The 138558-nt window shown below is 34.4% G+C and overlaps 19 protein-coding genes and 4 pseudogenes across 35 annotated transcripts; 13 read left to right on the top strand and 10 right to left on the bottom strand.

Moving 5' to 3' along the window:
* Positions 1-1527: 1527 nt before the first annotated feature.
* LOC142533648 (uncharacterized) lies at positions 1528-6379 on the top strand. Of its 2 annotated transcripts, none has more exons than XM_075640482.1 (13): positions 1528-1746; positions 2451-2535; positions 2630-2700; positions 3372-3486; positions 3619-3698; positions 4126-4210; positions 4349-4429; positions 4873-4967; positions 5138-5188; positions 5298-5378; positions 5767-5839; positions 5931-6008; positions 6132-6379. In XM_075640482.1, exons 1-13 carry the CDS (start codon positions 1631-1633, stop codon positions 6153-6155), a joined length of 1035 nt encoding a protein of 344 aa, XP_075496597.1. In that variant the 5' UTR covers positions 1528-1630; the 3' UTR covers positions 6156-6379. The 2 variants fall into 2 exon arrangements, with proteins under 2 accessions (XP_075496597.1, XP_075496598.1); XM_075640483.1 differs by having other exon boundaries at positions 3392-3486.
* A 1172-nt stretch (positions 6380-7551) lies between these two features.
* Positions 7552-10107, top strand: LOC142533638 (small ribosomal subunit protein uS7-like). The gene is made up of 4 exons (XM_075640470.1): positions 7552-7757; positions 8871-9142; positions 9468-9671; positions 9824-10107. The coding sequence occupies exons 1-4, from the start codon at positions 7665-7667 to the stop codon at positions 9876-9878; spliced, it is 624 nt and encodes a 207-aa protein (XP_075496585.1). The 5' UTR covers positions 7552-7664; the 3' UTR covers positions 9879-10107.
* Positions 10108-11409: 1302 nt separating this feature from the next.
* LOC142533635 (11-beta-hydroxysteroid dehydrogenase B-like) lies at positions 11410-14746 on the bottom strand. 2 transcript variants are annotated; one of them, XM_075640465.1, is made up of 7 exons: positions 14577-14746; positions 13440-13804; positions 12890-13082; positions 12676-12761; positions 12443-12574; positions 12056-12220; positions 11410-11953 (listed from the first exon to the last, which is right to left on the bottom strand). In XM_075640465.1, exons 2-7 carry the CDS (start codon positions 13623-13625, stop codon positions 11648-11650), a joined length of 1068 nt encoding a protein of 355 aa, XP_075496580.1. In that variant the 5' UTR covers positions 13626-13804; positions 14577-14746; the 3' UTR covers positions 11410-11647. The 2 variants fall into 2 exon arrangements, with proteins under 2 accessions (XP_075496580.1, XP_075496581.1); XM_075640466.1 differs by having other exon boundaries at positions 11411-11953; positions 13440-13582; positions 14577-14745.
* On the top strand, positions 13683-16389 carry LOC142532487 (putative serine/threonine-protein kinase At1g09600; annotated as a pseudogene).
* Positions 16390-16473: 84 nt separating this feature from the next.
* LOC142533637 (uncharacterized) lies at positions 16474-19127 on the bottom strand. Of its 3 annotated transcripts, XM_075640468.1 has the most exons (4): positions 18739-19127; positions 17770-17924; positions 16885-17579; positions 16474-16615 (listed from the first exon to the last, which is right to left on the bottom strand). In XM_075640468.1, exons 1-3 carry the CDS (start codon positions 18944-18946, stop codon positions 16902-16904), a joined length of 1041 nt encoding a protein of 346 aa, XP_075496583.1. In that variant the 5' UTR covers positions 18947-19127; the 3' UTR covers positions 16474-16615; positions 16885-16901. The 3 variants fall into 3 exon arrangements, with proteins under 3 accessions (XP_075496583.1, XP_075496584.1, XP_075496582.1); XM_075640469.1 differs by lacking the exon at positions 16474-16615 and having other exon boundaries at positions 16668-17576; XM_075640467.1 differs by lacking the exon at positions 16474-16615 and having other exon boundaries at positions 16668-17579.
* A 3419-nt stretch (positions 19128-22546) lies between these two features.
* On the top strand, positions 22547-35209 carry LOC142533813 (dynamin-2A-like). Of its 2 annotated transcripts, none has more exons than XM_075640709.1 (22): positions 22547-23024; positions 24548-24598; positions 24699-24819; positions 24944-25033; positions 25365-25426; positions 26280-26394; positions 26495-26837; positions 27338-27485; positions 28015-28116; positions 28208-28327; positions 28680-28763; positions 28865-28992; positions 29215-29299; positions 29581-29725; positions 30373-30449; positions 30782-30838; positions 32683-32830; positions 32919-33067; positions 33565-33678; positions 33755-33822; positions 34071-34234; positions 34688-35209. In XM_075640709.1, the coding sequence occupies exons 1-22, from the start codon at positions 22875-22877 to the stop codon at positions 34924-34926; spliced, it is 2760 nt and encodes a 919-aa protein (XP_075496824.1). In that variant the 5' UTR covers positions 22547-22874; the 3' UTR covers positions 34927-35209. The 2 variants fall into 2 exon arrangements, with proteins under 2 accessions (XP_075496824.1, XP_075496823.1); XM_075640708.1 differs by having other exon boundaries at positions 22549-23024; positions 34071-34243.
* Positions 35210-36031: 822 nt separating this feature from the next.
* On the top strand, positions 36032-37414 carry LOC142532724 (glucuronoxylan 4-O-methyltransferase 1-like). Its single transcript, XM_075639136.1, is given in 2 exon segments — positions 36032-36943; positions 36945-37414. Coding segments are annotated over 2 exon segments (888 nt in total). The 5' UTR covers positions 36032-36367; the 3' UTR covers positions 37257-37414.
* Positions 37415-37960: 546 nt separating this feature from the next.
* LOC142532723 (putative 12-oxophytodienoate reductase 11) lies at positions 37961-40680 on the bottom strand. 2 transcript variants are annotated; one of them, XM_075639133.1, is made up of 5 exons: positions 40365-40680; positions 39861-40004; positions 39522-39652; positions 39045-39221; positions 37961-38979 (listed from the first exon to the last, which is right to left on the bottom strand). In XM_075639133.1, the coding sequence occupies exons 1-5, from the start codon at positions 40451-40453 to the stop codon at positions 38372-38374; spliced, it is 1149 nt and encodes a 382-aa protein (XP_075495248.1). In that variant the 5' UTR covers positions 40454-40680; the 3' UTR covers positions 37961-38371. The 2 variants fall into 2 exon arrangements, with proteins under 2 accessions (XP_075495248.1, XP_075495250.1); XM_075639135.1 differs by having other exon boundaries at positions 39861-40001; positions 40365-40677.
* Positions 40681-52388: 11708 nt separating this feature from the next.
* On the top strand, positions 52389-57513 carry LOC142533099 (agamous-like MADS-box protein AGL11). Of its 3 annotated transcripts, none has more exons than XM_075639730.1 (8): positions 52389-52498; positions 53395-53585; positions 55758-55839; positions 56236-56297; positions 56515-56614; positions 56697-56738; positions 56920-56961; positions 57112-57513. In XM_075639730.1, exons 2-8 carry the CDS (start codon positions 53404-53406, stop codon positions 57268-57270), a joined length of 669 nt encoding a protein of 222 aa, XP_075495845.1. In that variant the 5' UTR covers positions 52389-52498; positions 53395-53403; the 3' UTR covers positions 57271-57513. The 3 variants fall into 3 exon arrangements, with proteins under 3 accessions (XP_075495845.1, XP_075495847.1, XP_075495846.1); XM_075639731.1 differs by having other exon boundaries at positions 52394-52440; XM_075639732.1 differs by lacking the exon at positions 56697-56738.
* Positions 57514-58651: 1138 nt separating this feature from the next.
* On the top strand, positions 58652-60266 carry LOC142533400 (uncharacterized). Its single transcript, XM_075640151.1, has 6 exons — positions 58652-58988; positions 59141-59239; positions 59325-59366; positions 59447-59576; positions 59782-59883; positions 59965-60266. Exons 1-6 carry the CDS (start codon positions 58746-58748, stop codon positions 60066-60068), a joined length of 720 nt encoding a protein of 239 aa, XP_075496266.1. The 5' UTR covers positions 58652-58745; the 3' UTR covers positions 60069-60266.
* Positions 60267-60552: 286 nt separating this feature from the next.
* LOC142533399 (putative methylesterase 12, chloroplastic) lies at positions 60553-63943 on the bottom strand. The gene is made up of 5 exons (XM_075640150.1): positions 63297-63943; positions 62492-62731; positions 62245-62388; positions 61779-61913; positions 60553-60949 (listed from the first exon to the last, which is right to left on the bottom strand). Exons 1-5 carry the CDS (start codon positions 63567-63569, stop codon positions 60677-60679), a joined length of 1065 nt encoding a protein of 354 aa, XP_075496265.1. The 5' UTR covers positions 63570-63943; the 3' UTR covers positions 60553-60676.
* Positions 63944-64642: 699 nt separating this feature from the next.
* Positions 64643-68950, bottom strand: LOC142532189 (nuclear cap-binding protein subunit 2-like; annotated as a pseudogene).
* A 128-nt stretch (positions 68951-69078) lies between these two features.
* On the top strand, positions 69079-70907 carry LOC142532188 (uncharacterized). Of its 2 annotated transcripts, none has more exons than XM_075638467.1 (3): positions 69079-69313; positions 69735-70041; positions 70226-70907. In XM_075638467.1, the coding sequence occupies exons 2-3, from the start codon at positions 69773-69775 to the stop codon at positions 70749-70751; spliced, it is 795 nt and encodes a 264-aa protein (XP_075494582.1). In that variant the 5' UTR covers positions 69079-69313; positions 69735-69772; the 3' UTR covers positions 70752-70907. The 2 variants fall into 2 exon arrangements, with proteins under 2 accessions (XP_075494582.1, XP_075494581.1); XM_075638466.1 differs by having other exon boundaries at positions 69743-70041.
* A 319-nt stretch (positions 70908-71226) lies between these two features.
* LOC142533378 (large ribosomal subunit protein eL6-like) lies at positions 71227-72763 on the bottom strand. The gene is made up of 4 exons (XM_075640121.1): positions 72458-72763; positions 72264-72370; positions 71664-71845; positions 71227-71579 (listed from the first exon to the last, which is right to left on the bottom strand). Exons 1-4 carry the CDS (start codon positions 72712-72714, stop codon positions 71424-71426), a joined length of 702 nt encoding a protein of 233 aa, XP_075496236.1. The 5' UTR covers positions 72715-72763; the 3' UTR covers positions 71227-71423.
* Positions 72764-75495: 2732 nt separating this feature from the next.
* Positions 75496-78459, top strand: LOC142532887 (patellin-3-like; annotated as a pseudogene).
* Positions 78460-84892: 6433 nt separating this feature from the next.
* Positions 84893-87765, bottom strand: LOC142532618 (patellin-3-like; annotated as a pseudogene).
* Positions 87766-96612: 8847 nt separating this feature from the next.
* Positions 96613-99324, bottom strand: LOC142533409 (protein NRT1/ PTR FAMILY 5.10-like). Its single transcript, XM_075640162.1, is given in 6 exon segments — positions 96613-96751; positions 96753-97390; positions 97393-97490; positions 97649-98191; positions 98793-99012; positions 99095-99324. Coding segments are annotated over 6 exon segments (1719 nt in total). The 5' UTR covers positions 99237-99324; the 3' UTR covers positions 96613-96673.
* A 2200-nt stretch (positions 99325-101524) lies between these two features.
* On the top strand, positions 101525-104839 carry LOC142533293 (transcription factor bHLH81-like). Of its 2 annotated transcripts, none has more exons than XM_075640016.1 (6): positions 101525-102156; positions 102686-102817; positions 102959-103024; positions 103814-103882; positions 104475-104525; positions 104619-104839. In XM_075640016.1, the coding sequence occupies exons 1-5, from the start codon at positions 101758-101760 to the stop codon at positions 104520-104522; spliced, it is 714 nt and encodes a 237-aa protein (XP_075496131.1). In that variant the 5' UTR covers positions 101525-101757; the 3' UTR covers positions 104523-104525; positions 104619-104839. The 2 variants fall into 2 exon arrangements, with proteins under 2 accessions (XP_075496131.1, XP_075496129.1); XM_075640014.1 differs by having other exon boundaries at positions 101539-102156; positions 102683-102817.
* A 976-nt stretch (positions 104840-105815) lies between these two features.
* LOC142533353 (putative pentatricopeptide repeat-containing protein At3g08820) lies at positions 105816-109029 on the top strand. Of its 2 annotated transcripts, none has more exons than XM_075640093.1 (2): positions 105816-108478; positions 108569-109029. In XM_075640093.1, the coding sequence occupies exon 1, from the start codon at positions 106190-106192 to the stop codon at positions 108218-108220; it is 2031 nt and encodes a 676-aa protein (XP_075496208.1). In that variant the 5' UTR covers positions 105816-106189; the 3' UTR covers positions 108221-108478; positions 108569-109029. The 2 variants fall into 2 exon arrangements, with proteins under 2 accessions (XP_075496208.1, XP_075496207.1); XM_075640092.1 differs by having other exon boundaries at positions 108592-109027.
* Positions 109030-110571: 1542 nt separating this feature from the next.
* Positions 110572-113427, top strand: LOC142533029 (uncharacterized). Of its 5 annotated transcripts, XM_075639622.1 has the most exons (3): positions 110810-111148; positions 111665-112911; positions 112945-113427. In XM_075639622.1, exons 2-3 carry the CDS (start codon positions 111768-111770, stop codon positions 113259-113261), a joined length of 1461 nt encoding a protein of 486 aa, XP_075495737.1. In that variant the 5' UTR covers positions 110810-111148; positions 111665-111767; the 3' UTR covers positions 113262-113427. The 5 variants fall into 5 exon arrangements, with proteins under 5 accessions (XP_075495736.1, XP_075495737.1, XP_075495734.1 ...); XM_075639621.1 differs by lacking the exon at positions 110810-111148 and adding an exon at positions 110572-110801 and having other exon boundaries at positions 111665-113427; XM_075639619.1 differs by having other exon boundaries at positions 110810-111422; positions 111665-113427.
* Positions 113428-113989: 562 nt separating this feature from the next.
* Positions 113990-119085, bottom strand: LOC142532973 (uncharacterized). The gene is made up of 11 exons (XM_075639544.1): positions 118821-119085; positions 118697-118735; positions 117802-117893; positions 117223-117472; positions 116956-117075; positions 116800-116875; positions 116184-116392; positions 115878-115986; positions 115335-115427; positions 114801-114961; positions 113990-114629 (listed from the first exon to the last, which is right to left on the bottom strand). The coding sequence occupies exons 1-11, from the start codon at positions 118995-118997 to the stop codon at positions 114114-114116; spliced, it is 1842 nt and encodes a 613-aa protein (XP_075495659.1). The 5' UTR covers positions 118998-119085; the 3' UTR covers positions 113990-114113.
* An 864-nt stretch (positions 119086-119949) lies between these two features.
* On the bottom strand, positions 119950-128917 carry LOC142532173 (phosphatidylinositol-3-phosphatase SAC1-like). Of its 2 annotated transcripts, none has more exons than XM_075638436.1 (16): positions 128565-128917; positions 127596-127800; positions 127299-127464; positions 126539-126761; positions 125671-125747; positions 125047-125234; positions 124828-124925; positions 124107-124240; positions 123894-124028; positions 122727-123111; positions 122500-122621; positions 122184-122291; positions 121312-121509; positions 120802-120990; positions 120596-120707; positions 119950-120432 (listed from the first exon to the last, which is right to left on the bottom strand). In XM_075638436.1, exons 1-16 carry the CDS (start codon positions 128718-128720, stop codon positions 120184-120186), a joined length of 2745 nt encoding a protein of 914 aa, XP_075494551.1. In that variant the 5' UTR covers positions 128721-128917; the 3' UTR covers positions 119950-120183. The 2 variants fall into 2 exon arrangements, with proteins under 2 accessions (XP_075494551.1, XP_075494550.1); XM_075638435.1 differs by having other exon boundaries at positions 121312-121515.
* Positions 128918-131657: 2740 nt separating this feature from the next.
* On the top strand, positions 131658-133331 carry LOC142533624 (myb-related protein 330-like). The gene is made up of 3 exons (XM_075640450.1): positions 131658-132023; positions 132131-132260; positions 132620-133331. Exons 1-3 carry the CDS (start codon positions 131891-131893, stop codon positions 133203-133205), a joined length of 849 nt encoding a protein of 282 aa, XP_075496565.1. The 5' UTR covers positions 131658-131890; the 3' UTR covers positions 133206-133331.
* Positions 133332-138558: the final 5227 nt, after the last annotated feature.

Genomic DNA, 138558 nt, shown 5'->3' on the forward strand with positions numbered 1-138558 from the left:
TGTTTTTGTAAGCGGATCCGTCAAGTCATCATTTGATTTAACATAATAAATATATATAACTCTATTTGAGATCAATTATACCACTGTATTATATCTTTGACGAATATATCAAGACTTACCATTGTACATGTTTTGTGAATTTGCAATTGCCGACTGATTGTTGCAATGTATCATTATTGTATACATTAGTTTCGTCCAACATGGAATATCCTCTAGAAATTTGTGAAGCCACTCTGCTTCTTCCGCAACTTTATTAAGTGATATAAATTCAGATTTCATTATCGATCTAGCCATGCAAGTTTGTTTGGATGACCTCCAAAAGACTGTGCTACCACCAATGCTAAATACATAGACACTAGTGGATTTCAAATATTTGGTGTCAGAAATTCAATTAGCATCATTATATCCATTTAATACCGCATGATATTTTGTATAATACAAACTATATTCTAAGGTGTGCCTTAAATATCTAAGAATCCTTGTCAAAGCCTTCCAATGAACATAATTAGGATTACTCTTGAAGCGACTTAACTTATTTATCGCACAAAAGATGTTCGGTTGAGTACAGTTAGTAATGTATATAAGACTTCCAATAATTTAAGAGTAATATTTTTTAGTGATTGCAAAAACTTTCTTATCTAGTCTTAGCCTTAATCTAGTTTTTCAATTTATTTTTTAGTGATTGAAAACACTCTCTTATCTAGTCTTAGCCTCAAGCTAGCTTTTCAATTTATTTTTTTCTATTTAATGAGTCACTTTCATTTTATTTGTCTGAGTTGATGCACTTCTTTTAAATACAAAAAATTTTACAAGATTATCTCATTAGTCATTTTTTTAGACAGAACTGACCCATAAAAATTATTACTTTTTATGTTCAAACTATTAATTTTCATTATAGCTATGAGCCAAGCTTATTCGTCTTACAAAAAACATGCTCTTTTTTAAAATAATCGTAAATATTTTTCATTTCAGAGTACTATCATTACATTCATTTATATATGAATATGGATGACAAATGGTTTGGGTAGAATCGTGCTCGATCCATTTGAGGACGGATTGAGCTAGTAAAATAGATGTATATTTAAGGTTATACACATGAGGACATTTCTTCTTTCAAGAGTAATAAAGAATAAAATATAAAAGAGATGTAACTGAATTGATTTATACATTTGTAATTTATCATGTAACATGTAAATTCGAAAGTAACCTAAAATGTAAACCTCTAATTTTCCTATATATTAATGGTGCCGATTTTATGAAATCCAACTTGGACGACTTGCCTCTTTATTTCATGTTGGTCAATTGAAGCTCTTCCCTTCCCATCAGTTATCCCATCAGCTCTCTAGCTTGTTTCTCCACTTTTTGAGTTTTCTTTCTATGATTTATATGTTGAGAAATTATTCGAAAAAAATGGACTTTTTACATCATTTGGGCCAAAATGTCAAAGCACAAACTGAATTTGGGCTGGTCTTTTGTTGTCAATAAAATGGGTCTGAACACTTGAGTATATCGAGATGGGCCTGATGGACTAAGAGTCCGAATCAACATCAATGAAGTATGCATATATCCACTTTCCCCACAGCTGATTGAATCGAATATATAATTCTCAATCGCAGAATTTTCGTGAAATATGGAGAATTCATCGAACCTAGCTTCGCTTCCGGAAGAGGAACCCGAAAATGCCTCTCAGAATGCTGGGAAAATGCCATCCGCCTTTTCTTCTAAACCTGATCGTCCACCAATTCAGTATTTACTCAATACACTTAATCAACTTACGCCAGTTTCTTGTATTTTTTTTTCCTGTAATTATTCAGTTATTAGTGCTAAATCTAGCTTTAACCTTTTTGTTTGAAGAGTATAATTATTAATATTAATTGCATTACGAGTACGACAATAATTCAGCCTTGCTGGTGTCAGCGCTATGATCAAATAATTAAGCTCCTGGAAATGCGTAGATTGGAAAGCAATGGAAAGCGTGAAATTTGTGGTTAAAAAAATACCGATCATGAAGACTTGAATGATTGTATGGGATTGATTTGTGCTGCAAATGCTAATGTTCTTTTCCTGTGCAATATCCTTCTTCGTGATCATTTTTTGTTGTACCCTTTTAAAAGAATTATGAAGTAGCATTCTTTTAGAAAAGGCTTGTCGTTTCTTTTTCTATTTCATGTTGCTAGTTCAATCTTGATGAAGGTAAAATCTTTAAGCTTTCCCTATTCATCTATACTTGAGTTCAGTTTTCAACTTTAAATTTGTATTGTGATTCGACTAGTGACAGTTATTGATGTAATAAGATATCAATATCTATTCACAGACGGTGTGTTTTTCTTTTTTGTTTTGTTCAGTTTCTTGGTTTTTTATTAGCATAATTGCATGCTAAAATATCTTAAAACATACAAATTTTTTGTTCTGTTATGAATTATTTTTCTTCTTCATATTTACTTTTGTAGGATTTCTTCACAAAAATATATGCCTCTAGATTGGGCGAGTTACTTTGACCAAGAAGAAGATGTCCATATCGAGGATTCAGATGATGTAAATTACATAATATTTCATATTGCTTCATTATTTCTCAGATTTTTATTTTCTTAAGGAAACAATTTCTCTTGTGTTAAATACTTCATTTCAGGTTTTTCACATTTATAAGGCTGGAACTGAGGGTCCAGTTGTTTTCTGTCTACATGGTGGGGGTTATTCTGGGTATGTTGATCCTTTTATCCAGACCTGTGTGGTTCACCATCGTATATGCTTCACAATGTATCTTTATTGTGGGTAGATCAATTGGCTACATTTGATTGACAAGTCTAATTAGATATGGAGGCTATGAGCAATTATCTATTGCTGATTCCCTGATTGAATGAAGGAAGTAGCAATCACAGTTACTTCATTGTCAATTATGAATCAATCAATTTCATTTGACCATTTGTTTTCCTCTTCCTTTCTCATAGTTGTTTCGTATATATATAGTATAAAATATCAAATGTTGTAGAAATGAAATATTTGTCTCCTGTTGTCTCGTAATGTTACGTGAATTTTTTTATTCTGAAATCCCAAATAATGCAGACTGACAGCCAAGCTTTGTCCTTTCATTTTCATTGATCAGAACATTGCAGTTTATCTTCTTTTTCTGGACTTCTCTTAACATCTTTGATTCACCTATTTATTTCTAAGAATATATTAGTAGTCTACACGAACAAATAGAGAATGAGGATTTGTACTCTCATCTTGTATTAATTCGGAAAACCTACTAATCTTCTGTTGCTTGATAGATCTTCACATCGTTTGGCACATTTAAATTTCCTAAAGAAAACATGATGTGTTTTACCTTCTTGCCAATCTGAGTTGCATATCGATTGACATCACATTTCTAGGCTATCGTTTGCTCTGTCAGCAAGTAAAATAAAAGAGAAAGCTCGGGTAATTTCCCTGGATTTGAGAGGACATGGGAAGTCATCCACAGGGAATGATCTTGATCTATCTATTGAGGTATGTTCATGTGAGAAATTAATAAAATGAAAGATGCATGGCAAATCTTGTTTTCATTGTATTAATGGGTTGACGATCCAAGCAATATTATGCCTTTGGGTTTGTGTCCTTACGCTTTTGCAAAAATTTCAGACAATGTGCAATGATGTACTGGCAGTTCTGAAGACCATGTATGGAGATTCTCCTCCTGCAATTGTGATTGTAGGTCACAGGTTGCGCTCCTTTAATGTAACACAGAAAATTTGCTTTATCTTATTTAATCACAGACCTAGTCTTATGTTTCTTGACAATGAAGCATGGCTTTCATTTGATAAGCGCCTAAAAATTTTCTATTTCTGCTACGAAACTTTGCAACCAATATTTGATGTGAGACCTGTGTAGTAACTTCTTTTTCACCAAGTTGTCGTGTAAGATTAGAGTTGTCGAAGTTGATTTCTGACTTCTAACAACAAATAAATCCAGCTCTTTCCTGGTTTAAATGATATTCTTTTGAACAAAATGTTGATTTATAGGTTATTTATGCCATTGATGGTGTCTGCAACCTGAAACATTTTCTATATTGTTTGGGCGACAAGTACTTATTTTATTCATAAATTGCTGGTTAAATTTTGATATTAGATGTTAATCATTGTGATGCAGCATGGGAGGTTCGGTTGCTGTTCATGTTGCCGCAAAGAAGGCACTTCCCAGCTTGGCTGGGTTAGTTGTTATCGATGTTGTTGAGGTCTGCGTAAAAAAATGAAACAATTTTTGAGCTGCTTTATTCTTTATATTATAATTGCTTTTAATGGAAACTGAATTACAATTAAATATTAATCACCGAATTTCGATAAAACTTATATATAGTTATAGAGAATTTCAGGGAACAGCATTGGCATCACTGATACATATGCAGAAGATTCTCTCAAATAGAATGCAACATTTCTCTACCATTGAGAAAGCGGTGAGCACTCGCTTTTAGTACCGTTCTTGTATGTGCTATTATTTTGGAATTACAGTGTAACGCTCTTCTCAATCATCTTAGTCGGCTAAGTAATAGAGTACAAATTGAAAGAAAGACAAGGTAATTTTATTCCCAATGAGTTCCAACACTATTTTCCACCATTCTGGTTGTCTCATAAATTTTTTTAGTTGACCCTGATTACATTCTGCGAGGCTTATAGTGCATAATTGGACAATAAATTTGTAGTTTAAGAATTTGGTTATACGATTTCTATCCCCAGGCTAAGCATCTTTTGGAGCAGATGGTACATTGAATTTAAAAATTGCTTGAGGCAGTACTTTAGTTCGCTTGTTTCCATCTAATTCAAATAAGGGCCGTCTTACTTGTGATTTTTCTGTCCTGTTAAGTTGTCGGTGATTATTGTGTTACACGTGTGTGCGTAGATTGAATGGAGTGTCAAAGGAGGCACTGTGAGAAACATCGAGTCTGCTCGTGTCTCTATTCCCAGCACACTGACATATGATGATTCAAGAAAGTGGTAAATATGCTTCTGATGTTTTCTGATTTTCTTCTTTTGGTTTTACGCTTGGTTTGTAAACTTAATAAATTATAACAAGAAATATTACCGATTAATAATATTGCTGATTGGTGAGCAATTTCTTATTTTTTGGTAATTTCACTTGATTGGCGATTCATGCTGGCCTGTAGTTATACCCATCGTGCTAGATTGGAAGAAACAGAGCAATATTGGAGAGGCTGGTAAAAACCATTCTTTCTATGAACTTTATATGATTAATAAATCAGCGAATTGTTTATTTAATGCCGACGTTTGACTTTCTTGCTATTTTGCTGTGCCATCATGTTTCAGGTATGAAGGCCTTTCAGAAAGGTTCTTGTCATCTCCTGTACCAAAACTCTTGCTTTTGGCAGGCACTGATAGACTGGACAGGTTTCTCTCACTCGAAGTCTCTCAGTAATTTTATTCAATGCTAGAATGCTTCATGTATGGAATGATATGATCGTTTCCCAGTTTTCAGTAGGAAATAACAGTAAATAAAAAAACTGTATCTCAATTTGACTTGGAAAATCAAACCATGCTTATGTATCAATCGTAAACGGAATACACTGTTTATTGATATGTCTATCATGGTTTCAAAATCCAAAAGCCTTCCACACAGTTTCAAAATTTAAAAGCCCCATTCTTGATGATCTTTTGATTGCAATGTCGTTGGAGAAAAGTTGCTCCATTAATAACCATGATAGGGGTAATCAACGCTTGATGTTAGAAAGGTGTGTCCAGCGAGGCTGTTGCATACTAATTGAGAAAATTGTTGCAGAACTCTCACTATCGGTCAGATGCAAGGGAAGTTCCAAATGGTTGTCGTCAGGCATACGGGCCATGCCATACAGGTTAGATTTAGTTCCCTTCGAGACATCACCTGTTTTATTTTCTTGGTCACGTTGCTGACTGTATTTTTATTGACTTGTTTTTGAATCACAGGAGGATGTTCCTGATGAATTCGCTACTCTGGTACTCAATTTTATATCTCGAAATCGAATAGGTCCTCGTGGCGTCGAGGTTAGAGTTTGTATGAAACGGCCATGTGTATATAGATGACACTAGCACCACTCTTTCTTTGTCCCAAAACGCTGGCGTCGTGTTCATACAAATTGTGACATGGTGTTGAAATGTTTGTTACAGATTCCAGGACTTCCCCGTCATTAGCAGCTGAAACCAATCAGTGCCGGCAATGGAAATACGAGTTGCATTGGTGGTGTTGCGTTTCATTAAGGTTTTAGTGTTCTAGACTTGTATAAAACTTTTATCTTTATGAATTATTTTGAATTAGAAACTGAAATATGAGATATTGATCAGCAATGGATTGGTAATTACCGGGTGCATTTAGGTTGTGTATCCTGATGTTAATTAAAACTTAGAACTGTTCATCATATTGTAGTGTTGGATAAGGGTAAAAATACAGTTACCTCCCTGTTTTATTGGTAAATAGCTGAAAACCCTCCATCGCAAATAAATAGGCAACCCTGTTTACTTGATCTATGCGCATCTAAGATACATGCTTAATTTCCTCAAAAAAATAAAAGGAAGAAGAAGAAGATACATGTTTAATAATACTAATGAGTTTGTTTAGTTAAAAATGAAATTGAATTTTAATGTGGTTATGATAAATGTTTAAGTGATCATAAATAAACGAGTAAATAGTTTTAAAAAATGAAAATCAGAGACATGTAGAACAAATACATAAATTAAAGGATAAATGGTTTAAAAACGTTTTTTTTTAAATTTGTAAATATCTAATATTTGTTTGATAATGATTTTTTTTTGTTGAGACATTTGACAATGATTTGTATGCATGAACTTCTCAATTTTTAAAATTTATCTTTAACTCGGAGCTTCGTATTTATATGATACACTTATATTATGCATGTTTTATTAATGCAAATATCGTGAATGAAAAACCAGAAAAAATTATGAATCAAAACATGGTTAAATAATTAAATTGTATATACGACTATACTATTTTAAATCCTCGTCTATAATACAGGGCCGATTGATTCGCCCCAATTGGAATAGATAATAAAAGAAGAAAGTTGTAAATAATTGGCCCACATTATAGCCTAAAATCCAAATCAAGGGGTTTTGAGAAAGTTGACTATTTCCTTGTGTGTGTGTGTGTGTTTTTTAATTATGACACATGCGGGGAAGAGGGATCGAACTCGGAGAAAAGAGCCAGCTAATCTGGCGAATGAGACCACTGAGCTACAAGCCCGGTCTCCTTTTCTATGTGATAATCATAGGAAAAATGAGATTTGGTGGAATTTAGAATTATAAATATCATTTTAAATGTTTATAATAATAGAATTTCAATTTCAAAAATTAATAACTCTCATTTCAAAATAAAAATTATTTTATTCTTTGATTTTTATATGAACCAAATGCGATGGGTGTGACAAAATCCGTTAGTATATATAAAATATATAGATTTATAAGATTAATAATAGAATATGGTTTTTAAAAAATACTAATAGTTAATTAAATTAATCATAAGCGGGGGCATTCAAGTAAATTAGCAAGGGTATTTTTGACCATACGGCACAAAACCTCACTTCATTTGCAGTCCTAGGGTTTCCGTGCTTCCCTATTTAATATTCTCCGCTTCCTCTCCATCGCAGATTCGCAAAGCACAGACAAAACACTGCAAATCGAAGAGGCAACATGGCGGCTGCGATAGAGCCAACGAATCAGCTTGATGATAAGGTTCATAGCTCTGTAATGCTCTTCAACCGCTGGTCCTACGAAGAAGTTCAGGTTAGATTCCACTTCGAAGATTTTTTTAGAATTGTTTACCATGTCTTGTGATAAATTTTCGATGCGAATTTGCGTGATTTGATCGCTAATATCAATTTTTGAGTTATTTATGCTGTTTAATCCTACAAATTTTTGAAATGTTTTAGCATGTCTGATATTATTTATCTGCTTTCATGACTAGATATGAATGTGTTTGAATTATATGTGGCATGTTAGTTTCTTCAAGTTTGTTAATTTTCTCACCGTGCAGTCTACCTCTTTGGTCCCAGGTTAATTCAAATAGCAGGGGATGTCTTTGCATCTCTTTTATATGTATAAATTGAAAAAACTCTATGAGTATGCTCCTTGTAAAGAAAATTGGAACGATGATACGCGCCATTAGAATGTTTACCTTCATATGAAGCTTTAATTAACTGTTGAAAAAGGATCCTTGAAATTCGTTAGGTTTCATAATTGAATCAATCAAGGTCTTTTGATTAGTGATGTCTTTCCCTTCTTTTCTATGCGTAAACTCTTTCTCAAGGTTATGTATCATTTACATTTGCGGAAAGAAACAAAATTTGTTGATTAATAATATAAAATGAAAAATTTGAAGGTGAATGTATTCTTCTTACCTGGCTTTGGAAAATAAAAATTGGTACCATTTCAAATTTTCTCCATTCTAGGCATTATGAATGGATACTCCACATTCCTTTGGTTTTTGTCCAGAGGTGACCACCATAGCTCCTGTATTCTCGAGAATCCATATGTCCATTATTAGTTATACTTATAAGTGTATGAACTGATATCTCTGGAGCACAGCTTTGGTCTCTGAAGGAAGTGAATTGGATAAAAAGAGAAGCCAGTTGGACACAGAATAGATGTGCCTTGGACAAAAAGAATCTGAGTGACTCAGACAATAGATAAGCTGATACTGTATTGCATGATTGCAACATTGTTATATTAACCTCTTATGCCTTGACAAAATCAAATCTTAAGGAATGGTTTAAAATATGGCTATTTGTAAAAAAATTTATGGCCGGGTAATGACATTTCTTCTGATCACTGGGTTTTAGTAAATTCAGTTGCAAGAACTTCCGGTCTTTGATTTCTTGAATTTCTTCTCCTATATAGATCAATGATATATCTGTTGAGGACTACATTACTGCAACTGCTTCAAAGCACCCTGTGTACATGCCTCACACTGCTGGGAGGTACCAAGCAAAGAGGTTCAGAAAGGCCCAGTGCCCAATTGTTGAAAGGTTGACGAACTCACTCATGATGCACGGGCGCAACAATGGGAAGAAGCTGATGGCTGTGCGCATCATCAAGCATACCATGGAGATCATTCACTTGCTGACAGATCAGAACCCAATCCAAGTTATAGTGGATGCTGTGATCAACAGGTATGAAGTTTTTTGGCTGACAAAAACATAGTTTTGAAGTTTTAATGTACAGCTTTAGGGACATATCTTAAATTGTCTCCACCTTAGAATGACATGTAGTATACATGACATCACAGTTCTTGGTTAGCAATCTTCTGTTCATAGCATCTATTTTATTCTGAGTTTTATGTGATAAACATTAGGAGGCTTGATAAATCAATCATGTTAGCATACTGTCTTACACATAGAAAGGGTTTCAGGCTGAGTTGCACAATTTCTGCAGCCCTTTCTATTTCAAAATATTTTATTCTTGACATTTTATATTGACTTTTATGTTTTGGATCAGTGGACCTAGAGAAGATGCGACTAGGATTGGTTCTGCTGGTGTTGTCAGACGTCAAGCTGTTGATATTTCACCTCTGCGACGTGTTAATCAAGCAATATATCTTCTTACAACTGGTGCCAGGGAGAGTGCTTTCAGGAACATTAAGACCATTGCTGAATGCCTTGCTGATGAACTTATTAATGCTGCAAAAGGATCCTCCAACAGGTAAGTGCTACCCCGTTTTGATACCACTAGCATTTCATTATTCAAATGATTATAAATTACTTGATTTGTATCATCTCAAATTTCTTTATTATATGTCTCTTCTACACATGCTACTTCCTCTTACTGTTCTTTCCTTTTCATGTATTGTGCAGCTACGCTATCAAGAAGAAAGATGAGATTGAAAGGGTTGCCAAGGCCAATCGCTGAGAGCAATGCTTATGTTGATCTAAGGAGTTATACTTTAAGACAGTTTTGTTATCGATCGTGCTTTGGAAAAATCCTTGTACTTCGATGTGAATGTGATTTCATCTATATCACGTGACATCGACTTGTTTCTATTTTCTGCTATGTTCTTCAGGGCGAGTTGCATTGCCAAGACAAGTTTTTCTATTAAACTACTTGAGTTATTTATGCTGTAGTGGATTTCTTTACTTCATCTTTGTCCCCATTGTTTTTTATTCCATAGTTTCAACTGAGCTTTACAGTTTCCTCCGTTTTCAGCAAACCATTGTTTCTAAAATATCCTTGTAATCCAACCAAGACGACCATATAAACAGATGTTTCTTTTTGTTTCTCAAACATTGGTCACAATGTGTTGGTAGATTAGTCATTAAAAGAAAGTGTTGCCTATGAACCTTGAATAATCAATGAACAACCAACAATCTGTACGTTTGTTCTTTTTTTCAGTATATTGATTATTTTACTTCAAATTTAGGTCGAAGAATTGTAGTCCATCTGACACAACTTTGAGATCTAGGTCTGCAATTTCCTCTTCAAAGAAAAAACTTCAAATTTAGGATCCCTCAAAGAAAATTATAAGGAAAAAAAAAAACACCTTCAAATTTAGGTACGCATTCTTCAAAATTTGGAGTCGACAGCCGTTCGCATACGCGGCATACATGCCGTCAAATTCAGTCTCTTTCCGTACATGCCACTCATTATCTGGCGGGGAGAGAGAGATTAAAAGAGTTGAAAACTTGAAAGGTTAAAGCTTCCCTCCTTGGGTATCTCCGCTTCTCTTACTGCTCTCGTCACCAATTTCCCCCCTGAATCTGAATCCGCAACCTATTTTTCCCCATATTCTGTTCTCATCTTTTTGGTGGTCCGTGTTTTCTTCATCATTGAATTAAATGTCAGCTCCCGCCCTATCGAATATTTCTTTTCTCCACAGTCGAATTCGTGATGCATTCATCTTGGATAATCGGCAACGTTTCGCATTACCGGTGGATCCGAGACTGGTGAAAATCACGACGTCCAGGCCTTTTAGCCAGGTTATTTTACTTTATTCTGTTCAAGAACGTCACCATATGTGCATGATGTCTCTCTTTTTGATCAGTGATCATCGTTATAATTATATTATTATAAAAATTATGCCATATATTGTTTTTACAATAAAAAATAAATTGTGCATGTCTCTTAATATCTAAATCTTAAATAATCTTAATATATGTATCAAATTATACCAAATTTTTTGTATTAAATCCATAAATTTATCTGATATGTAATTTTTTTTAAAAAAAATACTACTTAAATCTTTATGAGTACGGGATCAGAGGCGGGACCTTTGGGTTTCTTCAGAGAACAGTTGATAGAATTATGGGATTGGATTTGAAGTTTTTTTAAAAAATTAAAAAACTATATGCATGAAATTTCAATTTTTTCCCACTCGTGCTCCAGCTAGAGAGGGGGCCAAGCTAAGTAAAAGTAACCAAATTTGATACTAAATGCATGAACCTCAATTTTTTTTCTATCAGATTCTCTAAGTGGTAGATTTCAAAGAGGTGACTTGACAAATCAGCACCCACACACTGGATGTTTGTTTATTCAACTCGATGGCAAACAATGTCCAGGCATTATTCCATTTCTCACTCGAGAGTTCTGCTACGAATAAAACACGATTAACATAGAACAGAAAAAACCATTTGTAAAGATTGTATTATATTCCTTCACTCCATTTTCTGCTGCGTCTGAAAGGCTTAGGATAAAGTCACTGGAGGGCTTCCAGTGACTCTTCTTGAAGGGGATCCCTGTGGGCTTCCAGTAAACATTCTTGAAGGGGATCCCACTGGCAACGGCCTTCCAGTTCCAATGAAGGACGTTTTTCGTTCACCCGCAGTCGTTAGAAGGAAGCTGAAAGTCCAGTAGAGCACTTTTGGCGCAAAGACTCTGTACAAAAAGAATATGTCATACCAGCTCGGATACTTCACATATGGATCCCCTCTGCACGCCCCAGAAACAATAAGCTTCGCAAACTCCTCCACGGGTCCACCAGATACATGTACCTTTTAAACAAAAAATTAGACTAGCTATTCAAGATTAATGCTAATTTTCAGGTTGAGTATATATATGCATGAACATATGTATGACTCAACAATGAAACTTACTTCTCTTTCTTCCTTCCACTGCATCTCTGCTCCTTCCTCCACCATGAATTTGCCTCTGGTCATTTCAGTTCCGATCCAACCATGTGTCGCAACTGTAATACCGACTTCTTCCCTCACTTCAAACCTCAGTGTCTCGTAAAAGTTTATGAGCGCCGATTTAGCAGCCTACCAATGCAAACATACAAAAAATCGGCAAGTGTTGCCAGCCTAAGAAAGCATAAAATCAAGTTGAAAAGAGTCCGGTTATGGCTCTATATATGTTATTTGGATTTCCCATAAAAATGTGGGCTCCGCACGAGAAAAATGCACATATATGTTGTTCATACCATTACCGCATCGGATGTATTTCACATGTTATATAGATTTCATAGTAAATTATCAACTCACAGAATACAAGCTCATCCTCGGCAAAGGCAACCAATTCTCAACCGAGGCATTCACCACAATGCGACCATTGCTTTCCCGTAAGTACGGAAGTGCTACATGAGTTGGATAAACATTACCCCAAAAGTTAATGTCCTGAAAATGGACCGAATTTTGATATCAAATATCGTTATGATCTATGATCTATCCAACTAGACATAGACGGAACAAAAGCTCAAACTAGTCCTTGCACGTACCATTAAAATGGGGAACACGCCCGAGTCCGTAGCTTCCTCAAAGTAGAAAGTGTGTCCTAAACTTGCTGTATTCACCAGATGATCAACTGCAAGATGACAGAAACGGTATACCAAATTAAAATGCAAGAAAAATAATACTGCATCTAGTAGTTTAGTGGAGGTAACGAAAACGATATCAATCTCAAAAATGGAGTGACAATTTGTCTATTCTTACTACGGCCATAATAGTTAATGGTTTCATCGATAAATCTCCGACACTCATCTTCTTTCACGACATCAGCAGCCGTTACCAACACATTCTGTGCCCCCAGCCTTGTCGCATTCTCACTTATTCCCCACAACCGGTTCTCTCTTCGTGCGACCAATACCAGGTTTGCACCCCTCTTTGCATATTGATAAGCGATTTGCTGTAATGGTAAAGACCATCAAACTTCATTCTCTTGCTGTGTGCTATTTCAAAGAACGTGTAGAGATTGATGTATAATAAAACTTAAATGAACATGATTAGGATGGGCTACTAGAAAGAAGGATCCAGGACAAAGAGAAGTGGGGAGTGCAGGGTTTAATATATTTTGGGAAGCAACTAGTCGGCCTATGTTTCCCTTTCCGGGACTAAATCGATATTGCAAGAAACACTGTATCATAATCATTTCTTGAATCCACACAAACACACACACACACACACACACGAACGTGTATGTATGCGTATCAAACCCTGCCCGAGCTCATTAAGGATTCGAATTCTGACATCTAAAGAATTTTACCTCTCCGATCCCTGAAGAAGCTCCAGTGATAACCACCACCTTGTTCTCCATGTTTTCAGTATTGAAGTATGTGTTGTAAATCCATTCACAGGTGTTGATGAAGGAGAGAGTTGGCCATGCAAAGGCAAGCATCAACAGGCTTGCTGGTGGCACAAAAAAATTCAGCACAGTGTTGATCAGATCCATGTCGATCCAATCTCTCAATAAATTCTCCAAGAAAAAGATTGGTTTGTTGAAAAAGAGATGAGGGCAATGCAAGAGTTTTTGTGTCACAGCATGGCTGCATGCAGAAGGGGGTTTGTGTACACGTGTTGCTCTGACAATCAAACGTTGTGAATACTCAGTGGACGAGCCTTTTGGAACTTCTGCATGAATTATCTTTATTCACTTTCTTCATTTAAAATTAATAAAATCATATATAATCTGAAATCATCCCCAGATCCCGATTTCCGATCACACAAAGAACAATTGTTATCTGATGATGAAATATGTAGATGAAATTCTATTATAGGATGAAATATGTAGACGATTGTACGGGGATTTTTTTCCATGTTATTAAATGATCTATTTCGTGAATTTCGATTTTAGTTCACTAATTTTGTTTTCAATTTTAATTATTTTGGCAATATAATATTGATGTAACATTAAACTTCTGGAAAATTGAAGGATACGATATTAATATTGAAATTTATAATATAAAAATTAAAATTGCAAAAAAATTAACACACATTAATAAAAAAAATTATAGCTGTTCCATTATATAATAATAATAACAATAATAATAACGATAATAATAATAATTTAAAGAAAACATTATCAATATCCGCAAATATACTTGGCTGAGATACCCGTTTTATTTGTTTATTTATTTCTTTCTTTTTGATTGGGCGGGATGTGGGCGATGAAGCTTTGATTCAGTTATTTTTGTAGATTGGACAAGGAACATACAGTAGCGTGGACAGGGCTCGCGACCTAACAACTGATAAAATTGTAGCAATGAAAAAGGTCAGATTTGTTAATATGGACCCAGAGAGTGTTCGTTTCATGGCAAGGGAGATCAGTATTTTACGTAGATTAGACCATCCAAATGTCACGAAGCTTGAAACATTAGTGAAAAGGATTTCAGGAAGCTTGTACCTCGTATTCGAATACATGGAGCATGATCTTGCTGGACTTTTAGGTTCTCCCGGGTCAAATTTACAGAGCCGCAGATTAAATGTTATATGCAGCAGATGTTTAGGGGACTAGAACACTGCCACAGTCGTGGTATTCTTCATCGAGATATTAAGGGTTCAATCCTTCTGGTTGACAATAATGGAACCCTCAAAATCGGAGACTTTGGTTTGGCTACATTTCTCGATCCTGGACAGAAGCAACCGTTAACTAGCCGTGCGGTAACTCTCTGGTACAGAGCTCCTGAACTTTTGCTAGGTGCAACAGACTATGGAGCCGGGATTGATATGTGGAGCGCTGGTTGTATTCTTGCTGAGTTGTTCGCAGGGAAGCCTATCATGCCTGGAAGAACAGAGGTATATACACACAGATTCTTTTTTTTTTTTTTTTTAATGTGTATATTTCGAATTTTAATGAACTAGTCACCTAAATGTCACTAAGTCAAAATATGAAATCCATATTTAAGGTGGAGCAAATGCACAAGATATTCAAGCTATGTGGTTCGCCAACAGAGGAATATTGGAAGAAAACAAAATTACCGCATGCTAGTAGCTTTAAGTCACAGAAACTATACAGGAGCCATCTAGCTGACACTTTCAGGGACTTTCCTTCATCTGCTTTGGCCCTCGTAGAAGTACTCCTTTCTATAGATCCACGTAACAGGGGTATTGCTTCTTCCGCCCTCAAAAATGAGGTACACCATGTTGAGGTACACCAATGTTCGTAGTATCAGTATATATCACTAATCTTCCTGAGCTGCTAATACAATCTTCAGTTTTCTGTTTGATTGTACTCTGCAAGAATTTTATTGGTTTTTAGGCTTACTTGTTCGACAAATTCTGGGATTTATTTCTTGGTTCAGTTCTTCACAACAAAGCCTCTTCCCAGTGATCCTTCTAGCTTACCCAAGTATCCTCCAAGTAAGGAACTTGATGTGAAAATTCGAGAAGAGGAAGCAAGAAGGTAAGTACCTAAAAGTGTTCTACATTTTCTCAGGAACAAGTATACACAGAGATCACACTTGATTATCATCATAGCATGAACCTGGATTATTTCTAACAAATGTTTTTGGTCCTCAAATCCAGACAAAAAGCCGATAGTGTTAAAGGTGGAGGGGCTGAATATGCTCACAATAATTCAAGAAAATCGAAGCCTATTCCTGAAGAACAGGTTTTCAAGTGTCATTTGCGCATTTCATGGAACTTGTTATTTCATTTAACTTTCTGATCGTCTAAGAAAACAGGGGAATCCAATAAGAGCACCAGTTACCAGTACAACCCGCAGGAGGAATGTGGAACTGGTTTCCCAATCGAGCCGCCACTCAGAGGAAATCATTTGAAGAATGGATATTCTCATTCAAATTCAGTGATTCACCCCAGTGCCACAGCTGGATACTTATGGGCTAAAACAATGTGCGACGATGATACAGATCATTCAGTAACCGTCCGCTCATTAAGCTCTAGTCGACGTGGTGTACACGTCGACAGTGGACTTATTGAATCATCATTCGAAATGCGTCGACTCAACGTCAAATGATGGCTCTATGGTATTTTCTCAAAACTAGCAACTTTATATAGATGTATGTATTGATAACAAATACTAATGCATGGCTTTCCATGATTTTCAGCGTTATGTACCTAAGAGAAAAAGGATACAATTTTCTGGGCCACTGATGCCTCCAGGAGGGAACATGGAAGACGTGTTAAAAGAACACGAAAAACAGATTCAACAAGCTGTTGGCAAATCTAAGACCAAAAAGATCTGCTACGATTACTAGTAAGGCATACACAACTAAATAGAGTGGTATTAGATTTGGTGCATTACTGCCCACGATGGAATTGAAGTCAGAGAGATGGAAAAGATGAAAAATATCAATGGTTCTTCAGTTTTCAAATTCTGAACATGCAGCTTATGCAGTGAAGTGTACACCTTGAATGTCGACTTGAGCTGATGTGTTTTCGTTGTACACTACAATGTACAATTTACATCTTTTCAATGTTTACCTGCCAATGTAAATAATTAAATAATAAATTTCTGTCAACACCAAGGCCCGAATAAATATGCTAACATGAGCAACTCACATCAAATGTCACCAATAGAGGTTATTGTCATTCAGAACATTTTCTATAAGTGCTAGAGTACGCATTAACAGTGACACAAATTTTAAGAAACGGGGAAGGAAAAAAAACTACTTATTTAATCTTTTAAGGCAGCTAATCCTGTACATTTTAGGAGAAGTTTCCATTACCATGGAAGATTCTTGATTTTATACCTCATTTGCTCAAAGAACTATAAATCTTGCTTAGGCTTGCGGCTTAATTCTGAATAGTGACCACCCATTAGTTGCAGAATCTCTTCCCACAATACATCAGACGAGGAACTCTGTGAACCACCAAATATCATATTTGCACTGCAAGCAGCAACATACCAGTAATCCGATTCAATCTCCTCTCTTAATTGGTCCAGCTGCCACCCTGCATATCCCACAAAGAACCTGAAATCTTGAGACTTAAGAGTGCCTTTCTTCACCAACCCTGACGCTTCATCAAGAGTATTTCGAGAACCAAAATACACTCCATTAATGACCTCCTCAAAACCGGGACGTCTTGTGGTTTCCCCAGCTCTTATCAAAAACATACTTGCATCGAGGGGTCCACCGAAATGCAAAGAACAATCTGAAAATGTATTTGCTAACTCAATATTAGTGGGATTCATGTGTTTCATTTTTTTGTGAAGTGGACGATTTATAACAACCCCAAATGGACCCTCTTCTGGATTCCTTGTTCCAGATCTGAGGAGAAGAACTACGGTCCTCTCAAATGTGCGAACTCCATCGAGCTTTTCTGTGGAAACTAGGAGACAGCCATTCTCAGGTGCTGATATTGGGTGTGCCCATTTGAGGGGAAGAGATACAGATCCAGAAGCTATCTTCTCCTGGTTGTGAGTGAAATCTGCATTTTCTGCCTGTAATAACATCACATGACAAATCACCATTAGAGATGATTTCAAATGGTAAAACTACATAATTTAAGCCTAGTTGAATTTCAAGCCTGCCAAATCCTATCACGCTAGAGAAGCAATTCCACGGCCAAGGCCTATAGAATATAACTTCAAATAACTCTTGGTAAACCAAATCTTTGAGAAAGAACAATGCTACCTGCTCTTGGATGTAGAGCAATGCTCTGAATTCTCTCCAATCCAAGGGTTTACCATGAGATTTCTGGGAGTCATTATCACTAGATTTGTTTTTTCCAGCAGGGGGATTTTTCCCATCTGGTCCATCTCCTCCAGCTTTCGATTGATCACTATTTCCTACAGACACAAAAACTCCATGTTGAATAGCACTCGTAATAGTATTTCTCATAGTAACAATAGATATCACAAAAGAATGAGGAAATCATGGCTTAAGAATTAAGAAATCAGGAAAGAACTTCAAATTTCAGATAGAGAAAAATAGAGTACCAACGGAGGAAAGATCTCTCTAATAAAAGACAGGAAAATTTCATCCAAATCTAATTTCATTTAGATAACATAGCAACTTGAAAAACAAAGCTTTCATAAGCTAGTGTTAGTGACTCCATGTGATACACGATAAAGTACCACCAAACAGCTTAATCACAAACAACAGCCATTGGTAAACTTACAAATTAACATTTAGCAAGAATCCATATGATCCACCGCTGAAAAAAGCTTGAAGCAAAAAGTGTTTCTACAATACGCAAGACTCAGTTGGAGTACATTTTGAGGTATTTGCAGCCTAAGAATCACAGCATGCACCAAGATCTTACGCCAACTCTTCTCTAAGAATTTGAAATCATTTTCTCTGAGAATTGTATGTGCCATGCATGATATCCTCTTTTGTAGATATGAATCTCAAATAAAATCGACCTAGACTATCGAATTTGCAGTGGCCACGAGACAATTGCTTTAGAGTTAGTTCCCCGCATTCATTTCAGTATCTTTCTCAAAAATTAATCATCAGTAAATCTACTGCACAAATCAACATATCAAATCATAAAAGATGGAACCTTCAGCATATTTCAAAAGTCAACTCAAACAAAACAGAGAGAAAATCATTTTAGGAGAAAAAAAATGCCAGTAAAAAGTAAAAAATCGAAACTTTTACCAGAATTGGTATTTCCTGGGTTCTTCTTCCCCATGGCTCTGACTGTGATCGATCTGAACTTACAACCATCAGATAAAGATTCCTTCCGGGAAACCTTAAAATCCAAAGCCATCGAAGTGTTTCTGGGATTCCAGATAACGGGTTTCTCCAGAGAAGAATTTTTCAGGAGAAAGACATTGCATCTAGCTTGCCAACACCATAGATCCATGATTGCCAGTTAAATAGATTACAAACAAAAAATAAAGAAAGAAAGAAAGAACTAAGCCTCCTCCCAGAATTCTGTGCTAAGGGAGAAAGGGTGATAGGGGGCAGCAATTTGGAAAAAAAAAAGGAAAGAAGAATATGCTGAATAATTTAGCCGAATAATAGCATACCACACTAATGAGAGGGCGTTGATTGGCGGAAAAGTCGGTGAAAAATCCTCAATCAAAACATTTTTTTGAGTTCTTTTCTTATCCACAAAATTGTTGTACTATGTCATACAAAATGTGGTACATTTCATGTGAAAATGTGGTACTAAAGAAGTATTCAGGGACTGAACACAAAAAAAATCGACAGACTTAAGGCCAATTTTTCGTTCGCTCAATATGCATCACTCCAGCGGAGATGATGGGGTTACATTGTACAAGGCTCGGATACGATCATTGTTTCGGTGTGGGGACCAATTAATTAAATACTACAATTGCGCAATAAATATAATTATATTCAATAATGGAAAATGAACACCATCTATTACAAAATTTTAAAATATTTTTCCATCAAGTAAATAATATATATATATATATATAAATATATATATCGGTGAAATTTATTTAATTCCTATCACTGCGACTGCAACTTTTTGAATTTGGTAAATCCCTGTTATTCTAATGTAAAGAGCTAGCCAAACCGCATAATCTATGTATTGATGTTTCATGTGGTATTTATCTTCTGAAGCCTATATTTAAATTTTAATCAAAGGAACTGTTGCCAGTATTATTTAGTTATATTCTTGAGTTGCTCGCTAATCATTTGGAACATGTGAAGTTATGAATATTTTCACTGCTAAACTTGAATTTCATATTATCTTGAAGGTTTCCTTTCCTCGTAGATCCCAATACTGAAATTGCAATGTATGAAAGTAGCAAGTCTTTACATGAGAAATGGAATTCCATTAAAAGGAAGCTATCGAGATGCCAGAAGTTCCTAGCCAAAAGAACTATAGATATTCTGGCCATGTCCTCTATGTTGGCTATGGCAGGTGTAATTTTGCATGTACTTGTGTATCCGACCAGTTATATTTTTATACATGTTTGTATGTACTAGTAACTGAATATTTTTTTAGGGTGAATTAAGTTTTCTTCAGGGAAAAAAAAACTTCTAAACTAGTATATTGGAGGATTTGAGTTTCATGCAAACAAAAAATTAGAGCTATTTCACTCAAGGAGATTTCTTTAGGCTGATGCCTTAATATCTCGCCTGATCTTATATTCCTTGGCTGAGAATGACCATTGATTTTCTAGGTGACATCGTAAATTACTTTTTTCGTCAGTTCGTTGGAGAAAGAAGTCCGTCATTTGGCCTTTTGGAGAGGTAATTTGATTGATACTTTATTGGTCTTAAAATATAAATAAATCATTAATTTGTTATAGCCCAAAAACTTAGTCAATGTGTATTGCCGGTATATGGTATAAAGACAGTTTATGGTGACTTTATTCAAGGTGTGCAATATGGGAATATGGTTACTCTCCAGTTCTTTATGAGCCCTCCAAAACTGTTTTGGTACAGGCTCAGAAAATGCTGCAACTTAAACCTTGCATATTGATCAACACCTTCTCGTATGTCCTAGGCTATATCCTATATATACATTACATAGCGAAGATGGAATGATTACATTTTCGGCGATGCATTATATTCTCGATCTGAAATTAGAAAACCTACAAATTTATTAACTTTATCTTCAAAAACATGGAGCGGAAGCAGGCATACGAACCCCCTTCCTCCGAGGATCGCTCTAAAAAAGACCATTAACATAATTAATGGCATAAAGGGTGCTTTCCCCTTGCTTCATGCATAAAGTCGATGCACTTTTTCTATAATATATTCGGTCGAGTATAATTCTGTGCAGATGTCTTACCTTGTTGATCCTAACACTGGGATGGAAACTGGCGAGTACAAGAAGATTATGGCCTACTTGGTCCAGACGTATTCTATTGCGAGCATTTAGTTGGAAGGTACCTGTATATATACTGTATATCCTTGTGTACTTAGGCTAAGAGATGGATGTTGTCTGCTTTTTTAATGAGCATAGCAATGTTTATGTACATGGCAACTCAATGTGATTTATATTTCCGTCTTCTTGTATTTTTTTTTTTATTGCAGTTATTTTTTAAATTATTGTATGAGAATGTGGTGAATATTGAATTTTTTCAGTGACATTTGAGTATTTTTATAATTTGCAAATGTAATATGATGTACTATTATAATTGTTTAACAGTACATCATATTTTTTAAAATTTTTGTATCAATTTAATCAAGAGTAAATAGTAACTAAACTTATTTATAACATCTTATAAACCCTAATATCTTATAAGTTGTTTTAGGAGTTTTTAAGTCGTGAGATCTTATTTTATAAATAAGTTGTTAAAGTGTTTGAGTGAATTTATTTTAAACAACTTAAATATATTAATATGTTTGGTTTTATAAGATTTTTTTATTGACAAAATTACCAAAAAAATATCATAGCACGAATCAATGTAAGTAATTATATATAGTTATATATATATATATATGAAAATATTTTTATAATTTAAATATTTAAAAAATAAATCTATTTTATATTTATAATTTAGAAAATTTTATGTTATATTTAATATTAATTTTTAATATGTGTAACTCTAAAACAATTTTTAAGCTATTTTTCAGAGCTTATTTTTTGACTTTTGGAAATCGTTTTGAACACTATTGCATCCAAATGTTAAAATAAATTTATTTTATAAAAAATATTCTTCTCTTCCACTCGTACGTGAAGATAATGAATGATTAGATGATCAAATTGAAAGATGATGAAAATATTACTATTTTTTTAATTCAATTACTATAAAATTTGAGTCGAAGACGATATGTTTTCTAAACATGTTGAATTTAATTTAGTACCTGAACTTTGAATTTTAATTGCTATTAATTTTTCGAGTAAGTCTCATGTGAGGCGGTCTCACATAATTATATATGTAGAACGAGTTTATTCGATCCATATCTACAAATAAAAATAATGTTTTTCACATAAAAATCGATATTTTTTCATGAACCAATCAAATTGGAGATATGCTTAATAGCTCACTGATTGAGCGCTCATGCGCCGAAGATGTACAGGGCTAAGTGATCTGCCAAAGCCGTGGGATGTAAAAATATATCGGTAGGGAAGCGTTCTGCCTTAGTGGGAAGCCTCCGTGCAAGCAGCAGTGAACGAAGCGAAAGCGAGAATGCTGCTTGAATAACGCAAATATCAGTGCAAATCCATGTCCCGAAAACCTAAGGGATCATCCACAGAGAATGATCCGGGGCCTAAGATTAAGTCGAAAGAGATAGTCGATTAATAACATGTGAATGTTCATGCACTAATCTTTGTGTCCTTCTCGAGAGAAGGAACATGCTATATTAGCCAAAATATGATATACGTTTCATAAAATTGTTTTATTAAGTGATGAGTTTTTTGTGTAAATTTTTTTTTAGTTTTGGGTGAATTTTTAATTATGTTTATTACTGAAAAATAGTTTGTTTTGTTTGCAACATAAGTTGTGCTTGGCGCGTGTGCCGTCCATTCTATTTAAACTAAATAAAGTTTCCATTTTTCCAAAATTACGGTCACGAATCTGATCATATAATCGCAGGATCACCACAGCACCTTCTTCCCAATTTTTTTCAATTTTTTTTCTTCATAATTTCAAAACTCGACCTCAGAAGTTTCAAATCTTCTTGAAACCCTAATTTCCATTTAAATCGTACACTCGCAGATAAAAGTGATGTCCTCCCATTCGAATTGATTTCCTCCCATTCGATTGGATCTGCGGTTATTGCCGCTTCGATCCACTCGGTTAAGTTTACATCCATATCTTTATCCGAGCGATTCATTTTGGGGAGGATATTCGTTGGAGTCGATGGAGGCGATCGATGAATTGTTTAAGCTCTCCGATTCCATGTGGCAGGCGGCCGCGCTACTTGCCGACGAAGATGTGGACGAGACGTCGTCGTCTGCTTCATCAAGACGACCCTCTACTTTCCTTAATGTTGTTGCTTTAGGCAACACTGTGAGTATTACATTAATCGGAGCATTGTAAAATTGTCTTTTTTTTTTTGCAGTTGGGGAATCGGAGTAGGTCTATCAGATCTCTGGAGCTTGCTTTCTTTTATTTGAAAAATAAGTCGTGTGATTTGGAATCTGAATTGGAATCACTTGATATAATAATTGATTTTTTTCCCGTTGTGCTTGGTAGTTTTATGTTGTATCCATTGTCGTCTCATCGTGTTTGGGATATTGATGCAGATCATGAACTTTTGTTTTTATTGGTTGGAATGACATGATTTGATTTTTGGTTTGAAAGTTTGGTTGAAATGTTGTGAGTTGATTTTGGTTCTCAAGGCTACTGGATCTTGAAATGAAAGATTAACGCACTTCTGTTTCAACATATGTGTTATATATAGACATAAGAGTGCAAAGTTTTTCGTAGACACTTCTTATGATTTGCCTACTAAGTTTTGCCAATAAGATTTTCCTTTTTTCCTATGGTTGAAGTGGCTATAGGTGCTCATTTATGAATAGCCTGTTTTTTTTAATGACTTGGTCAGTTGGTTGTGATTTGGTGCAAATTATTTGAAGTGTGCACAAGAAGCTCAGACATTAAATTGGGACTGCAGGTTCAGGATTTCAAATATAGCCTTTTGATAGCTGAAAACTGATGGACGGATCTCTAAAATTGTTGGTATTTTTGTGATAATGATCTGAGATTAATCTTAGTGGTCCTTAGTTTTCTTAGTGTTCCCATGGTTCTATATGCATCCTTAACAATGATATTCTACCGGCTCTTGATGCATTACATTTGTTATTTGTGCCATGACTGTTCCCTTTTACTCCTTTGTTCTCATTTTTATAATTTCTTTATCATTAAGGGCCCTGAATTTTGGCTCAACAAAAAAAAGAAAAAAAAGAAAAACAAATAGAAACGGCAATGTTGTTAGAAACGTCTATTTTTCCACCAGTTTGTGGTTATTGCTAGTTATGCTGTGATGCGAAAATATCTTAGGTGCTAAGTAAATCTTATTTAGTGGTACATGTGAGACAAAAATTTGAAAAGTTGAATTGGACCGAAAAGGCTGTTCAAATGAATGAAACATAGTGGTGTCCTTTGACAAGTGTGGCTATATAAAAGAATGAAGATGTAGAAACAAAGGTGGTAGTTTGTTTAGCCAAAAGCCCTTATCTGTTTGATGTGGTTTCAAGTCACATACAATTAGCTAGGGGCCTGTGGTTGGGTAGTGTTCTTGTTTGTTATAGCTATAGCTATTATGTCCTCTAAGAAGATGAAGTATGTACTGAAGGGCTAAATTTCCGGGAAAATTTTCTAATTTTCTTCTAAATAGTAAGACACAGGGTCTATTGCAATGTTTCACCTGAAGTTCATGTTTGGAAGGATTTTTTTAAGTGGTTCTCATTCTCACATTGAAATTTATGTGATTGACTTTCATTTTTGATCCTTGAAATGTTTGTGATGCTTCTTACCTGTACTCATACTGTTAGGGAAAGATACGCTCTTAATGTGATCAATTTTATCAGGGTGCAGGTAAGTCTGCTGTACTGAATAGTCTAATTGGACATCCTGCACTGGTAAGTATTTGGTTGCATATACTTTACTGTATCTAGTGATATATTTTATAGTTGACTCTGATTTTTCAAATGCTAAGTTGCTAACTATTTAATTTTGCAGCCGACTGGTGAAGGTGGTGCCACACGTGCTCCAATATGCGTTGATTTAACAAGGGATGGCTCGCTGAGCAGTAAATCCATTATTTTGCAGATCGATAGTAAATCTCAACAAGTTTCTGCAAGTGAGACTTCTAACTGAATTTTAAGTCTAAAGGATTCTTCCACAAGTAATAATTTTAACAGCTGATACCATGGTGGTCTAATTGCTTGGAATCTTTTTCTTCTTATATCCCTATTCTATTATAGGTGCTCTTCGGCATTCATTGCAAGACAGACTGAGCAAAATTTCGGGAAAGAGTCGTGATGAGATATATTTAAAGCTCCGAACAAGTACAGGTGTGCCTGCTTTAAGATTTCCTTTTATTTAGTTGATCAACAAGTAGCCTCTCAGGTGTGTCGCTTTTGAGTCGTGACTGCCTTTAGGTCAGGCTACTTGAAAAGTTCGAATAAAAGCACTTTTTTGTTGTGAGCCGGTTCGACATGGCAATTTGATCTTGATGAACATATGGGGCTTCCAGAAATATTCGTTTTACTATTAATCACCTCATTGCTATTATTTCTCACACTAATTTTAAACTTTATTTTGTTCAGTTTTCATTCTACGGTCTCTAGCTTTTTGCATTTTCTATGCTGTACTTGATATCATACCTGTGATCTTGTTTTGCAGCTCCACCGTTGAAAATGATTGATTTACCAGGGGTTGATAGGGGGAATCTTGACGATTCTTTGGTGAGTGGCTTCTAAATCAAGTTTTTTTAGTTTTGCACTCTTATTTTCTAACCAAATCAATGTAATAGTGTTGCTCAATGATATGTTATCTGGTACACTTCAAATACTGACTGCTGTTGGTAGGAATAGAGAAGTCTTGAATAATTTGAAGTTATTCTGTAAAATTGTGGTGAATTCTTAAGTAGTTGTGCAACTAGCTGCAGGTTCTGTTCTATGTAGCACGGATACCTTAAAAAATTTTTTTTTTGAAGTACAGGATACGGCACGGATACGGATACGACACGCGGATACGCGTGTCGGATACCACAAAATCCGTATCGTTGACTTTGTTTAGGGCTGACCAGCCGGATACGTTTTGGACACGGCGAGGACACGTCATGGATACGGCATGGATACGTTTTTCGGATACGTTTGAGCAAAATTGCAAATATTTAAAAGTTTTAGGGGTTAATTAAAAAAATTAAAATTTCTAGGGACTAAAGAAAAATAATTTAAAATAAATTTGGATGGGCTTTTAAATCCATAAATACATTTGTCCGTCTCTTTCATTCCATTTCTATAATTTTTACTTTTCAATACAAAATTTATATAAATATATATAATATTTATATATATTTTAATGAATGCCGTATCATGTCTAATATTTTCAAATTTTGACGTGTCGCCGTATCCGTATCGTATTCGATACGATACTCGTACCCGTATCCATGCAACATAGGTTCTTATTTAAACCTAGTTTGATAGAAAAAAATCGAATGATTTGAGCTTGTATAATTAGACCTTGGGTGGTTAACCTAGACTCCTGGATTTCCTTTTGGTTTTAGCGGCCTGATGCCCTATTTCTTCATGTCAGAGTCAATTTGCAGAACATAATGATGCAATATTGCTCGTTGTAATACCCGCTTTTCAAGCCCCAGAAGTGGCCTCTGCAAAAGCCATCAGAATTGCAAAGGAACTTGATGGAGAATGTGGGTTGCTAAATTACTTCGGTCTTTTTTGTGAGTTTGTAGTTTAGAATGTTTGTTATTATCTTCACCCAAGTAACTTTTTTTGGTTTCTGTTTCTTAGGTACAAGAACTGTTGGTGTTATTACCAAGGTAGATCAAGCATCTTCAGAACCGAAAGTACTTACTGCTGTGCAGGCTCTTTTACTGAATCAAGGACCTCGAAGTACATCTGATATCCCATGGGTTGCTTTGATTGGTCAATCTGTCTCTATAGCATCTGCTCAACCAGGGAGCACTGGAGCTGATAATTCTCTAGAAACTGCTTGGCGAGCGGAGAGTGAAAGTTTAAAATCAATACTTACCGGTGCTCCTCAAAGCAAGCTTGGGAGGTTAGCCTTGGTGGAGACCCTTGCTCAACAGATCCGGAATCGCATGAAAATCCGCCTTCCGAATCTCCTCACAGGGTATGCTCCTTTCTAGAGGTTTTACTTTTCCAGTAACGTTCAATTTTTTGGGAGATCTAATAAAAACTTTATGATGTTGATGGTAATCTTTTTCCTCTTAAACATATTTTTATTTCAAGGTTTCAGAAAGTTAATAAAAACGTGATAGACATGTAAAATATTGTTTGTGTCTTCCTTTTCTTCTTTCCCTTAGGCTTCCTTTTTTCTTTCATGCTGAAAGGTTTTTTACCCAATATTGTGATTTCTATCAGAAAGCAATAATGGCATCCTTTGGGACAAATAAATCCTCTAAAAATTCACCAAATCCAAAACATTTCAGAAGTATACTATTCTCTTTTTTCAAGAGTTTGTTGTACTGCTGTATTTTCAATGTGATGCGTAAAAGATTTTTCGTACTAGTTCTTTTGTTTGATTCCTGTTACTGTTGCTTTATTCACTTGTATGCATCACTATGTAGTAGCTTTTTCTACTGTTATATTTTCATTCTGCAACTTCTGCAGGATTCAGGGGAAGTCTCAAATCGTACAGGATGAACTTTTTAGACTTGGTGAACAGATGGTTCAAAGTGCTGAGGGTACGAAAGCTTTAGCATTGGAGCTTTGCCGGGAATTTGAGGACAAGTTCCTCCAGCATATTACAACAGGAGAGGTGAGACAAGAATTAAGCTGTATTTGATCATTTATGGTGCTGAAAGATTTTTTTACGTAGTTAACATAATTTAACATCTTTTACAGATATACTTGGAGATTGCACATCTAGTTTTATGGGATATTCATATTAAGCTTCTATTTTGCTTGTAAATTTTTCCAATAGATGTACATCAGTGGAGGGTCAATTATTACATTTTTTCATGATTAACAAGCTGTCGTAAATCATCTAATCTAACAAACGATCTTGTCGTGTTTTCCAACTTTCTGTGATTTTGCTTGACCATAATTGTAGGCAGTAGCAAGAAGTTTAGTGCTTTTAACTCAGAGATGAAATTATGCCATTGTGTTGAGGTTTTGTTTTGACCAAAATTCCAACCATATGGATTTATGCTTTCAGTAAATTACCGTTGTTCGTTTATTGTCATTCTTACATATTTTTGGTGTTATGATATAATATACCTTTTGTTTTGATGATATGCAAATATATTACTGTTATCCTATGATTTTGATTTACTCCATTTTTCCAGGGTGTTGGGTGGAAAGTTGTTGCTAGTTTTGAAGGCAGTTTTCCTAATAGGATCAAGCAACTCCCTTTAGACAGACATTTTGACCTAAATAATGTTAAGAGGGTATGGTCTTTGCCATCATGGTGTCAATTTTCTCTGAACTCTCGATGTCCGCTCATTGCATTTTGCAATTCTGATTTTAAATTATTGCCAGATTGTGCTCGAGGCTGATGGTTATCAGCCTTATCTTATCTCTCCTGAGAAAGGGTTGAGGTCCTTAATCAAGGGTGTCTTAGAGCTGGCAAAAGAACCTTCTCGCTTGTGTGTTGATGAGGTAAACAAGTGTTGTCTTTCCATCTTATTTGGCGCGTCTATGTTGTATGCTTGTTCCTTTAACTGTTTTCCCCACTTTCGTCTTATTCTTTTAACCACTCTACTAACCTTAACTGTGTAGTTTTAGTTTGATTTAATCCTTAGTTCATTTTAACTCTGAAGTGATGTATCTAACAACTGCATTTCTTATTTACCATTGCCAGTTACTCATAACATGTGTTCCTGCACATTTTATCTTCTTAGTCTGCATTTGATTTTCTGCCCACTTTCCGTTCCTTTGATACAATATGAAATTCAGCTTTGTCATTCTATGTACGTTTTGGTTATTCATTAGAATTGAAATCTCTGAATAGGTGCACCGGGTACTTGTGGACATTGTCTCAGCTGCTGCAAACGCCACTCCAGGTCTTGGAAAATATCCTTCTTTTAAGCGAGAGGTAATGCACTAATGCTTATAAAAAATTGAGTCTCAGTCTTTCAGTGGCAATTTTATTACTTTTATTTCATCAGGTCTTTATATCCTTCCTGTTATGTGTAGGTTGTAGCAATTGCCACAACTGCTTTGGAAGGTTTCAAAACTGAAGCAAAAAACATGGTAATTGCCCTTGTTGACATGGAACGTGCATTTGTTCCCCCACAGCACTTTATCCGTTTAGTGCAGCGGAGGTATGTAAGACAAGTAGTTAAGTCTTTAGAATTTCTCCCTTAATTTGTCGTAGTTTAAATTCTTGGAACATTTGGATGAAAAAATCTTGTACAAGTTTCAAAATTTTCTATCAATGCACAAAGGTTTTGATATATGCTCAGTTTGGAGGGATTTTTAACATAATTTTCCCAGCTGTCTTCCATGAGTAGTATATATTCTAAAGTTGAATGGTTGTTTGCTAGGATGGATCGACAACGGCGGGAAGAGGAGCTAAAAGGTCGATCCTCGAAAAAGACTCTTGAGGCTGAGCAGCCAATATTAAATAGGGTACACCATGTCTGGAACTGAGGTTTTTTTGTTGGTGAATTCACTTATTCACACATTTTTCTGAACTAATATCATATCTTAGTCGTGGCAAAATAATGTGTATTGACATAATCAGAAGCCACTTGAGTCTGAGCAGTCCATATTGAATGGGGTACACAATCTTTTTGAGTTGTTTGTTCTTGTGGATTTATAGAGAAACCGCAAGTAGTGTCTCATGTTGCATTTCATAGAAATAGTTTATTGTTATTTTATGTCAAATGCTTATCATGCGCTTCATTCAGGCAACCAGTCCGCAAACTGGAGGGAGCCAACAGAGTGGGGGGAATATGAAATCCATGAAGGATGGAAAATCTAATCAGCAAGATAAAGATGTGCAAGAAGGATCTGGCTTGAAGACTGCTGGACCAGAAGGAGAAATAGCAGCAGGTGCAAGCATACAGTTTCCTACATTTTTTAGTTTCTATTGACATAATTATATACTTACTATATTGATATAGTAAATATATAATGACATGCAAACATATTTGGTGTCATATAATCCATGAAAGTTTATGGAGATTATATTTGGTTATTTTATCCTGTTGCTATTTTTCATTTGATTTGCATTCTGTGTTGCTAAATTTATGTTGTAAATGGTCCTTCACTTTTACTGGAACTCAGGAATAGAAGTGACTGGTACTTGATTGAACTCTTTGGACTGTCTAGGAAATTTATCTGAATTTTTGACTTCTAATAAATGAACTTATTTGCATACAACTTGAAGGAGGTTTGGGGATTGAGGCGGAGGAAATAAAAATTCATGGAGTCTGATAGAGAAACACTGCAGTAATTGTTCCACAATAGCTCTGTTGTACTGCCATGTGTACAATGTCTCTTCTGAATGACATATTGAAACTTCTCTCCAGTTCTCTTGTTTGTGACATGTGATTTTAAATTTAAGTTTTTAATATATGCTGAATAGTTTGACTCTGTCGGTGCTCTGTGGATGTATAATGAAAAAAGTTATTTAACCCTATGCTGTATTTTGGTTTTCGGATTTAGCATCTGTGCGAAATAACCTTTTGTTTTTACAGGGTTTTTGCTAAAGAAGAGCACCAAAACTAATGGTTGGAGTAAGAGATGGTTTGTCTTAAATGAAAAGACAGGAAAGGTGAGTAAGCTCAGACTTATGATTGCCTTTTCGTTTAAGTTTGGCATTTTTACATTCTTTTTCTTTGATCTTTTTTAATTCTTTTGAGGATTGGTATTTTCTCTACTTCAATTCGTATGTTCAATAATTTTTTCAGTTATGATATCTCAATAATTCATTGAAGAATTTATGTTGTGGTTTTTTTGAGAGAACATTTGTATAATAGATTGCTCATATTTGATAAGAAAATAAATGGACTTTTTCATGGTTCTTTTTTTGGAATGTATTTAGATAATCTCCTGGTTCCTTATTAGTCGACTCACTCTCAAATGGTTTAATATATGTTCCTGCAGCTTGGATATACCAAGAAACAAGAAGAACGACATTTTCGTGGTGTCATCACTTTGGAGGTAATTATTGGCCATATAGTGCTTATGAATACGCCGTCACTCTTTCATGTTTTCCCCCCTTTATATTGTCGGACTTTGTTTAAATCCTTTAGATTATTGCTGCTGAGGTCTGTAGAAACTAGAAATCAGATCATTCACTGGATTTTGTTTAACAACAGTTTTGGGTATGGTAGATGTTTAGCATTTGTGGACAACTAGGTTCTATTCGAGTGTAATAAGCGAAATGAACAAGCAAATCTGAGACAAAACAAAAGCAGCTGGAGTTTAGTTCTGTAGTAAGAAGGAATTATGAGAAATCAAAATTTCAGTTTTGTTGTGGAGGTTCCATAGTTGTCAAAAGCTCGCATCTGGCTGCTCCTAGGTGCTGGGTGCAGCCAGATGCGGCTCATGCGCCTGTGAGAATCCTTTGGCGCAACGGTTGTCAAAGCCACTTTGGCATGTACCTTTGACAGGGTGCAAGTTGTGACTTTTGTACATAGTTCAGGATTTTGGTTTAGAAAGGAGCCCAAGCCCAGCCCGGGCCAGCCCTGCCCAAACCGGAATTACCCAATCCCATCAAGCGGGTAATTAGTTAATCATTTAAGACAACCCCATGGTGTGCAGCCACTCTTCTTTCTTGTACAGCATTTAATTCTTCTGTTTTCTAAACAGCGATTAAATTCTAATTCAGTGTGAACTCGTCCTATGTTTTCTTTGCTACAGCAAAGTCCTAATATTTTTAGAATTGAACATCCCTCTCTTCCTTGTCCAAGTTCATGTCCCTGGCTTTGGTGTGCCTTACTTCGATAAGACACACACCTCGCCTCGTGCCTTTGGCTCCTGAACACTGTGTGTTTTGGTGAGCCTTGTGAATAACAATGGGAGGTTTGCAAAATAAATTGCACATGGAAGATGCAAGAACTTGCAGATGGTGGTCTCACCTGATACATAAAGCGTAGGAATATCTCCCGATAAATTCTGCCAATTTTTTTCTGCATGCCGGCATTGCGATTATTTAAGTTAACCCGCTGTGAAGCATATATCAGCAAAACAGTTAGCGAGAAGCTCAAGTTTTATCCCCTGAACATTGAATAGATCATATTGGAACCTATCAAACAACACAATAGAGAACATGGATGCTTAGTAGGTACAGGGAAGACTTGGTTGCTAGAACTTTGCAGGAATTCCTTTCTTTTTGCCACATTGCGGTCTAATGGTAAACAACTTTTCATTTGCCAAGGAATTAAGCATATTAGATATTGCAAAAGATATGTTAAACTCCTATAGGTTCTTGGCTTGGACCAAAATATATTTTATCCCATGAGGGGTCCATTATTGAAATATAATACTTCCCCAAGCGGCAGGTAAATCTTGTGTGAAAATAGGAGGCATGTGGAAACATGACGTTGCAGAGTTTACCCCCTGCACTTTCTGTCAGTTCATATTTGTTTTAAGGATAGCTCTGCTCTATCTAATGTTGGTCTTGACATGAACTTTTTTCAGATGAAAGTGCTTCTGCATTGGTAATGTGATTTCTACTTTTTGCAGTAAGAGAACAGTTAATCACTGTGCCGAAGTGGTGGAAAAAGGCTATGACTAAGTTTGTCATTTTATACTTGCTTCCATGGATTTTGGGGATTCTACATTACATGCTCTGAAGTTACAATACTTCTGTGCTGTTCATTTGATTTATACTTTCTGTTCTGCATGAGTTTTTTGTTGCATGTTCTGAAATTACTAATCTTGGTATTCTAGAATGCAGTGTTATTGTACTTAACGCCCATTCGGTTGATGTAATTTGATATTCCTGAAAAAATTGATGTTAAACACTAATCAATCTTGTAATATTTGGTTGAGACTACCAGGAATGTAATTTGGAAGAAGTGGCAGAGGATGAAGAAGCTTCTTCAAAGAGTTCTAAAGATAAGAAGGCAAATGGCCCGGTTGCTGAAAAAGCACCCAGTCTTGTATTCAAGATAACAAGCAGGGTTCAGTATAAGACCGTTCTTAAAGGTACTGTAAATATTTGCTTGAATCTCTTGCTGAACTTATTTTCGTTGTAATAACAGATATATTAACTGAAGCTTGTCCATGTTTGCAGCCCATAGTGCTGTTGTTTTGAAGGCTGAGAGCTTACCAGATAAGGTAGAGTGGTTGAATAAGTTAAGAAATGTTATTAGTTCTAAAGGAGGTCAAGTAAAGGGCGAACCTGGTCCTCAAATACGGCAAAGTCTTTCTGATGGTTCTCTGGTAAGTAATCAAATTCATGCTGCGTGTATGTTCCTTGTAACTGTCAGTCAGCTTGATTGCCTTGCATTTTCATCTTTGGAAGGCTTATCAAAATTTCAAGTTTCTACTCCGTATGGGCTTGTATGGATTTGTTTTGGGAGTTGGGGAAATAAAATGAATGTTCGGTTTTGTTTTAGGAAAACTGTAGATGTCAAAATCGCATCAGAAATTATTGGATAAGATTCTTTTTAAATTTAAAATAGTATAATTTGTATTATAATCTGATAATGGAATATTAATTTGGAACTGGTGGAAATTTTTGTTAAAAGTAACAAATGTCGTTTGTGAAAAAGAAACTAAAAATGAAATATAAGGATTGGCTTTTGTTTTGGAGATGGACAACTATTCCCGATAACAAAAAACAAGGCATGTATTTTCGGATGGTTGACCTGCAAACAGTTGTCTGTGTGTTAAATAAAGACATGTACATTGTGTTCATTTTTGTTTGCCGCATATAGGATACTATGGCGAGAAGACCTGCAGATCCGGAAGAAGAACTTCGATGGATGTCTCAGGAAGTGCGCGGTTATGTTGAAGCCGTTCTTAACAGTCTGGCTGCCAATGTTCCAAAGGTCAATGTCAACTAAAGCTTTCATTGGAGTTTGTTTATCTTAAGCAACATTTAAGTTGCTTTATCTTTGGTTTCAGGCCGTTGTTCTTTGCCAAGTAGAGAAGGCAAAAGAAGACATGCTTAACAAATTATACATTTCTGTCAGGTTAGTTTAATTCCCATTGTCTAATAAGTTTATTGGACAATGCTTCGTCTTATTTTCTTGATTGTGGTGTTTCTGCTTGAAAAAGAAAAGAGAATACTGATGTTCCAATTTGTGAAGCTTGTTCGAGTCTATATTGAAACATTGATCAGTGTCTAAACCAATTTTATGCTTTGTATTTTTTTCCCTGTTATCTCGTTTTCCTTTTGGTCTTGTGTAAGTAGTTTGACATCATTTCTTTGGAATGATAGCGCTCAAAGCACGGTGAGAGTGGAAGAACTGCTTCAGGAGGATCAGAATGTCAAGCGAAGAAGGGAACGGTACCAGAAACAGTCCTCGCTTCTATCCAAGCTTACTAGGCAACTAAGTATTCATGACAATCGAGCAGCGGCGGCCTCTGGCTTTTCCAGTGAAGGTAGATCAGGTGATTTTAACTTTCAAACTTTTTCATCCTTGGGTCAAAATCTTGTTGGAATCAGTGTAGGTCTCTCGAGAAAGAAAACCAGGATATCAACTCGCCTAGGCATCTCATGAGTAGTATCAACATGCTTTCTTCGACTGTTAGATTAGATATTGTTTTTGACTTTTTGCATATTGTTTGCTAAGTAAAATAGCCAATAATTACAAGCACATCTCTTATATTCTCAAGTTAAAACAGTTTGATGAGAGATCTTCATCCGGTTTTTGTCTCAAAATATTTGTCATGAAAATTTTGACAGGATATCGAGTTTGAAGTCGCTCCTGTCTCTTTTTAGACAGTTGGGATAATAAATTAATAACTGGAGCTCAACTTCCGTATTCTTAACATCACCATTCCCATAATATCTTCTCCTCACATGGACCTGTATTTCTTTACCAAACTGTGCAGATAATAGTCCGACCGCTTCTGGCCCGTCATCAGGCGATGACTGGAGAACTGCATTCGATGCTGCTGCCAATGGTCCAACCGATTCATATGGGGATTCTAGGTCCAATGGTCACAGCCGGCGCTACAGTGACCCTGCCCAAAATGGTGATGTAAACTCTGGGACCAACTCCGGTAGTCGCCGCACGCCCAACAGGTTGCCACCTGCTCCTCCCGCATCCGGCTCTGGTTATAAATACTAAATTTGTATGGATAATTTTTGACAACCGATTCTTCCAAGTCTTGTTGGGTGGCCGGTTTATTTAAACATTGTATGAGTTCTCATCGAGCTCAAATCTTGTTATACTAGGTCTGTAGAATTGGTATACACGTCTCTGTAGATAATATAACGATTAATGTTGTCGCGTTTTTATGTGTTGCAATCACTGCATTTTTATTGTTTGGAAACACTTTTGATCTTTTGTTTGTCCGTTTTTGGGGAGACGTATATTGTCCTTGATAGAGGATATTATTTTTTCTGTACATTCATTCTGCTCGTCTTGCGAGTTGTGCTGTGTTACTAATTACTTCCAGTTAGAGCATTCCAGCACTGAATTGATTTTAACTGAACAAATTCAATTTACCAAAAAAAAAAGATGATTACTGAGAGTCACTTAAAATATCGTGTTATTTAAAATTAGTTATTATTAACCAATCAAGTCACTTAAAATATCTTGTTATTTACAATTAGTTATTATTAACCAATCAACCGAATTAATTATCCGACTCCCTGTAAATGTTGATTGAGTTGAATTTTCTCTACGTATGGCATGGTTCCCTGCATTAGTTGCTGGCAAATATCTAAAATACATGCAGGCATTATGAGCCTCTTCACGAAATAGTGATTATCGTGTTCCTTGTAATACTTTGTAACAATAAAATCTTCTGCAGACTTGAAATTTTATTTTGGATCAAAATGCACGTGTTCTTCTTTGTACGAGCAATTTATATTCTCGTGATTTAGGAAAAAGGTATATATTTATACGCGTTATTTGATTCCTGATGATTGTATCCTCGATAGGGTATGTCTAGAGTATTTGTGCAATTTTGATTTAAAGATTTAACAAAAGGAATTTTCAATTATTTAATATTTTCAAAAGAGAGTACTTTTTATAAATCAGTTGCAAAATCTGGCATAGGAAGTTAGTCAGCAAGAAACTGAACTACTCAATGAAATTAGGAGGGGAAAAATCAATTATAGACAATCATATATTAAATTTTAATTTTCTTCTCTTCCCTTTTTTGGTTAAAGTAAAGGTAATAATCCTCTTACTACAGTTGGATCCACTCTGCTTCAAAAGTCAATTTGAACGATTGGATCTAACAAGCACGGTAGCACCTAATATCTCAACTACTATACAACAAAGATGCATCTCCTCATCTGTCTTGCACGCTAGAAACGATCATTAGTTCTTTTATCCCTATCAAACAACAGCCCTTCTCTTCATTTTCAAGGGAGTTCAAAAGTTCCAAACAAACTCATACGATTCATGCATTATTTTTCTAGAAATCGATCAAGAAACTTCATCTTCAAATCATCCCTCCCCTTTCTCTCGTTGTAGACGTTGTAGGGATCGACCAAGAATTCTTGGAATTTGGTTGATCAGTATTTCATTAAAAATAATCGAGAAAGGACTCGAAAACATGAGAGGTAAACTACAATACCCCATTAATCTCAAGATCGTTTTTATTTGCTTTTTATTCCTTTTCTTTCTCTTCTTGATCCTGAGAACGGGTTTCTCCTACTCTAAAGAGATTGCAACACTTGATTCATCGATCCTTCCAACGAATTCGTCTGATGTTCATGAAGAACAACTGCCAGCAGATTGTCCAACTCTTCCTTTGTTGCCAACTTGCAACAAAATCCCATATTCTTTAGCACACTCACTAGTTCACTACGCAACCTTAAACATCACTCCACAACAAACCATCAAAGAAATATCCGTATCCCTAAAAGTACTCGAAAAAAAGTCACCATGTAACTTCTTAGTATTTGGTTTAGGCCACGACAGCCTAATGTGGACATCACTGAACCATGGAGGCCGCACAGTTTTTCTCGAAGAAAACAAGTCATGGATCGAGCAAATCCAAAAGCAAATCCCGTCCTTGGAATCATACCATGTCGTGTATGACACAAAGTTGACACAAGCCGAAGAACTCCTGGAAATTGGCATGAAAGAAGAGTGTAAAGAAGTCAGTGATCCAAGATTCTCAAAATGTCAAACTTGCTTTAAAAGGATTACCAAATGAGGTGTATGATAATGAGTGGGATCTGATCATGGTGGACGCGCCAACAGGATACTTCGATGGAGCACCAGGGAGGATGAATGCAATATACACTGCTGGATTGATGGCAAGAAATAGGGAAAATGGTGAGACTGATGTGTTTGTGCATGATGTGAACAGGGAGGTCGAGGATAAATTCTCCATGAAATTCTTATGTGAAGGATATTTGAGAGAGCAAGAAGGGAGATTAAGGCAATTCACAGTACCGAGTCATAGGACTCGTTTAGGGAGATCTTTTTGTCCATAAAAACTCGTTCACCCCACTATATTCTATGCTGCAAAGATATTTTAGCTACTCATTCATTGATGCTTGTTGATATCTGAAAGGGGAATTCAAGAGGGATATTGTTTACTGTTTTACTTCTCTGTCAGTACTTGATTAAATGCATCATATTTGAACTCCTATTTGTTTTTTTCTACTTGCTTAAAGATTTTTGAAAAAACGTGATATAAATTCTTATACAAACATAAACCACGCAAAAGATGAATTGATGTAATAAAAACTTCGTCCCACTGAGCAAAATATTGAGGCCATGTAAAATGAGATTATAAGGCCAATAGGCAATTTTATGAAGAACCCATGAGCCCCACTCCATGGGCCCGAGGCTCGACAGAATGCGAACTTATATCCAGGCACAACACTCATCATGCGTGTCACAGTAATGCGACAAGAAATTTAATTCCAAAATAAACTATTACACTTGGAGATATGTTTCATCAGACCAAGCATAACTTCAAGAAGTAAATGAAGCATCCGAAGCTTCAAAAATTTGAGAAAAAAACCGGAAGCAACGTATCTATGATCTGTCCAGTTCATCGTACAATGATATTTAAAAAAGTTTTTAAATTGGACTTTTGATATGTTGAGACTGCTGGATTATTATTAGAGCGTTATGTGATATTTATTTGATCCAACTTCGAATAACTTGAAAGATAAGCTAAAAACTGCTATACATTTAAGGCTGATATTATGGTACATTTCCTTAACAGCAAACAATTATATTACAAATATGATATGTCATCCAAGTTTCACTTTTCGGACATGTTATGGGTTAGGTCGATGCTACATGTGGGTACCCCCACATGATTTGGATGGACAAGATTCACACACATATGTGATTTTAAAAAAATTAGTGGATCCGATGTATGTGTGTCTAAATTTGGATATTTGATTCTATCATGGGGATAGTGCCTCTACATGTAGGATGTAATGAACTCATGTTATGTATCAAAGCCATGCAGTGAACCACAGCTCATTTGAAATAAAAGTGTTATACTGATCACCTGTAATCATGCTGCAAAGCAATCAATCATATGGCAATCAAATAAAGGTAATTTTTTATTCGAAGGTGATTTATTATTCTATTTCCCCCGAAACCCATCAATTTCTTCAAGAAATGGGTAGTCGGTATAGCCTAAAACAGGTTCGGGTGAATAAAACGTCTCCCTTTGATATTTGTTCAGAGGAGCATCAAGCTCAAATCTCTTCGGTAAATCTGGATTAGCCAAGAAATGGCGGCCATATGCAACAAGATCAGTACGGTTTTCAGCCACAGCTTTGTTTCCGTCTTCCCTTTCATACCCACCAGCAACAATGAAAGTGCCCTTGAATGATTTTCTCATTGGGACAAGACTCTCCGGACATTCAGATTTTACCCCAACAGATATCATCCTTGGTTCAATCATGTGGCAGTAAAGAATCCCATATTTGTTTAAGGCCTCAGCCAAATAAAGGCCAAGGGCTTCAGGGTTTGAGTCTCCGCATTCCATATAAGTTGCAAAGGGAGAAAGCCTAATTCCAACTCGGTCAGCTCCTATTTCATCACTCACAGCTTCAACTATTTCAAGACCGAATCGACAACGGTTTTCCAGAGAACCACCATATTGATCAGTTCGGTCATTTGCTTGATCTTTGAAAAATTGTTCTATGAGATAACCATGTGCGCCATGGATCTCAACCCCATCAAAACCTGATATTAAAAGTAATATGTCTGTCAAAGAGCAAACGAATATTTTCTACACGGAAGAATCATACCAGCTTCTATAGCATTTCTTGCAGCAATCCTAAAATCATTAACAATTTTAGGAATTTCATCTGTACTCAGTCGTCGTGGAGGGGAAAATCGAGCCATATCCACACCATTAGCTCGTAATTGTGGAGGTAATTCCCTATATGTGCCAGATATAGGAGACTTTCCATTTGGCTGAAACCCTGTAAATGACGCTAAGATCAAAATAATGTAGCATGTATGTAAGTAATCCTTTACTTCGATGCTAATGGAGAACATAGTTTGTCACAAGCGTAAAATATTCGGTAACACAAGGCCTAAACAATGTTTCAATCGAAGCTTGAAGCCTACCATCATCCAGATTATTCCAAATTTGTTTTCTTTCTCTTCCTTGAGCCCAGACAACAAAGGGGTTCAAATACCGGTTTGATGCAGATCAAACAATGTGGACCTCAATGTAACTTACAGTAACATAATCAAGAGACATGTGTACAGGGAATTACCGGAGTTCGAAACCCTTCCAACGTGCCAAATCTGGCAAAAGAAGACTGCACCTTTGGCATGAACTGCATCTACAATGGGCTTCCATGCATCAGTTTGTTCCTTTGTCCATATTCCTGGTGTATTTGGATACCTTATATCAAACAAGATTGGGTTCTTAGTAACCAGAGATTATCAGAACCGAAGTTCCTTAATATTTACAAATATTAACAGACTTGACATGTAGCTACTGGGATGGGAGGCAGGCGTATCATGGGGCAGACAATTTAAATTCTTAGAAAAATTATAACCAAAATTTAATCTCTGTTTATAAATGCCCCGATGTAACCCAATGAACTTACCCTTGAGCTGTGTCCGAAACTCCAGTGGCTTCAGCCAAGAGAAAACCCCCTTTGGTTGCTCTTTGAGAATAGTACAGGATAGCATGAGGTTGAGGAACGTTATTAAAAGATCTCTGCCTAGTTAATGGTGCCAAAACAATTCTGCTAAAAATAGTTTACAAAATTAGCATCTCACAGAAGTTTTGAAAAAATATGCACATAGAAATAAACAAAAACTCAGCTCCAGATAAACTGCTCAAAATTTCTGACGATTTGGTCTCTGAAATCACTGATCAACCACACATATTCCATCAAAATCACCATACAACAAAGAATCACGCAAATAACTCAACATGGTCTGCTAAAGATAAAATCTTGATGCATTACACGCCACACATTCTCAAAGAAATACATTCTCACGTATACAAATTAATGAATGAAAACGAAACTCGGGTGGGATTTCTTAAACAATCGATTTCTACCGGAAGAAAAGACGATGTTTTTCGATTGACAAGCAATAAATACCTATGAGAAAGACTAAAATTTCCCATTTTGTAAGGAGTGAGAAGTGGGATTCGCTGCTTCCCTTCTTCCTCCCTCATCTCAGTTCCCATATTTGGCCGCACTTAACCCACTTCACTTGAAAAAATGGAAGTAAGGCGTGATTCACAACTGCAGAGAGGGTATTTTATTTATAGAAAAAGAGAGGATTCGTGAGGAGAGTAGCGTGGTTGATTTTGCTGCTCCACAATCCATTCAAAGATGAAGGCGCTGCCTCGTAGACCTCAGGAGTGTCGTCACACTCAATGAGAGTAGCGTGGTTCATTTTGCTGCCCCGCCTTGTTATAAATTCACTTAGCTGAATGCTTATATTTGTATAAGATATTCGAGTGAACATCTCAAAACAAAACAAATCATGTAAGATTAATTCTTACTTTTTGTTTTAATGATATGTTCGTGTGAACATCTTATATAAAATACATAAAGAGTGCTACTCCTGGGTAAGATAGACCAACCTAATAATTATCGATCATTTTTTTCTTTCTTTCGTTTTTTTAACAATTAGTTACTTTAACTATGGAAACGCATAAAACAAACAATGGCAGAAGAAACCCATATTCAAATACTTGAATTTGAGCACCAAAAGTTCATAAATTTAAAATAATTTGGAGAAATCAACATAAAATTAACAGATATACTGAATTTCGTCCAAAAATAACTGATATTAAAAAATGTCACATTATAATGAATGTGAACTAATTGGGCAGTAATTATTTCATGAAGGATTTGAAGAGATAGATGACCAAAGAAAGAATAGGTATCTTGTGAGATGTTCCCATGAATTTTTATTCTTAAGAGGGGTCAATTTCTCATATTTACAATAAAAAATGATGTTTTTTCACGGGTGACCCTAATGGAAGACTCGACCGTCAGATAAAAGTGATTCATAAGACTGTCTCATAAGAGTTTTTGTGCCAAAAAAGAGTTTTGAAATGAATTTAAGGGGCATTAGTAAACAAGGAGAGAACCAAATCACAACTGAAGATGTGATCAAGGAATATGGCCTTGAAATGGACAAATAATTGATTCAAATACATTTGAAGAAATAAGAAAGATAGTTGCAGAAGATTTAAAAAAAATACTCCTTAGCTATAATTCTTGTATTTAATTAAATGTATTGCAGAAGTTTTGTATTGAATTTGGGAGATTTCTCAATTAAATGTACATCCAAATCTTTAGGTTGAATCAAATACTTTTGTTGACATTTTATTGTTGTACCTTAGCTATAATTTTTGTACTTAATAGAATTTCATAGAGAAGTCTATTGACATTTTGAATACCTATAGACTTTTGTAGAGTTTTTAAAAGTCAAGTTTGAATACCACATGACTTTTTAAAATTCTACAAAAGTTTACATTGAATACCACTAAACTTTTATGGAGTATATAAAAGTCTAGTTTGAATACCTCTAGACTTTTAAACTCCATAAAAGTCATTAAAAATCTATAACCAATACACCCCCGATGGAAAAGGAACTTTTATTTACCGGAACCAAAAGTTCATGTTTTGTTCTTATTTAGTTGTTTATATATATGTCTTGAAAGAACTCCATAGCCGGTGATTTCGAGACTAGATCCGAAAGTTCTTATGTGGGTTCTGATTTTTATGAATCTATATGTAGCCACCGTGAATTAGTTGTTGTGTTGTAACAAATGATTACAGGGAGAATTTTAGAACCCGTTGAAAGGCTAAATCTTCAATCTTTCTTGATCTTGTTTAGCGAGACATTTATGAAGATTGATGTTTTTTGGGAGGTCATTTCCTGCGTGTATGTAAACACTGGAGCAAGATTGGTATTAACTTCTTTTTAAGGAGAGATTGGTGTAGTAAACTTTAAGCTTTTGTTTGGTTGTTGAAGAGCCGTTTCAACTTATTATAAGATTTCCTTTACGATTCCAATTGATGTCGTAAATGAAGCAAGATTATCGAGACAAGCTCGTCCCAGTTTTCGTTCTTGACGAACTCTAGTTGAATTCAACATAGCTTTAGATTTCCTAAGTTCTAAGCGAGCCAATTTGCTATTATGTTCAAGATTATTGAAGATCGGGTCATTTATTGTTCTTGCTAAACTTCGATGAGTTGAATCTTAACTCCTAGATGAACTTAAGAAGCTTTTAGTAGCCATTACATTTAGTGATTGAAGGGTTATAAGCTTACTTTGATCCTACTACTAGCGTCAAGATGTTTTTAATGTTGATTAGATATTAAATGGTACTGATCAGTTCAAATTGGCTTCATTGGATCAGACCCCTCGTCTGTTGCATGTTCTTCATCTGTAAACAAGACACAAAATGATACAGATATTCTTTTCACAGATTTGCAATGTCCCAGGTTTTCTGTTGATACTCTTGGATAAGACCTGAGAAGTATACTAGAACACACACACGCACCAACACACTAAAGTTGCATCATTTTCATAACTGAATTTGGGATAGTTGGCATCAAGATCTTTGCTATAAACTTATTTTCTGGCAATTCATCTTGAGTAGCAAGCTGACTCTGGGGCTTTTGATGCACATTTCCGAGAGTGATTTATTAAATTCCAAATGCGAATATATAATTTCAAGGGAATTGTTGAAAGTATACACACATAGTTAAGCGCAATTGAAGTATTGGTTATTTCCTTTCTCACAAGGTTTGGGACCTCTTTATATGCAGGATTAGCTGACGTCTCATCATCATCAAGTTCCACAAATGAACATAACAAGTCGTCTAGAAGTTCCGCCGGATTAATAATCTTGATCTTATGCCTCGGACTCATTGCTGTTGTCGCATTTTCTGTTTTCTTGTACAAGCTGTGGCAAAAGAAGAAGCTGAGAGAAGAACAACATCCCCGCCTTCTCAATCTTTTAAAACAAGACGACGATCTTGAGGTTGAACGAGGTGACAATTTACATGCATTACACTCTGGCCTTGTTATTTTGTTTTGAGGTTAATATGTTAAATTTGGTGAGAAGAAGCTGAGTAGGTCTTCATTTTGCCATTTTATTTAATGATTTGTTGATTTGATCCTGTTCATAAATGCATACATGTATTTGAACTTGTCACGAATAGTTGAAAAATGAGTCAACAATTTGGTAATCCTTTAGGCTTTTTGATATTTCTCCCATGAACTCTTTTCTTTTTTCTTTTTCTTTTTTTTTTTTTTTGGCTAGAGTGATAACTCTTTGGAAATTTCGAATCTTGTAAATACAAACCGTTGTTGGGGAAGTTTTTTCATAATTGGTTTCACCTGATTATATTTTGTACATTCTATGGTCAATGTAATTTCAAGAACAAGGGAGCTTAGAGGGGAAAAAATATTCTAATTGTCAATAAGAAGGAAAATATGCTAAGTAAATAACGAAAGATTGATGAATTTAAAAGTCACACGAGGAGAACTGAATTGAAGCTGAAAACGATATAATTTTCAAAAAATAAAACTAAAAAATTGTTTCATAAAAAATTAGGATAACAAAATCAAAAATTTACACACCACTTTCTTCCCTTTCTCTAGATATGTTTTTTGTTAGTTATTTTGTATGTCTTACATTTCAATGTCTATTTTTATGTAGCCCAAAATGATAATTAGATTTGTTTATTTTGTATTTTGGTCATACAAATATTTAAATTTGGGTTATGATCTTGTAAGTTAAGTTATGTTTTGAATTTTTTTTTCTTTTTTTGTCTGTCTGTTGACGTGAATATGCGACACAGAGAAATAGTGACGTACCCGACATCACGTCAACACTTCATTTAAAAAATAGATGAACGCCTAAAAACAACCTGAGTTACATTACCAAACCCAAATTTGAATGTTTATATGATCAGCAAAACACAAAATAGAAAAACTTAGAGGACCCTTTTAGATATTATCCCTGTTTATTGCAAATATCGATTGTAACATGTATTTCAGTGACTTTACTCGATAACTTAGTGACTAATCTTCAAATTCCGCGGACTCGTAAATTTTTGCAAGACTTGCTCAATATTATATTATTGTTACTTGTTATTATGGAAGAGAGATTGATATATACAACAAATTTTGACTTGATAATTGTCTTTGTACCGATTTTAGAAAAAATTGGCTTTGATATTAATGCTGTGGAATCGAATCCACAATAAATAATGCAACGTGACACTGTTACGCAACTCAATTAAAATGTTCTAATTATAACAACGTTGAAAATCATTTTCCAGGTCCCATGGTCTTTATTACAAACTTTATTTTTCTTCGAAAATTATAATGTTGAATGTTGAAAATTAGGTAAAATTAGGTGTTGAATGTTGAAAATTAGTGTGTGATGATGTATGTAATGATGAAATTGTTTTTGGATTGTTTTCCAAAGAAATCCTATAAATAGGTCTCCATTTGTAAAGATTTGATATAATTGAGTAGAGAGAAAAATATTATAAAGTGTGTTGTTTGGTAAATTTTGAGAGTTTGAGATTTTTACTTTTTACCATAAATTTATACTTTTTTACAACACGTTATCAGCACAAAGCTCTAAAAGTCCTCCATACTTTTCCAAGCTCCAAACAGATGAAAAAGGTAACAAAAGTAATAATATTTATTTTACTGTTATTTATTTATTGTGTATATATTTAATATATAATATAATGTTATTATTAGAAATAATAAAAATAAATTTTTCAAAAACTTGTTATAAATCCTGAGAGGATGTTAAGACGACATCCCACACTCCCGGTAAGGGATACGACAAGTATAAAAGCCTATAAGGTTTTTAAACAAAATAACTTATGACACTTCATTATAATAATGTGATATGATATACATAATTATGACTAATATTATATACACCATATTATTACCATAAAATTATACAAATACATACATTAATTTTTTTGTACACCAACGGTCATAAACGATAACAAAACGGCTAGTTTTTGTCCTATAAATATGATCTCACAAACTCTTTCAATCACTCCAACTTTCTCCTATTCTCTAAAAATTATTCTTCATCAAATTTTCGAAGAAAAAAGAAGATGGCTTTCTCAAGGTTATTTTTAATTATTTTGGTTATCATACTCACGAGTCTTTTATTTATCGAAGAATATCCCCCTCGTGTGTTTTCTTTATTTTTACAAATGCTTGTACTTGTTGTTTATCCATTACTTTGTATTGCAATATTCATTAACTAATAAAATGCATCGTAATTTTTTTTATTACCACCATGTCAAATTTGACAAATCTCGAATTTGTTGCGCTCGACATCACGGGAAAAAATTATATGACATGGACTCTCGATGTAGAAATGCATCTTGAGTCATTGGGTTTAAGCGAGACCATTAAAGAAAATGGTATATCTTCATCACAAGAAAAAGCAAAAGCTATAATATTTTTGCGTCGACATCTCGATGAAGGTTTAAAATGTGAATATCTCATCGAAAAAGATCACATGGCTCTGTGGAAAGGATTGAAAAAAAAAATTTGAACATATAAGGGAAGTTATACTTCCGACCGCCTGTGATGAATGGAATATGTTAAGATTCCAAGATTTTAAGAAAGTTAGTGATTATAATTCAGCGATGTATCGAATAATCTCGCAGCTAAAATTTTGTGGACATGAGGTTACAGAATCGGAAATACTTGAAAAAACATTTTCCACGTTTCACGCATCAAATATAACTTTACAGCAACAATATAGAGTGCGTGGATTTGCGAGATATTCTGAACTCATCGCCTGTCTTCTTGTGGCGGAAAAGAACAATGAGCTATTAATGAGAAATCATCAGTCCCGACCCACTGGATCAACAGCATTTCCAGAAGTAAATGCTGTGAATAAAAATGAATTTAAACCTGGAAACCAAAATCAAATCCAGAGACAAGGTTTTGGTCGAGGTCGAGGTCGAGGTCGTGGTCGTGGACGTGGACGTGGAATTGGTCGTGGTCGTGGTCGAGGCCGTGGTTTTGAAAACAATAGAGATAGTTATTTTTATAACTCATCTCAAAAGGGCGTCACGAACCATCCACAGAAAATGCACCATGAGAACATGAGTGTTAATGAAAATCATTCGAAAAGATTTGAAAGTTCTTGTTTCAGATGCGGCACTCCAGGACATTGGTCTCGTATTTGTCGAGCCCATGAGCAACTTTGCAAGCTCTATAAAGAATCGATAAAGGGGAAAGAAAAAGAGACAAACTTCACTGAACGAAGTGACCGTTTGAGTGATTCAACTCATTTTGATACTGCTGATTTTATGAATGATTTCTCTGGAAATGATCAATATGTTGTTGGGATAGAAATGAACAATATTGATGCTACAGATTTTCTCATTGATTTCTCTGAAAATGAACAATATAATGGTAGAATATAAATGTACAATAATTTATTTTTCATGTATTTATATAATAATGTTTTATTGTACAATTATGATATGTATTGTCAGTAATTTTATTTCATTGCATATTTTTTTTTTTGAAGTTCAAATATGGAAAATGCTATGAGCAAAGCTGAAGTTTGCATACCCGATAGTGGTACAACGCACACTATCCTCCGAGATAAAAGATATTTCTTGGAACTAAAACCAACAAAAACAACGGTGAATACAATATCAGGTCCTGTAGACTTGATTAAAGGATGTGGTAAAGCACAATTTTTGTTACTTAATGGTACAAAATTTTTGATCAGTGATGCTTTATATTCACCACAATCGAAAAAAAATTTGTTGAGTTTTAATGATATATATTCACATGGTTATGATACTCAAACAATGAATGAAGGGAATGAGAAGTATATGTGTCGTATCACATATAAATCAAGAAAGAAATATGTGATTGAAAAACTACCAATGCTCCCTACTGGATTGCATTATACACATATAAATCTCATTGAATCAAACATGGTAGTTGATAATTCTTCAATATTAACCAATTGGCATGATCGATTAGGACATCCTGGTTCAACAATGATGCGAAGAATTATTGAAAATACACATGGTCATCCGCTGAAAGACCAGAAGATTTTTCAGAATAATAAGTTTCAATGTAAAGCATGTTCTCTTGGAAAACTTATTATAAGACCATCACCAGCCAAAATCCAAACTGAATCACCAATGTTTCTTGAACGTATTCAGGGTGATATTTGTGGACCAATCCATCCACCATGTGGACCATTCAGATACTTTATGGTAATGATTGATGCCTCCAGCAGATGGTCACATGTATGTTTATTGTCAACTCGAAATGTTGCATTTGCAAGATTACTTGCTCAAATAATAAAATTGAGGAATCAATTTCTCGATTATACAATCAAGAGAATTAGACTTGATAATGCTAGTGAATTTACTTCCCAAACTTTCAATGATTATTGTATGTCTATGGGAATCATTGTTGAGCATCATGTTGCTCATGTACATACACAGAATGGATTGGCTGAATCATTGATTAAACGTCTGCAAATGATTGCTAGACCAATGATTATGAAAACAAAGCTCCATATTTCTATATGGGGACATGCAATTTTACATGCTGCTTCATTAATTCGCATCAGACCAAGTGCATATCGTAAATACTCCCCATTGCAGCTTGCATTTGGTAAAGAATCAGACATTTCTCATCTGAGAATTTTTGGATGTATGGTGTATGTGCCTATTGCACCACCGCAACGAAAGAAAATGAGACCTCAGAGAAAGGTTGGAATTTATATCGGTTATGATAGTCCATCAATCATTCGATATCTTGAACCTCAGACAGGCGACGTGTTCACAACACGTTTTGCTGATTGTCATTTTAATGAGGAAATCTTCCCAATGTTAGGGGGAGAACAGAAACATACCGAAAAAGAAATTACATGGTATGTATCATCATTGTTACATATGGATCCAAGAACAAAACAATGTGAAAAAGATGTACAGCAAATTGTGCACTTGCAAAGAATAGCAAATCAAATACCAAATGCATTTGCAGACACAAAAGGGGTAACTAAATCATATATACATGCTGCAAATGCCCCTGCTCGAATTGAAATTCCGAAGAAACAAATTGAAGATACTCATGATGTCATTAAACACCTGAAGCGTGGAAGGCCAGTCGGTTCCAAGGATAAAAATCCTCGAAAAAGAAAATTCATAGAGAAACACGATGATCACAAAAAAAGAATGATGTTCCTGAAGAAACACATGATGATCACAAAATAGAGAATGGTGTTCCTGAAGAAACACATGATGATGAAAATGTTCTGTCAGAACCACAAACTGACGAGAATCATGAAATCTCTATCAATTATATTAATACTGGAAAAATATGGAACCGAAAAGATATAGAAGAAATTGATGATATATTTTCTTATAATGTGGCAATTGACATCATAAATAATAATGAAGATCATGAACCAAAATCTTTTGGTGAATGTAAAAATCGGCAGGATTGGATAAAATGGAAAGAAATCATCCAGGTTGAATTGGATTCGCTAAATAAACGTAATGTTTTTAGACCTATAGTCCTTACACCTGAAGGTGTAAAACCTGTTGGATACAAATGGATTTTTATTCGAAAGCGAAATGAGAAATATGAAATAGTAAGATATAAAGCTCGACTTGTTGCGCAAGGTTTTTCTCAAAGGCCTGGAATTGATTATGAAGAAACGTATTCTCCCGTGATGGATGCAATTACATTTCGGTATTTGATTAGCTTGGCAGTATCTGAAAATTTAGAAATACGTCTTATGGATGTTGTTACAGCTTACTTATATGGATCATTTGATAGTAATATATATATGAAAATCCCTGAAGGATTTAAGATGCCTGAAGCACAAAGTTCAAAACCCAGAGAATGTTATTCTGTGAAATTACAAAGATCATTATATGGGTTAAAGCAATCCGGTTGAATGTGGTATAATCGACTAAGTGATCACTTGATGAAAAAAGGATATGTAAATAATTCAATATGCCCTTGTGTTTCATTAAGAAAACAACATCCGAATGCGTAATTATTGCTGTATATGTTGATGATTTAAACATCATTTGAACGAATAAGGAAATTCAAGAAGTTGTGTCATATTTGAAGGAAGAATTTGAAATGAAGGATCTTGGAAAAACCAAGTATTGTCTGGGTTTACAAATTGAACAAAAAGAATGTGGAATATTTGTTCACCAGACAAATTATACAGAAAAGATCCTTAAACGTTTTAATATGGATAAATCAAATCCTTTAAGTACTCCAATGGTTGTTAAATCATTAAACATAGAAAAGGATTCATTCCGTCCATGTGAAGATGATGAAGATATTTTTGGTCCAGAAGTACCATATCTAAGTGCTATCGGTGCCCTTATGTATCTTACAAATTGTACAAGGCCTGATATATCTTTTGCCGTAAATTTGTTGGCAAGATTTAGCACATATCCAACAAAGAGACACTGGAACGGAATTAAACATATATTCCGTTATCTACGAGGAACGACAGATTTGGGACTTTTGTATTCAAAAGATGCTAATCCAAGTATAATTGGTTATGCCGATGCTGGATACTTATCTGATCCACACAAGGCACGTTCCCAAACTGGATATGTATTTACTCGTTGAGGCACTGCAATTTCTTGGCGTTCACAGAAACAAACGCTTGTAACAACTTCATCAAATCATGCCGAGATTATTGCACTACATGAAGCAAGCCGTGAATGTGTGTGGTTAAAATCAATGAGCCAACATATCCAAATCTCATGTGGATTATCATTCGACGAGAAGCCTGTGATACTATATAAAGATAATGTTGCATGTGTAGCTCAAATGAAAGAAGGATACATAAAAAGCGATAGAACTAAACATATTCCTCCTAAGTTCTTCGCATTCACCAAGGAGCTTGAGAAGAATAAATGTATTGATGTTCGTCACATTCAATCAAGTGAAAACTCGTCGGATCTCTTCACAAAGCACTTCCTACGACAATATTCAGAAAGCACATATATAATATTGGGATGCGCAATCTACGAAATTTGTGAAGAATTGTTCATGTCAACATGAGGGGGAGTTTACGTGACTGCACTCTTTTTCCCTTACTATGGTTTTTATCCCAATGGGTTTTTCCTAGTAAGGTTTTTAACGAGGCAGTACAAAATCACGTAATGAAGACATCATCGTATCATGGTCATCATCACAAAGGGGAGTGTTGAAAATATGAAAAATATTTGTGTTGAAAATTATAATGTTGAATGTTGAAAATTGGGTAACATTAGGTGTTGAATATTGAAAATTAGTGTGTGATGATGTATGTAATGATGAAATTGTTTTTGGATTGTTTTCCAAAGAAATCCTATAAATAGGTCTCCATTTGTAAAGATTTGATATAATTGAGTAGAGAGAAAAATATTATAAAGTGTGTTGTTTGGTAAATTTTGAGAGTTTGAGATTTTTTCTTTTTACCATAAATTTTTACTTTTTCACAACACTTTCTTCTTTTCTTTTCTTTTCTTTTTTCCATAAAATGTTTTCATCCTATCTCAAAAAAAGAGTAAGTCTCTTGTGAGACGGTCTTACGAATCTTTATTTGTGAGACGGGTCAATCCTACCGATATTCACAATAAAAATTAATACACTTAGCATAAAAAGTAATAATTTTTCATGGATGGCCCAAATAAGAGATCCGTCTCACAAAATACGACCCGTGAGACTGTCTCACACGAGTTTTTGTCCCAAAAAAATTATTTAGATCTCGTCGGATTCGGGCTAGAACGATTTATTTTAAATAAAAATTATAATAAAACTCATAAATGAACAATTAAGTTTAATTGATTTTCAAGTGTATAAATTATAGAAAAAATATTGAAATCTAAAAAAAATAAATCAAAACTCAACATTTGGTCAACGTAACGGACCGGATTGATTACACAAATCAGGAAATTTCCGGATTGAATACAAATTGGGCTAGATTTTATCGATTAATTCACATCAAAATTTCAAAGTTGAATTTACCCCAAAAATTTAACCATTTCCTTGCAAAATCATGATTAAAGTACAAACTTTTTGAAACTACCATTGTAATTTCAAAGCTTGTTCGTTGAACATTCTTCTTGCCTCGTCTCATGCAAAATACTAGTCTAGCTACTTTGATATTTTTTTTATTACATATCAAGCACAAAATGTTTATTATATTCTAAAAAAATATCACACTCAGATTATCTAGCTATTACTAATATATACGTACATATCCAGAGATATAACAAATCAATTATATAATGTTGTTACTAATTATGGATTAATTAATTTGTCACCTCAGTCGAAGGTCAAAGTCAGATATATATATAGTGCCAACGTGAACTCTAGGTGGACTGCACCAAACCCTAATCTGTCGAAACACTGATTTAACATATACGTATTAATTAAGGACTTCACACCATCATTAGTTAGCCACATAAAGCATTTGTTTTCATGGGAGCTTTCCAAACTAGCTAGATGGCTCATAACAAGGTTAATTTATGAATTTTCGAGTCAAATTCGAACTGTGTTGTGCATAATTATTAGAGTACTTGACCAATATATATTGTGTAATACGTTGTATGTACAAGGAAATAATGCTAGCAAACATAAAGCCTGCTGTATATATGAAAAGTTCAAAAACTCGATAATGATTGATCGAGCTCGTGATGAAGTCAAACAAGATCACTATAGCTAAGCTCCCTCAACTCATACTATATATCTAGCTGTGGTTAATTGAAAGGGGATTGGAAATTATGTGGTGAAGCTAACTCCTAACTTTGATCATATAATAGTATAATTTTCAAAACAATTGAAGATCGCAAAGTAGAAGTAAAAGAGAGAGGCATTTTTCAAGGGTACAATGGTCCATTGGCTAAAAAGGTTGCAGTTTTTGGTGAGTTTGTCCACTGCAAAGCAGCTGAAAATCGCTAGCCCACAACACCACGCATGGTGCATATCTGGAAAACATGTCATTTTCTTGGCCAGCTCAATCTCTTAGTCTCTCTCATACAATATACAAAGAAAGAAAGAGATAAATATATATTTATGGGTCTGTGACGAGACATAATTAATTAATGAACAAGAGCCTGTGATTAAGTCGGAGGGGAGGGGTTCCTTGAAATTCAGGTTAGCTTAGAAATTATTCAACTCGCCGGGAAATAGCAATATTTTCCGAAGAAGCCAGGTTTGTGTGTCATTCAGATCATGATGGTTAACTTTAAGCGGGGAACATCCTCTCTTTTTTTTGAACTCGGGGGTTCCATTTAATTTCTTTCCACTTCATGCATTAGGGCACAGTTTCAAATGTTATCTTTGCTATTTGTGCAAAATTTACTGCAATTCAGTGGTTCAGCCATAGATCTGAGCTAAAGAGAAAATAAAAATAAAAATAAAAATTCAAGCTTTCTTGCATGAAAGATTTCGTTTTCATTCTTAGTTTTTGGTCCCAAGAACTGCTTAAAATTAGATGAATAAAAGTATGTTTCAAATTCTTTGTCTTCGTACAAAGAAGAAGAAATCTTGATGGGTTTTCACACCATTTTATCACATTTTTATGCATGCTTCGTCTTTCTTAAAGCTGCAATGTTTCCCTTCAAAAAAATATCGTTTTTTTCCCTCTGTTCTAGCTAATCTTCTCCTGAGAGATCGAATAAAATCTTAGTCCCCTCCATGATGTGGTGACTCTACCATTCTTCATCACTTTGTTATTGACAATTTGTCATAATTTTATTTCCTTTGTTTTTTTATATCATTACATCAAAGTCAAAGTCATGGGCTTTAATTTCTTTAATTAATAATCCACCATATTGTCCTGTCATTTTTTAATTTTTTGTATTGGTAATCGTGAGATCTATGAGCTTCTTGACCATGGATGAGAAAAGACAGAACTTTTACCATGTTTACGTGCAAATTCAAGAAATGCCTTTTGTATGATTGTGTGTGTAGATATAAATAGTCTTTTCTAACTCAAAATTTTATGTGATCTTCTGTGCGCATTTATTTTCCGGTCCTTGAGAAGTATTATCAATTGATTAACAAAACTTTGACAAGAAATTTAAATCACGTTGATATTCTGATTAGGGTTGCGAAATGGGACGAGGAAAGATCGAGATCAAGAGGATTGAAAACAAAACCAATCGACAAGTTACATTCTGCAAACGTAGAAATGGTCTGCTGAAGAAAGCTTATGAACTTTCAGTTCTGTGTGATGTGGAAGTTGCACTAATAGTTTTCTCTAGCCGTGGACGAGTCTACGAGTATGCCAACAATAAGTAATGCTCACAACTCTTCCTTCTTCGTCTTCGATAATACATAATCATGACTATTGAATGTCCTGATATGTTCTAAACACATACATTACTAATTTGGTTGGAAGGACCTCTTTATTTTAGTTAAAATTTCAGATTCTAATTGGTGTTAATTAAGTAATCTAGATTTACTAATTACCTGCCAGCCTAAATCATACAACAACATTAACATCTATATTATACGTACATTAAACGAAAGCACGGTTTTTATTAGGCGTGTGATGCCTGCCTTAAAGTTTCGATCTGACCCTTTAGTGTATCACTACTTAAATATCAATTTGGAGTTATATATAGTCTAAATCATTTTTGTGTAACATATATAAAAAATATATATTTTGTTGGACTATATGTAAAGTATGCATAAGCTAGAGTTCATTTGAATATAAAATAGTAGACACAAATATTTATAGCAGCAGTAGAAATTACAGCGGGAGTTTTGATTCTTTCACGTTTTTGTTGTTCAAAACTAGCAGTTCATTTTTGGGATTATAGTTCCAATGCTTACACAATCTAGCACTATAAATTTTCAAAGAGACACAAATATCTGTAACGGCAGTAGAAACAGCCCGAGTTCTGATTCTTTCACGTTTTTGTTGTTCAAAACTAGCAAGTTCATTTTTGGGATTATAGTTCCAATGCTTACCCAATCTAGCAATATAAATCTTCAAATATTTCCTTCATGTTTTCAAACACAAAGTATCTATCTACAGCCGAAGTACTGTTGCATGTCTTACAAAGATAAAGGTCTACAGCACTCATTAGGTTAAGGTTCTCTGTCTTTCCAGTTTCATGTATCTTAGTCTACACACGCGCACACACACATGTATATGCATATGTGTTTCCACCTTTATTCCAGCGCTTAGACATCATTCACCTGTTGGACTTGATGAAGCGTATCAAAATTGTACATCTATTAGGTGAGTGTCACCTCAGTGGTGGGTACAGATGTATACACATTTGGTAGACAACATGTCAGCATATCAAAATTATATATATAACACAACCGTAAGTGCAACACACAATCTTTTATTAACTATTTTTTGAAATGTATGCTTTCCACTACAAATCTCATCCCAAATTAATTAATCACCCTCTTTAATATTTAGTTAATACGCAATAGGGCTAGCTAGCTTGCTTGCTTCCAATTCACAATGTTGCATCACCGAATGTAAGCAATTATGAGATTTTATTTTTATAAAATCACAAATAAAAAGAATCAACCATGGCCATAAAGAATACTATAGGAACGTTGTTCCCCCTAAAAGTCAGGATTTATCAAAACAATGTATACATAAAACACAAATTAATTACTATTACAAATATGTAGAATTAAATGGGATGAAATAAAATTACGAAGTCAAAGATGCAATACGTAATCCAGAATGGATGAACACAAGCATACATGGTGTCTAATCTGAACACTAATCAATTAAGTGGTTAAGAAATAAGCCCACTTCATGGTCAGATATTTTGTTACATGCAAAATTTGAACTTTTTTTAAAGAAGTGATTATTCTGCTCTGCCAAATATCTGTCTATGGCACAGTAACACGGGCAAATAAAAGCAGTGAAAAAATTATAATTTTGATTATTCATATAAAAATATGTCTCTTTGTAATTTTGGTAACTTACATTGTTAAATTTCAGTATCCATCTTTGTTTTATTTGCAATTTGGTCATTTTTCTATATATTGTTGATATGGTGTTAACATGATGATGACCTTATGACAAATTGGTGCCCCGGATGTGTATTGTCACATTAACAATAACGATGAAAATGATTAAATTGTCAAACATTGTAAGATTCGTGATTGAGACTCAAATTTAACAATTATAATATATTCATATTCCATATATATTAAAAGGAAAGGTAAAAATTTATAAACTTTAGAATGATTAATAGAAATGCATAATAAAAGCTGGTTCCATGTGTAAAAATGGTTAAGAACAACCAATTATTTATGAACTAATTGTTTTACCATGAAAGTATTTATAAACTAATTGTTTTACCATGAAAGTAAAACATCGAGATTTTCTTGTATAATTTATCCGCGCATCCTGTATATATTATGTTTGAAATCATGCTTTATGTGTATATTACTAGTTATATGTGCTATATACTATTACATGTATGCAGCATTAGGTCAACGATAGAAAGGTACAAAAAGTCAACAGCAGATTCCTCAAATGCATATACCACTCAAGAGATCAATGCTCAAGTAAGTGATCAGTTTGAAATGCATGCATGTGCTTGAATATTTGTTATGGTGTGAGCCGACCTAGCCTTTTGATATATATAAACAAGATAATATTATCACAAAAATATTGAAAAAACCTTTAACTTATTTACATGAGCGCCTCGTAAGAAATGTGTGTGTGTATGCATGTATGTTGTATTTGTTGAATTGTCTTCAACAAAGCTCGGATTGCAGTCAATATCTGATCCAACTCCCAGGCTATTTTCACCGCACAAATGTGTGTATGTTGTATGTATGTATTTTCATATATTGTAGAAGTGTATGGATTTTGTTTGTATAAAACTCATCAGTCACCTGTATGAAATATGCTGACGGGTTTTTTGGTGGTGGTTTCTTATTATTTGAATTTGAATACAGTTTTACCAACAAGAATCGAAGAAGATGCACAACCAAATACAGATGCTCCAGAACTCCAACAGGTATCAATCTTTTACGTCCATTGTAATTACACGCAGGAAAGAATATATGATCCAAGAAAAAGCCGAATTTAAATGTGTGTTCGCTTTTGTTTTAAAAAAATTTCGAGTTTTTTTTAAAAAGAAAATGGATTTTTTTGGAAAAATTTTTGTTAATGAAGTGTAAATATAGTTTATTGTAGCATGCTTACTCTTTTCATGCATGAGTACTCTTTCGTAGGCATCTTTTGGGTGAGGGTTTGGGGTCGTTGAATGTGAAGGAGTTGAAGCAGCTCGAAACTAGGCTTGAGCGAGGCATCACAAGAATCAGGGCCAAGAAGGTATAATATATAAATGATTACAGGAAATCAATAATCACGCTTTTTCTTGTTAGTTCTTTATGTTATTGTTTTGCTCCAACAGCATGAAATGATACTGGCGGAAACTGAGATTTTGCACAAGAGGGTAATTTTCTTCAACTTAACATGAATGAATCTATAAAAACACAAATTAATTTAACTATATTTGAAATCCCGGATTGTTGTTGCTCAATATATAGATTTTTCCCTTTTACAAATGTAGTCCTCGTGACGAATTCGTGATGACCATCTATTTAATTTGTGGAACCTGTTTTTTCCGACGACAGGAAATTCAGCTGGAGCAGGAAAATAACAGTCTCAGGGCAAAGGTAATGTTAATCATGCAAACATTAAAGAAAACGATTCTAATTGTTATGGAGTGCAATAATCGAAATGATTGAATCAGTAGATGGCTTTAATCAATTAGAAGATACGTACTAGGATTTCTATAATGTTTATTTTCTGATCAATAATTTCAGATAGCGGAAAATGAGAGGCTCCGGCAATTTAGCATGATGCCTGCTGGGCAAGACTATAGCATCCAGTCATATTTCACAACCAACGTGCTCCAATTGAATATGATGGAGACTGTATCGGTCTATCCTGTTCCGGACAAGCCGACTCTTCATCTCGGGTAGTATTCTTTACATGCATGCATTGAAATTAAGCCTATGTCATATTTATGCTTAGATTCTTGTTCCTCTTCTAGTCGATTTCTCCACGACCTTGATTGTCCCAAATAACATACGAAGTGTTTCCATTGTAGTATTTGACAAACCGTATCGTTTTGGAGGCATGGAAGTACAGTTTAATGTCTTTTTCTTGATGATCGTCAGTACTGGATATAATGTAACCTAGATAATTCTATGAATCCATCTCGTTTACTTAGACCCCTCCAAGGGAAAAATCCTCCAAGGATTACCTTCAGCAATATAGTAATGGAACCATTCAATTGCTGTATATATATGAAATTGGCCGACAAATAAATGGTGAACTGCATACAACCGTATTGTGAAATCTCAAAATAGTTGACAATTCAAGTGAAAAATAGGATTCTAAACGGGGAAATTGTTTAAATAACCTCGGTCAACTCTTTTTTTAAGAAAATAACCTCCTCAAGTGTATTTGAAATATACTTGAGGATGTCATTTTCTTTAAAAAATAGTTGACCGAGGTTAAAAAATAAAATACCCCGATTTGAAATCCTGTTTTTTTCCAACAAAAAAAGAAGCTAAAATAAGTTCAATTTCATTATTTTAGACGTAGGCGCTTTTAATATTTCCGAAATGTGTTTCACATTTTATATGTTTCAATATACGAAAATTTCATTAAAAAATCATACAATAAATGTTTTTACAGTTAATATGTAATGGTTTTTGTAACATAAAATTATAATATGATCAAAGAAAAATAAAATTAAAATATCACAGCTTGACAAAAAAAAAATAGAAGAAAATAATGTGATTTATTTTCATTTGTATTCATTGTATTTTGAATTGAATGCATAAAGTATGACTATAAATTATTTTGTAGACGATCATATTAATATTTTATAGGGGTCCATGAGAATTTTTTTCCTAAAAAAAACATAAAGGATTAAATGTCTATTTATTTTTCAAAGAAAGTTAATTAATTAGCTCTTTTGAGATTTCACAATGAGTTTGTATACAATTTACCGACAAATAAATTTTTTTTAAAAAAAGAATTAAGTAAATCCTTAGGTAAATAAAAAAAAAATGATTTAATATTGGGAGTTTTCTTATTATCATCGACCTGGTGCTCAATCGTCTCAATACCGAATCGCCTAGTTATATATGTGACACATATAGGCCTTGAATTTAATCGCAATTAAGCGCATGATCTATGGCCTTTGAGGCGCTTCAATGCAAGTAATTAGGTGGAGGGGATGGGAACATTTTTTCAACCTTTTAATTTGAAATATATTCATATAATATTCATATAATAAATTAATAATATATATAATATATGCTGATAGTGACTATCTATATATTTAACATTGAATGCTTCGCGTTCGTGTGTGTGTATATATAGAGAAGAAGAAAAGTATCAAGAAGAAGAAGAAACAAGATTGTGAAACAGACAGTTAAATAAAATGACTACGGTAAGTACTGAAGTTAAAGGAGACAAGAGCGAAAGAAGGCTAAGAGTATTATGCCTACATGGGTTTAGGACCAGCGGAGAAATCATCAAGAAACAACTCACGACCAAGTGGTCGGAATCTGTTCTACAGAAAATGGATCTTGTTTTTGTTAACGGACCTTTTCCGTGTCGGGGAGAATCCAGGGTCGCAGGAATCTTCGATCCTCCGTATTACGAGTGGTTCGCGTACAACGAGGTCAGTTTTTTTGCTTTTGCAAACGGTGGTTTTGCCACTAATTTAGTTTGTTTTCTTTTGTTCTAATTTTTGTTCTCATTCATGACATGGGATTTTGGATCGCTGATTGCTTAAAATATTGTTTCTGTTTTTCTCCTGGGATGGAATTATAGGATTTTACCGAATACCAGGATTTTGACGAGTGTCTTGATTACATAGAAGATTGCATGGTTCAATACGGACCGTTTGATGGACTTCTTGGCTTCTCACAGGTATTTTCATGTGTATTTACACGAACATCATAGTCAAGTGTCCGGTGAATATAATCTAATTTACATTTGCGTTACAAAAATTCAGGGAGGAATCCTATCTGCTGCACTGCCTGGATTACAAGCCAATGTAAGTCCGGTGTCGCTTTTATCTGTTCTTTGATGTGGATATTTGAGTGAAATGCAATTAAGTGTGGATCTGAGTTGCAGGGTGTGGCTCTTACAAAGGTGCCCGAGATCAAATTTGTGGTCATAATTGGGGCAGGAAAGTTCCAGAAACCATCGGTGGCACAAAAGTCTTATCCAGCGCCGGCACAATGCAAATCCGTGCATTTCATAGGTTGAATATGTTGTCTTAATCAACCTTGTCTGCTTCTCCAATGATTTGTGGTGAAGTGGCCGTTTTTAAATCTTTTCATAGACAGACGGATAATCCCATTAAAATTTATTGCATTACTCAACTCGTGGAAAGTGTTGAAAATTTGTAAAACTAGAATTTTTACTTCGAGAAAAAATACTTGCAATTGACTTGTATTATTACACAGGGGCGACAGATTTCTTGAACCCTTACAGTATCGCGCTGTTGAACGAGTTTGTCGATCCTGTGGTGATTCATCATCCCAAAGGCCACACTTTTCCAAGATTTGGTGAAGTATTTCGTAACTTTTTTCCTGTCAAACTACATACAGATATTGCCAAATGAATGACATTATTTTCTTGCCGTCCAGATGAGAAAAGTTTGAAGACCATGCTAGGGTTTCTTGACAAGTTGCTGGAAGAGATTAAAGGGGTGGGAGAGCAAGAAATGGAGGCAAATAACACAGAAGAATAACAAAAAAATTATGTTTTAAATTAAATAATACACTTATAACTATACATAAGAGAGATTTAAGGAAAGAATTATAGTATTTTTTATTTTTATTTTCTTCGTTTTTTTTTTCCTTGGAACCACAAATTACACTTTGAGGTTGTAAAACTCAGCTTGGGCAACCACGGTCGCTGCGATTAATTAAATAAGGACGAAATTTCAGCTTTGGTTCAGACAGCTAATATCTCATATGCATTTGAAAAAGGTGTTCAACCCATGATCAAGGCTACTTAAATTCCACCACAACACAAATGGCTGACAATATATTGTGAGAACTGAGTTGTTCTCTCGTCTTCTTCAGATTTAGCATAAAATTTGCCCAAAATGTAACATTTACTTCCATCTTTTTTTTCATGTGTCATGTGTGGCAGTAGCTCATGTGAGTAGAATCAAGCATGTACTCTGTAACCAAAGTAAAAAATCAAAAAATAAAAATAAAAAAAGGGGAAAACAGCAAATAATTTAAACTGTGTCGTATCATTTTCTATATATATTAAATTTAACACATTGCCTAACATATAGTACACCCCCTAGCTACTCCGAAAACATCTATACCAAAAATATGTTTGTTCTTACGGAATTTGGGCAATTTGAAGCAAAATTTTATGTAAAGACTGAGGCTTTGAGAAAAAAGGACAATGGTCGCTGCCTTTGATCTTGAAGACGCCTTCTGGTGGATTTTCTCTCACAAGCTTTTCTTGTACATCTGGTGAAAGAGCATAATCATCCAGCGTTTGAATGTAGAATCGACGTCCAATTCCATACTTTTCTGCTGATATAGACAGTTTCTCCATCATGGGGATAAGAGGAACGGGTCTTATCGAAACCATTGCTAAAGCAACATCCTGGAACAAGAAAATAAAATAATGCAGTTGGTCCAAGTGACAAGAAAAAAAAATCATATACTTCCTATTCTTAGATTGCGTTAAACGATCCAACAACCAAATTAAGTCAAATTCAAAATGCACCTGACAAGATGAATTCTAGTATTTCAGATTACAAGATAAAAGATGTCAAAACTTGAAGTTTGTCTACATTTCATTGGTTCATAGTGAAAATACATATTTAAAGGAAAACAAAGGATTTATAAACAGGCTCAACAATGCCAAACAACTTATGGTATGCCCGACATGAAAAAAAAAATGTGGACTTTTAAAAGGAAATGACATAGGCAATTGTTTTTTAAGATTATGAGTGGGTTTGGATATGAAGAGCGTTATTTATTTATTTTAAATCTTGCATTTGGACAAAAGCTATTTCCAGAAAGACTTCGTTTTACAAAACCGCGTCTACTTTTTTCTTAAAAAGCAACTAAAAAACTCTTTTCAATGAAGTACATTTCTAAGCTACATTCTTCTGTACACAAACTGATCCTATTCCTATGTTCCTATCGGAGACCACGTTTCATAGAGCCGTTAAGTTACTTCATATCCAACACAGAGGTAGCTCTAATTACTTTTATTCTGATTTCACTAAGCTATAACGACATATACTTGTTCGTGGTTGTAGTCATGAAAGACACAACAGATCATCATACTAAATCACTAAATGAAAATGAGTAGGTAATGAAGAAACGTTATGTACTGCTGAGTACATCTTTCACAAGTCTTAAATATGGTCCAAACTCCTAAAATTAAAGATTCCCAAAAAATAGAACGATGGATGTGAACTTACCTTAGCAGGAGATTGATTAAAATATAACCCATGCATTTGCTGTTTTTCGAACATGAATGCCGTTGGAGGATTGTCTTTACCATTACCATAAATTAGAGACTTCGACTCAGGTGAAAAAAGTTCTGCAGAACCAAGCTGCAAGAGAATTATGTCAATGCACGAAATAACAGAAAATGAATACCACAAAAGCAGGGTGTAGTCCACAAAACAAGCTAAATGGAAATGGGAAAATTCGCTGACAATTCATGACAGATGATAAAAGCTTACTTAATGGAGACCAACATGTTCATTTTCTATGAAGGAAACAGACAAAGTTTGAATTATTTTTTCATAGGTCAGTGGAAATCTAAAACGAAATTTTGAGAAATTCCAGATTCATTATGAGTACAATGTTCCAGTGATTTAGGACATATCATCAAGCTACTTCACAGAGAAAAGAAACTTTCAGACAGAACTTTAAACACACCTCTTCAGCAAACACATCAAAAGGCCTCTGCCCATTAGATATCATTGTAGCACAAAGGTAGATGGCTTTTGAGATCCTCTCCGGGAGATGCTCTAATGCATAGGAAATGCAAGCACCTCCACTACTGTGGCCAACCACTATTACCTGCAAAGACACACCTGTTACGCAGCCTGCAGCCAACGCCTGTTAACAGAAACTAAAAGCGGACTCTGAAATTAATCGACTATAAATTCCAAGTACTGCCTACCTTTTCATCCTCCGACAATTCCTGCAGAAAATCAATCAATGGTTTTGAGTATTCTGCCAGTGTGGCGACCTTGTTTGTATCAGTTAGATCAATACCAGATCCTGTTAGATCCAAGGCGGTAGGAAATAACCCTGATTCCTCGAGTAATGCAATACTTTTATACCAACACCAAGCTCCGAATCCTTCACCATGTACCAAAACAAATTTCTTCGTTTTGAGATTCTCCAAAAACTCTGGTAACTGTAAACGAGTAAAAAAAACATTTGATCATTAGATAACTTATAAAATAAATGAAAAAGATGATCCCTTATAAAGAGGTATTTAGGGGGTTGTGCTCGCCTAGAGAAAATGCTTGCAAAAATATCCTAACCAGCCAACTAACAAGTGATAAGTAACTCAGAATGGAGTTGTGGCACATCTTTAATCTGACAAGAAACCATATAAAAATCAAACCGCCCTTTGCACAAAGGTTTATTAAATACCCCAAATAAGTCTCATCGGGCCTAAAAATAAGAACCACCTTTCTATTTCTCAACGAAAAAGTTCATAAATCCCAACTTTTGGCACCCTTTGAACGGGTCATGAATCTTGGCCACACTTTCTATGTACGGCAAAAAGAATTAAATACAAAATAAGAGATAACATAAATAACTCAACCTTTTCCCTTTAGATCTTAATCGTGGCTAACCAAATTCAAAACAAAATCCAGCCACATAAGTGCCAGTAAATTAATAAGGAAATTAGCTGAGACTTCAAAAGAAGCAAAAACAAGCGCAAGGCACTACAAACAATATAAAATTTTTACCTTTTTATTATTAACAGGGGCGTTAGAAAAAGGGTCAGATAAATTGGTGGAGCGGCGGCGAGAGCTGGTGGATCCAATTCGCCTAGACATGGACCCACTCTCAAATCTCTGAGAAAGCTGATGCTGCTGAATAGCCATAGCAAGCGCTTGCCTGTGCAGCAATTCCTCCTCTGTTGCACCCTTCCTCTTCGACAAAGAACCCCTATTACTTCTTGATCCAATCCCACCATTCTTGATATCCTTCTTATGCATGCACATGAGCTTATTCCCCATTTCGGAAAAAGCAAAGATTAAATTTTTAACAAAACCCAGATATTATTTTTCTTGATTAGTCAGCAAAAAACCAGAGAGGCAGGAATAGGATTTGAGGGTAAGAGAAACAAGTAGGTTGTGGGGGAGAAGGGTGGTTTTATTTTTAGATTACTAACTAATAATGTAATTTTGCGGTGATTAAATTAACTAAAAATCCAAAATAAAATCGTGTGGGAACAAGGACCCGGAAACCATCTCAACTGCAAATTTAAGCAAGCAATTATGCAAGTAATCTTTTTCAACGTTCATTGTTTGTTTGCACTGGCTCCCATTGAGGTGAAGACAAAAGAAAGTTTATTTTATCTTTGTGTTTCTTGTTCTCTCGTTTCTTTATTTTTATGTTCTTGTCTTTTTTGCCATTGGATTCCATCACCATCATCATTCATAAAAAGGTCATAGAGAAACATTGATATTCCGATTTCATGATTAGTCATTTTAAGGAAAAAAAAATTTGTTATTATTAATATTAACAATCATTATTTGATGCGTCGCATTACGTTATCGAAATATAGATTTTTGGATCAAAGTTTAATATTTTATAAAGACTGTAATTTGAATTTTCGAATTCTCACATTAGAGTTCGGAATCTTCACTGATGAGTTGTTTATTCATTTCTAAAAAAAATTGGGTTTTATTTTGGTTGCCAAGTCAAAAAAGATGAGATAATTTAATGGCCTAAGAATTAGTTCATTGACCAGAAACAAACACTTCAGATTATAGAAGACTTAACGTGTCTGAAAGTGAGGTTCCATCAGTACGTATTCAACCTTTTTTCTAGGAAAAAGCACATGTATCTAAACTGTGCATGAAAGCAATATTTGGAATGTACGAACTCTCTTAGTTAAGAAACTATCATTTAATGACTAAAAATGACCAATTCACATTTTTAGTGATTAGATTAGATTGATTAAATATTTATAATTAAAGTATTAACATTAAGCTCTAGATTCTGAAAAAATAAAAAGACAACACAACTAGTCAGTTATATCATCCCAAGAAAGAGTAGGTTTTGTGATACGATTCGACTGAGTTCATATCTAAAATGAAAATTAATATTTTTGTCGATTCGTCTCACAAATTTGACATGTGAGACAATTTTGCAAGAGTTTTTTGCCTAAGAAGTCCGAGGAGACTTGTAACAACCCTGCATATTGTAATATAGAGCAATTTGTTTCACCCTTACTGAAGGGAAACATGAACCTTTACTCTGCAATACAGATGTTGTGAAGGAGAATTGCAACAAGCCAGTGAGACTTGTATTGGTATGTGACCACAACTTTTATATCGAAACAATGAGATATATGTTCTTAGACAATTAAATTCACATGCAAGCAGCCGAAAGTTCTTAAGAAAGCTTCTTAGGATCCTCCTCATCCTCATCAGAATCACCACTTTCTCGAAACCGTGGGTTTTTCTCCTGAAAATAAAAATGACAATGGAATAAGATGACCAGAAACAAGCGTTTTCCCCATAATTCTGTTGATTCTTAAAATACAAAACCCCAGTTTGGGAACGAGATTTTAAGTAATATATAAAGGTTAAAAAAAGTATTGTCCTATATTGACAACAAAAACTCACAGGTCTGGATTCATGCTCTGGAATTCTCCGGTATACATAATCTGACCTTCTCTTTGAGAACTCAGAAACCCCGTGGTCATCTTCCCGGTGTCGTTTACGAGGGTAATCTGTTTTTTCAAAGCATGGCAGAAACCAATGAGTTTTATACAAGACGACAAAGACAGTCTATGCCTCAACAAGAATAATACATCTGCCATGGCAATGAGGTCGCCCCTGATAATAGTTTCCATCATGTCCACCAACTACAAAAGTTGAAGGTTAGAAAAAAGTACGGTAGATTCATAGATACAAAGATTAAACACCAATATGCAGCTGATCCTCGAAGATATTCAATAAAACCACTAACTAATGCAAATACCATGCACCCATGTGTAGAGTTCATAGATTTTACTTTAGTCATAAAATATATCCTACAGAAAAGTATAAACTTCAAACATGTAAGAACAACATATACTTCAGCAGTTCAGTATTACAAGCAAGATGACGAACTTACTGGGTTTCAATATCTATGCATCCATAAGCAAATGCAAATCACACACAAGGACCATCAGGAAAAAATATTTTTTAACTGTGGCTAAATATTTATACAGAAGATTTTACGCGTGTGTGTGTTTTTTTTTAAGGAAATGGAGATTTTATGTGCGTTCCGTGGACACAAAGTGAAAGAATCCATTAAGGACCTTTAGTTTTGTGATTGAAGCCAAGTAAATCGATTATAAAATTGTATGCCTACTTATGGTCAGGTGTCATAAAAGGTGGAAATGAACTGGAACCATAAACCACTAGCTGCCTCTGTGCTTCCAACTCTTTTGGTACTAATTTACCGTAACCACCTCTACGTATGATAAATCAAGGAAACTATCAAAATTTCATGTCATTTTATTTACAGACAGATATTAAATAACAGTATACCTAAGGATATTCCTGATCTTTTTCCTATATAATCGTAAGTCATAAAAATGTCAACCAATATACAAGCCAAAAACAAGATTTCAAACATGAAGTGAAGAGTCCACAGAACACAACTCGGTGAAAGGCGAATCAAGAAAGGGAAGGGACGGCGCCTAAAAAATCCAGTAAGACATGATATTGATGATAAAGGCTTGAAGCTATCTGTTCGACAGAACTATAATATAAGTCTGATCACATTTCCAAAACCGATTATTTCAATTCTGATAGACGATGGAACCATAACGATATATCTCATGAGGTAATGAAACTAATAAAATTAAATTATTCGATGATTTTATCACAAAATTTTACGAATATTTTATATTTAACTAAAACAAGAATTAAAAATATGGTTAGAATTAAATTACGAAAATTAAACAGTTTTAATTGCACAAATTAGGTCGTCTAATTATCCTCGTGACCTTAGTACTTATGCCTAAATACAATTTCAGTTATGATTTCACATAGTTTTGGATCTAATTTTATTTATAGGAAATTAGGAACAAAAATCAAAAAATGGTTTTGCTTTTGATTATTTAGAGACTGTTCCGATTTTGGTTAATGGTTCCGTCAACTACAATATAGTAATGCTCAACTCAAAAATACATAGTAGTTCTCACAGAATTCAAAGAATAAAAAATCTTTGCACAGAATAATAATAATTTCAACTGAATAAAATCAAGCATGAATCCAAAAATTTAAGAAGTTGCAAGAATAGTTGTTCTAAACAATAGCCTAAAAGGATATCTGGATCATAGTCAGTCCGATATTCATCCCTCACCTGGTAAAAAGAATCAATTAGTTCTAAATTGATTAGGAGGGTGAAGAAAAATTTATTTGTATCACCTGCCCACCACTTCGGCCACAACCCCACTGCCTGCACTCTTGAAACCCCCAATCAAAATCAACACGAATAGGACGATCATCAAGAATTGTACCACTAATATATTTCACACAATCTTCGGTATCATCTCTGGAGTAGTACCTGACAAGCACTAGGTTCCAACATGAAACGATGAAACTGAATGATATAAAACAGCCTCGCATATCATTTTATCTCAAAGAGTATGGGATAACAACATAAAGCAATCAAGTATTAGAGAAACTTAAAAGCTACGTAACAGAAATGGAAAAAAATTAACCTGTAATTTAAATCACCTCAAAGACATAAATTAGCATCTAGCTATATAGACAGAAGACATAAATGAGCAGAAATAGGATATCAGAATTGGACAAAATTGCTACTCTTGGTGTTACTACAAAAGAAAAGAATTTTCTTCAACATTCACCAGAGAATATATTTTTAAGAAGTATATGACGGCATATACTCATAAATATATCGATATATTAATTTTGAAGAAAAGTGACCCAACATTTGGCACATAATTCAACTTAATCATATGCTAGGAAAATGTGTGTATGAACTGTGAACCATAGAAAGACTGTAGGCCGGTATCTATGTGTGGCCTGTGCTCAAAAATAGGTATAACCCATAACTATCACCAACTAATAGTTATTCATCTAAATAATGATCCATGTCCAATGAAACCCACAAAACAGCCCAATTTTCAATGCATCGATCAATTCATCGGGGTCAGTCACAACATTCTAAAAAATAAACATAAAAAAAAGCAGCACAGAAACAGATGAAATCAATTTAATAAACTTCCAACCCATCTGATGTCACTTTTTATTTCTCAGATGAGCAAGGCAAGGAAATGGTTAAAAACTTTCCGTGTGCAACTAATACCCAAGGAACTAGAGTTTATCAATTAATGTAAAGGCTTACACAACAAAGCAGAATCCACATGGTGTTTTAGAGTTTTTATCCAAACCCATGGCTATCTTCTTAATCTCTCCAGCTCGAGCGAATAGCTCATACACTTGCTCCTCTGTGTGTAAAATGACATGTTTCCAACATAAAGTGTGGTCGAGCTTAACAGAACCTCTTCAAATTCTTCTTGTGTCCCGGAAAACCTCCTATCTCGATAAGCTGATATCTTGTTCTGATCCTAAGGCAATGTTAAAACAATAAATATAGTAAATTCAAATTGACTACGCACCAAGAACAAGAAGTTAAAAGTAAACCGCCTACAATTTCTGAAGAATGTGGTACCACATTTACTTCTGAATGATCAACAACTTCACAAATGCCCAACAGAAATTAGCAACAGATAATGGACGAACCTAGAAGCTTATACCGTGCAATATCAAAATGCCAAAAATATAAAAATCAAAAACTGTATCAAAAGAAACCGCGCAAAAATCGTGAGGTTGAGGTGAAAATCAAAGCAAAATTCCGTGAAGCATAAAGCACAACACTTTATGACGAACAAACAGAAACCTCAAAATCCCCATCTGCGAATTCGATTTCGATACTGCAAGTGCTTCATAATGCCCTCAAATAGTTCAAGAGCGTGCATTAGATGGAAAAAAACGCGAATTACCTTAAAGAGGGAGGCCATCAGAAATTTCTACAAGACAAACCACAAAATGAATTCCTGAGAAATTAAAACCAAAAGTAGCAACGATGACACAGATAATATATATCAGATTGACCGACGCGCCGTGTAATCGAACCGAAGAGTTATTGGCAGCAGTGAAGGACAGTTGGCCGCTGGTGACGACGAGTGACTAGGCTTGGGTTCAGGTTGTTCCGGGCTTCGGTTCTTTCTGATCCTGGGGCCTCTTCTTTTTGAATAAATTTCTGGGCTTCTTTCTAAATATTATACACATACATTATATTTTCAAATTTAAATATTGAAAATATCCTACATATTTTTGACATCACACATTACTAATTTCTTTGTTTTATTGTACAAAATGATATCGAACCGAAAATTTAATGCTTTGTTGAACATTTTATATATCCTCGAATAAATTTATTAGTATTTACACCAGTCCACCTAAAAAGTATCAGAACCAAATTGAGGCTGAAAATCCTTTACAGATATTTTCATACGAATGTTGCAAAATTACATTATCTTGCTTATCTTCAATAAATAAAGAAGAAGAAAAAAGGACAAGTAGTTGCATCTTCCTCGCTGATTGCTACAACTTGGCCGTAGAAATATTGGCAAATGGTTTCTCCGGTTTCCTCTGCTCCACCGAGTTTTAAGCCGCCGGCGCCGCTGCCGCCGCGGCCGTCCACTAAAGCTCATTGTCTTCACTTCCCTGTAAGTTTCAGCTGTTTAATTCCACCCTTTTGGCGACGCTTATGACAAACCTACATGATGATTAATGAATGCATTAGGTCTGCTTGATGTTTGAATTTTCAAATTTTGTTAGTAAAGATTCAACGATTCCAAGAATTGAAGTTAGATTTTGATTACTTAAGTTTGGTTCGTTTATAACATTACTTTGTAATTTTTACCAACCCAAAAAGAGTTCTTGCCTCGATCATTAGTTCAGGTAGTCGTGATTTATGGTGATTTGATCACGCCTTTGAATGGCTCCCTCCCATAGTTATGTGGGAGAAATTGACATGTTAGTAATGTGGAGGGAGCATAGGTAAACAGGATTGAATTAGAAGTTCTGATGGGTGCAAAAGCAACTACTATCTCAGGAATTTGAAAATTTCTAACTATAAAGCTTCAGTTGTGCAGCAAAGCAATTTGTATCCATGGCGTAAGATAATGCAGTCTTTTCCAATGTGTAAAAGCAATATGTTCAAAGTACATTGCAGCCAAGTGAAAGTAGAAGAGAACCTAGTGGATGAAGCCTGTGAATTAGTGAATGGAACAGAACTTACCATCGGAAATGAAGCAGACTGTATTCAAGCTTATCTTTTCAGGGCGGTGAAGAACAATAATGGAACGGGGATTTTGCTCTTGTCTGATATTTTAGGTTTTGAAGACTCCGCCACCAGAGATTTTGCCTACCGTGTCGCCTGCAATGGTTACAAGTAAAACCATTTCCTTTTCTCGTTCTGATTTTGTTTTTGATTCGGTTCAGCTAAAGCTTGTTATGTTTCTCACAGAACCAATTGTGTAGGCGCTTGACTCCTCGCGTTAAAAAAAAAATTAACGGAAAGTGGATGGTGGCATTAATGCGTTTTCTGATTCTTTTTTAATCTAAATTATTTGCAGTGTCCTAGTTCCAGATTTGTTTAATGGGGATCCATGGAGAAAAGATAGGCCAGAGGCTTTGTTAGAAGAATGGATCTCTAAGCAGGAGCCACAGCGCATAGTAAAAGATGTATTAGCATCTGCCGAATGGATGGTTAATGAATTTGCGACTGTTGGAATTTCAAAAAAGCTTGGAATCATTGGTTTTTGCTTTGGAGGTGGTCGAGTTATCGATGTTCTAGCACAAGATCAGGGGTCCTATTTTGGAACGGGGGTCTCATTTTATGGCACGAGGATAAACTCTTCTGTTGCTAGCAATATAAAGGTGCCTCTACTGTTAATCGCAGGTGACAATGACGCACTTTGCCCAGCTGACGTTTTGGAAGAAATTTCGACGAGTAACAAGGAATCAAAGATGGTCATTTTTGGAGGAAGGGGTCACGGGTTTGGTCACAGGCCTCTGACTCCTGAAGAAGATGAAGATGCGGAGGAAGCTTTTATGGTAATGAGAAATTGGCTTAATGATGGCTTGCTTGTAAATAACTGACAGAAATACATAGAGATCTGTAAAAGTGCGTGTATCACTTGAGTTCTGTTCTATCTTCTACAGATGGAAAAAATGTATCTTGTTTTTTTAAAGGAGAGAATAGAACATATGGTATTGTGTTTTTTTAAAGGAGAGAATTGTTAAGATTAGGTCTCATATGAGTTACAAATCATCGACACTAAAACTCGATTACAACATAAGAGTTAATACGCAGATTTACATACATGTATCTGAAATATGACATCAAGCATCCATATGGGAAATGCAGCGAGGGGAAAAAGGGAAATAGAACAAAACCGAGACTCGATTTTTTTTCCTTTGTGGGATTGTTAACCCGAGACCTATTCCCAAACTTGGACCATGGTGCGAAATGAATAAAAGTCAACGACACTGAAACTTGATTGTCAGAAATGACTACCAAGTCGAGAAATATAATTCATACAAAAACAAAATAAACCTCAAAATACAAATAATGTACAGAAGAAATTTCACTAATCACTTGAGTATGAAAAACCAGATGCAACGTAAAAGTTTAAACCAAATAAATAAAACTTATATTCCCGTAACAATTCAAATTCACCGTCACAAGGCTTCCAACATAAGTTATAGGAGACAAAAAGGTAAACAAAGGGTAACAAAAATTGACACCGCTGATTAAAGAAAGTGCTTCCTCTAGAAGACCAACTCATGAGGTTTCATGCCATCCTTGAGTGAGAACCTTGCACCCAAATAAGCCTTCAATTCAGGGACAGACTCGATAGCTTTTAGCAAAGGTGCATCAGTAGCTTTTTGATCATCCTTCTTCTCTGTAGGGAGTGGAGTTTTATCCTACACATTTGGACGGACCATTTACACCATTAGATGGGGATAACAGCCAAGAATAAAAGTCTGGCAATTCATTAAAAAGTTTACCTGTTTCTCTGCCTCGAAGAATTCATTTTCCCCCTTCGTCTTCTTCTTCTCAACTTGTTTGGCAAAGTACTTGTCATCAAACTTCTCCAAGTTTACCCCAGCAACATCAACCTTTGTGGATGTTCCAATAACGTATGACTGGTTCACACGTCTGAGAGGAACACCATTGATCTTGAATGGACCTATGGAATTATTATCCAACAAAAAAATGTGTGACCTAAATAAAAGTACCGGTTTTGTATGTCATGGGAATGCTAATGAAAATGAATACCCAAAGTATCTCCCAAGATCAAATTCTGGTTTCAGATAATGCCAATTTCAAACAATATAATTCTAATTAATCACTGATAAGCCAAAAAAGAAACTACGGATAAACGAAAGCAACAAAATTTCTGAAAACTGACAGTCACAAACTCAAAATATCACAAACAGTTACAGCGTAACATAACTACATTGCAAAGAACAAATTTTTTTTACTATTCATCGAATACAGATTATGAAACCAAAAAAATGATTACCTCGATAAAATGTATGTAGAGATTAATAAGGCTGCGGAAATGAGGAAACTTAGAGGATACGAATTTCAAAATATTTACTCACCAGTGACAAGGAGCAAGCCAGAAGAAAGTTGCTTCAAGAAGACAACCCTTTTCCCCTTAAACCTTCCAGCCAATACAATCAACACAGTCCCAGGAGTAATACTTGCTCTAAATCCAGAAAAGACAACAAAACTATCAGCAAACAACAAATCTCAGTTGAAAAACAAGACTGAGAGGAAAAATCTTTAATACAACCTGAGCTTGGTAGGCTTGGGCTTGCGCTTGTTAGAGAGCGGTTTCTTGACGTCATCAGCCGGGTAAAACTTCTGGGCCTTCTCCGCCACGGGAGCGGGGGCCGCCGCCTTCTCGTGGTGGGGGAATTTGCCCCCGTTTTTCTGTTTAATAGCCCAGAGTCCACGTTTGTGGTACGTTACAGATCGAGAGTATTTTCGTATCCCGCGGATGACTTCCGGGTTACGGGTAGCTCTTGGGGTAGTCTGCTTCGGCGCCATTTCAAGCTCTCGAGGGTCGAAGTGCGAGAGAATTAGGAGGAGGAAACCCTAGTAACTAATATATTCGACCAGATTTATGGAAACCTAATTGGGCCGACAGAGGCCTATGGGAATTGGAAAGTTCGTAAACAATATGGCCTTGCCAACAAAGGCCTTATATTATAAAACTTTGGGCTTAAACCAATAGTAGCCCAACCTTAGTTTTCCTTGGTCCTGCTTGAAAACGTCTCTAAACGACAATAGAAAACTTTGTCCATATAACTTTACTAGTTTAATTTAAATGACAAATTTGAACCCAACCGAATTATATAAATTCATATATATTATCTGAAAACAAAATTACGCCCTTTTTATTTTTACTTACATTTCCATTGATGTGTTATGATCTCAATTATCCTCTTCATGACATCGAATACGATAAAAAGTATGGGTAATTTTTTTTATGAGACGATATCACGTATTTAAATCTGTCAGACTTATTAATCTATTCCATATTTAAAGTAAAGTAATACTTTTAACATAAAATATAATATTTTTTATGAGTTGGGTCATAGCAAATATCAATCTCACAAAATTAAATCATGAGACGGTTTCAAATTAGTTTTTATGGAAAAAAATCGTTTTGACTTTATTTATCTCCGACTCCATGAGAAATTTGAGGGAAAAAACACAAATTGCATTAAATTTCCAGGAAAAATCTGAATAAATAATGGCTAAGCGATACCATGTGTAGTAGGATATCAAATTGGTAGAGTAAACGAACATATGACAATGATTATGAATTTCATTTCCTCTATCAATATTTTCTCTGATAAGTCTGTCGCATAAAATATGATCAATACGATTTACTTAACTAACATAATTTATAATAATGTCTTGGATCAGAATTTTACCCAATACACAACGAAAAATAATTTTAACTCGAAAAATAATGTAAAAAACAAAAAACAAAATGATAACGACCGAAGGACATTGTGCATCCCAACAACATGGACATGTGTAAAAGTCAGCAGTACAAACACAAATGATAACGACCGGAGGCCATTCTTCATTCTAACGACATGTTCATTTCTGAGAGTAACATGTATGCATGCATGCATATATAATAAATATAATTTTTTTTAAGCAAAAACGAAACTAGATTCATTATCACAGATCAAGCAATAATACATCATAAATCAAACTCACCACATCTGCATATACACAACTGGTGGTCATGAATATGAACTACCCGATTCGTTAATCGTTAGATAATTATAATTTATTCAGATATATTACAAAAATCCAAGATTGTACGTGAAAGGCCTCACAACTAATATTTTTCTTGAATTTAGAATTATCATTGCATGTGGGAGAGTCGAATGCCGAAGAATTTATACTCAAAATCAACATCCAAGGCAAACATATTCAGGTCAGTTGAAAATGGACGTATGTAGAGTTGTGTAGCTCCGAATATATGCAGTGACTTGAGTGGAGAACAGCACGTCGGTGTCCCGAAATGGGCTAATGAGATTAAAAAAAAAAAAAAAAAGGATGAGGATAGCTTTAGCTTTTGTTATAAACCACTCTTTTTTCTTTGACTAATAATTGTGAAATTCTTGATCAAAAGTTTAAGTACCGCGTCTACATTGAAAACTATCCATTTCGAATATACAAAAATTCTTATAAAACTGTTTTATAGGTCAATTTCGTTATATGGATATTTAATCAGATCTAATCATAAAAAAATATTATTATGTCAAAAATATTAATTATATTGTATGTATAGATCAGACTGACATGTGACGACTTACAAAGACCAACTCATTTGATAATATATTTCAATTACAAACTAATTCACGAACTTATTTAAGAGAGTGATTGTAAAATATTATGTTTACTTTATAGCTTATGAAAACATATTATAAATGGAAAATATTTGAAAATAAAAGTGAAAATTTGAAGGAAAAAAGTAAGTAGATAATTTGGTGAATAAGTGATTATAATTAATTTTTTCATAATCGGATCGGATTATCAAACTAAACTTACTTGAAAAAATGGTCCAACCGAGGACCGATTTAATCGGACAGTTGGAACAGAATACTTTTATATTATATAAATTATTAATGCCATATTATAAATAATATACTTTAAGACATAAAATATGTATATAAATAGACAATAAATATATTTATCGGAGATTTTAAAAACTAAATAACTATTTACATATATTAAAAATACTAATTATTTGAAATTTTTAAAAAATTCAAATTAAATAACCTCTAGTTCTACTAAAATAATATTTTTAACGAAATCCAAATTTCAAATTATTATGTATATATATAATCAAATATTAACTTTGAGGTTTTAAATAAGAAAAGTAATTTTTCAAAAAAAATTCGAAAATCGGTTTATCGGTTCATAATCGGTCTGACCGGATTTGATCATTTTGACTACTAAAACGAATTTTGATTGTGTTTTGGACCGAACTCGTGACTTATTACCAGCTAATTGAACTATCCGCTTTTGAAAACACTGATTTTAATACGATTTTTTTAATGAAAAAATATTCTTATTGAGACCAACTTTTGGATTTATATTATATCAAACATAAACATGAGAAGAGCAAAATTTGAGGTTAAAAAATTTAAAGAAGAAATAGAAGTTTTTTCAGGGGGAAAAAAAAAAGAAAAAAGAAGAAATATATAAATACCGAATTCTGACTTCCACCAACTCCGAACCTGTCAAACGAAATTTGGAAATGTTTTATTTATTTCCCCAACATATATTTTAAATTTCAATTAATTGGTTTGACTTATTTTCGTTCGTAGACTCAGATACGTATTTGCAAAAAAATAGAGCTTCGGCTTCGGCTTCGGCTTCGGCTTCGGCAGTTGTTGACTCTGAGTACCGGCCATTTCTCTTCTTTTCATATGCACACATCGAACTAGGAACTTGCTCTCAAACTGTGCCCATTCTTCTCCACTGGGATGGCCTGGGAAGCCTCTCAAACTGATCCACAACTAGTTGGCCACCAGCCACCACCGCTGGCGGCGGAGGAGACAGAATGGCCACTACCGCAAAAACTGGAATCTGCTGCCGAGAAACCGCTGGAGTCGGTGGATAAAGAGACTCTCACTCCTTTCCCTGTTGAAGAAAAGCTGAAGGAGGCCATTGCGGTGACAGAAAAAAGCACCCCACTAGATCCGTCGTCTTTGGAACCGCCGCTTGCGGGGGAGTGTGTTTCTCTCACACTAACGGAAACTGATTCCGCTTTCTCGGAGTCTCGGACGCTAGTTTCTGCTTTAGAAGCGCAACCTCAAAAATCTGAACCTTCCAAAACTCTATCCAAAGAAGCTGCACGGTCCGAAGATGAGAAACCGATTGGAAAGGAAAAGGTCCCTGTGGCTTTGGGTTCTTTCAAGGAAGAATGCAACAAGCCTACAGATCTCTCGCATTTCGAGCGCAGAACACTTGAAGAGTTCAAATATAATGTACAAGAAGTTCTTAAAGTTGGCCTTTTTTCCTCGGACACTCCGACTGCGCCTGAAGAAGTGTCCATTTGGGGTGTGCCCTTGTTGAAAGATGAACGGAGTGACGTGATTTTGCTCAAGTTTCTACGAGCCCGCGACTTTAAAGTTCAAGAATCATTCGACATGTTGAAGAACACGATAAAATGGAGAAAGGAGTTTAACGTTGACGAATTAGCGGAGGAGGATTTGGGTGATGATCTTGAAAAGGTTGTGTTTATGCAGGGACACGATAAAAACGGACACCCGGTGTGTTATAATGTTTATGGGGAATTTCAGGATAAAGAGTTGTATTTCAATACGTTTGCTGATGAGGAAAAAAGAACGAAGTTTTTGAGGTGGAGAATTCAGTTTCTTGAAAGAAGTATTAGGAGATTGGACTTTAATCCTGGCGGGATCAATACGATTTTTCAAGTTAGTGATCTCAAGAATTCTCCCGGACTGGGGAAAAGGGAGCTTCACATTGCGACAAAGCAGGCTTTGCAGATACTTCAGGATAATTATCCTGAATTTGTGGCAAAGCAGGTATTGATTTCATTGATATATTTACTGTATTTATTTATTATAGGTTTTGCCTTTGGTGCAATTCTGAGAAATCACGAGACCATGAAGTGATACAACTGCGATCTGAAATCAATAGATGCTGTTCTTCGGATTGTATCATAACTTTGGTCTCTATTGAACTCTCTGTGTTACGGCAAATGCGTCCTATTACACCAACATACTCGGTATTTAGACCATAACATCAAATGGTTCTTTGCTATATATAAGGGAGCACATGTGTTGATTCTTTGTCGGTAGTTCATCGGTGTAGATATTTGATAAGAAAACTTGGAATATAACGTTGATACTTTATCAGTTTGTGTGAGTGTTGATATTGGATAAATTTATGAAGCCGGTAGTTGCTATATCTGCCTATGCTCAGGTTTTGGTTGGATGATGACTTGTGTTTCCATGTAATTTAATGAAATCTTGATACCCCTATGTGAGTGTGTAATAATCCTTTGTTGCTTTTAGGTTTTCATCAATGTCCCTTGGTGGTACTTGGCGTTCTACACAATGATCAGCCCTTTCCTGACTCAGAGGACCAAAAGTAAATTTATGTTTTCTGGATCAACAAAGACTGTCGAAACTCTTTGCAAGTGCGAGAAGTTTTATACATGAATATCTCTCACTGTGATTTTAGAGCACTATGCATAGTATGATTAACCTGGTAATTTGATTTGTGCAACAGGTATATATCGCCGGAGCAAGTGCCGACTCGATATGGTGGCCTTCATGTGGATTTCTGTGAATGCAACCCTGAGTTCTCTGTCGATGATCCAGCCACAGAGATCACTGTGAAACCTATGACTAAGGCAAACTGTGGAAATCATAGTAAACGAGGTCTGGTTAACGCTGTCGTGAAGCTGTAACTGTCACTATTGATTGACATTTAGAGTAAAAGATTAGCAGTTTCCTTTGTGTAATTGGGTTTCTTTTTACCTGCAGAAATGCACTCTTGTTTGGGAGCTTCGTGTAGTGGGCTGGGACGTGAGCTACTGTGCCGAGTATATACCAAATACAGAACGTAGAAGGTACACGGTGATCATACAGAAGACCAGGAAGATGGCTCCAACTGATGAACCGGTTGTGTCTGACAATTTCAGTGTTTCCGAGCTCGGTAAGATATTACTCACCATTGACAATCCCACTGCCAAGAAGAAGAAGCTTTTTTACAGGTTCAAAGTTGCACCCTATGTTGACTGACGTAACAGGGCCAGGAAGCTCTAGTTTTCGAGTAAACTCTTTGCTCATCTACCATTTTTTGAATGCATGGATTTACTTCTCTCAGTGATAAACAATGTTTTCTGATTGATCGTTTGTATTTGTTTTGCGGTCATTTTCACCCTCGTCAATTATCGTGTTCTAAGTGGAAGCAGAAATACACCTGCTATTGTGTTTGAAGCCCTCCGGAAATCAAAATATTGTGGTTAAAGGGCCTGTCGAGAAACATCTATGGGGCTGGCTGGTAAATATGTTGAAGATGTGCGTGTTCCATTATAGAACATTTTCCCCTTAGTTTGGTTATTTTTGCTGTATTCTCTGCCTTGCATGGTCTTGTAGCTCTATGACAACAATACACGTGTATTTTACGTGATGGGAATATGTTTTTTGTTATTTTCTGTTTGATAAACATATATATTTTTGTATCATTGGAAATCCATTTCGATGATATGTATTGAATTTCAACTCATTCGGTATTTGTTGTGTGTGTGTGTGTGTGTGTGTGTGTAAATTCTAGTATGCAACCTATTTTTCATCATGCTCCTGTTTATTCCTTGATGTATTCTTTGAGTCCCTTAACCTGTCAACCGCTCAATCTTCTTCGTTTCTTAAGCAATTATCAATTTCAATGGTTATAATGACATTAGGTTTGGTTCGGTGGTCTATCATCTAATCTTGAATGTGACCTATTATGACAGGAAACACTTTCTTTCTCTTTGACATTTGTGTCCAAACATGATTAGCTTTCATTTCTCTGTCTTTATTAATCAATAATAGACTCTGTTGATGCAACACCCCCACAAATTTCTGTTGTAACTACACTATTTGTAAAGTGATGACATGATCATTCTATGCTACACATGGACTGCTACTATCTTGTATTTATGTATAAGATGTTCGCATAAACAACTTAATTCAAAACAAACAATGTGAGGCATATCATTATTTTTTTTGTTTTGAATTGAGATGTTCGCTAGAACATTTTATACAAAATATTACTCTCGCTGTAACACGGACCAAACCGTGATTACAAAGGTTAAGTGGTTGCAAATATATTCCATTATGTGTGGTCGTTATCGGGCATGCATTTCGGCGCAAGACATGATGGTGGACCATCATTTTATTGATCTTTGGGTTTCACTTGTCAAGTCTTCTTTCTTCAAAATTCCACCTGTCCGGTAAAAGTTCACTTGTCAATAATGGTGCTTGAGATCTACGTATAGGTAGCAACATGTGCTGTTTCGATAAGGCACATGACAATTAATGAGTTAATCCGCTGCCATGCTGCCATTGTGTTTATTGAACTCCTGCAATTTCTGTTGCTAAAATTTATTGAACCGGTGTTCGACAGTTCTGTATATGTAATTTGACATTTAAGTCTTGTTTCCAATAATGGTGTCATACTGCCGCTATAGTTTTATGGCACTGCAAATTTTGCAGCTGGATTATTTAATGCAATACGCTGTTTTAATGAACCGAATACCTACCTAAGAATAGATAGCTAGATGGACACAAACAGGACAGGACCACCGACAGTGGATTCTTGTGATCGATGGAATCTGCCGAAACACATTGGTGCCATTGAAGTGTCGGAGTCAATACCAGAAGATGTGGAGAGGCCAAACTACAACATATGAAAATTGAACTCAGCCTCACATTGCATATGGATTGTCAGGACATAAGCATCCTATAATTTTGAACTAAAAGCCGTATTCATTCACCTTCTCTGTATTTATTATATTAAGTGTCAAATTTATTGAAAAATGTCGTTTTTAATTTTAGTGTCACCAATGTCCGAACTTTTGCTTCTATTACAAGTTGCTTTCTTCTTTCTTTCTTTTTTTTCTTCTTTTTTTTCAATGAATGAGCCTCCATTCGTACATATCAAAGTTGCATTCCATTGTAAAATGAATTATATTAATATGAATTCGACCGATGAATCATTACCCCCAACCCCTTTAAAACTTTTGAAAACACAATCATTTCTCTTGTTAATCATGATTAGTTCGTGCTTGACTTTGGCTTAGTTGTTATTGCCAACCGTGCTTCGTCTCTTTTATCACTACCGAATAATTTTATTTAACCACAAAGGGGAATCTGAGGGGCAATCATTGACATTGGTGGGTACATTGAATTCAAATTATAATTAAGAAAAATTTGCCATTTCATTTGGAGAATATATATATATATATATATATATATATATATTTATATTGTTATTGTTATTGTTGCCGTTCACTGAAAAAACGAGGCCTTGGCAACAATTAGAAAAACCGTCGCTAATTTTAGGTCATCTTCAACCCAAAACTCTATTTTAAAGCAACTCTACTCTAAAATAGTGCAGTTTCTGCACCAAATACAATATCCATCTCCAACACATATACTTCAAATCTTGCTTTAAAACAAAATATTATCGTAATATTCTTTTTTATTTTATTTATTTTATTTTTTATAAATTATTAAATATTTTTTTTAAATTTAGTGACATATTTATAATTACATTTTATATTGAATATATTTAATATTATATTTTTAATAAATGTGATAATATTACAAAAATGATTAATTTAATTATTTTAAATATATTATTGAAATCTATATTATACGAAATAATTTCAATTGGTGAAATAAAATTAATACATGACATTAAATTAAATAACATATTACAAATACAACTTCAAATATTTGAACGACCATATTCATCCCATAAATGATCAATTAAAACATTTCGTAATGCATAATGAACGTCTTTGTCTTTTATTTTTTTATATCGAGCGAGAAATTCTCGAAATCTGATATGCTCATTGACAGCCATTTCTACCATTGGAGCCGGTGCTTCTCTAGCATCTTCAATCGGTGCACTAAGATCACGTTCATCTTCGATTATCATATTATTTATCTTTTATTATATTTTGCATTTAAATTATCTGAATTCGAATTCGTATTTTTATTTTAACTGTGTAGTTGAATGTTTAAATATTATTCAATAAATTTGTATGTTAGACGTTTAATCATAAAAAATTATTGTAAAATAATTTGTAAATTTATATAATTAAATATTTTAATTTCTATGATTTTATATTTAATTATTAAAATTATATAATAAATATTATCTAATTATTAAAATAATATATTAAATATTATACTATTATTTAAATATATCTAATTATTAAACTAATATAATAATATCATATTATTATATAAAAAATATTTATAATTTTTAATGTAAATATTTATAATTAAAAAAACAAAAAAATTTAAAAAAAAAAAAAGAGAAAACAACTCTGCGCCAAATGTGGCGCAGAGAAGAATGGAGCTGCGCTATCTCCATTAGAGAAGCCGAAACGCTATTTTGCTGCTTGGGTTGGAGATGCCCTTAGTAATTATTTTTTAAAACCGTCGCAATTTCGAATTTGCCCACAAATTTAATAATACAATAGATAAATTGCCATGATTTTCTGAAACTGTGCCAACATTAAAATGTCGCTATGTTTAGCGACGATTTGACTAGCATCTTTGTTGTTTTTAGCGATAGTTCGGAAAACCGTCGCTACTACTTATAATCATAAATCGTCGCAAATACAGGATCTTGAGAGAATACTAGACTTTGAGAATTCTAATGCAGCTTCAAAGGACGAGTCCATGCCCGCAGCTCCTCGCACAGCGAACGCTTAGCCTCTTGATCCTTATACGATGGTAAATTCTTCCATGGACGCGGCTACTCACATGAATACATCGAGCCATCACACAACCTGGACGGCGACGATGGAGATGACGACGAAGATGAAGACTACGATAGAAACAATAACGAAAACGAGGATTGTGTCGACGACGAGACTTAGGCGTTGTAGGAATTTTAGACGATAATGTTATTTCACACTCGTCTACGTACAACTGATATTCGGATTTATAATATTTATATTTATTTAAACACTTTAACATGTATTTAATTTTATTTTAGACATGCATATTTCGTAATTATTACTGTGATTTTGTTATTTAAATTTTAATTTATATATTAATATCTATAATCAAATTCATTATTTGAAAATATTTTATATAAAAAACTATTGATTTGCAATATTTTATAATAAAAAAATTAATAATTTAAAATCACAAATATAAAAATAAATTTTGGCATTAAAATATAAATTATTTATTAGAAACTATTTTTAAAAAAATTAAAATTAATTTAGCGACATTACCTACGGTTTAAATAAAAATTTGTCGCTAAACCAGCTGACATTTGTTTTAGTGCACCGGTTTGGAGATTTTTTTTTTAAATAAATTGTCGATAATTGCAAGAGCTTATCTCATTAATATAGTTGCTAAAATAGCGAAAGTTTCATGAATATCGTCGCTAAATTTGCAATGGTTATATAAAAATCGTTGCTAAACGCCAACAATGGTGAATTTTGTGACCGATTTCGAAACCGCTACTAAAATTGTTAAAACGTGCGTTTTTTTGTTTTGGTTATTTACAAAACTCATGCAAATGGGTATCCGAATTTTGTCATTATTCTTCTTCCACGCGAAATTAATCTTGGTTATTTATCAGACGTGCATGCGTCGAGTTATGTTCAGCAACCAATTGAAAGTGCACTCAACACTCAATTAATTTGTTGGTATATGTTGGATTAAAAGGTGGATTTTTAGGCTTATGGGCTTTCCATGTAAGTGAATGGAAATTTGAAAAGGTGTGTTTGTCCCATATTGAAAAAATGAAGTGGTATAAATAAGTATATTGTGTTACACTTTATGGAGGTGTAACAATGATTGGTCAAGAGGCTCTCACTTGCGCACACAGGCGCAGGGGGTGCAAATCATGGGCCCGATTAATTTTGGTGCTTCATCTCCCCAACTGTTGGTGCTTCATCTACCATCTTAAAGGCATCTTTATGACAACTTTTGGCATTTCGTATGGCTTGTTTAGGTATGTATAAATAGGAGATGTGCCAAGGCCAGAAAAAAAGACCGAAAAAATTCACTTTCTCCTACTGCTACAGTACTGCTGCTTGTTCTGCTACAGTACTTCGTTCTGCTTAGCACTTCTGCTTGTTCTACTGCAGTACTGCTTCTCTGCTTCTGCTGCTAGAGTACTGCTTCTGCTTGTTCTGCTTCTGCTCCGTTCGCTGATAAAGTTCAGGTACTGCTTTTGTTCGCTAGCATAGTGCTTTGTGCTGCAACTCTGTTGGTTTGCCCGTTGTATCTTGGGAAACAGACGTCCGCTGAATCCTCGGAGCACATACCGGAGGGGGCGAATCTGTTTTAAGGAAACTTTACAAGCTACAGGCCTCGATTTAATTTAATAAACATTATACTACTGTTTTGATTCAATCTGTCATGTTTTTTCATATATTTTGAACAACAGTACATACTGTTTTCTTGTAATTTAGATAGACAAGAGATGAATAAGAAGATAATTTGAGATAATTTGGGATGGAACTAAATTTCGTTAAAATAATATCTTAAAAAAAAGGAAAATTTGGGCGTGAGAATAAAATTCCTTGCTTACATTTTCTATCATTATTTTTTTAAAAAATTAATTTTTTGCATTTTTGGGTACAAATGCAGCATCTAAAGAAAGAAAGAAGAAGCATACATCGTTATTGTCCGAAATTATTGGGAATTATTGTACTTTCTCGAAACAGACAAGTGATCCGTATGGTCATTTAATTTAATTTCTCCATAAAAATATTGGAAAAGTTTCTTGAAAAAATTGAAAACCAAAATAAACTTGCTGTCGTTAACCTTATTGGTGGGGTCTCTTTCTGCAATTTTTTATTTTCTGTGCTGGAAGTCGAGCACCTGACCCCGATTATTAATGGTGAACAGACAGTGATAAACCAAGACTTTTTTTAACAATAAAGTTGGTGTGTCATTTTTAAGAACTAAACTTAAAAGACAAAATGATACTTAATATTACTGCATATAAAAAAGTGGGAATTACAAAAGACACAGCCAGCTAGCTTAGCAGGTTATTTTAAAAATGATGCTTTCTCTTCTTTCTAGAAGGTAGCTTCTTTTCTTTTGAAGTTTTTTCCACTGTGTTTTATTCTCCCTCGTATTTTCTTGTTTGAGAAATGTTGGAATTGGTAGTGTGTGTGAAGGCTTAAATAAAAATCATGAATTCAGTTACAATATTTTCTGGAGCAAATTATGCCGACGACCCCGACTTCACCAAATTCGGTCCCCTAATTACTGTGCATGTGATATGGACCAATAATAATACCAATTGCCTTCTCACTTATTTATTGCTCTACGCAAGTAACCTCCTAACCTGCCAACTCACTGGTTTTGGCAAATATCCAAATATGCCTGCGTTATTATTCATATACCTAGTCATTAATTAAGTATATAAACATGCTTCGAAAAATATTAGATTTGTATTTGACCTATCGAATTCTAATCGAACTCAGTTCGGATTTTTTTCGAATTGAATTCGAGTTTAAATTATTTTGTTCGATAGTTTGGGAATCATTCTTGAACTTTAATTTTATTAACACAATATATATTAAATAAATAAATTTTGAACATTTCGAATAATTATTTTCAAACAATTATACAAATAATTTACGAACATGTTCGAATCTTTCGAGAAGAACTCGAGTTATAATTCGAATTGAATTCAAAAGAAAAATTTTAAAATTTTCAAACTTTGAGTTTTGAAACTTTAAATTTTCGTCATATTCGATTCGATTTTAATGTTTACACCCCAACATACACACTTGACAGAATGTCATTTTCCACCATGCAAGGCCAGAAAAAGAACGACCTAAAAGAAGAGGCCAAATTTGAGAGTAAGGACAATGAGGGGTGAAGGATCCAATATAAACACACAAGAAAAGGAACTACCGAAGCAACAAAATAATAGCTGGAAAAATGAAGCATAAACTAGTATAGACTACAAAAGTTTCTTTCGACATTTCACACTATATTTCAAGAAAAAGAATTATGCCACAATGTCACACGATCCCCCATTCCAATGTTGTGGATCCATCCTCTTCCCCGAAAATGTTCCACCAAACATATTTAAACAATCAAACAACAAAATTTAATTCAAGGAAGTACAAAAAACAGCAAACAGATATATAAATAAGAAGTCCCACCCCCCAAAGAGCTAATTTCAACTAAAAACTATGTTTAATACAAATATAAGATAAAAGAATATGTAAATGTAAATAAGGAATTATTATGCTGCATAAGCATTGTATTCAAGAATTTCATTGAGCTGGCTTGGTCTTGGACCTATAGAGAAGCTTCTTCTTCTTAGAAGTTTGGTTGTCGAATGTGAGCACCACTTTGCCAGGTTCGCTGATTTTGAAGGTGCAGAAAATCGCTTGTTCGTCGGTGGCCGCAATCTTCCTTGGCTTCTGTACGATCCAAGTGTATCCCCCTTCCGCACTTGGGACAAATTCAGCACCGTAGGATATATCCCATCCTACTACTCTCACCTCCCATACCAACGTGCAAGCCTGAAAAATCCCGGAATTCGAGTTAAATGCCACATTTCAGTTTCTTGAGTAGAATTTTATATCAAAGAATAAAGGGAAAAAACTTGCCCACCTCAGTGATGGGAAGTTCAATGGTGTGTTTGAAAGTTGGTTTGATGATCTCCTCGATTGCCGGATCAGCAATGGTGAATTCTTGATCACCTTCCTTGCTGAGGCCACCATATTGAATGGGTACTTGCTCAGGCGCAATGTATCTGTCACACAAAAAATCAACATGATAATTGAACTTGGGATACAATGCAGTAATAGATACATTAAAATTGAAGGGAAAATTTAATCAAATGTACTGACTTGAAAAGAGTCTCGGCAGTCTTGGTGGGGCCTGCGAATACAAACTTGCTCTTCGTTCTTTGGGTTAAGAATGGGCTAATCATCCTATTGTAAGCCACATACCACCATGGAACATTGATAAACACCTACGCAACATCAATAATAATACACAAATACTTCACTCAGCGCCAGGAATAACATACTACAAACTTTTGACAGAAACCAAATTCACTGGACACGCCCCTTTAAATTATTACACCAAGCAAGAAAAATTAGCGCAGAAATCCAGAACGGGGATTAGCTCATATTAGCTGAACAAACACATATCCATGAAAATTTCGATAACACTCCAGAAGGCTAAAAAATGGATTTTTTTAAGAATTATACCTGTTTGGCAACAAATTCGGGATAATTATCCTGGAGCAACTGGAGTGCCTGGTTGGTAGCTTGACGGAGTTCTTTTTTGAAGAGGATGAGCCCAGGGGAATTCTTGAGATCGGTGATTTGAACAAAAGTGCAGGTGCCATCAGGACTAAAATCAAGATTTTTGACATTTTTCTCCAGGAACTGAATATACCACCGGAGGAACTTTGTTCTTTTCTCAGAATCAGCAAAGGTGTTGTTATATAGTTCCTTGTCCTGAAACTCACCGAAAGCATTGTAACAAACAGGGTGCCCCTCTTTATCCACTCCATGGATATACACAACTTTTTCAAGACCCTCGCCAACTCCTCCTTCTAACAGGTCGTCAATTCTAAACTCTTTCCTCCATGCCACCACATTTTTTAGCATGGAAAAGGCTTCCTTTACTTTGAAATCCCTCGCCCTCAAGAACTTGAGGAGAATCACATCGCTCCTCTCATCGGCAAGAAGGGAGACACCCCATATGGAAACCTCCTCCGGAGTTAAGGGGGCTTTCTCTTCCTCTTCCTTAGGTTTCTGATCTTCCGTCGGGGTGGCGGCAGGCTCCTCACATGGTGGCGGAGCGGGGGCGGTGACCTCATGAATTATGGTCTCTTTAATCTCTTCGGCAACAGCTTCCGCCATTTCTTCAACCTTTTCAACGGTTGATGGCTTTGGAGCCGGTGGTGGGGAAACTTTTTCTTCAACCTTCTTCTCTACGACTTCTTCTTTCACGGGCTCCGTCGCATGGCGGCGGCGGCGCGACATCAGCAGCTGCCTCTGTTGCTTCCGTTTTTTCTTCAGTTTTTGGTGGCTCTTCCACTGCTTTCTCCTCGGTCTTGGGCTCTTCTTTCTTTTGTTCAGGTTTTGCTGCTTCTTTCTTCTCTTCAGCTTTAGGCTCCTCCTCCTTGGCCGGGGCCCGCGGAGGGGGAGGTGGAGTGGTAAATTCATGCTTAGCAAGTGCCTCCTGAATCAACAGTTTGAATTCCTCCAAGGCCTTCTTTTCTGGATCCACGAGATCATCCACCTTGTTGCTCTCTTCTTTAAAAGAGACAGATTCAGCAACCTTTCCCTGGCCACACGCTCCATCTTTCTCCTTCTCGCCTTCCACCACCTCTTCAGGCGCCGGCTTCTCCACCTTCTCCAACTCAGACTCTGGCTGTGGCGGGTCTTTCTCTACAACGGTGGTCGCTGGCTTCTCGACCACCGGAACATCACATACCACGACCTCTTCAGCAACAGACGGGCCCTCAGCAGTCGTTTTCTTGGTTTCCTCAGCCATATTGAAAATTCAAGAAAACAACAAAGTAAGCTCTCCCTGAAACACAGAAACAAAGAAATTCAAAGCTTTGTAAAACAAAGCAAGATGGTTTTATAGAGAAAAATGAGTGGGCGATTAATATGCTAAACAGGGTGCGGAGAGGAACAGTCTGTCAAAGACTGGAAATTTGCCAGCTCGTTTGTAATGGGGTCCATCTCCAACACACCAGGACTCCTCTTTCTTCGACCAAATTCGCCAAATCTCATTCCTCACCGAAAATTATAATAATTTCAATTTGCTCAATAAAATTTCATGCAATACATTTTTGTATAATAACAATGTGCCATAATCTTTTTTCTTATTATTGTCATAGTGGGATACCATTAATTCTTTTCCCCTTTTAAGGTTTGAAATTTTAAATATTAGCATATTTTTTTAATATATATATTATGAAGACAGATGTATCTGAATAGTACATTTAAAATCTGAGATATTTCAACAATACATAAATGATATTTTCTGAAATATACACACACACACACACACACAAGCTATTAACATCTTATAATCTGTCAAAACTTACTTCTTTTTCTTTGAATGCTGAATGTTGTATGGGTTTTCCCATATTGACTTAGGAATGTTATAATTCGGTTCTCTCCAATTTAATTTAATGGTAAATTTCAACAAAAAAAAAATTTGCCAATCAATAATACTGTCAATCATCGGAATTAATAATAATAGTAAGACAAATATTTGTGTGAGACGGTCTCACGGGTCGTATTTTGTGAGACATATATTTTATTTGGGTTATCTATGAAAAAAATATTACTTTTTATGCTAAGAATATTACTTTTATTGTGAATATCAGTAGGGTTGATCCGTCTCGCAGATAAAGATTCGTGAGATCGTCTCACAAAAGACATACTCTAATACTAATACGTGAAAGTTTGAAATTTTCTATATCACTAAACGTAAGCATTAATTAGATAAGGCATGATAAGAGCCAGCCAATTTCAACACCATGAAGCATCCAATGTAGAAATTCGCTGAGGGAGAAAGTGAAATTCATAGATTTTTAATGCTTATTGTTAGGAAAATGTAACATATATATATATATATATATATATATATATAAGATATTTGAGTTGATGAAATAAATAAATATTTGACTAATATCTTAAAATTTGTTGTCACCATCATAATCATAAAATTAAAATAGAGAAAAGTATATAATAATTTGTTGATTATCTATTTATTAGTTTTTTTCGTGACACGCTATCGAATGATAATATATTGATTATATTAATAATAATCATGCTTGCACACCATGTTTCTTTTCATCATGGTCAATGCAACGCCGGCTCGTACAAAATTAAAATAAAACAGAACTTAACAGCAGGGGTTATATTGTATTTTTCTAAAAACAGTATTTTTTTTAAATATATATATATACATAGGATATGTATGTATAGGTAACGGGTTTCAGTGTGTTTGTGGACCTACCAATCCCCCGTCTTTCGTGCGCCAAAGTAATCAAAGCTGCTGGCTTATGATATTTCTTCGCGCTCTTTTTTTTTTTCTTCTGAAAATTGATTTTTTTTTTATATAAGCTAAATAAATATTTATAGTTTTTATTTTTTTTAAGAAAATATTACTTTTATGATTTTTTTTTTTTGAAATGGCCTAGGAACAAGAGTTAGTGTTAAAGGGGCCGACTTCTGTCAGAATCCGTTGATTCCTACTTTAAAATTTTCATCTCACTATAATTAATAATAATATTTTAAAGGAAAAGGAATCCATATTTTATTGAAATACCATGTAAGTTTGTAAACATATGCTATGGCTGTAATTGTGTAAAATCATTACATTATAATTGATTTATATATCGAAAAATATAGAGGAAAATGTAAGGAAACATTGTAAATAAATTAAATTGAAAAACTAAAAAACCGAAAAGGTTTGTATTTATTAAATAGGAGACAATAAATAGAGGATAAATGCGGGGGGATGTTGTACTTGGTAACCCATGGGGGCTATAATTAATATGAACCCCTTTTTTTTCCTTAAGAGTAATATATGGGACAATATGAAGTAAGAATAGTTGTATTGTGAGACGGTCTCACGAATCTTTATTTATGAGACAGGCCAACCCTACCGATATTCACAATAAAAAGTAATACTCTTAACATAAAAAATAATTTTTTTCATGAATGACTCAAATAAGATATTCATCTCACAAAATACGTCACTGAGATCGTCTCACTCAAGTTTTTATCATGAAAATAATTGAAGGAAGATAATATAAAAATGAACTTACATTTGTGTGTGTGTGTGTAATGATTTTGTAAGGGGGAGAGAATGTGAAACTTAGATTTTTAGCGACACCATGATTTGATGCATTTCAAAACGGGCACAACAGTGTAAAAATTTTAATTAAAAAGTAAAGATAATGATAAAAATATGTTTTATTGACAATTTTTTTTTAAAGTCAACTCGCAGATGCTATTAGTAAGTGAGCGATGAAAAAACTCTCATGCTGAATGTAGTAACACATAAACCACGTCAACTAAGTAAATCACACTAAGAAAGCTTTGTGTAACAAACTCGCCTAACAAGATGTTAGTAAAGAACAAAACATGTGATAAATTTGTCACAAGTACACATACTCCGTCAATTCAGACAATATCCGTGAGGGTTAATCGACTGTATATAACTCTGTACTAATAAGTATAATTTTTTTTAAAATTTAATCAAGGAATAAATTTTCTATTATAGTATACTAACTAATACATTATATTGAAGTACGTAGATTATAAAGTGATCAGCTAATACTTAATATAGAAAAAAATATGCCAATTTTCGAAAATAAAATCGAAAGCAAAAATTATAATTTAGCGTAAAAAAAAAAATTATATCAATCGGTATAGTATTGTTGGGTAATGCGTGAACGTTCTTATTCGGAACATCAACCCAAATCAGGGGACATTGCAGGTGGCATAATTTGCGGTGTAAAAGCTACTGCGCCTGCCCAGTTGTCCCAAAAAAAGATATTTAACAATTCAAACATCAATAATGGATATTTTATTTTAATTTTAATTTTACGAATATATAATTGATCGTGCATTGCATATAAATTTATGAAATCCACATTATATCATCTACGCTTAATTTCGTAAATTGATTGCGGATGGGGACGAGGGACCGAATCGAAATAAAATAATAAATCATAATGAATATGAGTGTGACATAAATATTTTAGAAGATAATTTATCAACCCATAGATGTCATCTATCGATTAGATTAGGTAAGGCTTTAATTGGACTTTGGGAAAAAAAGTATTTTATTGACATGTAGGCTTATTAAAAACTTTATAGAATGTGTGATTTCTTTTTATTATGCACTTCATCTTTATCCAATGAAAAAATAAATCTTAGGTATCTAAAAAATAATATTTGATTGATGACATATAGCTTATTTGATTAAAAAATCTCAGACTTTGATTAAAATTTCGAGATTTAATTATAATAATCAATACCAAGTTCATGGAGATGAGGGATTGATTTTTATGGAAAGCTAAAATACGATGTTTTTTTTTTTAAAAAAATAATAATTTCATTCAAAGAAAACACCAAATTCATGGAATGTATTAAAAGGTAAAAACTTGTGTCAGACGGTTTTACAGGTCGTATTTTGTGAGTCAGATCTCTTATTTGGGTCATCCATAAAAAATATTATTTTTTATGCTAAGAGTATTAATTTTTATTGTGAATATCAATAGGGTTGACCTGTCTCACAGATAAAGATTCGTGAGACCATCTCATAGATAAAGATTCGTGAGACCGTCTCTCAAGAGATGTACTCAAGACGATAGTCATAAAAATTAATTCAAATCAATCTGAAACAATAAAATTAGTTGCAAAATCTCAAACTTAAGTTAGATAACATGGATTTTATTAATGTCAAAACCCACGTCTAGAATCATTATTAACGATTGTATTATTTTTCTCAAGGAAAGAAAGAAATGTGTCACGTCCCCACCAAATTAATTACTCGCTTACGTTCTTTATTTGGCAAAACAACGAACCACACACAAATGACTACCAACCACAATATACTACTTTATGTTAAATTTTGATGAACTTGCCAGCTGCAAATGCATACATACTCATGGTACGTTTGTTCTTGGAGGCAAACTTGGTTTAAGAACAACTTGAAAATATGTATTCTTGATTCACTTTGTTTAACATATTTGGGGTTTTTCTTGTAATATTACTTTATTCCACCCCGGCCAACCAATGTAGGAAGCTAGAAAAGTGAGACAAGAAATATTGTCCCGATTCCTCTTTGCTTTGATCTCACAATAAATTGACCTTCGGAAACAAACTCCGACAGCCATTAGTTGGAGTGACAGGATTTTCTCTCCATTATGGGAAGTCGATATTCCCTATATCGCTGTGCTAAAAAAAATTTATTTGTTCACCATGATTTGCAAATTGCATCCAAGAAAAAACTAGATGGCAAACCAACATATAATGAAATTGATAAACTGTGATAAACGTAAGACCTGGCTAAGTAGATGAACTGGATCCCCGCCAGCACTCAGTAGAAATAATCAAGATGAGCTCGATTCAGGTTATCTGAAAACCAACCGTCCTCACCATGTTCACTGGTGATCTTCTCGATGGCGGATACGAGAAAACCGCTTAAGAAGTTCCTCATACCAATCAAACCAAGGCACAGGGCAATACCTACACTTTTCAGATCAGTAGAAACCTGATCATAGAAGAATTCTTGAAGGCCAATATAGGTGAAAGCGTCAGCAATTACAAAAACCACATACCGAGGAGCAGCCACCATATACTCATTGGTACTGTCGCTGACTCATAGTCAAGAGTTCGATTCTCCTAGTCAGAGCCCTCGAAGGATGTTTAAGTTGGAGTTCGATTCTCCTAGTCAGAGCCCTCAAAGGAATGTTTAAGTTGGAGAGCGATGACTCGTAGTCAGGAGTTCGATTCTCCCTATCAACACTTTATCGGAAGATCATATCGTACATGACTTGTCCAGTGCGGTTTACCTGACTAGTGTGATTTTACAAGCTATTGTGTCAGCTTAAAATTTAACCAATACACATAAAAAATAACGGTTAATGATTCACACATCGTAAAAAATTATCATATAGTAAAGATTACATTTCAAATGATATCAAATGATATATCTCTCACACATGCTCATCCGTGAAAAGGAATGCATGCTCCAATTTAGCAGCGATAAACAAGTAGTTTGTCACTATTGCGTATAAACCCCAAAAAATCATGAAAAGATACCCAAAAAAAAGATGCACGTATATAAACTAGAGCAAGCAATATGGGGTTTTAATATCTATACATATTATAAAAGTGTGAATCAAGGTCAAAATTTTTTTATTGTGTATTGTCAACTTTGTCCTTAGTTTCTACATACAGGAAAAAATTTAGTGAGGATGTTTTTGTCAAATCAGTTATTACGATAAGGACAAAATTGTCAAACTACATTTATATTAGATAATGATCAAGTTGCCAAAAAAACTGAAACTTTAAAATTCTTTGATTTTTATTTTCTTGTAGATGAATTGAACAAACTTTTTTCACAAAAAATATTAATTTGAAAAGATTGAAATACCAAAATATATTGGTTTTATTTGCTTATAGATGAAGTGAAAAAGATTTTTTCACAAAAAACTTAATTTGTAGATTTTTTCACAAAAAAGTTAATTTATAGAAGATTAAAATAACAAAATTCTTTTGTTTTATTTTCTTGTAAATAAAGTGAAAATATTTTTTCCACAAAAACTTAATTTGTATAATGATATGACGTTAAATATCTTTTATTTTACGTTCATTAAGATTAATTATTTTAAAATGAAGAATTAAATTAATGAAGCCAAATAATTAAACTAATTTTGTTTTAACAAGGTTGGTGTCATGAAGAAGGTTCGATATTTAATTACATTTACAAAATGATACAAGAATTATCAGATATAAATATAGATAATCCTAATAAATATTTTATTGATATTTATTTTATCTATATTTCTTTATCAAAAAGAAAGTTAACTAATATTGTTCAAAGCCTTGGTTTATTATGAAAATTTAACGATATAAGATTGAATAATATATTTGTATTAATTTTAACTATATTTTTCTCTTTTTAAAGGCTAGAAACTATAACAATTATTTTATGAGAGATTCTTGCAATTAACGAATGATTATTTTTATAAGAGATATATATTGACAAATCAGTCATAGTTTTTGTAACATTAAAAGATATATCTTTGAATATAAATTTTTAAAATTATGATAAATAATTTTTTATAAAATTTATTCATTAGCAATACTCACTACTTCTCCATAGACAAAGTCAAAGCTAAGTTATTTGGTTTTTATTTACTTGTAGATGAAGTAAACAAATGTTTTTCACAAAAATATTTGTTTGAATGTGATTTATTTTATTTCGTAGATTTATAATCTTTTGAATGATTTTATATATATGCAAGAAGTTTATCTTTAATTTGGTGAGAAAATTTTTGTAAAATCAATTATTATGATGTCAAGATTATCAATCTACGTATGCTAGGCAAAGGATCAAGTTGCCAAGAAGATCGAAACTCCAAAATTCTTTGGTTTTTATTTTCTTGTAGATGAATTGAACATATATTTTTTCCGCAAAATATTAATTTGAGAATATTGAAATACAAAAAATCATGGGTTTTATTTGTTTATAGATGAAGCGAAAATAATTTTTTCCCAAAAAAATAGTTTGTACAATATTGAAATACAAAAATTCTTTTGTTTTATTTGGTTGTAAATATAGTGAATTTTTTCCACAAAAAGCATAATTTGTGTAAGGACATGATATTAAATATCCTCTATTTTGAATTAATTGAGAATAATTAATTTAAAACGACGAATTAAAATAATGAAGCCAAATAATTAAATCATGTGGGTTGGTGTTATGAAGAAGGATTGACGGTTAATTACATTTTACAAAAATGATACAAAACATTATTGGATATAGAAGAAAGATGACCTTATAAATATTTCGTGAGTATTTATTCTATCTATTTTTCTTTATAAAAAAATCCAACTAATATTTTTCAAAGCCTTAGTTTATTATTAAAATTTAACAATATTTGATTGAATACAGACAGTTTTACTAACTTTAACTATTTTTCGTCTTTGTAAAGATCAGATCCTATAACAATTACTTATTTGATGATATTGCAATTGACGAAGATGCATTTTTATAAAGGATGAATATAAGTAAATCAATCATAGATTTATATAATCTGAAATGACATATCTTTGAAGGTAAATTTTTAAAATTTTTATGAATAAATCTTTACAAAAATTATTCATTATTGCTCAATATTTCTCCTTATGAGTTAAGATTGATAATAAGAAAGGCCAAATTTATTTGTTTTTATTTGCTTGTAGATGAAGTGAACATATATTTTTCACAAAATATTAAATTGAATATGATTTGTTTTATTTTGTAAATCTATAATCTTTTGAATGAGTTATATATGCAAGAAGTTTCTCAGAAAAAAATTAATATATTCAAATTTAATACTTCCAATAATATAGTATGAAATATAAAAAAAATATGTTATCGTAATTTTGTATTTTTGTATTTAAATAACATATTGCATAAATATGTTATATCATTAAGAGTTGAACACTTTTTGATAAATATAATAAAATGTTAATTAAATCATATTTTGTCAGTTGTCTAGAAGATAGAATAACCAAAATTCATTGATTTTATTTTCTTGTAGATTAAGTTAAAATATTTACAAAAAATAAATATAATTTGTAGAATACTGAAATAACAAAATTCTTTGGTTTTATTTGCTTGATGAAACAAATTTTTTTTTCTACAAAACACTTAATCGTGTGGAGATTTGTAGAGGCATCATATAGAGAAGAATATACATTTTTTCTCATAAGATTTGCTAATGAAGATGGCGAGAATATTGTTTTTTCACAGAGAAGAAAAAAATGATGACAAAAAAAATAGTGAAAGCAATATAAATTGAAAATATAAAAGAAGAAAACATTTGACGCAATAATTTAATTTAAGGTTTAGAATATATTATCTATATTATATTTTTATTTTTCATAAATCAATAACACGTGGTAAAATAAGTAGTCAACGTTATGTATTATACTTTTTTCTTCTCTCAAATTTAATTTTAATAACTATTGTGATATCAATTTTATATTATATTTTCTCCAATGTCTAATTTATACAAAATTATAATATTTATTACTAATATGTTTTTCAACAATTATTAATTTATTTAGATTGCGCTTGGATAAATTGATTTCAAATTTATGGATTAGAATTATAATTTTACTGTTAACAATGAAATAATATATCAAATTTTGAATCTACACATTACTTATTTACATATTATAATTTATATAAAGTAGAATAAATTTCAAATAACATTATTTTTGGGTGAACTTGTACAATATCATAATTAACATGAAATACTACTATATAAACATGAAATGAATGGATTTGAAGTTTATGATGTTATTTCTCTAAATAACAAAAATACATTTGAATGTATTGAAATCCATGGATTTTAAATCCTTCCATTCAAGAATAACCTTAGATTTATAACACATAAAATTTTTAAACAATAATACATGTAGTACAAATTATATTACATTGAATTTCCTACGGATAATGCTAAATGTACAACTAATATATCGTACTGCGATATTTACAACAATTATATCGTGAGATTTTGTTATTATCTAATGAGATTTTATATTTAATTTATCATGACGGTTTTGATAAATGAAATTTCGGTATTGATTTTTTTGAATTGTTCTTATCGTACAAATTTGGTTGCACATGTTAGCATTGCTCATTTTCTATCGACTAATATATCATGAAATCATTAATATATAATTTTTTGTAAATTAATCTCTTCTGATCTCATTTCTTTAACCACAATTATTGATAATAGAAATGTATTTTCACGTGCGTCGCACGTGTCTTTACCTAGTTATATTAAAAATCACAACGTGTTTTGAGCATAATTTTTTATTTACTCTTAAATGGAGATACTTCGATTTTATTTTACGAGCAACTATTTATTCTTGCAAACGAAACAGGCTTGAAATTGAGCTAGAGCTTGCTTTTTGCTTCATTTAATTTGGATCAATAATCTATAATATGTCATTTCAAGCGAAGTTTTGCCTACTGTATACGTATGATTTGGCAAAGTACAAATACGCCATAAATGCCGCGACACCTAAGTCCAGCAAGTAGCCAATAGAAATAGTCAAGATGAGCCCGATTCAAGTTGTTCGAAAACCAACTCTCTCTGCTTGCACCCCCGCTTGCTTTCTCAATGATCGACACCATCAAACTACTCAGAAGGCTCCCGACCCCGAAAATACTGAGGTAGAGAGAAAGACCGATGCTTTTTAATTCTCGAGGCACTTGATCATAGAAGAACTCTTGCAAACCAACCATAGTAAAAACTTCAGCAATTCCAAACAACAGATATTGAGGTATCAGCCACGCTACACTCATCGGAACTGTTGCTTCTGGTGTATCGACTAGACCAAACTCTCTAGCAATTTCAAGCCGTTTTGCCTCTATTAGAGCAGCAACGGCCATGCAGATGATAGAAAAAAGTATGCCAAATCCAATCCTTTGTAGCATCGTTATACCTGTTGGCTTCATAGTCACTGTTCTAGCTAGTGGTACCAGAACACGATCATAGAGGGGGATGAAAATGACGACAGAAAGGCTGATGAAGGATTGGAGCGAGGCAGCTGGTATCTCAAAGCCAAGGCTTGTTGATCTGTCCATGGTTACTCCTTGCTTTGTAAAAAAGGTGAAAGGTTCTGAAAAGACGATGCCGAATACTAAACATGAAGACCAAATGGGATAAGCCTGAGAACTGCCTTCGCATCTTCCACCTCGTTGATGCTACAAACCTTTTCACCTTGCTTATGATCGTCAGGGGAAAGTAAGGCTTTGTTTAAAAACCTGAAGCATAAAAATCGCTAAATTAAAATCATGTTAAGTACTCAAAAATAGTAATAAAAAAAATTAAACCGCCAATGCTAAACTTGGGTGGATATGATAGATAAATTAAAAATGCTATTTTGATTATGTGCTGTGAAGCATGAATCTTGTTCCCTTGCTTGAATTGCTGAGAATACGGGCGAGGAAGAATCCCCGAAGGTTTTTCTTGCATTGAAACTGCTGGAACGTTCATTTTTCGATTCCTAAGTGCATTGACAAATACCCAACCGATTCTGATAAACGGGTTTCCTTCGTTATTTCTGCTGCTGAAACGGTAAGTCATGGTACCAAGCAAGAAAATTATAAGAGAAAGGCTCATGACAATGCAAGGTATGCCAAATCCGAGACCCCAACCTAGGTTGTCTTGGATATAGTTCAAGGCTAACAAAGTCAACATATTACCCCCACACATACCGAAATACCACCAATTGAAGAAGGAGCTTCTCTCCTTCTGTTCATTTGGGTCGTGCACATCAAACTGATCGGCTCCAAATGCCTGAACGCAAGGCTTGTGGCCCCTCTGTGCTGCTGCCACAAGATACAAAGCAAAAAAGAAGACAATGACTCGCAGACGAGAAGTACATGCTTCATTAGTTGGATCACTGTGGCAGTCAACTGAGTTTGAAAATGGCCAGACAGCAGCTAAGGTCAGGATGCCAAGTCCCTAAATCACAAGATGTAAAAACTAACATATAAATATATAACAACAGTTGATATGTAGCAAGCTGAAAGGTTCCTAGAGAATTTTACCTTTTATCTCCAAAATATAGATTAAAGACAGCCAAACTTATGAGTCAAATCTGTTTGCAGACAAAAACCTTACCTAGAGCCACAAACAAAACAAAGGAGCCCATTTACTAGGTTCATAATCCTAAAATTGTGCATCGGAAAGAGGCAGAGGAAAAGGATAATCAGGAGGGGATCATTAGTGGCCATTAGATTAAGATATATAATCATAGTGGAGAACTCATCAAAGCTAGATCAAGAACGATACAGGAACACTCTACAGGTTTACTGTCATAGGAAAATAAATTGTTTGAAACATCAGTTTCTGTAATACCAAACATCGGGAACCTTGTCTGAAATTTGACCCCCAATCCAAATCGGATGGGAAAAAAAAATTATTTCAAAAGCAATTTCTTTGACATTCAATCGCGTAAATTGCTCAAATTTCAGTCAGAAAACTCAATATTTGGACTGGGAAGCACATACTTTGAAAAAAATGGACTAAAAGAGGAGTTCGTTCTAGCTTCTAACCACTAACCCAGTATGTAGAGCAGAGAAGCAAATACGATGGTGCGGTATCGACCGAGATACGAATCAGCCACAAAAGCACCCAAAAGTGGCAAAAGCGATGCCGCCCCAGACCACGCATTTACATTCTCCGCCGACGTGACAATCGATTGCCCCAACGGCCCCGTCAGAAAGTTTATCAGATTCGAAATTATCCCATAATACGCAAACCTCTCCGCAATCTCCACACCTAAAACAAGTGTATGAAAATGATGGGAATTCACATACATAGACAGACAAGTAAAATCAACAAATAAAAGTGGCAACTCTACTTATGATGAATGACGCCGATCTCCATCCGCCGGACTTGGAGCGTATGACAGGTAAGCCGTGGTGATTCACCGCGGCTTGAACGACATCGTCCAACAGCGGTGTTTCAGCGTCCAACGCGTCGTTTTCCGCAAGAATGTCCATTACGTAATAATTGCGCGGAGTGGAGATATTGGTATAGAGTGCACACCCAATAGCGTTCGCGGGTTGTTTATTATTAGTGTTGTATTATTATTCTCAGGAAGTATATTTATTTATTTTCCTCTTAGTTTTGACTTTTGAAGATGAAGAAAAATTATGGGTCACGCCTCTGTGTGGAGGATGGAGGTGAAGTTGGGTTGCTGCAGCGATACTTGGATGATCAGATGTTGCTTGGGTTAGGATCAGGGTACAAATACAGGTTGGGGGTGGGGACGACTGATGGGAATGAATGTACTCGGTTAAATTGGGGTCGATGCCAGACTGTTTGTGCGAGGGCTATTTAGCAATAAAGAAAACTGATCTTATAATTTTTCTTTTTCTGGGTTTTAAAAGGTTAACAGGGTCGATACCTAGAATTTGGAACAACGTGAATTGTGAGTTACATACTTTCTGAGTTGTTTTATGCTTTAGTTTACATCGACTTTTTTCTTTGAAAAATAGCTAAAATTTGATACTATCCATGTAGCAATGTACGGAAACATCTCAAATCGAGCTTTAAAAAATTTTAAAACTTGAATTCGGTTCGAATTAGATATATTTGAGTTTAAAATTGATTTGAATCTATTTTTTAAAAATATTCTTGATCGAATTTGATCAAATGAAGGTTCAAGTTTGAGATTTACTAGAAATATTCAAACATGTTCGCGTGCTACTTGAAATATATTTATTTAACTTGAAATATATTTATTTAATTTAATTTATAATTATATTATATTGATAAAATATTAAACTTCAAGTATATCACAAATTGAACCAAACTGGGAAACCAAAACAAGCTGCATTGTTTGGATTGGTTTCAGTTGAATCGTGGTTTGGATTGATTTTAATATCAATCAAGCCGAAAAATTTGTTTGATTTAAGTTTTAGATAAAAAATAATAAAATAAACCTAATCAAATCAATCCAAATCAATTACATTAATATAAAAATTTATGTAATGATTTGTCGTAATCGCGTATGATTTTTCTAAGATGTTGAAATATTTTATTTGATTTTTAATTTGTATTATATATTAGTTAACTTTGTATATAATCCAGTTATATTATAAATTTATTTATTGTAGATTTTAAGCCAAATAAATATAAGCATAACTCTAAAATTTTTGGGTATTATATAAGTTGTAAAATTATATAATTTGCATAAGTATTTTAATTTATGATATTTTACTTAATCATTCAAGTTCACTATCAAATGTCAATCGCTATTTTGTTCAGAGTATATCTCTTGTGAGATGGTCTCACGAATTTATCTGTGAGAGTGTCAGTCATGTCAATATTCACAATAAAAAGTAATACTCTTAGCATAAAAAATAATATTTTTTCATGGATGATCTAAATAAGAGATCCGTCTAACAAAATACGACCCGTGAGACCGTCTCACACAAGTTTTTGCCTTTTGTCCAAATTACAATATTTCATGTACTAATTTACTATGAAACACAAAACTTAAAATTAATCATCCAAATCAAAATTCATGGTCTAATTATAAATAAATCACGATTTGAAATTTTGGAAAATCGATAAATATGGTTCGGTTCGATTTTTATTTAAACCGAACCAAACCGTATTTGAACACCCATATTAAAGCTCGCAAAATTGTTAAAATTTAGTTGAAAAAACGTTCGAACATGTTTTTGTTAGGTTTGAATTCAATAATTTTGAATACAAATAAATTTTTTTGAATCACCAGTCATTTACGCCTCTAGGTATATCTTTTGAGTATCAAAATAATCTAAAGTGACATACCAACGCACAGTCCACTATTTAGGTAAGTTAGGAATTGTCAACCAAATTCATCTATTTGATAAAAATAAATTAAAATTATCAACTCAATTCATCTATATGATAAATGTATCCGGCTAAACTTTATTTATATTAGGTGTGAAAATGGCCCACATTTGGATAAGTCAAAAAATGATTAACTCAACTCATCTATTTGACAGTCAAGGACAGATTCGATGAAGTTAATGTATCGGTTTTATAAGTAAATATATAAATTTCATATATAATTCTTATTCGTAATTTGTTGCTTCTTGTTATTATTATATTTTTTCAAAGAAGTCAATCAATCAATCGATAGACTATATTTATTTATAAAATCTTTAGTTTTTTTACGTTAGACTTATTTGCATCCATTCATTTTATCCGGACCAAAATACGATACCATATGTTTAATGGTGATTGGCGATCCAAGTCACATCATTTTCAGCGGGTCCCGTAAGAAAATCGTACAACCCCACAACACGATTTTAGTTAAAATGTTGAATCTGCAAAGAACAGAAGGGAACCAAACTCGACGTGATCCAATTCTTCTTCATCATCGTATCTTCTAGATTACCAGTCCGAAAGTAGAAAAAAATCTACAACAAGAATCACCTGGACCCAAAAGCAGAATTGAAAAGATGAAAAGCAACCAAATCTAGGAAAAAGCAGAAAACTAAGGGAGAAGAGAGATTATTTCAGCCGATGCAACCGGCAAGTGGCGGTGAAAGTGGTGAGCTGAGTAGAAGTGGCGGACTCGCTAGGTTTCGCTCTGCTCCTGTGACTTGGTTAGAGGCCTTACTCGAATCCGACGAGGAACCTTCCGATGTAGTTTTGGAACTTCCTAAACCACCGTCCGACGCGGCCACCGATTTGGAGCTGCTGGATTCTACCGGAAGCGGTGAGCTGAGCAATTTCCTCAGGCAGAACAGTTCCCCGGCCGAGTTTTTGTCTCTGCTTAATAAGACAGATGGATATTTTTCGAGCTTAGGTATTCCGGCGAGCTATGATTATCCTTTGTCGACTTCGGCTAAGCGTGCTCGCCAAGGGGACACTTTGGACAAGCCGTCGCCTAAATTATCCTCTTCATCTCTAATGCCAGTAGTAAGTCTTTCGACGAAGATCTAATCAATAGGCTGATTAAATATTTTACGTATCAAAATAGTACCGTTGTCGTTATTTGGAATGCCTCACTTCAATTTGAGTTTACAAATTTTTCTATTGGATTTGGATATATATTTACTGGTGCGTGGTGAAAAGATATTGTTTTTGTATTCAAATTCTGATGTACGCGAGAGTTGAGGGGCGTAACCAAGACATGGGAAGGGACATAATTTGCATTTTCGAAAACTTAATATAAAAACTATTGTTATTCTTATTTTTCAATTGGGGAGGTTTTATGTCATTTTCGATATAGATACACGAGTATTTGAGAACACAGACTGAAAATGAGTTTATGGTTAAATGAAAGTTATTGACTTGGTTTCTTCTCTGTGGTGGATTCATTCTTCTCTTATTAATCATAGACCGAGTTTTGTGTACCGGATAATGGATATATTACGAGTGCTCTAGGCTGTAGTTCTCATGTATCTGGGCGTAGTACATACTGATTTTCTTTTTATTGGTGAAGAAGGAGGAGAATGGTGGACAAGGAGCGTTCATGTCGTTGGATGCTGAAATGGATAATCTTTTGGAGGATTCTATCATGTGTAGGGTTCGAGCAAAGCGTGGCTGTGCTACCCATCCTCGCAGCATTGCTGAGAGGGTATTTAAGTTTTCTTCGAATCTTTCCAGTTCTAGTCTGTTCAACTTTCAGAAATTCATACTGCAATTTGCTGGTTAGGTGCGACATTCTGGTAGCCATGAACTTCTCACTTATCCTAACATTTCTCCCTCTTATAATCAGATGCGAAGAACACGGATTAGTGATCGGATAAGGAAGCTGCAGGAACTTGTCCCTGATATGGATAAGGTAGTTTAGGAACAGAGATTTCTCTGTTTGTGCTAGCTTTCTCTGCACTTGATCTTACTGAAAAATCGAATAAATGAAGCTATGGTATATTGCCACCTACAATTTTTATTTGCTTATTTTAATCTTAATCTTATAAGAATGTGATAGTTATTCTTGACAAGCCTACGTCGATATCTGATTATCGTATTGTGTGATTAATCTATTAAAGTTGAACCCGTGATATCTATAAAACTCCCGACATTTTACTCTTACACATGATTTGCAAATTGCAATGCGATAGTTATAGGTTAAGATGTTCGACGGTTCCGTACTGCAATGCAATTGATGTCGATTGTAGCTTTGTGTTGAGGCATTTTTGGATCCGTAAATTAAAATTCATTTGTCTGAAGCATTTAATCATAAACATAATGATACCCATGATTAAAACCTCAGATTTAAAAACTTTAAACTAACTGGAATATCTGCTGCATTAGAAATATGAGAGAAATTTCTTAAATATGATCACTGATGACCAGAAGTCTACCGTGTGGATAGATTGGAGTCTCCCTTTTGTAATAAACCTAAGGAAGGCAGTAAAGAAAATTTTCCAGGCTTGATCTTCAAAATCTTTTTCTTTCAAAAATTCCAGCAAAATTAATATTCCTTATCATTTGTGTGAGGAAAGTGTGGGGCTAATCTTTTGTGCTTCACATTGTTACGTGTATTTTCTCCACATTAACATTTATATTATTTGCTATAATGTGCTTAAGAATTCTGGAGAAGGCAAACTTTTACTTTTGTTACATGCAGCAAACAAACACGGCAGATATGTTAGAAGAAGCAGTGACTTATGTGAAGTTCCTTCAGAAACAGATCCAGGTTATTATTTCATCGATATTATTATTCAAAAGTTATCTTCTGGTTTGATTGAACAGTTTAAAGTTGAATAATATTTGCATTAAAGATAACCATGGTTTCTACCACGATTCTGTATATGAATATTACCTGGAAAAAACTTGCTTTTAATGCAGATGAATGAATTTACCTATGATCTGTCCCAACTTTAGCCTGGATGAGATCTTAATGGTTGGATGCCTTTGTAGCGCTACAAATATTAAATATCAAAACGTCCACTTTGTATCTTCTCAAAAGGCAAAAATGGTGATGTAGTTATTACTTATTATTCTTGGAAATGGAATAATTTTGTAATCGATGTGGATTGTTTACAGGAAGATGAGGTGCTCCGCGGTCATCAATGTTATTTAATTTTGCCTATATCTGTTCATTTACATTCATGCACTTCTCTTGGCCATTCCATTTTCATCAAACAAGTACTCGTGCAATTGTTGTATGAAATTGATACGAGTTTCTTGAGTCGTATTTATATGTTCCGAGGTTCAGTATTTCATGGGTATTTGATTCCCTTATTACTTGATTTTGATTGTACTTTGCATGTGTCTAAATTTGGAAGGAACTGACGGATCATCAGAAGAACTGCAAATGCTCGTCTAAAGATTGAGAGGTGAATTTGATGTTATTTATAGGTATTAGGTAATGATATATCCACATTTCTATAATCTTTTCTAAAAGTTATTCGATGCTTTTGTATATGTAGGATTTTGCAATCTAGAAGATCGTGAGCACCTGCTTCTATTGAATTTCTATTGTCTTGTATTTTCTGTGGATTTTTAAAATATTGTATAAAGATGATTTTTTCATGTTTGCCGCGAGCTTGAGATGTTGAACTATTTGATTTTGTTCGTAACATGTTGCTAAAATTTTCAATGTCGTGCCAACAACATGGGGATATCATGTACAAGAGGCACGATGTTCAAATCCACTGTAAAACATACATAAATGGGTAACGTCTCAATTGTTAATCCAAGGGCTACGAAGAGACTGTATATTTTTCATGTAACGCAATATGAGGACATGTCACCCCTTTGTAAACTTTAGATCAAGTGTTGATACACTTATCCTATGCATAGCATCAAATCACCCAAAAATACAGTTTCAGACTTCCAGAACTGTTCCATGAAACTCTTAATGTGACAACTATGTTATTAGTAACAAATTTGTTTTTAACAAAGTGGGCAAGAGTTCTACTTTTTCTTGGAGATCTTTACCAACTAGAACGTATGGGTCGAATCTGGTCCAACCAATCATTCTTATTTTTCACGCAATTATTCGAAGGAATGTATGTTGGATCGATGGTGTTTTTCTTTGTTGATCATTGATGTAGTTCTTGGTGACATTTAATATTAATGTTATATCTTTTTTTTTAAGGAATGTATGTTGGTTCATAATTAAGCTTCTTTTTTTTTTTTTTTTTAGTTTACACATATTTTTCCATCTAACCTAATGCAAAACCTCAACCATTTGAGGTCGAATTCCACTAGAAATTTGCACAAATCTGCTCAAATTCATGACACAACGAAACCGACAGCTTGAAACAAGACATAGCATAATTCGGAACAGCAATTGCAACACTAATTTTATGAGATTTTCTTTACCTCCAGACGAAAATATTCTGAACGGCCATCCATTAATCTTTTTAAGCATTCGATCCTTAAGCATTCGTAGCAAGCACTTCAGTTGGTTCAAAAGCTTTTATAACATTTCTATATTAATTATGTGCGATACATTCTATATTTATTACATACCATGATATATATATAAGCTAATTAAATTATTCATTGACATAAAAATTCTCTATTTTTTAAAAAATAATAATGTTATTTTTCTCTTTATAATATTGCAATAATATATGTAGGTTATTACTTATAATCCTTTTTCTGAAGTGTAAATAAAATTGCTCGGACTGGACTGGTTTGCGACGCTGTTACCCGTCCACCGATATATTTTCTTGCTGTACATTTATGGTTGATGAAGGGTTCAAGCTTCCGACTGGTAGAATTCATCGTGTCCTAACAATTCCATCCCCACGTTGTGAAACCATAGACCTTGCCCTGCACTATGGCGGTGCCAGTTGAAGGCATAACCCTACGCGGAAGCTACCCACACTCACATGCTGTAGGTTGCAGACCTGCGGTGAATCTCATGAAGTTGATATCAATGTCATTCGCCCAATATCTTGACGCATTCTTTATCAATAGTGCTGGGGTATCTGGGTTGTTTTGAGTTTAGTCAATTCAAGGCTAACGCAGATAATCCGGTCTCTTCGTGATGGCATTGCAGGAGATCAAAGCAACTCTTTTTCATGGCTTCACTTCATTCATCCACCTCAAGAACATTCACGCACGTCTTTTCCGCTTTCATTTCCATCAAAACCATTATCTTTTGAATATGCTTTTGAAATCCACTTTCAAGTTCAACTTTCCAAGCTATGCTACAGCAGTCTTTAGCCAAACACACGAACCCAATATCTTTTTATACAACACCATGATAAGTGGGTTGGTCTCGAATGATTGTTTTAGTCAAGCTATCGACCTCTTCCACTCGATGCGTAAAGAAGGCTTTCTACCGAACAATTTCACTTTCCCGTTTGTGCTCAAGTCTTGCGCAAGAAAATTGGACTTTGAGTTAGGTGTGAAGGTCCATTCTCTTGTCGTGAAAGTGGGTTTTGACCGTGATGTGTTTGTGAATACCGGGCTGGTGGCTTTTTATTCTAAGGTGGAGGCTTTGCAAGATGCACAAAAGGTGTTTAATGATATTCCCGAGAAGAACGTGGTTTCTTGGACTGCAATAATGAGTGGTTACATTGGGATTGGGAAATTTAGTGAAGCCATTGGCTTATTCAGGAAGTCGTTAGAAATGGGTTCGAGGCCGGATAGTTATACACTTGTCCGGGTTTTGTCCGCATGTTCTCAATTGGGGGATTTGGGGGCCGGTGAGTGGATTCACAAGTTTATTGTGGATGCAGGAATGATAAGAAATGTGTTTGTAAATACTTCATTAGTAGACATGTATACCAAGTGCGCGAGCATGGACAAGGCTCGAGCTGTATTTGAAGATATGCCTGAAAGGGATGTTGTTTCCTGGAGTGCTGTGATTCAGGGTTATGCAGCAAATGGGCATCCAAAAGAGGCTCTAGAGATTTTTCATAGAATGCAAAAGCAGAACTTAAAACCAGATTGCTACGCCATGGTCGGGGTACTTTCTGCATGTGCCAGTCTAGGAGCTCTAGAACTCGGAGAGTGGGCTAGTGACTTGATGGAGCGGGAAGAATTTCTCTCAAATCCTGTTATGGGGACTGCCTTGATTGACATGTATGCTAAATGTGGGAAAATGTCTGTTGGTTGGGAAATTTTCAAAGAGATGAAAGAAAAGGATCTTGTTATTTTTAATGCGGTAATATCTGGTTTAGCTATGAGCGGTCACGTTAAAACAGCATTTGGTTGTTTTGTGCTAGTAGAGAAATGTGGGCTGAGGCCAGATGGAAAAACGTTTCTTGGTCTGCTTTGTGGATGCACTCATGCTGGTCTTGTCAATGATGGCCGCCATTATTTTAATGGAATGAGTTGCTTTTATTCTTTAGCTCCTACTATTGAGCATTACGGATGCATGGTTGATCTTCTCTCTCGAGCTGGTTTGTTGGATGAAGCCCATCAAATGATTAAGAATATGCCAATTAAGGCTAATGCAATTGTTTGGGGAGCTTTGTTGGGTGGTTGTCGATTGCACAAGGATATGCAATTGGCTGAACTTGTTTTGAAACAATTAATTGAGTTGGAGCCTCATAACTCGGGAAACTATGTTCTTTTATCAAATATTTACTCAGCTAATCAGAGATGGAATGAATCCGAAAGTATGAGGTCAATTATGAATGAGAGGGGCATCAGTAAAGTGCGTGCCTACAGTTGGATAGAGATAGATGGAGTTGTTCATGAGTTTCTTGTTGGCGACACTTCCCATCCTTTGTCAGATAAGATATATGCTGAACTTATTGAGCTGGACAAAAAATTGAGAGCAACTGGTTATGTTCCCACAACAGAGTTTGTGCTCTTTGACATTGAAGCTGAAGAAAAAGAGCATTTCCTGGGTTACCACAGCGAGAAGCTTGCTCTCGCATTTGGCTTGATCAGTACCAAGAAAAATACGGTCGTACGAATAGTTAAAAACCTTCGGGTATGTGGTGACTGTCACACAGTAATCAAGCTCATCTCAAAGATTACAGGTAGAGAAATTATTGTCAGGGACACCAACCGTTTCCATCATTTTATTGATGGATTATGTTCATGTAAAGATTATTGGTGAGGTATTGTAGATCCGAGCAGTTTTAGTTGTCTTACCAATTGTGCCTGTTTGGAAAATACATGGAGATCATCACTCTTCAGATTAAGAAAGAAGCTTTGGTGGGAGCAAGGCCTAAAGGCATGTATGGATCATCGATACATTGAAATCAAGAAACGAATCCAAATGGCCTTCATATATCCTTCTGTCAAATCCAAAACCCTGTGAACGAAGTTTAAGTTGATTCACTGTGCTAAGCGACACATCAATTGAGTTCAGCAGGTAATGCACATTGCAGCACCGTTCTGCATGTGAATGGTTTGTTCTCTTTATCTAGCATAAATACACTTTGAAATTCTGGACCTATTGCAGTTACACGGTGGTTCATCTTTCAGGAATGCGGGACATATAATGTCAAAGCTCGATGGGTGGATTTATCCCGCGACAAGTTGAATGGGAGGCAATTACTCAATGTTATAGGTTTAACAAAAAACTACTCCCATATTTCTACATACTTCCCAACTCATTTGGTTTCTTGGGATTCTTTCTTCTTTTTTTTTTCTTTTTTTTGAGTTGAGTTTCTTGGGAATTTTATGACCAATACGGAGATCGATTTCTCCCTCCAATAATATCTTCAGGTGGCGTATCTTTGAGACTCTGAAAGAGAGCATGCATGCCTTGAGTTTTTCAAGGATCCAAAATATGGATTTACTGATATTGCTTGATGTCCCGAAATCGACAATTTTAGTTACTTTACAAGAACTACTCCAAGGATCCAAACGTTTCACGAAGCATTTATAAATTATTATTTTTTTCAGGAAATTTATTATTTATTAGTTGATTTTTTTAGCAAAATTCGGTGACAAACATCAGTATCTTTCTTGAATTCTTGACGTCCACTAGTTGCCGAAGGTTGCGTCTGTATTTAAATTCGAAGTAAATAAGGGCCCCCGAAAGGTCGAATATCATGCATTTCAAAGATCCCGCAGTCGCTGTCCAAATACACAATGTTCAAATGCAGACACTCGTGTTTGGAGAAGATACTTTGTCCATGATGCAATTACTATGTCAGGTGTTGGAATGATAATCTTAATATTTTTTACCCAATTTATGAGGAAAAAAAATAATATCCTTAATGTTGGTTTCTAAACATTCTTTATTAACATACCCCCATGTTTTCGTTCCAATCGGATTATGATGTTTTCTTTAATATTGTAGTGAACCCATTTTTTATCAAATCTTTACCAAACGTAAATATTTGTTTTTTTGGTCACACCTACCCATAATTCATTAAGACCTTAATAAACACATAATTCGCACCAGCCATTAAATTTTAAGACTGCATTGATTTCTCCCTTTCAGTGAACCAAGAAATGAGTTAGCAAAAGTGGAAAATATTTTTCGAAAATGTAATGATAAACAAAAATGAGAAGGAGTGAATAATCATCAAATAGTCAGTAAATATATGTGTATTATATATATATATATATAATAGTTGATATTGATATAAATAAATTTTTACAGGTATTTACGCATATAAGATGATGTTGCTGAAATCGGTGATCCTAAGAAACACAAACAAGAGTGTTAGAAGGGGGGCGGAAGGTTGTTCCGGCGTAGCCCCTCCGACGCTCAAGTCAGAGAATAGAAAACTGAGAGAGTAATGTGTGTGTTGAGAGAATGTGAATATATGAATGAATTAAAAAATGAACGGAACCTGGTATTTATAGGAGAACAACAGAGTCCTAGTTTGGTAGATTTAGATCCTCAGAATCTTCGGAAGATTTGGTTAGATCTTGTACCAGATTTGGTTTGGATATTGTGCCCGATTTGATTGGATCTTTAGTGGACTTTACCTTTCTGGGCTTTGATCTCTGTGGGCTACGCGCTTAATGTCTGAGTAAGAGCTCTCGTAGATATGAACCCGCCTGCCACCAGGACCAATGGGAGCTCGGCCGAGACGTCTCCAATCGTCTCGATATCGTCTTGGAGGTCGGCTCGGCTCCATCCGGGGAGGTCGGCCATGACCTCCCGTGCTCTTCTGAGTGCTGGGCTTCCAACGAGATGTGCCATCGAGAGCGGGCCGAGCCCATCCTCCATCCGGGGGTATCATAAGAGAAAGTATACTTTACAGGAAGGATGACGAGGGAAATTAGGTCCAAACAAAGCTTTAAGTTACAGAGACTCCACATACGAGATAGATAGGAGAATAACATTGGTCAAATTTTATTTTAAAAAAATAATTTTTTCCAAATTTATTTGAATATTTTTAAATACATATGATAATTTTTTAAAAAATATTTGAGTAAAATTATTTTGATAACTAATCGTGCATAACCATATAATCTTGTCCTTTATTGTTTGTCACAAGGAGAAGCACGTCAAATTCATTAATAGGTGACGATGATGATGGAGGAGAAGGGAGCCACTGGTCCTGCAGATGTAATTCTTGACTGTCCCACGTTTCAGCTAGTCTGAGGAGGTCCCACCTATCCTCGCCCCACTTTCATCTGTCGCACTCGGCAGTCAGGAGCACACATCACGCACATTGACTGGCGTCGGCTGGACAATCCCCCCTTGTTTCCATTCGCAAATCACGCGTTTGGTAGTGATAAAGATCTCTTTCCCTTTTTTTTTTTTGGGTTTTGTTTTAAAAGCTAAGTTCGATGTTTCTTCATCTTTCTTGAGTTGTGTTGGAGTATAATTGTATGATTAGTTTGCGTCACTTTCACCTTCTGTTTTTTGGAGGAAAATGTGAGAGCTAAATAATGGTTGGTTGGACTTTTCAAAGTGGAGATGACAAAAGAAAGAGAGATTGAAGCCAAAAGCTGTGAAACAATTTGTTTTGTTTGTCATTAGTATTTTATCTCGTCTGGGTTTATTCAGAGTGGAAAGCTGAGACGACCTTAATTCAAAGATTTGAACAGACCAAAGTTTTAGCTTCTCTCTCAGGTCCGTTTCTCTACTTGCTATTTTCATCCGATGATGTCATTTATGAGAGAGCATGCAGTTCTTTGCCTGTGGTTCCTTTTTTTTGAAGGTGATGTTCATGTAAAGTTCGTTTCTTTTGTTTTCTTGTGGGACACATGAATGAAGCTGTAAAGCTTGAACTACATCATCCGAGTTTTATTCAGGTTTTTATCCATTTTGGTTTTGGAAACTCGAGGCTTTCTCTTTGGCTATCATAAATTTAACGGCTACATGTTCGATCCATTCAATTTTGACGGTATTATGATTTTGCTCATATTGGTGTTTCAGTGTTTGCATCTCTGTTTTGTCAAAATTTGTGCCTTCGTCTGAGTTTTTTTTTCTTTTACTTTATTTTTTTTTGTTTGCGATTTTTTAAGTCAAATTTTAGTATGCTAAAATTTATGATGCTTTTCCACTTCAACTGCGTAAGCTTTTTGGATAATCCACATTCCATATTGTGTTGTATTTGCCTAAATTATGCTGAACCATAATTTGCAGGGCTCTTCATGGTTCAGCTATGACTTGTCCATTGTGGTTTTGTCTCTAAATTTTGTTGGAATTCTATTAAGCTTGAGAATTTAGTTTTAGGACGCCGAAATATATGGCTGACATTGATATAAAAGTTGAGATTTGTGAAGCTAGTTCATGGATTGAAAGCAAAGAGACCACAAGTAATCATACTGTCGAGGCTGGTGATAACCCGGAAATAGATGATGTAGGCGGCAATAAATCACAAGATTCGATCATTACATCATGTACAATATCTGATGAAAATGCTTTTGAGCCAGCCTCTAATGTCAGCAAGCATAAATCAAATATCATCTTTCAGGGTAAGGTACGGTTGTGTGACGCTGGTAAGCATTCATCAGGTAAAAGAATGACAGTTTCTGAAATATCGGGAGAAAGTGAGAAAATGTCAGTGAAAGATAAATCGTCAGATACATATACTGTAGTGATTGGTGAAGGTACAAATGGCAATGAATGTTCAGAGACATGGATGACAAGATTAAGCAAAGATGGTGTCGACAAACTGGATTCGGTTGCTGCTGTATTTGATCTCAATGAAGACATCAATGAAGATGGAACTGATGAGTTTATTCAGCCTGATGTTGAAACTCTATCTTCTTGCAGTGTAATAAAAGTGGTGGCAAAAGCTGGGATTCCTAGGGGCCTACCCACGATGCCATTGAAGTTTGAAGGTGGACAGAATTGGAAAGGTTCTGCAGAAATGAGTGCTTTCCGTTCAGTTGCTCTTTCGAATATGTTTCCAAGTGAACCATGCTCCAGAAAACGGTATGGCCCACGAGGTTTTACTGGGATCGACCTCAATGTCGCTGCTGTAGAAGAACAATCTTCCACTTTACAGGAACATTTTTGTTCAGATGTAGGTTCAAAACGAGCCAAGAGTCTCGGCAATGATCTCAATTTTCTTCATGGTGAAGCCAACGGCTTAAACATGAATGCTTACACGTGTAAAGAAGCGACATCCAAGAATTTTCAGTGGCTAGGCCAAGATCATGAACCATTGGGAAACAAGACTTCAGATCATTCTACAAATCCTGGAAATCGAGAGATTGATTTCATTAGCCGTGCCTCTTTGAAAGATTCAAGTACTATGCCACAGGAGCAGGATGCAAATCTTGCTCACTCCGAACAGTATCTGGTTGCAGCCAATAATGTCCTACAACCAATGGAACTGCTGCAGAGAGTTGCTCCATGGCAGCCAAAATTGCCGTACATATCATGTACTTTACCCCCTCAAAACCATTTTTTAAAAGTTCCGTTCTCTCAAAATCATGTACCATATAGCTATCACTTTCAAGAGCATGGCAATCTTGTGCAGATCATCAACGGACCAAACACAAGAAATAGAGCAACCTTTATCCCTACTGTCGACGCCAAAGCTGTGCGAAGCATACCGACAAGTGGAATCAGAATGGTTGAAGCTGCGCCATTAATGTTTCTTACAGGAAATCCGACAGATGAACATATTAAGTCTATAAATCAAGAACCTTGGTATGCAACATTGACTAAAAGCAAGGAACCAGAAGGAGGGATAAACTATTACCAGCTTGGCTACAGACAGGACATTTGATTGCACAAATTATTTTAGTGGTTTTTGTTTCGGTTTGCTGATCCAACTTGACGTGTCATAATTGCATGGATTCAACATCGCACAAATGTATAAGATGTGCACTTCACGTTAGTCCTTTTGCTCTTACCTCATTGATTATGTTATCAGAATGCTGATTTTTCGTGCATGCCTATATTTCATTTCTGATGATAGTTATAAAATTCCCTTTATTATTTCCCTAATTATTGAAACACTGAAGATTTAGCTTTCTTACTTAGGTGGTGGATACAACTACTGTTCAAACCATGTTAAAATGACATTTTATTTGAAGTGTACTATGTTGCAACTTTTTCTACATTTATTTACAGTATAAAAGTTTTTTAGATAGATTATCATCAAATTTACTAAAGATAAAAACAATGAACAAACTTTGATTTTTTTTACGAGCTCGAGCTTTTGTGTGATCGCTCAATGAACCTAGGAAAGCAAACCTTTTATCATTGTCTTTATTTATTTGTATTCTGAATAATGTTACAGAATACCCTATTTCGAATTGGTATTCCTGGTTTTTTAACAAACCATACCGGTGAATAATCACAACTTCTCGCGCATGGAATATCCACTCGATCCATTTAAAAGAATATACAGCCCATCACAACTTCTAAATTTTATCCCATTTAAATTTAGATGATCCAAAATAATAATGTGCAAAAATGCAATTTCCAAGTTGCATTTGTAAAACAACAGGGAAGAAGCAACTGCCATATACAATAAAATATTTTACAGACAAAATCTCATCAAATAACCATCATCTCAAAATTTAACACCATGCATAATGCATTGGTTTCTTCAAAAACCAAATGTTCAAACCACTTACTTAGATGAGAAATCACTAAATCCAAGATACAAACATATCGCAATAGCAGTCAACAAGCTGGTAAGCATGACTCCAAGAAGAGCACTATCAACAAAAGCCCATTCAGAGGTTCTTTGCTTTTCCTCAAATTTCAACACTACCTCATTCTCCATCTCTTTCTGGGAATTATTCTTTCGTTTCCGGAGTAACCATCCAATCAGGTTTTGGCTTCTGGGCTTTTGGTCGTTCATTGAAACTGAAATAGTTCCCTCTTGCTTCTGTCCACAGCTACTTGCCAATCCACAGGCACAGGTTTCTGAATCTTTTGAACAGCATGTGTCACTGTCATTCGAGCATTTCGAATTTCTGTCGCTCAAATTTTCACGTGAATGAGCTTGTTCAGTGAGTATCTCGATCACGTCTCCAAAAACAGACCATCTTCCAACAGATGTTATTTTTACCATAGCGGAAGACCCCAACATGCTTCCTGGTCCAACCACCAGCACCTGAATGTATCCTTTTGTATGACCAACCTATAGCAATAAAAAAAACATAATCAGACAAAAGTGGGACCACAAATTAATACGTGAAAGTCAAAAAATGAGCTGTAAGTGAGATTGATCGATACTGAATGGGTAAAATATGTCCAAGTGCGCTCATGGCATGTGATTGTTTGCTTGATACAAGTTTAAGGATAATATTACAAGGTGAATTCCATCCGTGGCAACATCAGTAATCCATATCTGCTCAATTTTGCCTTCCATTATGACGTATGGCGTGAAGGATTCAAAGATGGTGGTCAACTCACGACTTCTTTTCTTAACTATATTACTTGGAACCTTTTTCATCCTGGCAGCGGGTGTTCCTGTTTGAGAAAATATCAAAATAAAATACATGATAACTGCGCTGCAGTTTGCAGTAGACGACAAATTTGATGAGAAGCACGTTTAAACATGGTCAAAATTTTCAGAGTCGATTAAATAAAAAACACAACGTCCCCCAATACAGAAGACGACAAATAAGTTCTAGAGCACAGACAACACTATTACTCTATTATTCATTTTCCACAAATATGGCTGTTATAAAATTGATCTATCATCCTTAAAAAAGGTAAAATATACATGCATTAGAGGGCGTGTTATCTTGATTTAGTCTTCCCTATCCAAGCTGTTGTTCGAATTAACTCAAATTTTGGAAATTATAATTTTCTGGTATGAATGAAGGAAAGTACAACTTACCTGGCCGAGGATAGAATTGCGATATGTGAACTTGAGGAAACTTGTACTCCTTGATGAGATTGATTGTCTGCTCAAAATCTTCATCAGTTTCGCCTGAGAAGCAGAACATTATATTATATAGGAACAGCATACAAATTTGGGGTGTTACTTTGGAACTGGTAATAAATTTCCAAATTTCAAACAACGGTGAAATTTTTTCCACTAAATTAGCAATAATAAAATCACATAATGATGAGAGGAATTTTTCCTGCCATCAGGGCGCTTCACCGTCATTGTTTTATCACTTTGATGGAAAGGCGTACTTGTTTTTCAATTGACCACATTATCTCGCCACAAAGGTTACATAGCTTTGAATTAAATTAGGAACACAAATAATAAACTGAACAGATCAATTCGATACATAACTAAAATGCTCCAACAAAATCGAAAACAAACCTTTTGGTAATCATACGACCAATCATTTGACCAATTACTCCAGAAATTTTCAATAAGAAATACGAAAGTTAAAACCAGGTAAAAATAATAAGCCAGGTTTAGAAATACCAGGAAATCCACATATAACATCAGTCGCTATATGCATTCCGGGAACCAGTTCAATCAATGTATCAACCACTGTCCGAAACTCACTCACAGTATACTCCCTCTTCATTGCCTGATATCCAATATAAAGAAGCAGTATATCATGATGTGGAAACGCAGGACACATTCAAACCATAGAATATACAACCTCATGAAGTTGAATAAGGAAACAAATTAAGAAATTTTATGCACTGATAAAGGAAAATAAAAGCCAGTGAACAAAATTCAACAGAAGGACAAGCATGAAAATATGGCCAAAGTAAATCTCACACTCAAGATGGAGTCACTTCCAGACTGAACAGGTACATGAAGAAAAGAATAAACACATGGGTGCCGCAAAATCTCAGCTATCTCTTTCAAGTGCTCCAGAATATATGGAGGATTGGTCATTCCAATTCGGAGCATTGTGCTTCCATCAGGCGGAAGCTCAGAGACTAATGAATTCAATAAAATTGGAAGACTAACTCCAATGTCTCGACCTGTGAATATCCAACCAAAACCATAGGCAGTTCAATATAACATTTTTCAATCATAAAACAAAAGCCATTACAGTTTTAATAGTTCTTCGGCCATAAAAAATTTCTTAATTCATGAACCAGACAAATGACAAAATTTCAACATCCACAATAGTTTGAGTCACTGGCATGAAGTCAAAGAGAGGTGATAAGTTGTGCTTCAGAAAATCCTTCGCTCTCCTATGTTCTATTAAACTTGTACAATTCACAAACATTGTATTTACTGTCAGGACTCCCTGCAAAGCATATGTCTAATGCCATATCCAACAACGCAAGCATTTGACATTTATTGAAGTGCTAAGTGGTAGCACATATGTATTTTCATTTGATCTACCATTTTTATAAGTCATAAGAAATATGATTCTACACACCATATGCACCAGTGTCTTCGCTACTTAACCAAATCTCCCTGACTCCATCAGCTATGACAGTTCTGACACGACCCACCTACAAGGTCAAAGTTGATAAAGTGTGAGACCAATTGAGAAATCATGTAAATTGGGTTGATTCTAAGCCAATTAGCTTACAAGGCTGTCAACTGTGTAGCTTCCTAAATGACCACGAGCATGCTTTGTCTTGCAATAAGTACAAGCACCTAAACAACCAACATTAATCGGAAGGATCTCAACAAACTTGTTCTTCCTCACCTGATAAAATAAAGAAATGAAAATTTTCTTACAACTGTAATAAAATTTACATGTGGACACTTCAATTAACAAGTGATTTCCTAAGATAATTCATTAAAGCATTAGAAAATATACAAAATATTAAAGCCATATTTTGAAATTTCACACCTTCGGAAGATCAATTGCTGGCAATGTCTTTCGAGTCAAGAGCCGCACCTCGTGACCTTTCAGGGTTTCTTCAACAACTTCTACCACTCGATCAATTTGCTGGACTCCAACTATACTTACTCCATCAAGCTCTTTCAAATCACGACTTCCTTGAGGCACACATCCGGCGACTACCAATGGCTTTTTTGCACTTTTACATTTTGCTATAAGTGTTTCCATGGCAGATTGACTGGGAGACTTGACTGTACAGCTGCATCAACAAAAGCAGCATGGGAACAATATGAAGATGATTCACATATGCAGTTTGAATGTTTCACACTCATACTATCTCGTAGAAACTAAAATGAGTATCTCTACCAGATTTTCACAACATGAACTGAGCAAATATTGTTGGCAAGACGGTAAGAAAAATTAATCCTTAGAACCTAGAAGATTCTTTCAAAAAAACAAAGAAGATTCTATGATATCATTGCTTCAGATACTGCATTCATACATTGAATATGACAAAATGCCACCAACAGAGAGAGTGGTAAATTACATGAGGAAAAAAGAAAAATGGATGCTAAGAAAGAGTCTCACGTGTTTATAAGCCACAGGTCAGCTTTGTCTTCATTGTCACTCAAATTATATCCAAATGCAGAGAGCTGACCAGCCATATATTCACTATCACTCTGGAAAATCAAGTTTGAAAATGCATTGACTTCAAAAGAACCCAAATTTTTCGAGTAATCTCAAGCTTTGTTCAAGGATTAGGAACTCTGAAGCTAATGACAAAAATAAAGAAGATAAAATCGTGAATTCAAGGATCATATTTCGCATTTAACTCAATAGTCAATTGGCCAATGAAATTATTCATTATGGGGAAAATTATTCTTAATTTTCCATAATATTTTTTCCGGTGACATCTGAATACCATTGCAGTAAGAGGCTCCCTTTTGACCGTCCAAGCTTCCCTTTTCCATTCACGGTTATCTTCCTTTTAACAGTGTCATGCATACCATTAAGAAGAAGTTTAATCATTCACTTTTGAAAGATTAACAGATACTATGTTTATCTTTAGCAAGAAGCCCAGAACTTATGCATTTAGATTGGTTGTCTTCTCATCAAGATTGCCCTTTTAACCTTTGATACTTCAAATTCTATTGCATACCTTATTCACGTGGCTGAGAGGCAGAGATGGTTTGTAGTACATGTTGCACTTCTTTCAGTTTTCTTCATTAGCACATTGATAACATTGGACAGTAGTAAGCTCCGGTAACAATTCATGATTTTTTTCTCTCAATGAAGATGGATTCTAATATTTCTTATAATCCACTCATCTAGGATGATTCAGTTAACATGGACCATAGTACGATAATAAAGGCCCAAATTTTACTCACTTTCAGTAAATGAACTTAAAAAACATGAACATGTATAGAGACAGATAAGCACTGGTGAAGACTGGAGAAAATGCAGAATCAGCAAATCAATTTACCTGGTTATGTGAACACCCAAAAGTCTTCAAGTAAATGCTCTGCCCATTAAAATGAAATGAAACAAGAAGTTATCAACAAAAAAATGCTCACATTTGGCTTATTTTAACATAAACTTAGAAAGACCTGAGTGCCTGGAATCTTGGAAGAATTGCATGATGTAGCATTTGAAATACTGCCGGAGATCCTATTCTTCTTTATATGCTTATGGTTAACACCGACTGCAGCGGCCACGGGAACCCGGAATCCTGGAATTTCTCCGCCGCCGCCGCCGGCCACCAGTAAATCCTCTATGTCCTCCATTTACTTCGACTGCGGTCAAAAGCTTTAGATTCCAGTGTTTAATTTGGACGAGGCAGCAACTGGGATTCGAACGAATCACTTGTGTTGCGTGTTCATATGGGCCGAATACAATGGGCCAATCAATCAAAGGCTCATGTAAAGATAGCAGTCCAGTACAATGGTTCAGTCTTATTTGTATTCTAATGCGGTGTGGGCAATGTGGGCCTGGTCCTCGGCGACAACAGTTTTTTTTTTAATTAAATAATAATAATAATAATAAAAATAATAATATATATATACATATATATATATTAAAGAATTAATTTGCTTTTAGTTTTTTTATATATAGTCTTAATTATATATATATATATATTTATTTATTTATTATTTTTGTTAATTTTTTTAATATATATATATATTTATTATTTTTGTTAATTTTTTAATATATATATATATATATATATTTATTTATTATTTTTGTTAATTTTTTTAATATATATAAAATTAAGACTATATATAAAAAAACTAAAAGCAAATTAATTCTTTAATTTGTACGCATTATAGTGAATAAAGCAATTAAATTATGATTGTTACTAATAAGAAATAAGCAAAATATAATAATAATAATAATAATAATAAGATTATTATTATTATTATTAAGGATAGCAATAAATATTAATTATAATCATCGAAACAATTTTTATGTAAAGCGGATGGGGCCCAAAATAGGAAGCATTGATGCTTAACTCGAAAACATCCCGGATCCATAGTTTCTTTCCGGATCAACCCGTTTCTCATTTCATAAAAGAAACGGGTTCTAAAACATTATATTAGAAAATACTATAGGACGTGAATGTTATATGAAGTCACAGTTAAAAATATCCCCCATTAACTTGGGACATATATATTCCCTTGAGATATTTTCAGGTTACACTATGGGATGGAATCTATATTACCTTCACTTGATCCAATAGACATTAACATTTACCAAAGAAAATATAATTGTAATTCCAAAAGATCGTCACCTTTCCATATTGAATTTGCTCAGGAACTTTTAAGGTAACTAAATGGCATGATTTGTACATCAGATAGGCCTTCAAAACTGCAGCCAGCAGGCCAGAAACTGCAATGATGTTGCTGTTCTTCTGTGGCTAATGTGCCAATGATGGCTGATTTTTTTAATGATTGCATCGCGCTGCTATGACTTTTAAAGCTTGAGCAACCGTTTTTCACCGATAATCCATCTGGTTAGCTGGCTTGGATCGACAGCTAGAGCTTTATATGACTTGGGGAAAATCCCGAGATCAGCACCAGCTTGGTCATACTCCTTGACAGCGGCTTCCATTTCTGTTTCAACAGCAGTATCTTCTATGCAATCAACCATGTTCACACTAAGAATATTGGTGTAATATTTTTCTTGTTCGAGATCGTTCTGAAAGGGTTCCCCTGAAGGTACCTGAAAAGTCCAATGAACTACAGACGATGAGGCAAGGAAATGAATGCAGACAACACAGCACATCGTATAGTGACATTGTTCGACTAAAAAGAGCATCCATAATTGTCCAAACTCTCCGTCCATGCACTCAATGAACCAACAGATGAAGGATACAATATCATACCTGAATAAGTTCAGCGTAGTGCCGATAAATCTCACCGCTTTCATTTTGATCACCCAACAACGTACCACCACACCAACCATTGGTCTCATCCACGGTAGTCATTGCTAAATATCTAAAAATATAAGATGGACTTTCTAAACGAGTTGACACCACACAAAAAAATAAATATGGAAAGAAAAAGAATGAAAGAAAATACAAGGTATTACCGTTGGAAAACATCTTCTTCATCACTCTCAACAACAGGACAAAATAGATTAAGTTCACATAATCCATCTTTTCTCTCATCACGAGCTCCCCCATTTTCAAATTGATGAGATGCCGGTTTTGGTGCAGAGCTACTATCATCGTATTTTCTCTGGCCAAAAAGCCAGTTTGGACTTTTGAGCTGTATTTCACTGCAACAGACATTTTGGTCATTTCTGAGTTCAATAGCAACTCAAGAGTGAAATGTATCTTCCACAAAAGGCAGATGCATAAGTACCAAATTAGACATGATTCCAATCATTCTTTCACAGTCTCAAGCCGAAACAGAGAATAATATATTGGTAGAATAATAAATTAACAAGTGTCAATGGAGTATAGTGCTTGGAAATGTAAATGTATAGGATATTAAGCTAACGAAATAATGCACTTAAAAAGCATCGAAAGTTCCAGTTAGTTAATTTCCTCCAAAATGATCCAAAAGTAAGAAGTTCTTAGTTCAAGAAGATGCTTACGCAGCATCAGGTGCCACACCAAAGCCCCCTGATTTTTGATCTAGCTCGCTACAGAGCCGTACATTCTTGATTGAACTGCATGTTCTCTCAATCAATTTATCAAATGATGTCAACTTCAAACGTGAGAAGTCTTCACGGCAAGCTGGAATCGGGGTCAGAGGAATTGTGGCTCTCAAAGGTTTGGCATCTTCCAAAGGACTATAGCTTAGCATCAGCAGAAGATATATCAAAGCACAGATCACATGGGAAAAGGAAACTGCGAAGGCATTGTAATTGATCTGCTACTGATTAAAATGGTTTTAGCTTTCATGACCACACAATATTTTTAGAGTTGCTCGCCAGTTCTTCCAAATGCCCTTTGTGGGAATAAAATCACTTGAATAAAGCTAGTTGATGACATCTCAGGTAAAGAATAAATGTTTCGTAAGACATCCACTTGACTGAATAAGATCATTTGAATTAACTCAGAATCATATAAGAAGCATGTGATGCAACATTCTGTGGCCAACAAATTCTGAACCACTTCACCTATTGTACAAAAATCTCTCAACCACTTTGTGTGTTCAACAAATAATAAGAACGGAAACTCAGAATGCCATGGATAAGTTAAAATTTTAAATGAAACTACCGCATATGAAACAGCAATCATCAAAGCACAACTTTCACCATCCCTTTCACTCTTTCCTGTACGTGGTATTAATCACAACTTGGTTTCCAACATATGATTAAGCTTATTCGCAGAACAAAATTTAGAAGAACAGACATAAGAAGAAAAAGAAAATTTGACAACCAGATAGACTATATTTATGTCTTGGCCTCCTAGTTTAGCATGAATAATAGCCATGTTGCATTTGCGACTATTTAGACTCTACCTTTCAGGCATGAGATCATCTAAAATTCCAGAAACATGAAGGTAATAATCTGAATCCAATTCCCAAAGGGCGGGTTTTCCTTCTTGCGGTTGAAAATAACCCAAAAATCTGCACAGTTCATTAAACAGGCTTAGAAACGACACAAAGCAGAAAACTCATTCAAACAAAGGAATTCCACAACTTTGATCAGATCTTAAAAAGTAGTAACACCAAGGCACAACAAGAGACCTCACAAGAGTTCTATAGTTGAAAGTTCCTCCAAAATAAAGGCAAGACAATAAAGGCAGCTGAAAGATGTAGAAGGGGCTTGACTTACAAATTTATTGCATCCTGCTTTTCACCATCTGTGTAAGCATTGCTGTAATATCGCTTTATAGATTTCAGAAATTCCCTAGACTGAGTTGTAGCTTTCCACTTCCCCTGCCTCTCTGGGAACACCTATATTTTGTAAGAGACACCATTTAATCAAACTGTTTACAATCACAAGGAACAGAACGGCAACTAAAGAGTACACATAAGTTGGCGTTTGACTGGAAGGCATACAATGTTGTGAGCTGCCGAGCCTCCATATTGCTGCGCCAAGGCATCACCCATGCTCTGGTACATATCCATGAGAGCAGCGGCAATGCTGCTATCAGGATCAACTTTTTGATTGTCCGTCATGCCCAACGCATGAAGTTGGCGACCTAAAGCCGCTAATCCATAAGCATATTGGGCAACATTCGTACGATCCAAGCAGTCAATGCAGTTTGTCCGCAGAACTCCACTCTGATATTGTGATCCTGCATAGCCATTAGTCTCTTTCCTACTCTGTTGACTAGTTTCAGACTCCCTGTCTTGTTTGATCAAGGACGTCAAAGAATCGGTGCTGCTACTAATCCTTGAAAGATCTCCAGGGGTGACCCTTAAATCTCTAAGAGAAGAATCCCTGCAAAAGACATACTAGTGTTGCACAAAAGCTTAGAGACAATATAAAGGGAGGCACCATCCCTCCCCTCCACGTCAGATTAAGAAACTGAAGCAAAATGCATGATGGTTGGTTGAAACAACGAAAGTAAACAACTATAAAAACCGAGAAAGTTTCTCTTTTTTAATCGTCACAACAAAAGATAATATTTAAATTTAGCACTCATGTTTAGATGAAAGTCAACTATTATTACACATGCTGGAAGTGCTAAAATCTTGACTGTGGGTTATCCATAAAATTCATTATAGAAGAAACAAAAATATGGGAAAAAAAATTGTTATTACATAAAATACATGTTCCACTGTCTTCAACAATAGAAATAAATAGAGAGAAGGTGGGTAGACAGCATACATCCATACACCTAGGAAACAAAAATCAAAAAGTGAAGTTGACCAGCTGTTAAAAGGAAAGTGTAAAAATATTTCGTTATGCATACGGTTACAAGCCACTTAACTAATGACTCACAAGTTTGCAGTTAGTTTTTGCTCTTTCGTTTGTGGTGTCTCATGCATCACATAAAAATAAAATTCATCATTGAAAAATCCTAAAAAAAATTATTCAGCTGCTGTAGTTCCTGGATGGAATGCTAAAAAATAATTTAAAAACCATAGAGTAGGATATCAATAAAACCAAAGCAAGAACATCACTCAGATTATCCACATAGAAATAACGAGATACTTGGTTGAAAAGGCCTTACAATGTGAAAATCACCGGTATAATAATTAAAACTTGTGAAATAATACCTGCCAGTGCTGGTTCTAGAAAGTGGGACAGCCTTTCTTTTTGTAACCAAAGGCTTTCCACTGTAATAAAATCCCGTCAAATCAAGTGCTTCACTTGCAACACCACCCAAAACAGCCAACACATTGGCAGACTTGCTGGAAAAATATAAAAGACTACGTATCAGCAGAGAAGAGAGATGACATGTGGTGCATACAACAGAAATACCCATATACCTCTTTGCAAACTTGTGAAAGTCCCAGTGGATAAATTTGAGATGATTTTCTTCAGTAAGAATCTGGTTAAGATACCCCACAGCATTAGCAAACTCACGCCTTAGCATCATTTCTCGTGGTCTTTTCTCAACTGTCTGAAATTGAATTCATGCATATAAGAAAGAGCGAGCTACAAATGGCAACGGAACATTACATAAAAAAAACATTAGATTTCAGCTTCCAGCTATTCTAGTAAATGATGCAACTCTTAGTCAGGAGATTCTTATGCTGAGTGGGTAATTGATTATCTAAGAAAACCACAGGTTCAAGAGAAACTGGGCATCAAAATCATCATCAAGAAGCCCATCAATTCACTAGTGGAAGCGGAATTCTGGCAATAATATTAAAGGAACCTGCCAAAGTTTACATAGTTTAGAAAGATATCGTGCAATATAAAATCAAATGGCATATCACACCAAGAGATAATAAGACCGTGTGCCTTCGTGCGTGATTCCCTGTTTTGATGATGAGATCAGTCAGAAAAAATTTATACGATGAGATTCAAATAACAGAGTGCTAACATAAAATTGCATCATGCAATTAAGAAAATAGAAAAGAAAAAAAAAAGATAATAAGCATCATGTAAATCCATAGCACTAAAAGAACTCGTAGGGTGGTTGCAGGGTTAGAGGACAGAGGATATATAGTTTCCGAAAGTCAAAAGAGGGAATCTGGTACAAACCTTTATGAGATTAAGAACTATAATCGGATTGCCATATCTCTCTGCCAGGTCTTCAAAATGCTGTTTGGTAGCCTCATATGTAGGATCATATCGTTGTACTTCATATTAAAAAACCAAAAATTATCTAGAATCTAAATACGAACAAACAGACAAGGAGTCTACGTCTAGATAGCCTATACACAAAATAAATAAAAAAACATCAAATTCAATCTCACTCACATATGATATCAGGCTTTGGACTGAACCTTGAAGCTTCTTGAGACCAAAAAAGAGGAATGGAACCCCTCATCTGTATAACAGAACTCATTTTTCCTTTACATGACCCAGCTTCTTCATCAAGGACGATTTGCTCCGTTTCAACATCATTTGCTACACGCCCATGATCATTAACCCCACGCTTTAAATAACTGCAGCCAGTACAACAGAAGAGGATTTTAATCCCTAAAGATAAGGGATTTAACTGACTGAAAACGGAAGGTCTTGATTTCCAACAGTTTCCATATTGCACCTTTAACTTTCTCATATGTGGATTAAACAATAATTTAAGCTACTTTTCATTTAATAAATAATCAGTTCTTATAAGCATAACTTCATTTGTAACCATTATAACACTATATCCCGAAGACTCGGAGTTTAGTAATGAATATCATTGAAACAAGTCTGCTACACAGGTTTCGGATATGCTGCTGGATCCAACATTATTCTCCAAGAAAAATAAGTACAGAGAGTGTTAGACGAGCAAAGAAATATGGCACTTATGCCAAGCATGCAACGGAAAATAAAGATGGAAAGAAAAATGTAGACAAACTAGCCTTTTAGTGATACATTTAGAAAAAAGCTAACCGTGTCCCTGCAAAATGGCGTGAACGTCTCGAAACCAGAGAAACACAAATATCTCGTCCAAAAATTGATAGTCTAACCTACAATTCAAGTGATTTAGAAAATCAATCAAGAAGATTGTATATAAAAAAATGATAACTTATTCTACCATACAAATAAAATAAAAAGAAAAGTTTGTCCAATTTTCCTCCAGTATAGGACAAGGTATATCCAAAACTGAAATCCAAAAATTAGTGAATGAAGTCATGAAAGAAATTAGAATAATAGGATAGGCACCTTAGTTACACTCCTTGTTCTTTGCTACGGATATATTGATCCACACTTTATAATACATTATTTTTGGATTTTAGCTCATTTTTATATAAAATTACGAACAAAATGTTGAAAATATTTGTGAGTATTTTCTTATAATTTCAAATTATAGTTTGGATGATGTATGATTTTTTTAAGAAAAATAATGTTACAACTATATCAAACATATTAGTAATTTCTACGAATGACGTATGAATTTCGGAAAGTGGTTAGATGTGATAGTTATGGGTAAGTATAAATTTATCATTGGTTTTTATGATATTTTTTATTATATGAAAAAATATTGTTTTTGTGAGTTGACATGAGTATTTTTGTAAAATTCAATCGGTGACTTGATGTCACCGAACTGGACCACTAAAAGTCTCACACTTGATATATATAAGAGAAATGATAAAATAAATAAATATAAATAAAAAGACGCAGGAAGCATAAAGTGAATTTATGGTGGTAATGAGATCAACATAGCAGAGAAACATAGATGTGATCACATTTAATGACGACATATCTTATGAGCAGGAAAGGGCCAAAAACATTAAAACATAAAAAGTAAATATGCCACCTGTTTGAAATGTCCATGAACCAGAGCTATGGTCCAGATGGTATTCTTGCATCTTAATCGAATCGCTTGTGTTAGAAAAGCATTCCAAACAAACATGTTTTCATATGGCATCCCTTCTTCTCCTGTTGATGACACATTTTTCTGCAAACTTTGCATTATAGAATATGTATAGCTATAGAAAAAATCTTTTGTCAAATCGACACTGGATAAAAGCTTCTTGTACCTGCAAAAAATGAAACAAATTTTATCTATGAAAAATGTATAAATATTGCCTTTAAATCAATCGGTAATAGACATGCACCTACTGGTATTTTTTCATGGATAATTTATGAAATCCTTCGTATATTTTCCCCAATAAACCATAGGCAAAGGGACTAAGCGGCGAGAAATTTGTCCATGGAGAGGTGAAATGGGTGTTTTGCTCCAATATATATTGAAGACAATTGATACTAAACAGATCATTCTTGTCCAAAATTGAACCAAACAACATGCACAAATTGATATTTTGGTTAAAAAAGATTAATCGATTTTCTCCCAAGATCATATAAATAAATAAAATCTAAATCTCAATCTAAAAAACCCCACTTGGCATAAGAAGAAGTTAATGATGGATGTTCGTATGATGATAACCACACTAAAAGGGATCATGGGTCCGATGACAGGAGACTGGTAAATAAAATCATAAGGCAACTCTGCCCAATACCACTATGTCAAAAAATCCTATATAATGCATTAGTGTGTGATTAAATAGAGAAGTTACCGCAACTCCGTTTTTGAATGAGCAACATCAGTTTGAACTGAAACATGTGGAATGGTAATTATTTGGCTCTCATCTATACCATATATAGCATGGCCACAGATACATCCAATCTGCCGACGCTTTGTCACCAGTATCAGATAATATGATTCCAAGAATTTAATGCAGCCTTAAAACACCAAAAAGGATGAAACCACAATGTAAGAATATACTAGGGCACAAAGCAACCATTCTATTCCAACATCAGAAATACATTTGATAAAATTGAACTTCTATAAGAGCTTTATTATCTAGACTTACCAACAATGCCATATACCTTGGCAACAAAATTTAACCCTCCAGTGGCACGATTTCCCTCAGCAATCCTTTGGAGCAAGCTCTTGACTTCTTGAGGAGGATAAACCACGGGGTCTTCACTAATATTCAAATCCGAGGGCTCCATTCTATCAATCTTTAGCACCCGAAAAAATCTCTTGTTCCTACCACTTCCAATCAAGTAAAACCTCTGAAAAGAATTGAAGGAAACGTCAGACCGCATTAAAAAGCTACCATTAGCCGTAGATATTGTTTTTTACGTTCATACATTCCAATCCTTCTGATCAGAAAAGGGGCCATATCCCGTATGACATAAAACTTTGTCAATTGCGTTTTAAAAGTTTAAACAAAATTATCAAACAAAATGGAGCTCTAAAATTCAAATTTTCAAATTATACTCGCACAAAATTTGAATGAGATTATTTTCAATTCTAAGGCTTCAACTATTTGTATCCAAGTACAATGTGTGTTCACCTCGGAGATCGTATAGAGCACTTCCTAAGCAGCGCAATTAGCAATTAGCAAGTCAATGCAACAAAACAGAGCAATAAAATTCTCGATCACCCAAATTTCAATCAAATCAATCTTATTAAATATCGAATGAAAAATAGAGGAAATTAAAACCGATAAAATATACACCCCTGATATATACCAAAAAATTAATGACCAAATTATGCACTGTCAAATGTCAAGCAGAACAATTCTAGTACGCCATCCATTTTCTTAAGAGAAATAAAAGAACAACAGCGGAAACAAAAAGAAAAAGAAAACTTCTGAATAGAACGTCAGCCATCACTTTCATAACAAAAAGAAACCTCAACGGTCAAATTCGCTAGCTTCAACTTCTACCAGGGAGAAACTGATCGGCACGAATAAAAAAAATTCAAAACTTGATCACGAATCCACTATACACATACTATTAGCGGAAAAAAAATCCTTCCCCTAAAACATTACCGCGCGAGTTTCGTACAGTCGGAATTTCTCCAGAGAATACGAGTGCGGATCGGGCGTGATTTCCGGATCATTGTGCTCAAGAATTTTCATAGAATTAGGCACGGATTGCGTCTGAAGGTTCGCGGAATTTGATTTCACAGTCTCGGGTCTAGCCATTTTGAACTCATCCAAGCGAAAAGGATCTTCCCACTGATAACTGACTGAATTAAAACAAAATTGAAGGGAATTACAACAGGTCCTTCGTTTAGGCAAAACCTTGTGCCCTTACAGCTTTCCTCCTTTCCGCCATTTTTGCCTCTTCTCTTCCACCTTCCCAGCTGTCAACTAAATCGGTCTGCAAGAAGAAACGCACCGTATAAATCGCACTTCCCCAACACGTTTATAAAAGAACTTTAAAAATTATTCCGTACTTGAATATATATCAAAGTTATTTTTTTATTCCTAATAGATTAATTGCTACTTCTTGAGTTTTTTTGTTCCTTTCAAAGTAATATTTTATATTAGCAATTGAATTTCTTTTCGGATACAATCTTCTATCTCTTTTTAATTTTACTTATTTCATTTGGCATAAATATGCATATATTTAATTGTTTTTAAAAATTAATAAAATACTAAATTAAAAATAAAGAGACAACTACAACCAAATACTATCTTTAACGAGATACGACTAATTTATTGAATGTGATATAGCATATCCAAATTATATATCTAATATTACGAGCACGATGGGCGGGCTGTATATAAAAACTATAGATATATATATATAAACAAGAAAGAAGATGGGCTCAAACGTCTAGAGAATCTCTAGAAAAGCCCATAATCTGAATGGGGTTTGTCCACCAGCTCTTCTGTCTTGTAACAAACGAGTATGATTTGTACAGCATAAGGTCTTTATTTTATATATACATGTACAAACAAAATGGTTGAAAAAAAGCGCATATATAACTTTCTTCACTTTTCTAAGTGAAAAATCAACGTCGAAGATCATTTAATTTTTTTGTTGTGATTAATTTTTAAAGCCAATCAATCAGCTTTCTCATGCTATATTATTACACCATTCCAAGTAAATATACAAGAAAATAAATAAAATTTAAATTTCCCAAATATATATTGTATTTATACAAAAAAAAAAAAATTATTCAGCCAACCAAAAAGCTCATTAGCATCGATTACTTTCAAAATATTTATACATATGATTTCATCATAATAATTAAAGGGTCATAAAAAAATATATATGAGATTGATCAATCCATTCATAATGATAAAAATAATATTTTGTATGAGTCGAGTCGAGATGGAGATCCATCTAACACAATTGATCCGTGATTTACCAGAGTTTTTTAATTAAAGAGATATTTACAACTTGCAAGAACTTGGTGAGAACAAATACTTATGTTTATTTGATCCGGATGTATTATTAAAACCTATAAAAATTTCATAAATGCGGTGACGTCGTTATTTAAGGATAAATTTTAACTATATATATATCATTGTTATTTCAACTTATAAACTACACGCAAATGTAAATGTTTTGACGATAACAAACAATTTTCGGCGAAGAGATTAATTTTAGTTTGAACAAGGTAAGCTTTGCAGCATTAAAATGACTTACACATCAAATAAATTGATTGGGTGCAATTACACTTTCATCATTTAATAGGGTAGATAAACCAACCATATGGCAGTTATATAATGACAATCAACTTTATATTTTGTTGGTAATGTGCATTATGAGTTTGTGAAGAAATACCTATTTCTTACATATTTCATTCATTTGAGTAAAACAAGAAATTTGATTTACCATAAAAGCGGGATTATAAGGACAAAAAAAAAAATTACAATCGAATTAAGCGAGTTTTTTTCCTGGAAATTATAAAGAATGGCCTCATTGTGTATCCAAAAAAAAAAGAGATTACTATTTTAAAAGGTTCACATACATTATTCTTTTTAAAATCCGAGATTTACTGTTTGCATAAAAAATATTGTCAAACCGTCTTACCAATCAATTTTGTGAAACTGATTTCTGACTCGACCCAACTCATAAAAACTATTTTTTTTTTTGCCAAATATATTATTTTTCGTTATAAATATGTACATGATCAACCTATCATATATATATATATATATATAAATTCAAAATTTTCGACAACATAATATGTAGTTGGTGATACGTGGTTAATGATGACAAAATAGCGACTTTGCCCATATCCGAGACCCTCCCCATTTGACAAATCCGGCGGGTCCAATTTCATAAGTTTTAGATTTTATTCAATACACAATTAAAAAATATTAAAAATGAATAAATAATTAAATTTACTTTCCAAATTTATATTAGTAAATATTTAAGAGGGAAAAAAATTATTATCACCAATTAAAATATATGACAAAAGAGAAGTTGTAATAATATTTTTAATATTAAGAATATCATAATAGATATATTTTTTCAATCCTATATTATTATAAACTAAAATTATGGATTAATATAGTCACGATGGAATATAATAAAAAAACATAAATAGATTATCGATGATAATATTATATATAGAGATATATAATGACGAAGCAGATCCGAGAAAAGTCCGCGTAATCACACGACCCTCCGAACCGCTTGTCCGGGTTTAACATGGCCCGTTACCATCCTCCCCATACAGGGCTCCATATCCCCAACGTAAACACCACAGAAAAACGAGGAACCTAAAAGCTCAGCGATCACAAAAGTGAAAAGATGTAGCAGCTTACCAACACGGAGTTCAACCAAGTAATAATCCAAACACATCAAGATTTAGTCCAAAGTTCGAACAACAATTAGAGAGTGGTGGGTCCGTCCCATGATGTGCTCTGCTAAATGTTTTAGGCTCACTTCCAGTCGGAAAATTTAACAACGCGTAATTATACATCTCTGTCAAAATTTACTCAGTACAAAATTATATTTTATAAGGAAATGTAATGTGATTATTAAAATAAAAAAGGCCTATTCATGTGTTAAAAGTGTACCAACCTACCAAATCCCACCTCTCCACTAAATACCTGGCGTTCTCACCAACTTGGTCAAACGCCCTTTCCCCTCCCTGGCTCCCTCTTTCTTGCGTTGATCAATTATCGTTTTTTTTTTTTTTTCTTACCATACAAATACAAGTTACTCTTTCTTTTTGAGTCTCATAATCATCCAATATATATACGCATCTTTCCCCACCTCTTTCCCATTCAATCAACCATCAGCACTTGCGAGAGAAAAAGAGAAAAAAGATCAACAGGAAACAAGGGGTTGTGGTGTTCTTCATATTTTTTCCAAGGACAAAAAAAAGGCAGACGCTTTACGAATATTAATGGGGCGTTCCCCTTGCTGTGAAAAAGCTCACACCAACAAAGGTGCTTGGACTAAAGAAGAAGACCAGCGCCTTATTAATTACATCCGCGCTCATGGTGAAGGATGCTGGCGTTCACTCCCAAAAGCTGCAGGTGCAACCCTCTCCCCATCAAGATTTTGTGGAGGAAATTTTTTGTTCCTTGAATTTGAAGCTAGTACTGAGAACTTGTTCTATTTTATGGTGTGTGTGTGTGTGTAGGACTGCTCAGGTGTGGCAAGAGTTGCAGATTGAGATGGATAAATTATTTGAGGCCTGATTTGAAGAGAGGTAATTTCAGCGAAGAAGAAGATGAGATCATTATCAAACTTCACAGTTTGCTGGGAAATAAGTATGTATGCCTTTTAATTTATGATTATTTTTTTCCCTTTCATTTATGTATTCTTGGTTTGGACCATAAAGATTTTGATTTTTATCCCATGAATATGATGGGAATTTTAGTTGGACCGGATGGGTAATTCTATTATTAGCAGTAAAAGGAAAATCTTGGTTTAGTTTATAAAAGAAAATAAATATCGTATTTCCCCATGGTCGACTGCTATGGAAGTGAAATTAGAAAACAGGGTAAAGAATTCAAGAATCAATCAATTTATTAAATAACGGAATCAAGAATTTTCTTCTGTTAATTACTTCTATGAAAGTAAGAGATTTCTAACATTTTAGCTGGCTATTTGTGTTTTCCTTCAACAGATGGTCTTTGATTGCTGGAAGATTACCTGGAAGGACAGATAATGAGATCAAGAATTACTGGAACACACACATTAAACGCAAACTTATGAGCAGTGGCATCGACCCTCAAACCCATCGTCCACTCAATTCCACCGCCACGACCGTCGCCGCCGCCTCAAGCACTTGCCTAGACTTCAGAAAATCCGCTCCAATTAATGAACCCGCCGAGAATATTGTTTACAAGCCAGTGACAGACGACTCGTCATCTGTCGATGATACCAGATGCAACAGCAGCACGACAGAGGAGTCTCAGCCCCCTCCGCCGCCACTCCCACTTCAGGTGGAAACCGCCGCAGATGCTGTGGACCTAGAGCTGTCCATAGGACTTTTTCCTTCTCGGTCCAGCTATAGAAAGAGTGAATCTTTTAACTTATCATCAGCCGAATCCAAGGCTTTCCACGACTTCCTGCGGCCACCAACGGTGGTGGCGACGCCGAGGTCCGCTGCGGTGGTGACGCAAGCCATGTGCTTATGCTGGCAGTTGGGATTTCAGAAGGGTCAGTCGTGTAGTAATTGCCAATCTTATGGCCTAGACAGACCTCGCTGACGCTCTCATTCAATTTGTGTGTTTAGGTTTAGTAATTAATTCTCCTAATATTAAAATCAATTATTTTTCTCATTTCTCGACTTCCATGTACTTTGCATACTAAAAAGGAGATTTAATTTTGTCTACTACAATATACTAATAATAATAATAATAATAATAATATATGTATATATGGGGACTAGCTCTGTTCCGACATTCTAAAATTTGAGATTTAATAAACCATCTTACTTGATTTATTATGGTCTATGTACAAATGGATACAGGATATACAACTTAATCTCGACTCAAATTTGATATTTTGGTGTTGGATGATCTGTTAAGTTATAGACGAACTTTGAGTGTTAACTCTTCTTTATGTTGTAAATTTGCGTTCATATACAATGCTGATATGATTAACAAATTGCAAATGTAATGATGTTCTTAAAGAAATAATAAAATTGAAACATTGTGAATTATTATTAAGACCAACGGATGGTGCGTATATGATGCGTATGTAATGTGTATAGTGTATTTGTATTTTAATTAATAAAGTATAGATGTATTTTTGTGTTCACTTAAAAATAGTATTGTAAAAGTAAATTAAATTCGGTGTTATCAACTTGGACTAAATTGGTTTTTACACGGTTGAAGATTAATTAATAGCGAGTGAATGACGTACACATGATGTAAATGTAAAATAATTATTATTATATACGAATCACGATTACGATCATTAATAGAGTAAATTGATTTATAAAATTTTGTTATATTTTTAAATTTTTATTTAGATATGGATAATATAATTATATTAAATATGTAATTTGTATAAAGAATCATGTGTTAATTTTTGAATTTTTAAAATCGAATAAATATTGTGAATATGAGTAAATTATATGAAAATTAACATTTATTTAAATGAACATAGTATTTTCGTACAAATTAATTGATATTACAAAGTCGGACCACTAAAGGCCTCAATCTTTATATATATACAATAGTGAACGGCACACCCATGATGCGTGTATAGAATAATGATTATTACGTATATGAATCATGATCATTAATAAATCAAGTTGATTCAAAAAAAATTTATTATAATTTTTAATCATTATTTAGATAAAAAATAATGTGATTATTTAAACATGTGAGAGCGAGTCTATACTCCTCGGAGAGTACTTCTCTCCCTATCCTAATACTATTAAGTAACTCGTGTGGATCTCTCACATTATTATGAAACTTGACATATATGTTAATCGAAAAGCTAATATTTAACCATATATCATAGGAGGAGAAATATTACATGCTAGCACATAATAATTCAATATGTGATTTGCATAATCACATATGATTTAAATTTTTTTGTAAAGTGAATTAAATATTATATTTATAAATAGATTATATAAAAAATGATATTTATCTAAATAAATATTATATTTTAAATAGAAATCAATTGATATTATAAAATTCAGTCCACTAAAGATATATAGTTTTGTGCATATATAAGTACAGAAGTATAGATAAATAGATGAGAGATTTATGTGAGATGAGAACATAAGTTATCAATTATTATTTTTTGAATAATTCATATGTTTTGAGATGATAATAAACTTATATATAGCCGGAAAAGCCTCTGCTGCTAGTATTTATGAAGTTCTCAAATAAATGCTCAGAAATGAATCCAAACAGTAAAATCTCACGGGATTTTAATATCTACAAAAAGATGACAGAATCGAAACAACTATTAAAGCCACAAAAGTTAATAATAATAATAATTATTATTATTATTATTATTATCATTATTATTATTAATATTTATTTATTTATTTTAAAAAAATTATGAACAAGCAAAAGTTATAAATTTTTTAAAACCGTTGAAACAATCCTCTACGTCAAAGTTTCGAGAATACATATTCAGATCAACATTCAAGATTTCAAAGTCAAAAGTCTGTTCCTGTCGAGAGTAGAATGCTATTGATCCAAAAGCACTTAAAATATTTGAAACATACAAAATCAACGATCTGAAATGTTAATTTGAGCGAAAGTTTTCATATAATTTTAGAGCGATGGCGTACGTATTTATCACCATCATATATTATTTGCTCATGACAGTTTATTATATCAATCAATATTGTCTTGCTATCTCTTTATAATTTTCTGATTTACGTAATGATTTTTTTTTATTTTTTTAGGATATTGTTTGTGTTATGGGATCAATAAATTTTAATCTTTGGATCATCGACACATCATATGAATTTTCATTAAAATATAAAGGGACTCACGTTTTCTAACGATTGAAACACGAAGAAAAATTACTTCAAATAAAGCATAAACAGGAAATTAAATCTTTACACACTCAAGCATACGCACACTTGGCCCCAACATTCTACCAAACCTTGCAAGATGACACATTTACAGGTCTTGGAATCAAATATTTTTGTTACATTATGTTTTACTACAAGAGGTAAGATTCTTACACGTATGAGGAATAAAATTTTCTCCAGAACATATGATTTGGTTAATCACATGGCTTAAGGATTAAATTATTAAACGGTCCGTTCTTGACTAAATAATTTTTTAAAATAAAAAAAAAAAACCGTTAATTTTGATTAAAAACAACAGTATAATACTAGTCTACCCATCCATGTGAGAAAAAAGCCAAAAGTCAATGACGGATTAATGTAATTAATTAATTAAACCGTTAATCAAGCTCTTTAATTGAGAGTTGAAAGCTACATTTGTACGTCAAAATCAATTCTACGTGGACTTAAATTTGGAGTAGCGTATCGTGAATGCACCTCGTCTTGTTTGTTTAATCAATTAATTAATTAATTAATTAATTAATCAATCAATTGGTTTGTTTTACAGTTTGAATAGTGTTATTAATCCTGTTATTATATATTGTATCATTGACTTTTAATCTAAAATAAATAATCACGTCTCTTGGATATATAAATTAATTATAATTAATCATACCGCCATGCCTCATGCCCAAGTCGGACAAATATATACGTAGATTATGTTTTATTATCATAATAATTTTTAAAGATTATTTTTGGTCCTAATCCCGTAAAACGAGCGATGTTGGACTAATGCACCTGTTACAGTTATTCTCTATAAAAAATATATATATATTTATACCTTATGGAATCATATAATTGGATTATGCTGGTGAATCAAATCTAAGTTTTCACGAGCAATCGGGTATCAATTAACAGCTTTTGATTCTCAAAATCCGATCCAGAGGAATATATTGTTTCCAATCTTGACATTTGTAGGGTTTTTCTAGGTTTAATTGTCGTCAAAATATTTAATCTTTTGCTGAGGGAAAAAAAGAAAGAAAGAAAAGAAAATCAACTGAAATATATACACAAATATTTAAAAAAACTATAAATTCTTTTGATACGTGAACTATAATCCACATCGATAATTTTTTTAAAAAAAGATGATAAAAAAATTTGATGCATGCAAAAGAATTTTGAGTAGGTCTCTTGTGAGACGGTCTCACCGAATCTTTATCTGTGAGACGGGTCAACCCTACCGATATTCATAATAAAAAGTAATACTTTTAGCATAAAAAGTATTACTTTTTTATGGATGATCCCAAATAAGATATCCGTCTCACAAAATACGATCCGTCGCACAAGTTTTTGGCAAGAATTTTTACCACAACCCGATTTCATGTGATGAAATTTTAACGGGTTGGCTTTATAATTATAATCCAGAGATATGAAAATGGAAATGGTTTGAGTATAGAATCAAGTTCTCAGTGCTTGTGCTCCACCAAAAATGGCGCATATTCCTTATCCTAAATACACACGCACTCAACAATAGAGAATCTATATATACTTGCTTGCTAAAGATGCCATTCAAGCAAGTAGTTTAATTTCATTGGAATATATGTTTCGATATGTTGTTGTATGTACATACGTACGTATGTACATACATACGTCTGCGCTACATCAATGAACGAGGAAATCGTCGAAGGTTCCTCGGGCTGTCCATAAGTACATACGCCCGGAATCCCGAATAGTCGATTTTGATTACCACTTAAGTGTTATGGGTTTCAAAAGAAGACGAAGATAAGAAAGGGATATGTTAAGAACATGTGATTGTGTTAGGCTGGTAGGTAACCGAACCTTATAGTGCATGTTTTTGGTAATATTTTAGCAATAAAACAGAAAGGGCAAGGGAAAACTAATACAGTTGGGTAGTTAAAAAGTGGGTGGGGGGATGCGTCATGTGCACGGTGGAGTATTCGATACTAATGCGAGAAATTTTAGGCCACCCAAACTAAAGTACTTCGACCACAATCCAACTGCACTGCACATGTTGTCACGGATCCAATTTATATATATATATATATCTACAATCCGATAACGTGAAGGTGTTGAAAATTAAAGGGAAAATCGTCAAATTTGTGCACTAAGTTATATATTTTTATTTAAGTCATCTATCTCCTGAAAGTTATGTATTAATCATGTAACTTTTTTTTTTGTTCAGCTTTATTTCATAAATATACTGACATGACATGATATGATATGATATGATGTCGGTTGTATCAACATTTTTGTTATGCCACATTAGTCGCCAACGATATAAGACCAAAACTAAAACTTGATTTCGGCACGTTAGAGAATGAAAACATAATATTTTCATAAAAATTATGCACACAATTTTATTTTATTTTAGAAATATATATATTTTTACATCAGCGGAATCACTGATATTGATATTTTCATTCTGAAGGTTTTTCTTTTACGTAACCAATTGGCCGAGTTTAGTTCCATTCTTAAAATTTCGAAAAAACGATTGCATGGAATTTATAGCGACTTTGGGCATCTTAACTTGATATTATCGAAATCTATTCGTGACTTTATTAAAAGAAAAATTTAGAATTAGTCGTTTTCATCAATTAAATACTAATAGGATCTTTGATTATATATAATAGATTTTAGTATGAACACAGATGACAGGCATAAATTCTTGCCAATCAGTATGAGTTAGGTCGGTAAAATAATATTTTAGTCTATTGTCGACAATTTTGGTTTGAAACAGCGGGAAACACAATATATAATTTAAACTGATTGACAGTACTAGTAGAAAAGTGGAAATTAATTAAATAGTTGGTTGAGATGAGTTTAATTTAAATAAAATTATATTATATTGCATCTCATGCGTGAGCAGCATATTTTAATCAAAACTATGACACACACACTGATTGAATCGTGTCATAATTATGACAAATCGAAAAATGAAAATAAATTCAATTAATATAAAATTCGAGTTAAAATCCAAAACTTAAAATCAAATTACCAATCCGAAAATCATGCTTGTATAATTACGAAGGTCGTGGTTAACGGTGCCAGACAACCAA

The sequence above is a fragment of the Primulina tabacum genome, chromosome 18 (assembly GCF_025594145.1).
Source record: "Primulina tabacum isolate GXHZ01 chromosome 18, ASM2559414v2, whole genome shotgun sequence".
In the NCBI taxonomy this organism is placed as follows: Eukaryota; Viridiplantae; Streptophyta; class Magnoliopsida; order Lamiales; family Gesneriaceae; genus Primulina; species Primulina tabacum.

What these genes read in the sequence shown, in the direction of transcription:
- LOC142533293 (XM_075640014.1), top strand. Translation starts at nt 101,758, where the DNA reads ATGCAACCGGCAAGTGGCGGTGAAAGTGGTGAGCTGAGTAGAAGTGGC. An exon ending in CTTCATCTCTAATGCCAGTA is followed by an intron (nt 102,157 to 102,682) that starts GTAAGTCTTTCG and finishes TTATTGGTGAAG; the next exon opens with AAGGAGGAGAATGGTGGACA. An exon ending in TTGTCCCTGATATGGATAAG is followed by an intron (nt 103,025 to 103,813) that starts GTAGTTTAGGAA and finishes TGTTACATGCAG; the next exon opens with CAAACAAACACGGCAGATAT.
- LOC142533637 (XM_075640468.1), bottom strand. Translation starts at nt 18,946, where the DNA reads ATGGATCTATGGTGTTGGCAAGCTAGATGCAATGTCTTTCTCCTGAAA. An exon ending in CCCAGGAAATACCAATTCTG is followed by an intron (nt 17,925 to 18,738) that starts GTAAAAGTTTCG and finishes TTGTGTCTGTAG; the next exon opens with GAAATAGTGATCAATCGAAA. An exon ending in TGCTCTACATCCAAGAGCAG is followed by an intron (nt 17,580 to 17,769) that starts GTAGCATTGTTC and finishes GTGATGTTATTA; the next exon opens with CAGGCAGAAAATGCAGATTT.
- LOC142533399 (XM_075640150.1), bottom strand. Translation starts at nt 63,569, where the DNA reads ATGGGGAATAAGCTCATGTGCATGCATAAGAAGGATATCAAGAATGGT. An exon ending in AATTGTCGGAGGATGAAAAG is followed by an intron (nt 62,389 to 62,491) that starts GTAGGCAGTACT and finishes GTGTCTTTGCAG; the next exon opens with GTAATAGTGGTTGGCCACAG. An exon ending in TTAATCAATCTCCTGCTAAG is followed by an intron (nt 60,950 to 61,778) that starts GTAAGTTCACAT and finishes TTCTTGTTCCAG; the next exon opens with GATGTTGCTTTAGCAATGGT.
- LOC142532973 (XM_075639544.1), bottom strand. Translation starts at nt 118,997, where the DNA reads ATGGAGGACATAGAGGATTTACTGGTGGCCGGCGGCGGCGGCGGAGAA. An exon ending in GACCTGTGGCTTATAAACAC is followed by an intron (nt 117,473 to 117,801) that starts GTGAGACTCTTT and finishes TTGTTGATGCAG; the next exon opens with CTGTACAGTCAAGTCTCCCA. An exon ending in CGAAGACACTGGTGCATATG is followed by an intron (nt 116,393 to 116,799) that starts GTGTGTAGAATC and finishes GGATATTCACAG; the next exon opens with GTCGAGACATTGGAGTTAGT.
- LOC142533648 (XM_075640482.1), top strand. Translation starts at nt 1,631, where the DNA reads ATGGAGAATTCATCGAACCTAGCTTCGCTTCCGGAAGAGGAACCCGAA. An exon ending in CATGGTGGGGGTTATTCTGG is followed by an intron (nt 2,701 to 3,371) that starts GTATGTTGATCC and finishes TCACATTTCTAG; the next exon opens with GCTATCGTTTGCTCTGTCAG. An exon ending in ATTGTGATTGTAGGTCACAG is followed by an intron (nt 3,699 to 4,125) that starts GTTGCGCTCCTT and finishes ATTGTGATGCAG; the next exon opens with CATGGGAGGTTCGGTTGCTG.
- LOC142533099 (XM_075639730.1), top strand. Translation starts at nt 53,404, where the DNA reads ATGGGACGAGGAAAGATCGAGATCAAGAGGATTGAAAACAAAACCAAT. An exon ending in TACGAGTATGCCAACAATAA is followed by an intron (nt 53,586 to 55,757) that starts GTAATGCTCACA and finishes ACATGTATGCAG; the next exon opens with CATTAGGTCAACGATAGAAA. An exon ending in ATGCTCCAGAACTCCAACAG is followed by an intron (nt 56,298 to 56,514) that starts GTATCAATCTTT and finishes ACTCTTTCGTAG; the next exon opens with GCATCTTTTGGGTGAGGGTT.
- LOC142532188 (XM_075638466.1), top strand. Translation starts at nt 69,218, where the DNA reads ATGGTTTCTCCGGTTTCCTCTGCTCCACCGAGTTTTAAGCCGCCGGCG. An exon ending in CTCATTGTCTTCACTTCCCT is followed by an intron (nt 69,314 to 69,742) that starts GTAAGTTTCAGC and finishes TCAGTTGTGCAG; the next exon opens with CAAAGCAATTTGTATCCATG. An exon ending in GTCGCCTGCAATGGTTACAA is followed by an intron (nt 70,042 to 70,225) that starts GTAAAACCATTT and finishes AATTATTTGCAG; the next exon opens with TGTCCTAGTTCCAGATTTGT.
- LOC142533353 (XM_075640093.1), top strand. Translation starts at nt 106,190, where the DNA reads ATGGCATTGCAGGAGATCAAAGCAACTCTTTTTCATGGCTTCACTTCA.
- LOC142532723 (XM_075639133.1), bottom strand. Translation starts at nt 40,453, where the DNA reads ATGGGAACTGAGATGAGGGAGGAAGAAGGGAAGCAGCGAATCCCACTT. An exon ending in TGGAAGGGTTTCGAACTCCG is followed by an intron (nt 39,222 to 39,521) that starts GTAATTCCCTGT and finishes CGTCATTTACAG; the next exon opens with GGTTTCAGCCAAATGGAAAG. An exon ending in AAGAAATGCTATAGAAGCTG is followed by an intron (nt 38,980 to 39,044) that starts GTATGATTCTTC and finishes TTTTAATATCAG; the next exon opens with GTTTTGATGGGGTTGAGATC.
- LOC142533635 (XM_075640465.1), bottom strand. Translation starts at nt 13,625, where the DNA reads ATGGATCTGATCAACACTGTGCTGAATTTTTTTGTGCCACCAGCAAGC. An exon ending in CATTAACTATTATGGCCGTA is followed by an intron (nt 12,762 to 12,889) that starts GTAAGAATAGAC and finishes GTCATCTTGCAG; the next exon opens with TTGATCATCTGGTGAATACA. An exon ending in AGTGGAAGGAAGAAAGAGAA is followed by an intron (nt 11,954 to 12,055) that starts GTAAGTTTCATT and finishes TTTGTTTAAAAG; the next exon opens with GTACATGTATCTGGTGGACC.
- LOC142533378 (XM_075640121.1), bottom strand. Translation starts at nt 72,714, where the DNA reads ATGGCGCCGAAGCAGACTACCCCAAGAGCTACCCGTAACCCGGAAGTC. An exon ending in CCCAAGCCTACCAAGCTCAG is followed by an intron (nt 72,371 to 72,457) that starts GTTGTATTAAAG and finishes TTCTGGATTTAG; the next exon opens with AGCAAGTATTACTCCTGGGA. An exon ending in TCTTCGAGGCAGAGAAACAG is followed by an intron (nt 71,580 to 71,663) that starts GTAAACTTTTTA and finishes CCAAATGTGTAG; the next exon opens with GATAAAACTCCACTCCCTAC.
- LOC142533029 (XM_075639621.1), top strand. Translation starts at nt 111,768, where the DNA reads ATGGCTGACATTGATATAAAAGTTGAGATTTGTGAAGCTAGTTCATGG.
- LOC142533638 (XM_075640470.1), top strand. Translation starts at nt 7,665, where the DNA reads ATGGCGGCTGCGATAGAGCCAACGAATCAGCTTGATGATAAGGTTCAT. An exon ending in GGTCCTACGAAGAAGTTCAG is followed by an intron (nt 7,758 to 8,870) that starts GTTAGATTCCAC and finishes TCTCCTATATAG; the next exon opens with ATCAATGATATATCTGTTGA. An exon ending in GCAAAAGGATCCTCCAACAG is followed by an intron (nt 9,672 to 9,823) that starts GTAAGTGCTACC and finishes TGTATTGTGCAG; the next exon opens with CTACGCTATCAAGAAGAAAG.
- LOC142533624 (XM_075640450.1), top strand. Translation starts at nt 131,891, where the DNA reads ATGGGGCGTTCCCCTTGCTGTGAAAAAGCTCACACCAACAAAGGTGCT. An exon ending in TTCACTCCCAAAAGCTGCAG is followed by an intron (nt 132,024 to 132,130) that starts GTGCAACCCTCT and finishes GTGTGTGTGTAG; the next exon opens with GACTGCTCAGGTGTGGCAAG. An exon ending in CACAGTTTGCTGGGAAATAA is followed by an intron (nt 132,261 to 132,619) that starts GTATGTATGCCT and finishes TTCCTTCAACAG; the next exon opens with ATGGTCTTTGATTGCTGGAA.
- LOC142533400 (XM_075640151.1), top strand. Translation starts at nt 58,746, where the DNA reads ATGACTACGGTAAGTACTGAAGTTAAAGGAGACAAGAGCGAAAGAAGG. An exon ending in GACTTCTTGGCTTCTCACAG is followed by an intron (nt 59,240 to 59,324) that starts GTATTTTCATGT and finishes ACAAAAATTCAG; the next exon opens with GGAGGAATCCTATCTGCTGC. An exon ending in CAAATCCGTGCATTTCATAG is followed by an intron (nt 59,577 to 59,781) that starts GTTGAATATGTT and finishes ATTATTACACAG; the next exon opens with GGGCGACAGATTTCTTGAAC.
- LOC142532173 (XM_075638435.1), bottom strand. Translation starts at nt 128,720, where the DNA reads ATGGCTAGACCCGAGACTGTGAAATCAAATTCCGCGAACCTTCAGACG. An exon ending in GACTGTACGAAACTCGCGCG is followed by an intron (nt 127,801 to 128,564) that starts GTAATGTTTTAG and finishes AATTCTTTTCAG; the next exon opens with AGGTTTTACTTGATTGGAAG. An exon ending in TCTAGAACCAGCACTGGCAG is followed by an intron (nt 123,112 to 123,893) that starts GTATTATTTCAC and finishes TGTCTTTTGCAG; the next exon opens with GGATTCTTCTCTTAGAGATT.
- LOC142533813 (XM_075640708.1), top strand. Translation starts at nt 22,875, where the DNA reads ATGGAGGCGATCGATGAATTGTTTAAGCTCTCCGATTCCATGTGGCAG. An exon ending in TTGTTGCTTTAGGCAACACT is followed by an intron (nt 23,025 to 24,547) that starts GTGAGTATTACA and finishes CAATTTTATCAG; the next exon opens with GGTGCAGGTAAGTCTGCTGT. An exon ending in TTCCAGTGAAGGTAGATCAG is followed by an intron (nt 34,244 to 34,687) that starts GTGATTTTAACT and finishes CAAACTGTGCAG; the next exon opens with ATAATAGTCCGACCGCTTCT.